Raw genomic sequence first — 108,568 nt, forward strand, 5'->3', positions numbered from 1 at the left:
TAGGGTAGCTTAATATTATAATGTTTTTTTTGTAGTTTTATAAGTGTAGGATAACTAATAACTAAATAAACTTGATCGTAGATCGATCTCCCATTAAAAGTCTCAGATATCTTTTACTAGACCAACCTTTACTAGACAAACTAACAATGTAATAAAAAGAAGCTCACTTCAAAACTCACAAAAGAACTTAAAATTCAAAAGAGTAAAAAAAAAATAAACTCATTTCTAATTTTGTTATTATTATGAAACTTAGCATTTATACGTAGATCAAGTGGCAAAGTAATAATGTAGTACTTACTATCAGGCTGATACGATGACGAAGGCTGAAAGTGGAAGACGAATATTTAGTGTAGTTTCGTCTTTATAACATACGAGTATATTCTAACGATGGTTAATTGAAATCTAAGAGGATTTATAGTTTTTTATGTTAATAATTTAGTATATGGAAAAGTAGCAGCCCCGTGCGGCTTCGCCTTCGTCGTGCGGATTAAAGTGAAAAATGTAAAAAAAGTGATTTCTGTCAATTTTTTCTTCGCTCTAAATTTTATCTTTATTATCTCTCAGATGATAAATTGTCAACAAAAACAGCTAAGTTAATGATTCATCGCACACGTGACTAAAAGGCTATTTAGCTCAACCCAACGCCCTGGAACAAAGTTATAAATGTTCATGAATTATTCATACGCGTTCACAAACAGTTAGGGAAGAAATATAAATCTTTATAATATGTTGAAATTACTTTTATTGTAATTTTAAAACTTGAAAGTTAAAAAGTTTATTGATAAAGCACATTAAAGAGGCAAAAAGAAAATTGCAGGATTTATACATAGATAATATATTCGAGGTTTCGCTTTCTCCGAGGTTCGCTCGCTAATCTCCGTTCGCTTCGCTCGCTGGAATGACTGGAAAATTGAACCACTTTGAGAAATACAATCCACTACTTACTTCTGATATTCTTATTGTCATGGTACTGTTAAAACATTCTCATAAAAACTGATGAAGTTAAAACAAAATATAATGATAATTATTTTATTAAACAGTAGAGAGTAGAGAGACAGTAGAGAGAGTACTCAGTTCAGTCAGGCATTATTGGCATTGTTTTCAACAAACCGTTACTTGTTAGTTTTTAAACGAATATTTTTTGAAGAATTTAAATAATTTCTTACATATACATAAGTTAGTATAATTCGGAAAATGAACTCATTTCACTTTAGATTATAGATTAAGAGACAAACGTTCAAACAGTTTTATTCTATAGCATATATACTCGTATGTTATATATAACACATATATTTTTTAAAATTTAGATATCGTAGGATGTTTTATTGTTTAAAAAACAGTTAGAAGTGCATATCCGTATGAAATATTACGCCACTCATGAATAATACATAGCACATGTAACATTGTAGGTACGTGGGATGATTACATTTGTTTGAAGCAAAATGCTATTCACATTAGAATTTATAACTAGAAACATGAATATATATTGAAATAATATCACTATTTTAAAATAGATAAGCAAAAAAGCCTTACAATAAGAGAAGTCTCCGAAAAAGAGAACGACACTAGAGCGAAGAAACGGAATTATAAATTTAAATAAATATGTCAAGTCAAGTTATGCTTTAAGTGCGGTGTGTATTTATATTGTAGTCTCATAAGATTGCTTTCGTTTTTAGTATAAGAATTATGATTGTATACAACGTTGGTTTCCTATTAAATAATTAAAATAAAAAATATTTCTTTTCTTGGATTGGGTTCGAACCCAGTACCAGTCGCTTTTACGGTCACACTTTGGGCCTCTCCGCCACGGCTGGGAATATTTACTGGAATCAATATTATATATAAGCATTATAATATAACATAACATCACGAGCCTTCCTCGAAGGCACATGACCTCCTTACAAAACCCCCAAAGACCGGATAACAGATTATCAGAAGCGACAATACTAGGACAAAACCCTTTGAAAGGCTTAACCTACTTTAAATTGACAAATAAAACTTAAATATAATTTAAATATCTTTACATAAGTATTCAATCCTGTAAATAATAGTATGGGCAGAGGGAATCTAGTGTTAGGTCACTCCGTTTTCAACTGTCGCCAATTTTCGAGACAGCGTGTTGAGTGGCGAAACTCAATGCTGCATTTTGTATTGTTACCAGTTTTACAGCCAGAGGTTACGCCACCACCCTATGATAGTCTCACACTAAATAATTTATTAATCTTTATAAGGCATTATGAATCAACCAAAAAATAATATTTGTTCAAAAAGTCGTAAGAAATGCAGTTCTGTATAAAAAATAATAAGGATACGTAAAGTAATTTTATTAACATATATTAAAGTTTCAATTATGTGCATGACAGAAGAATTTAAGTCACATTTTGAATAAGTGCCATTTTCTAAAATACCGAGTGAAGAGACACTGAAATATGCCCTTATGAAATGAATTTATAAATGTTTTTTTACTCCATTCATATGAAAGTAACACTTTTGTAAAAAGCTTTTTAGTTTTATTTTTTTTATAATTTCCTCTAGTGACAGAACGTTCCAATAATGGAGTTAGTTCAGCCGTAATTCATCATCAATCATCGCTTTTTTGAACTTTATTGTAAACTCTTTGCTATATTGCATAACATGTTAGAAACAATTTGTATTGAAATGAAACTCTACGCTTTGTTTTGCCACTACGAGAGAAATGAAAATAATTCACTTCATCGAATAGTGATCGAGTTAATAACCATCGCGATTACGTCAGACTATACCCCACTGCGCCACTACGGCCTTTAATAATAAAATTACATATTTCAGTTACTATTAGAAAATAATGTTTTAAAAACACTTCTCATTTCAATATATTAAATAAATGAACTCATAAAGTACCTAGCATAAGGCAAGTAAAATGATCTTTTAATATAATATCTAACAAAGGATACAATGTGAAGTAAAGGAAGCCCTCGCCGGATTAGAATCCGGATAAACGCCGTCTTCCTGTATAGACTTGCTCTTTGATCCGCTTACAATTTGACTTTAGTATAAAATATTTGTTTTCCATGCATCATATATCACAATAGGAGGTTTATTGAAGATTTGTAGAAAATTACAATTGACTTGAAGCCGTTATGGCGTCCTGGTACAAGTGTGTAATTGTAAAAGCGACGGTTGCGAGTTCACTTCTTACTCGATATGGGCTATATCCTCGTTGGGCGAGTACGACTTGCAATTAACTAGTTTTTTTTATTTAATTTAAGATTTTTCTAACAATTGAAGAAAAAAACATAAAATATCTTACTCGCACGTGTTACTGACATAGAGACGGAGTGATTTAACATTATTTTTCTCTGCCTACCGCGCTATACGCGCAATACAGCGTTAAGCTAAAAAGAATTATTTACGTATTTTACAGCATGTAATAAATCTGTCGACATAAAAACTGTAATCTACACGCACGGATGCACGAAACTGGCTCAGGATGAAATAGTAAGAGGATTAAAGGATTTCTGTGGCGACGTTTCTAATGACACCGGGTTGCTCTAGACGTCGAATAGTTCTTTTTTGTTTGTTTTGTTTTGTTTTGTAAGATAAAGCTTTTTAGAGAAGACTAGTGCATTGCCATTTTGTAATACTTTTTATGGTTAAATTTACACTGACGCGGAGATCAAATTCTACTTAAAAGGAGGAGATACGTGGATTATGTTGTTTGTAATAATATTTGAATACCTAATATTCTATTTAGACAAAATACAATTTAGGTTGTGCCATCTAACATACGAAGCTTTTACACTAAGATAAATTGTAGAACAAAATAATCTTTCACTCTTTTCTCTATTACAATAACCCAATAGTAAAACTTTCCTTTTCCATGTCCTTGAAGGTTCACCGCAAATCTTCATATAGACGACATGTCACTTTAGTTGGCACTCTATTGTACATACAAAGATTTCCTCAAAGAAAGCTTAAGTGTATGCATATAGAAGCTTTCGGAAAATAAAAGATTTTCGTACCGTGTTTCTACGTGACTATGATGGATAGATAGAGATACCTTTAACTATATATAGATACAGATATAGATAGATAACAATGTGTACTAAATCTACTCGATACTGGGTAGCGAGCATTCAGTGGAATAACAATTACTCAAATCTCTTGTTTTTTTTTCTTACTTTTGGTTTAATCCCGTATATATCAGGCCAAAGGGCGCTTCTAACGCACTGCCTAATTTTTAAGACATTACACACATTTTCAGGCACGGAACTGTACGCCGCGTTTTGTCTTAGTCAGAACGAGGAAATGTAAATTATTTAAATAAATTAGGGCCCAGGGTATTCCCGGTGTCATAATCATACTCACAATCTTCGAATTCTTTTTACAATCGGACACTTTGCCGCTGCCCTTATATGACTAGTATCCAAACATTATATTTAAGTAATTTTAATTTTTACGCTATAGTATGTTTTTAGCTTTCAATTATATCGTTGCAATATATTTTATTTTATTTTTTTGGAATATTTTTATTTTTAATACACATATAATTGCATTTTGAAGAAAACTATACTATCAAAATTATCCCAGTTTGTTGTTGGGGTTCACCATCTAACCCGCTAGAGATGTTTGAAAAAAAAATTGGTATATTCTATTCCACTCCAATATTCTTCTTCTATATTAAACATATTTCCCTAGAAACGCCAATACAAAGTTTAAATTTAACGAACCTAATCGTTACCTAAAGTATATGAAACACTGTATAGTTGGGACATCCTGAGTTTCTCCTTCGATCTTCAGAACTTTCACAGTATAAAGTTTAACTCGTAGAGTGACTCGTGCCGCGGCCATTTCAACTCATATTACTTTTATACGATACTTAGTTTTTGTTTTTCTAATGCAATTTCAATGTTTGTTCAAGTATGTTAATGATGATAACGTATCATTTCTTCTTCTTTTAAATTTTGTATAAAAAAAGGACGCATTAGTTTTTAAAAAAGGAACCAAAGATAGTCCAATTAAATCGTTTATATACATTATATTACTTTTCTATGTATATTAACGGCCGTTACGATAATCAAAATGGATGTGTTATTAACTTCTCTCGACAACCCCGGTAAAAGACAGATATATAATGTTGTTCACAGTTCTACAAATATGCTGTTTACGTTTACTATATTCATATATATATATATTCTTAATTGTAAAGAAAATGTATAAGAAGCAACATTAAAAGGTTAATTAACATAATGGGCTTATTTCTTAAAGGAAACTCCTCCAACCAGCGGAAGATGATGATAGCCAAACAGCGGGAAAAGAGCAATTATAAAATAAAAAACAAAAATGTAAAATTATAAATTGTTAAAAATTTGATATGAAATATATATATTTTATTATATGTCACCACCTTTTTTTTCTTGACACTCTAAAACCATTTGGAAGATATTATGAACCGGGTGACGGAATTCATTCATGTTTTCCTGTCTCGACAGAGGAATGACGAATAATTTTTAAAACATTAACACAAAAGCTACTACGACTGGGCATGTAATCAATAACCATCAGATTTTCAACTAGGTATCAATCCTGTCTAAAAATATACTGAAATTTTAGATAAAATTATATTACACAAAACAGTTTTGACAGACTTTTCGTACAAACAACTATCAGCATTAATTAACGAAGACCATACAATTACTTTACAGTTCTACGAATTGATTTCAATCTGTGCCTCTCTCTCCTCGTGCCGACCACGTGATGGTCACGCGTCTATGAAATTGACAGTGAGTGATAATGTCATCAGCATTGTACAGCATTGAGGGAAACTGCCTTAACCAATACTCTCAGAATCCTTCACTAAGGAAATTCAACTTTATTTTTAAAACTATAGGGTTCAAAATAATAGATTTTGATAAACAAATACATGTGACAATACCAATATAATGACATTAGTTTGATGTAATTTTAGACTTTATTGCATTGTAATAGAGGTTAGTGTTAGTGTAAAATAAAAGTTAGCTTGTGGGGCTATTTCAGATGTCAAATGAGTCGTGATACCGGGGCGTAGGTGGTGAAAAGAGGGGACACTTACAGAGTAATTTGTACCAGAATTCTTCTAAAATTAGGTTGATAATTAGTTCTTACAATAAATATTATTAAGTTTTTAAGTGAATATTTTGTATAGCTAGTTAGAATATAATATTAATAGATAAAATAAACTTTACTTTTATTTTTGTTTATTTACACCAACAAAAATGTGCTCTAGTTATAGAAATCTGGATCTTTTGTAGGAATATTAAAAACCTCTAATAGTATTTATCTATACTGATATTTTTAAATTTCAGAAATATCTGTATTAAACATCATACATACAGAAAGTGAGGAACGTAGTGTCTTAACACTAGGTTCCCTCTGCCGCGGGCCTCGTACATAATGTCAACCTGAACAACAAAAAATAAACACTAAGACAAAATTACTCTGTACAAAAACCAATTTCCTCGCTGCGTGGTCTGTCTAACTCGCCGCTGGTAATATTCTCACGTGGTACGAGTAGGTACATACAATTTGATCGCAATTAAATTATAGCGTTGCGTACCAATTACTGGAACCAATTAGGGGGAATAATATTGGCCCTTGGCTATTGTGGACATACAAGGTTGATTTGACTGGAGATTTGGTGTTTTTATTATTTTTTCATATATTTGAAGAAATTAAAGCAATATTTTTTAGGTAAGGCATAGGAATTTGGGGGGTCGGTAGTGACCACCCCAGATTATTGTAGTGCCCACCCCTGAATCTTAGTAACAAATAATTAAGAGATTTTTAAACAAAAGATCTGCTAACAGTGCGCATAGCTTTACGTACAAATACAGAGAAAAGCTGAAAAAAAATTAGTATTTCCAAAGGAAAAATAGATACAAAAGTATAATTATGTTACATGTACCTACCAATATAAATATATGTAATATTATTGAATACAACTTATATATTTTAAAGTAACATAACATTTTAATAGAATAGATGCTCATTAAGAAGACTAAACGATATTATTTGTAAGACAAAACTATAATACATCATTAGTGCTACTAAGTAAATACAAGTGCTCTTGCAAGAGCTTACAGTTTGATTTTAATTAGTGACGTGAATTTTTCAGAAATCTATTGTCATTATTTTTTATATATTTTTTTTGAGTGGCACAAACGTGCGATTGTAAGCGCAACGGTTGTGGATCCGATTCCCGCTTGAGGAAATTACATATTTAAATGTTTTATTTTCCTCGCACTGGTAACTGGACAAGTCGCGGCATTGAATTCTGCCACTCGAAATATCTTTAGAATTTGGGGGAAAGTGGGAAATTCAACTCTAGGTTCCCACGTTCCCACTGCCTACTCTACCTTCTCTGTGTTATAAAAAAATATTTTGTTTGCTTATCATCAGAAATATCGTTACAGGCTCCAATATGATTTTTTATTTGACCGAATGAAAATCGAACCCTCAATTATCGTCTTTACACTCAGGCTCCAACTACTCCAAGACAATATTAATATTTCAATAATATTTCAACCTATTTGTGAAATCTCTGTGAAATCTGTTAAAAAAATAAATTCTCAATAGTGTAGAATAAAAAAAGCTTATTCAAAACTTAAAACAATGGGAAATAATATAAAGATTAAATTTTTAGTTCAGTTCAAAAAACTTGGCAGCGGTGGGATTCGAACCCACGCCTCCGAAGAGACTGGTGCCTTAAACCAGCGCCTTAGACCGCTCGGCCACGCTACCACTGCTTAACTAAAGTTGAAATATTCTATCAGATATTTAATAATAAAGGATAAAATATATCATTATATTGAAGTTATAATTATAACATTTTCAATATAATATACAAAGACAGGAAGCCTCTCGTGGCGCAGGGGCTCAGCAACTGTAAACGCGGCAAAGTATGAGTTAGATTCCCACTCGGGGAAATTAAATATTTAATCTTTTTATGTTCTTCGCTTTAGGTTGGTTCCCGTTAGGGAACTATTTACAATTACAATTATGAAATTTAGCAAGATGTGCGAACTTTCAGGACAAATATAAATAAGGCCATAAAATATGCCATAAAAAAACGCAATTTAGGCTTGTAAACTTTTATAAGTTGTTCTTCCCGTTGATCTACAATCCTGAAATTGGTAGGAAACTCTCGTTGAGTGGACAAGTCGGACTTGCCGTGACTTGACTGTTTAATTTTTAAAATATTTTTTTACTAACTATACTTTTAGTGGTCACGTTGATTTGACTGTTTAATTTTTAAAACATTTTTTTCTGACTCTACTTATAGTGATCACGCATACACTTGAAAAGGTCGACTTTAGCCTTTTGTTACCTCGACAACTGTACACTATTTTCATATTTTTGTCTACAGTATATACGAGTACATATGCTACATTTATTGTATAGGACCTAGATTTTGAACCATTCAATCTATTGTTCAAAACCACATTAGAATTTATCAGTTGCAAACGATTCTCCTATATTCAATGTAAAAATTAATATGAAAAAAATATTAACGGAGATCGTACCTAAGCAAATATTATATTATCAAATACCACGAAACAAAATAAGATTCGCCACTCAGTGCTTATTAGAGTAGCAAAATCGAATCATCCTGTTCAAATTTGGTCAAGTCTATGAATTAATTAAGAAATCTGGGGTAAACACTCAATGGAGGTAAATAAACCTAAAGGGTATTAAAATCTTTTAGTAAAAATTAATTTATTCATTTTATACTTTAGTTTACATTTATATTTATTTATATTTATAATATAGAGATTAAGGGTTTTTTGGTTAAACCCTTGATAATTTCAGGTACTACTGGTTCAAATTGTATTTTTTTGTGTTGATTAGTCCGTTATTCGAGGAGGGCAAGCATTGGGCTTACTGGCATCGGATTAAACATATTTCAACGCTCCTTTTCCACTTTTTGCTAGAATTTAAGATATTTCGTGTTGAGTGGCGGAAGTTAACGCCGCGCTATACTTTGTTACCAGATCGAAGAAATGAAAATGATTAATTTTATCAAATGAGAATCGAACCCACAACCATTTCGTTAACAATCATTCTCTGGGCCACTGAACCTCTGTGGAATGGTTCAATACATTTGAACAGACATTATAAGCAAAGTATTAAAAGATTAGACAGACCAAGGTTCTTAAAGAAAACATAATAGAAAAGTGGAAAACATATGAAAATGTCGTTATACTCTAAGAAATAACATGTTCGTGCATTTGAATTGTTAAAACCACATATTATAAATGAAATTTGAAGAAAATTTCATTTCTAAAGCAACAATAAATCTTGTCCATACTGTACGTATTGTATTTATTCGCTGAATTTACGATATTTGTTGTCTCGTCGGTTTATATTGATATCGTTTTCGTATTATAATGTCAGCCATTGTTAAAGGAATGTACCTATAGTTTGTAGTGTGAAAAATTTTCCAAATGTTTACAATAAAAGTATTTTTTTATTGATTTTCAATGTGAAACTGTCTAAACTATAAACGTATGCGCGAGTTGTGGGTTCGACGAACTCAAGAAGAATATTTCTCAATTTTTTTTCTTAAATTGGACAGAAACTTATGTAAGATTCTCTTGCTTAAGTACCTAATAAAAATAAAATAATTTAAATTATTGAACTGATTTAATCTTGTAACACTTGGTAACTTGGCAACACCAACGGAGTGGGGATCGGGCGGCCGGCAGATCGTCTCGGGGCTGTCTACGTTAGAAAATGATAACGATAGGACGTATAAGGTGTAGTAGTGGACGCATAGAAGAAGTTTTATTGGACAACTCCTTTCCTATTTACACTTAAGAACAAAATATCGGAACCCTAAATTCTTTAAGGTCTCGTCTCGTATGTTAATAGAAGCATTTAATCTAAGAATATTAAAACATTTCTTCCTATAAAAATCACTTACAATCATGATATTCTTGTCTGAACATAGAAAAAATAGCGTTCTTGTGTTATTTTAAATAATAATAACTCACAATTTTTTTCATCGTTTTTTAAATGAAAAAGCTTTTAGTGTAAGTAATCTGTGTAAGTATCCATCTAACCTTTAGGTTTTTCCTTTACTAATCGATTACGGTCTTAATAATTCAAAGCCTAGACGACTAATGTTTGGCTAAATGTTAACATTATTTTAAAATTCCTTTTATAATATAATAGAAATAGAAAGTATTTTTGTCTGTTGTTTCAAAAAAATATATCAGTTTTGTAAACTATGGCAATTTAAAAAAACTAAACATTACACGAACTAAACTTCAAGAATTCTGCGAAAATGATCTAAAAAATAAACTATTCGTAGCAAGAACGTAGTGTCTGTTGCGAGGAAAATTGAGTGCAAAGTAATCTATTATTTTTCTTTTTACATTTTATTAAGTGAGTGAGAGAAGCCTGACGATAAAAAACAAAGTCAATATTGAGAAAATTATGACATTTTTCATTGTGTTACCGTATTCCCAAAGTTATAATGGAAAAACACTAAACTCTAGGAAAATTCAATTTGGTTAGACCATAAAGTAAAATTCAATAACGTAAGTAAATGTTTCGTTAACGTTGTCATAAAAATGATCCCGATATTACTTTGTTATTTGAGCAACATAACGTCCAATAATGTTGTTCAGGTGGCAGTTTCATCACAAGTTGTGGCCATCGTGGAAAAGAGTCTGGACCTTATGTTTGTGGGTTTGATTTCCTAGAGCTCATGAATTATTTTGTTCCCCTTCTCTTCTCTCTCTTTTTCTTTCTTTTATTGTTTGCACTGCTCTGCCTGCCAGTTTATTTTCATTTTTGATATTCTCGACTAGTTTGATGACTTAATAAGTTGTATGCTTTCATTGTATATGTATTTTAAAGCTTAATCTTCCTTGACATGAACTCGGAACCTTTCTCTTTCATATATAAGCCAGAAAAGAACTCAGAATAATAGAAACTATCATATTTACCAAAAAAAACTCTTTTTCGTTATACAATTACAATAATATGAAAATATATTCATAAGCAATAAACAATACTAACAAGGTCTATTGTGTGGAAAAATCTCTAACATCTTTTATAATATAACAATAAACTCGTCGGGATCAGATGCTCTAATTTTATTTCCATTTTAACAATGTATTGTAAAATGTTCGCTATTACACTAATTTTATATAGAGGCATCTAATTTTAAATTAAAATTACAAAGAATTCTAATTGCATAGAATAGCATCAAGAAATATATATATAAAAATTAATAAATAAAAACCACAATTTGAAACCGCTTTCGAAGAGGAAGAGAGGTTGTCTCATCATCATCTAATGACGATTTAGATTTGTATGCTTTGAAAAGAATTAATTTTATCCAGAATTGAATAGAATGCTAACATTAAAAAACTGTATAAAAACGCTCTAATATAAAAAAAAACACTTTTCCACGGTTTCCGAGAATACATGGAAATTAGATTTTTATATCTAAACTTGTAAGTAAAAAACAGCGTGGTTTCCATTGAAAATGAAAAATAATTAAATAAAAGTCTAAGCCATAATTGATCGAACAAATGTTAAAAGTGGCAAAATTACTCCGATAATTTATATTTGTAGAATCTTTCTCAATATAGTTAAGAGCAATGTTAGAGTGGTGTATTATGAGAAACTGTGAACAAATTGAAACATTTCAACGGAAAAATTTAATGGAAGAGAGTTCAATTTTAAACTGGATGGTCTCTAATGAAAAACCCTCCAAGGAAGAACGATTTTAAAACTTACTATATAATAGACATATAGACAAATGGTTATTCGATCTTATGAACTTAATAAAAATAAATAAAACATACTTTTATTTATTTAGGTTTCGTTGAATAGTAGGCGGTCTCTACCTACAAATTTAAAATTCGTCCCCTAGAGTATTCATACTCCTCACTTACTTGTCACGAACAGAAACATTTGTCATAAAAAATATTTATGTCAAAAACCTTATATGATAAAGTTCACCCATTTTGCACCCTTTTAGTTAAGTGTTGACAGCTTCTATAAAACATATATAACTAAAAAATACACAACATTTTATTGCAGATTAGTCTTTATTGCCTTGTAATAAGATAGTATTGCAATATTGAAAAAGTTATTTTTTGTTTGCTCTTTTTAGAAAAATGTAGACTGTATATTCGTTTTGGGTATCATACATGAAAGCTGTATCCCGCATATAGCAAGGCAGGAAGAGGGATCCTAGTGTTATGTTATGAACTCGTAAATTGCGTAAAGCCCCCGCTTAACGCAAACTAGTACATGCGGGTTACAGTGAAAGTGAAAAAAAAAACTTAAAATATAATAATTACTTATCATTTTAGAGATGTAATTAAGTCGAATCAAAAATTTATTAATAATTTTGATAGTGTAATTACAAGAAGAATTTTAGTTTAAGATTTGTGTCAGTGGCAGTAACCAGTGTCAGACATATTTTTTAATTAGAAATATCTTTAGAGTTTATAATCTCTATTATAGTGCCTCAGTAGGAGAAGAGTTAAATAAAAACTGTATGAATTATTATTATCTCAACGCTCTGGCAAGAAAAAACGTGGTGTTTAGTTTCTCCATTTAACATGCCGCTAGATTTCATAGAAAAGTATCTTAATGGGTCCACGTTCCTAAGTTCCCTCTGTTTACTCTGCAATGGGCGAGATACAGAGTGAAGCTAAAAAAGAAGAGAAAAAGTAGTGTTGATACATTCGGTTCTCCATTTTATATCCTATTGAGACATCGGGCGAAAAATAGCCATTCCTATGAGTAAGAATTGAACTCGTGGTTGCATTTTCAAATAGATACTATCACATGAGAGTTTCTAAATTATATGTATTTAAAGTATCATATTGGAGAATAGGAAACAGTATCTTAGCACAAGGTTACCTTTGTTTACTCTAGTCTATGCGGGATAATGCGTGTTAAGTTAAGTTAACTATAGTTATAGGTTCGTACAATTTAAATAGTTTATTACATTATAAACTCGTGTAAAAAAGAAAAAAATAAATTCCTGTAAGAAGTCGGAATAAAACAATGAATGATTCCGGTTGCAACGTCCGACAGATAACGAGGGAACTCGAGCTCCATTTTGTATTCGGTGATCGGACGTAGGTTATTATAGTGCACTTAATGACGTTTTTAGGATGGAGATTACGTTTCTATAAGCTAATTTGATATATTTTTATGAGATTAGCTTAATTAGATTTATTAGATTTTTTTACAGTTACACGCATTTTCGAGCATAGCAGGAAGGCAAAAGACAAAAAATAAAGAAAGGCAAAAAGATAAAACCTGGTGTTAAACCACTCTGTTATTTATTTTGCGTCCGAATATCTTGAATAAAGGAAATTAACGTTGTGTCGCTAAAAATATGTAAAATAGAAAATATTTAAATATAATAAGCTTCACACTGTGTCTGTATATGGGGCAGGGTAGGCAGAGTTAACCTGGGAACCTAGTGTTAAGGCACTCTATTCCTTACTTTCCGCCGAATTCTCGAAGCATTCTGTGTTGAGTGGCAAGGAAATGAAAATATAAAAAAAATCATTCCCCGAGAGGGAATCGAGGCCACAACCGTCGAGTTTACAGTGCCACGCTCGTTCCTCTGAGCCACTATGGTCTCAAAAAAGTTTTTATATATTATTAATGAATATAGAAAAAATACGAGTATATTGCAGCAGCTTACAAAAAATGACTGGTAGTTCACATATTAATTTATGCCTATCTTAAATAATTACATGAAGATGAAAATATTTACACATTTGCACAGTTTCACAATGTTCTTTCGTTAAGTTGAATCAAAAAGCTTACCGCCATCTATTGGCGAATTACTAGAATTATACTTACAAGAAGAACGTAAAAAAGTGTTTATTACTAAATCACTAATATCAATGTAGTTAATTAGCACATTTCCTCTTATATTCTATAATTAAAAATGTATATACAAAAACAATCCATATATATATACATACAAACTTCGACAGACTTCTTAGAGAACTTCATTATTCATCAATGGAACCGTATTGTCGCAGTGGGTAGTCGTCTAACTTAAAACATGACGGGTGTGGATACGATTCCTATTCGGAAAAAAGAATTATTATCATTTTCTTGCTTAAGATAAGATTAAGATAACTTTTCTTATAAGATTTCTCATATCCTCGGTGTGCAATGACGACTTTGAGTTTCACGTACGTATTCTCACGAGTTTTACGTATAAGGTCTTTTAAATTTTACGGGGCGTGGTTCCCTAGGTTCCCTCGGCCTTCTCTGCTATATGCCGGATACAGCATAAAGCTAAAAAATATACATTATTATTTCAAGTATGCATTGGTATTTTCTAAGCAGATATATATTAGAATATACGGCATTTGGTTCAATATTCTACAAAAAGGTGAATTATGTCATTTCGAGAATGTTTCTTTCTGAAATATCATCATACTATTCTTTTAAGGCTGTGTTAGTACTGTAGTTTCCGTACTTTGATTTTATTTTATTTTTACTTCTCTCGTCGTCGTAAAATTCAATGCAAGGCAATTAAATTTTTTCACTTCCTTGGTAACAAGACATCAAGCGGCGCTCAGTTCCGTCACTCGACAAGCAACGTCTAAAACGAGTGTAAACTGTAAACACTACGATAGTGGTTACTTATTCCTGTTTTGGAAGTTGATTATATATTTCTTTTAATATCCACGATATGCTAAGATAAACTCGTCAAATTGACTCTTTCAGACTACTTAGGATGTGTAAAGCCTTATTTTCTCAATAAATATATTTTTTTATATCTTGGAAAGTCCCAAGTAGGCCTCTTGACAATGATTTTTATATATTATGGCTTTTATTTATTTACAATAAGTATAAAATAAAATTTGAATACAAATATAAGATAATAACATAAATTCTACTATTTAACTGTCTGGATCGAGCCTTATAGGTAACTTACACAAGTGGAAATTACGCACACTAACGCACACTGCAATCCCTGGCCCAGACGGGACGGCGAGCCAGTTAGAGCGAGAAAGAAGACAAACTCCATACGTTAGAAAAGGGCAGAATAGTGATATTGACCTTGCTGGTCGTGACGTCATTCGCGACCTAGCTGCAATAAACGCTAGTGTGCGTGAACCAGACCCTGAATTGTAAATGTGTGCATCGTTGCTTACAGGATGGAGGTGTTTATGTGTGTATACACAACAGGCGTTTATCGATGTGTGTGTTTATTTTATAGGTTTTAGTCTATGTGAATGTGCGTGCAACAGGCAATTGTATATGTGTGCGTGTTGACATTGATTTCCCGTATGGAAGCAACAGGCTTTTGTGTTTGTATTTTGCATAACGACGTGCGTTTTCCTTTAGCTTTTCTTTGAAACTTTTATTTTATTATAATCTATACTTTTCACAACACTTTTCGTTAGAAATGAGATGGAGCTTTATTAGAATATTTAATAAGCTTCTATTATATTGAGCTTTTACACTTACTGTGTGTCACTTAACATCTTTTAATTTTCCTTGAAAAAAATATAGCGCTAAGACACTCTTTTCTCCATTTTCCCACGAATTTGTAATGTTGTAGTTTTTTTACAAGATCGAGGAAATTATAATAATTCGTTCTTTCGACCATTCGAGTTTGTGTATACAGTTGCGCGTTATATCCTCACGGAGAGAACTCACAACCATCTTTTTATCAGTCAGTCAGTGCCATAACTTTTCACAATTTCTTCCAGCTTTTCTATAGTACGTTTAAATATTTTAGTATTAATTTTGCTCAAAATTTACTTTACCTCTAAAGCCTATATAGTTGCTATGGTACTTGTTTAGCGTATAGCTCTCGATACTGTGGTCTAGTACAAACGCAAACAAAACGTTCTAACTATTGGTGAACTGGTGAACAATGCAAGCGATTTTGTACGTAATTTGTATGCATTATCGCTTATGATTATGCATATTTAGTTAGAACATGTGAACTACTGATTTGGTGTATAATTAATATTTTAAATTAAACTTAAATTAAATTATCAGTAAATTTTAATTAGTATTTCTTTCACATTCATTCTGTATCCCGTGTATAGGAGGTGGTTTTGATGTTAAGGATCTCTTTCTGCTTCAAATCGAAAGATTGTGTATTGAACGGGGAAACTCGCCTTAACGTTTTCAAAACAACTCATCAGCGTGAGCGAGGATTGAACTCACAACCATCGCGTTTACACCCGTTTATATCGTGTAATGGGAAATGGCAAAATATTTTTTTTATATACATACCATTTGTTTTATTTAATGATTTTTTTCAAACTACCAAAATTTGAAGCACTAAGCGATTTTGGAGTAGAGTGCTCTTTATCTTGTTACCAAACCGAGGAAATGAAAATATTTAATTCCGTCAAGCGGGAATCAAACACTCTAACATCGCGTTAACAGTGACACGTTTGCCTCTGAGCCAAGAGGGCCTCAACTACCTTTAACGTACAATTTATTCACAAGTGGGACTGAGACAGATCGTAATTTACATTTATTAAGTTTCCCATTTCGCGACGCCGCGGCTTTGTGTTATTTCAAAATAATGTTTCTATTATTTCATCCGGCTGCGTATACTTTGTGGTCTCTTTACACATTTTCCATAGAACGTTTAATGTCTTTTTGTCGCATATATTATTTTGATTTACTTTTATTTTCACTTGTCCCCCAATTTTAAGTAATGGAGATGCATGATAGTTATGTAAAGTTATTATTGTTTTTTTATGCTGGAAATCAAGGGAGGTCCCAGACGATTCCTCGCCCCACCAATTATGCTAAAATTATGCTAAAATATTAGGAAGAAGAATGCAAGAGAGATCCGAAAGGCAGTTGTGGGGGGACCCAAGAAGATTTTAAACCTGAAAGAGCCGAAGAGAAAAGAATTCTCAAGGCCTGATGTTTTCAGAGGCCCTCTATCCCTAGACAACTGTTGATCCGTCGTTCGCGGTCGCGTTACCCCTGTATAATAATAAAAATTATTTATGAAAATAACATGCTTTTTTTTTGATAATATTATATTCATAAAAAATGTTATTTACAAAATGCTCTAGTATAAAAAAAATATGTAATTGTAATTCTTTTTTAACTATTTAAAAAAAGAAGTGAAAAATTTATGTAACATACATAACGTCAGCTTATCGTGTAAACCTGCTGTTTTATCTGGAGAGAAAAAAAATGTTTATAAAAACTATGAGAATATGTTTATCACCAGAAGGTTTTTTATAATTTCAAGAATTGATTTGTATTCGCTACTATATGAAAAAAAAAGTACAATTTTATATTTTTTACAATTTCGAATGGTATAAAAATTAACATAATGAAAAAATAAAGAGGGAGTTTAGCAGGGTTACACTCTAAGCCCACGATATTTATTTTATATTTTATCTACAACATTTTTCATTCAATCGCCTACAATCCTTTATATCACATTTTCTTGTAAGCTAAAATTTTAATTATAAAATTGACATTATATCTTAAACCTCTATTTTATTATCTAAAATGGGTTAAAAAATTTATAACTTAATTCATTTTTTGTATGGATTTTCCATACAATTTTATTTTTAAAAGTTGATTTAGATACTAGATGGCGCTACTTACTGTAGTAAAGACATACATTTTATCGCCACCTATGTTCTACAAATATCATTAGTATTTCTACATAATATTAAAATTTAAATTATTTAGAAATATTTGTTTTCTAAATTTTTTATTTAAACAATATCAAAATATAAGCACATGGATTTTTATATTTTTTATGGGATTAATAATTTGACATAAGTAGTTTAATATTACGTACGTATATAATATAGATTAATTAATCAGATTAAGAAAATTTGTTGTTATAATATTGTTACTATCGAAGTCATTACAAAAATATCTTATAAAAGTACTTTAATACAAATGTCTTATTTTAATAAATTTATAAAGAAAACAGGCTTATATTTTTTTTATTGGGAAAACGATCAAATTACATGATCACCGCTCTTTCAGTTACATAAATATATGTGACATATATATTGCGTGACACCTTTTACAATAAATGATAACTAGCATAAATTAAAACAAAAACTTACGAACTAAATTAAAAAATTAACAAATGTTAATTTATGGCATACTATTTTCGATATGAAACAATTAATCTTACTTAAATGCTAGCTTTACTTACATATTTCTATTTCTCTTATATACTTCTTCGCTTCATTTAAGTAATAACTTGAGCATTAGCACAAAAGCACCTTTAGACAATTAAAGTACAACGTAAAAGTGCATTGACTGAAAAATAATCAAAAAACAAGTAAAACAACGTGCTTGTAATTACAATTTTTTCTCTTTATCCTGGCCGTACAGGTTAAGGATACACGATGGCTTCTACGACAATATTTTATTATTTATAGTAATTTATAGTAAAGTTAATAAATGTAAATGGGTTTTAAAGAAAAAGAAATAACAGATATCATTATCAAAAGAAAATAATAATAAAGACTGTATATTCATTTTGATATTTTTAAATTGAAATATGAAAAATATTTTCAGCAATTCAATTTTACCGCAACATTTGTTCGGGCACGGTTTTTTATATCATTGTTAACAATTGATATACATTGACAGAAATTTGAAGAATATATTTTGAACTTATCATAAATTCATTGAATAAGTTTTCAATGTATTATTGATTTAATAAGATTAGATATTTAGTTAATAATAATCATTGAGCATAAATCTTATATTTAAATTCATGTACAAATATCTAAATTGATTTATTAAAATACAGTGTAAACTCTATATAACGACACTAAAGGGACTCGCTCGCATTTTATGATATAGGGGATAGTCGTTAATAATATATCGTTATTATTAACTAACTACGAATTTTACAAGTAACAGGTATTAATATTAAAATCAAATAAAATAATATATAATCATTTTTACTTTTTTGAGGCACAAAGTAATCAAAATATGAGTACCATAGCTTAATATTTTGTCACATTGTTATACAGTATTGAAAAGCTAAACTTGGTTAGTAGAAGGATTTTGATACTTTAGCGCGAGTTAAATGGGGTGAAGCTATATAAAGTTAACATTGTAATTATAATGTAATATTAAAAAGATTCACTATTTTCTCCTAATTAAAAGATAAACTATGTATAAAAGATAAGTAACGTTGCAAATAGAATTAAATATTTAAAATATTGTGCAAAGGTTAATTTATATTTTTGTACAAATTAATTATTTCTGTTCAATTTGTTATACTGTAAGACTTATATGTAACTTGACACTTTTATGAACCAAAATACACTACCGTATATTACGTTCGAAAGTATATATAAGGCCAGTTGCACAATAAAGCTGCGATAGCCAAGCTATATTTAATAAAAATAAATAACAATCAAGAACAAGCCTCGCATCTGACGAGGCCGACTTCATCACAATTCATGCACTTCAAGGCGACGAATTCAGCAGTGAAGTGGTTCCTATGCAAGCTCTTCTTAGATCCATTACAGATTCGACAAGGCAGGAGCCGGAAACCGCCGCACATTTGACAAGTGTTACACGCGTCTGGACTCTGGAATAGAAAAAAGGATATATTTTAGAGATTTTGATGAATTTTGATAGACATTTGAAATGCTCTTGAACTACAGTTTGGGTAAACGAATTTGTTTACTTTCAGTTTTGAATACACAAACAAAGTATTTACGAAGGATCTCACTGACTATCTTATAAAAACCTTAAGAAATGAATAAATCAATTTCACTTTGTATCACTTTGTATCCCTCATATAGCATTGTCAGCAGAGGGAACCTAGTAGTTATTAAGGCACTGTTCCCCACTCTGTCCAATTTACGAGACACAGTTATTGCTGCTGTCAGCAGCAGCAGCATAGATAGTGCTGTCACCTGAGCGAGGAAATTAAAATATGCCCCAAGCGGGAATGGAACTCACACCGTCACGTACAGTCAGACGTGCCGTTGCGCCACAACTACCTTATTATTAATAGTCTTAGTCACTCATTATTTACTTTCTAAAAGAACAATAAATTAGAAGACATTTCTTACTAGGACGGTACTTAATGAACTTAAAAGTGCTTAATTCTAGAATTCTCAAGTTGCTAGTTAGTTGTGAGTTTGTTCTAGACCAGTGGATTATCTTGATTCAGCACGATTTCTTTTATGCCACTACGCTGACTACTCAAATTATTGAATTTAATTTATAAATATATCCTCTAAATATTATAAAATTCAAAAGCGTATAGTATGTTCTGATATACCTATCCTCATTTCTATCTGGAATCAGCCATTTTTATATAAAACTAGCGGACGCGCGCAGCTTCGCTTGCTTATTTAAGGATGAATTCTAATACACCATGAAACATGTGTTCAATGAAATATTTTTAAGAGTCTAAATTTCAAATTTTATAAAAATCGGTGGCGATTTTAAGATTTTTCCATACAAACTTTCAACCCCTTATTTGTACCCTTAGGAGGTGAATTCTAGAAAACGATGAAACACGTGTTCAATTAAATACTTTTAAAAATCTAAATTTCAAATTTTATAAAAATCGGTGCCGATTTAAATTTTTTTCGATACAAACTTTCAACCCCTATCTCACCCCTTTAGGGTTAAAACTTTACAAAATCCCTTCTTAGTGGATGTCCAGATTACGAAAGTAAACATCTGTCCAAATTCCACGTTTCCACCATGAGCGGTTACGGCTGTGCGTGCGTCTTACCTCAGTCAGTGAGGACAAGTCCTTTTATATATATAGATTATACAGATAAATCATCCATAAGTTGTGAGTTAAAAATATTTTAAAAGCGTGTATAAAATTGTACGTAGTCGGATTGGAACCCAACGTCTCTTAGATACCGCCCAAATGTTGATTATAAGCTAGTTGACTCATGTAGCTAAGGTAAATAAAGTTCTAGTAGATAGAAGACACTGATAAAAATCAGCACTTATCTATAGTTTTTGAAAACCTAATAAAATTATGAAGTAAGAATAAAAAGAAAAAACATTTCGTAAAATTCTATATATTACTAACTTAGTTTTATGTTAAATTAAATTTCTAAAAGATGAAATTTCTTGGAAAACCAATATTATAACCTTAATATCTAAAATATTTACAGAATTATAAACTTTTTATTTTCTTAGGACACAAATTAAATAATGTAGAAAGGTTTTGAAGAAATATAAGGTTGTTTACTTAGACTTAGATTTTTTAAGGAACTATTATTGATTTTGATAAAAATTTTGTTACCTTCTTTATAAATCTAGGCGAGTAGATAATATAGATATATAAAATAGCTATTTTTCAAGTTTATTTTACTATGCCTACAGTGATAAATGAAGGATGCAAGCGTGAAGCTGTTTTTAAATCCATATAAGAATAGAACCCAGAACAATTGAATTTACACACCAACGCAGACCCACTGCGCTACAACGAATAAATATAAAACTCCGATCATTCCGTTACACTAACGTCTACCATAGAAAATATTGTTAATAATTTCAGCGCAATAGACCGCCTTTACCATCTACACCCATATACCTGACTTAAGTCAGACTTAACTTAATTACTAGTTGGTCAGTCAGTATTTGAGGATTTGGAATTTCTTGAATTTCCTAAATTACGGCCGGTGGGACGATGCCAGATGGGCCGACGACATAAAGAGGTTGGCGGGAAGCGGATGGGTCCGAAAATCTGAGGATAGAGTGTGGTGGCAAGAATTGGGGAAGGTCAATGTCCAACAGTGGACAAAAGATGGCTCTTGATGATGATATAAAAAAATTTCGCAAGGAAGCAAAGAGCGGCGTTGAATTCTGTCACTTAACACGTAAAGCCTCTGCCTACTTTGCTATATGCGGGAAACAGCGTGAAGCTAAAACATCTTGCTACGTCATAAGTAAAATAAAATATATGTGAAATCCGTGTGAATAATGTTTTAATTTTTTTTAATTATATGGCAGCTTTTTTATTTTAATTGGAACTGAATTATAAAATGATTGATTATCATCGCCATACGTGTCATATGTTACTTAAGACTTTTCGAGTCATTACCGTATACAAAAAAGTCGTTAAGGAATATGGGTGATATGAAAGTCTGTTATTCCTGGAAATGCATTATTTTTATATACGCCACTGATTTCAGAAGTGATGACTCTCGATATATTTCTGTATTTTTTTAATGATTAAGAATTAATATTTTTTAAAACAATTACAGTAACTTTATTGAAATAAAAAAAATCTAGTAGTCACGTTGCATTGGCGTGAAATAGAAAATATCAATTTTTCTCATACCCGTGGAAATTTTGAGAAATCATCTCTTAGTCCTTCCATAGACTCCCTAACCTAAAAATTTGGTATGTACCTAAATAGCGTGCTAAATTTCAACTTTCTAAGTCAATAGTTTAAATCCACAACCATCCATCCAATCAGACCCTGGCCTTCTACGCCACGAAAGGTAGACAAGTTTTTATAGATAACACCATAATCAATATAAGGAAACAATTCTCATTTATATAAGAGGGGGAGATGACTGATTTATCAGGGTAAAGACAAAATATGTTATAACACATGCGCCTTGTCTTGTGACTGTGATGGATTGATTTTCAGTGGAAATATATCGTTGTTTACTAAACTTGAAAAACAATTTTATATATTTTATTTTACTTTCCCGCTGTATACTGCTTGTAAGAGAGAACGAAGTGATAAGATACTCCATTCCCCACGCATCGCTATTTTTTTGGACATTGCATACTGATGAACTCATAGTCGCGTTTTATTTTCTTACCAGAGTGAATAAATTAAAAATAATTAATTTACTTGATTGAAAATCGAACTTACAACTTCTGTACGGTCAAACGCTGAGCCACTGTACTACGACGGCTAGTACTATAAGTTATATTAATATCAATAATATACCAATACTAATAAATTATATTCCCATACTAAATCTCTAAATTATAAATCGTTAGATCTTTTCACTTGAAGTGCACTGACCACTTACGTACCTTATATGGTTTCAACATCTTCCTCAGCTCGCCGCTCTCGTTCAGTTTTTCAACGGTTTCCGCATCCTGTAAAGATTGAACGGTTACTTTAGTTTCTAGTACATTTATATAATATTTTCCTTAAGCTTTCGCTTCGAATAAATCTGATAAAAGTTTGAAAGAGAATTAAGAGAATCCAATGTAATGACACTCCATTCTTCATATTTAAAAGTGAAACTAAAACAGTAATAAGGCAACAATTCCACATATATTGACCCATGAAACATGTGTTCAATGAAATATTTTTAAGAGTCTAAATTTCAAATTTTATAAAAATCGGTGGCGATTTAAAGATTTTTCCATACAAACTTTCAACCCCTTATTTGCACCCTTAGGGAGTGATTTCTAGAAAACCATGAAACATATGTTCAATTAAATATTTTTAAGAGTCTAAATATCAAATTTTATAAAAATCGGTGGCGATTTAAGAATTTTCCCATACAAACTTTCAACCCCTTATTTGCACCCTTAGGGGGTGAATTCTAGAAAACCATGAAACATGTGTTTAATTATATACGTTTAAGAGTCTGAATTTCAAATTTTATGAAAATTGGTGACGATTTAAAAAAAACCTATACAAACTTTCAACCCCTCATTTGCACCCTTAGCGGGAGAATTTTAGAAAACTATGAAATACGTGTTTAATTAAATACTTTTAAAAATCTAAATTTAAAATTTTATAAAAATCGATGCCGATTTAAATTTTTTTCCATACAAACTTTGAACCCCTATTTCACCCCTTTAGGGTTAAAATTTTTCAAAATCCCTTCTTAGTGAATGTCCAGATTACAAAAGTAAACTTTTGTCCAAATTTCACGTTTCTACCGTCAGCGGTTACGGCTGTGCGTGCGTCTTACCTCAGTCAGTGAGGACAAGTCCTTTTATATATATAGATTAGATCAAAAAAAATTGACAAGCTATAACTACAAAACTTCGAAATATTGGTTTAACGAATGAATTTTTATATCTATATGTTAGCTTCACCTTACATAATCTTAGTATGAGCACGTACAAAGACCTTTTACAATTTTATCGGCCATAACCGTAATCGTAGATGATCGCGAAATGTTAGAGTACCTACATATATGTAGTATAAAAAAGTTATTTTTTTCCTGCGTGGCCGGGCTGATACACACGTGTGTTCTAAGGAAGCGTGGATTTTTTTTTAAATGGTTTAGTTAAACATCAATATGCCATACTTTGTTTTTTCAATACCTTTGTTTAATTTCTTATTTGTTTAATGATATTTTATAAAAACTTCACGTTTTCCCGCATATAGCAGAGTAGACCAAGTTAACCTAGTGTTAAGACACTCCCTTAAATTTCGTGTTATTACGAGTTGAGTAGCCTAACTCAACTTGACATTTTTTTTATATGATAAAAAGAATTGAACTCTAATCAACACACAATGTCTCGAAAATTAACCAGAAAGTAGGGAACAAAGCACTGCCACTGCTGGTGTAAGAAAGATCCAGCTACAGAAATTATAAAAAAATTAAAACAAAATATTAACTAATAACGATAAAATTTACAAATAAAATAATCTCTTCTATAATACATTTATAAGACATCAAAAAAGTATATATAAATAAATTCTATTTATACTTAATGTATGTTATTACAAAATCATAGTTACTATAATGCTGATACAATTTAACAATGCCGCTATTATTTTAATAGTTGTTTCTAATGATAATAATAACAGGTATTTATGGCTAAGGGAAAAAATGCCATGGATTTCTCATGTGTCCATTGTTCTATATCATTTGCCGGTGTAAAAGAGTTTAACTGTCAAGAGACAAGTTCTTTAAGATCTGGTAGGTGATATTAGATAATATAAGATTTTTTTAGTAATTGTAGGTTCGATTCCCACTTGAGGAAATTCATTATGTTCAATTTATTGTTCTAGTAAGAGAGCAAAATGTGCAATATCTCCAAAATTGGGCAGTGCGTGATAGCCGGAGAGTCTTATCATCAGGTTCTCTCTGCCTACCGTGCTATGTTAACATAATTATTCCCTCAATAAGGCCTCCAACCTACATCCACTATGCTTACAATACACAGTTATACTACGCTTCCATGGTTTCCATAGTTTTAGCATTTTCTCTAGCCCCAGCTATCACCTCACTAAAGATCCTAAGTTCATAATCTGTTTGACGTTTTGCAGAAACTTCTGCCTTTCCTTTGAAACATAATGAGCGCTTTCAAGAAAAGCATCTTAGAAAGTTTTTTGATCTTGCCATCTTCAACCTTATTGCGAAGTGACAAGAACTATTTCTTATAATTAAATTTCTCAGATTAAGCGAATCGATACAGATTGCTCTTTTATACTGCGTACGAGCTGTGAATTGTCTACGGATCTTATTGATGCTCATTAAGAGTTAGTATTGAAGTAAAATATTTTTTTGTACTTTTCTACTAATATACATAATATGTTTAGTAGAACTGACTCTGGAAGTAAAGTATATTGAAAAAATAAAAGAAAGAAAATGTATATTTTTCATTAATTACATATTCCTTATTTTGCCGTATAAGAATTTTGACAGCAATGACGTATAAGCATACATTAACACATTTAACCTGTTTTTTAAAGTTATTATGTCATTATATTTTCTAAAAATCTGAATAAAAAATAATATTTTATTTGATTTATTCTATAAAATAATAAAGAAAAAATAAAATAATAAAGTAAAAGTTTCAATTACATGGATTATGAACAAAGTAGTTTATTGACATCACTGGAGAAATAACTCTAGTTTTGAATAAAATTTCAACTTTCAGTAAGAGAATGTATGGAGAAGATGAAATTCAACAGAAACAATTTCTATATCGGTATAGTGTAGAAATATTTACACTATATATGTAGATAAGAAGCTTGTTCCCAAAAGCTCTCTTTGAGAAGTTTTAATACTGCTAATACGGGACGTATTAGACTGTTATGCTTAAAATTAATATTAAAAATTTATATAATATATTTATTTATTTGTAATTCTCCTAAACTGATGCATAGTGTGTACTTTTAGGATAACCTATTAATATCGTTACAATATATTTATATGTACATATGCTTATTTTTTATACTAATTACAAAAAAAATCTTAAACATAAGTTATAAGTACAACTTACCTTTCTGTACTATATAATCTTTATTTCTATTTTTGCATTATGCTACGGTATAAGACCTTTCACTAAAGTTTTAAACACCCTAAACAAAAGCTGGCGAGCAAACAAACACACACTTTATACACACATTAAACACGAGCCCGGTTATAAAATAAATAGCTTAAGCAACATATTATGCCAGTATTTACCTTATGTTATTTTGAGTTCGCAAACGTATAAAAACATTGAGAAAAGTCAACTGTACACTCACTTGCATAATAACCTGCCCACCGCAATATAAGACCTTTCAAAATTACCAAAAATTCCTCTCCCATGCTTAAAAAAACGACAAAACTGCGACTAATTTATTACGCAACAATAATAAGCCTTATTACGTCGCATTAAAGCGTATAATGTTATAAAGAATTGCACAAACAACCAATTATAAATGGCCTTTGGTTGTGTAGAATTTTGGTTTTCATTGATGAGCATGAAGGTTCTTGTAAGAGTGGTATTTGGTTATCCAATGTGATTGTCTTTCAATTTCATAATTTTCGTCACTATACTGGGAACGTTTTTGTTGAGTCAAGGTTGTTATTAATTACTTCGTTTATAATTAAATATGTTGATATAACTTTTTTACAACACAATTTTTAAAAAAATATATATATCTTCATAACGTTAGACCTTTATTATATCATGCCACTGGAACATATGCTATATGTAGATATATAATAAAAGTCCCTTTGATCGTATTTTAATCTACGATATTTTAGGTATAGCTAAATATGTATTTTTAACCGTAGGTATACTAATTCTGGCCGTGCGTACACTGTTAGCCTATATAGGTACAAAGCTAACATCATATTTCCATTAAAGAACATTATATTTCTGAATAAAAAAGTTATACGTCTATAAAAATTGATACCCAGTTATTAATTTGTGGTAGAAATAATATTAATATAAGATTAATAGTGGGAATTTATTATAAATTAATTATTACTTGCAATGTTCACTTTCCGCCCAAATGTGGAGACATTCGAGACATAGAGTGGTGGAACTTAACGCTGTGCCCTATATTTCTATCATCAGTTAGTAATAATTATATTTTAGTAATAAGAAAGAAATTTTTATAAGTGAACCGTAAAAAATGTGAACAATTTACAAAAGTCATTAACATTTCCCTTTCATCTCTAATTGGACATATTTCAATGCTGAAATGACGTTCAGACAGTCATTTGCTATATCGACGTTAAACTGTCGTAATCGTTTCAGCAATTATACCTTCGAAGCTTTTTATTTTCATTTCTTTAATATAGTTTTTTGTTTTACATTTATACGTACCTAAATATTGGAGGAATGTATTTAAATTGAGGATTAGGGGAAGTCTCGGATTTTTGCTGTATTAGTAATTTTTTTTGCGTGTTGAGCGGCGATACTCAACACCGTGCCTTGTTTTGTTACGAGAGTGATGAAATGAAAATAATTAGTTCTTCTATGTGTTCAGCCTAACCACACCGTCTACGTCATATGTAAAGATAAATTCCTAAAATAAACATTATATATTTAAAAAAAGCAAGTCTCTTTTAACTTTTTAACTAAAATACGATCAAAATTTGTTTCTGCACACTTCGGAATTAGTAAAAATAAGCTTAAATATTTTTGGGATTATATGTATAATAGGAGTTATCCTGTAAATATCAAAGAATTTAAATCATTCCGTTTTTATTCTACTAAGAATTTAATGTAATTGTCTTTTTTAAACCAATAAAATAAATCACGGACATAGCCGAGATATAATCTAAGCGGTAGGAACTTTTCCTATCGGCCACATTGTGCCGTGATATTCATGAGACGGCCCTGTAATCTCGTAAAGTGATTTCTTTTTTCCTGAATGCCTAGATTTTATTTCTATTGGTAAATAGTATTTGAAATTTTAGGCAATCCCAATATTTTTTACTGTAAAACCTTTGGCATGGGTTAATATGTTGTGTTGTCCACATTGCCCAATTTTTGTATTTACCAGCTCCTTATCAGACGGAGGAAAAGAAAACAGCTATGAATTCAAATCGAACCCACAACCACGGGCACCACATTCAGACTTCCTCACATTTTAAAAAAATATTTCTATTGTACCACAAACAAGAGAGACTTGTTAACATATTTTTTAATGAACTTCTAATACTCCATAATTAATGAAGAATGGAAACACGAAAAGACTGAGAAAATAATAGAACATTATTGATGGTAAGGTTTTATGTTTATATCAACAAAAAAATATCTAATGAAAGAAGTGCTAATATTTCACAAACAAAAGATATATAACTTTAGTATCTTCCTAATTTCACCATAAAAATCGTACGGAATTATATGGGCACAGTATGTACGTAACATAACCTTTGCCAGCAATTAACACTAATGTTATATTTGTTGATAATTAGTGGACACCGACCTTGAGGGATTGTTTACTGTTTGCACATGAGGTGATGGTAAACAAGACGTAAGTCTTTATATTAATATACGTGTATTTATATTTTTTTATATAACTTTTTTATCATTTTTATATTTAGAATATTTTTTTATGTCTTAACACTAGATTCCCAGGAACCTGTGTGTGGGATACAGTGTGAAGCTGATATTTAGAATAGATGTTACTTGTGATTTCATCCTCGTGGTCATATGGAAATAGCTGAAAGTTGTGAGCTGTAATGTTTGACATATGACAGAATCTAAGTGCCAGAGGTAACTCACCGCAAGTACATTGAAATTTTAACAGAATAAAATATAACTTTCCTGAATAAATAGGCAGTCTCAGACCAAAGATTTTTTTCAATACGAACCAATAGTAGGTACCTACCAGAGTTTAGTATGTTTATGGAAGCAATCTCTTTTATAATATTACTAATATATTGCTAAAATGGACAAAAGTCAAATATAAGAAGTGCCTTAACGCTATGTGATTTTAGTGTTTAATATTATATTTTTATTTTCTCCCCACTTACCCTCCTAAATGCGGAAGATTCATAAAGCTAAAAACAAACGTATAATGATTTCAAATGATTATTTGCGTTTAAATGCGTCTATCTGTGTAGAGGAAGTGGCAATCATCACTTTTTGCTATTTTCACTTTGAGAGTCGATACACGTCCGATGACGCTTAATGCCTTTCATTGTCTCTACCACAGGTCTCTAAACATAAATGGCATTCACTGCACTCGGTAGCGATATTAACTATAAAATTAAAATGATAATTTAAGAATTTTATTAAATAATTATTAATTTTAATTTTCCTGGCTCTTGTAACAAGATGAAGCACGCCTTTAAATTTTGCCAATTAAAACATAATGTCTTGTCTTTATCTATTCCGCTATAAGTAATAGCTTGAAAGCAAATAAATAAATGATATAAACAATATAACAAATATTGTTACGAGAATTATACCAGAAATTTAATTCAAGTTTCGTCAACTAAAATTCCTAATCAGGAATATTAAGGCTAATCGTTGTTTCTGGGAGGTTTACGCATAGTGAAAGGATAAGGTACAATATGCAATATGCGTATTCTAGGCTTTTAAGGGTACGTACAAAATATTAATAGTATAACTTAATATTCTCTCTCGGTACTATGTAATATGTTGACATATTTAATAAAAACATTTATATTTTACATAAATCATAATAATTATAAGATACCATACGAACCGCGTTAAAACGACAGTTGTAATAGTAAACTTGAATAATTCAATACGCCGATTCATAGTAACCATTTTGTTAGACAAATAAATACAGCCATTATGTGAATGAAAATAAAGTTTTAATTACAATGTCAATGTGTATCTGAATCTAGTTCATACTAGGTAAGTTTATTAAGCTTCAACGTGATATGATTTCACAAACAGCTTTCTCGTTTTAAAGGTGGTCGATTTTATAGAAGTATAAGATCAATTTTTTTAAATAACCTTTTTAGCGGTACTAAATTTTCACGTCATTACTTAAAATTCAAAGAGTGCGAATTATTGGCACTCTTTGAATAGAAATGGTCTCACTAATCTAATCTTTTTTCAAATTTGTGAAAAATCACATTGAATAGTGGTTTAAAACGACGCTAGAACAGCTAAAGTTTAAAAGATATACGGATTAGATTTTCTATCAACAACTTGCTTGTAGCAGTAGCGTAATCAAATTAATATTATTTTATTTATATTATGCTTACACAAATTATAAATCATAATGTATATGAGGACGAACTGTTTATGATTATTTCTCTCCATCTCCCTTCAATTCTCCAGATATTGCGCGTTGAGTAGTGAAACTTAATGAATATTAACATTTTTAATTCCTCCGAGTGGGAATCGAATCCACAACCGTATCGTTTACAATCAGACTGTGCCAATTCCCCAGGAAGACCTCAATAATAAGTTCATTTACTTACAATATAGTATTGGGAATTGGCAAATATTTTAAACAAACATCCATCTAAGTAAAATTTCAATAGGTAACCACCATTCTATCCAGCTACTGTGCTACTGGAGTACCAATCATAAGTTTTCTTAACCCTTTAAAAAAACAATTCACTCGATTGGTATTGACGTCGCCTTTTGTGCAATCTAACGTCCGGTCGCTATATTCGCATAGCCTCCCTACAGTGTAAGCTTTTGTTGTATATGAACGTGTAACATAGAACAAAAGACGGAAATTCTAGTTTATTTAATTTCATAGATATAAAAAAAATCATATAAAACTGTGTATTTTCTATTAAAATTTTTATGTATTTAAGTAGTGGCTGTCGTAGCGCACTTAATGGCTGAAAAGGCTGCCTTAATGTGGGTTTGTTTAGGGGGAATGAATTATTATTTATGTTTCCTCGCTCTTATAACAGAATAAAGAGTGTCTTAATATTACTTTCTTTCTTTTTACCCTGCTATATATGAGATACAGCGTAATGTTCTACTGATCTGCAAACAGTACATGAATTATCAAATATTGCCATATAAAATTATTTGTGAACTTTCTTTAATTTTACCATATTATAAAGGTTTTAGAGGTAAAACATACACAACTTTACTTTTTTTTATTTCCATATCAGTTTTAGATCTATCAATAGTAAGTAAAATAAATTAAGTAAATTTATTTAATTTCACATTTTTACCATTTCTATTAAATGTTCTTAGTCGGTCTAGCCGCGTGATCCTCTCTATATGTACCTGCATATACACTACACATAACAGTTATTGATTGTCGTTTAAAGCGTTAAGCTTGGATTGCATTGAATGCAATTAAATTATTAATATGTATTTTTTATACTAACGCAGTGTAGGTTTTGCAGTAATAAAATAAATAATATTTTGTTTGATGAAAACTCATCGTTGAGGAACTCAATGCCTTTATCTGAGGGGGAAAATGGAAGTAATTAAAATATAATCATTCCCCGGGTGGGAATCAAGCCCTACAACCGTTGCTACACTTAGGAACTATGTCACTGTCTAAAATAAGTAAAGATAATGAAATGTATTATTTTATATTTAAAATATTTTTTTAAAATTTTTTTGTATTTAATAATATACATTTTTGTGGTTGATCAAAATCTTTAAATTCATGAAATACTAAGCTACTATTCTTAGATATATAATTTAATCACATACGGGTCGTATGTAAATAGTTATTTGTTTTTTAATACCCTACTGAAAGGGTAGAAGATACCCACATGAAGTCTAGCCGATATAAACTGTGATAAGGAGTAACGCGTCCATAAAACATCAGTTAAATGTTTTCTTCTCTAAAATAATAAAATAGAGCTTTTTAAATTTTCCTGTGGACTGTTTAACATAAAACGTATAAACAGGTTGCACATAGGTATTTTTAAACAAAATGTTTGTCTTAGGCGATGGCTATAGGTTTGAATATTACTGGGAAGAATATATTTCATACTACAAATAGTGAATGAAATAAAGAACAAAGAGACAAGAGACAAGTTATCAATTTATGTAGCGGAAAGTTAGAACAGAATTGTGTACACAGTATAATAATTCAGCTTCAAGCTGTATTCCGCACACAGAAGGGTAGACAGAGGGAACATAGTGTTAACACACTCCGTTTTCGACTTTCCGCTGAATTCTGGAGGCATTTCGTGTTGAGTGGCGGAACTTGCCGCCTTTTTTGCCTCGATACCAGAGTGAAGAAACGGAAATATAAATTTAACTAAATATTTCGTTTTGTCGAGAGGGTATCGAACCCACAACTACACTCTTGTGCCCCAGCGCCATGACGCCTTATGTAATAAAGTAAAATAAAAATATTTTACACGTATACATTTACATTCACAATATAACAATATAAAACGAAAAAAAATGTAGAAAGGCATCCTAAATGCCAAGTTTATCAACAAGTAGTGCAAGCCATTATAGTAATAATTCTCATTACACTAAAGGACATAGTCCACTAAGCCTTATAAGTCCTGGTACTTACTGGTACTAAGGTTACATGGTAAGAATAAAAAATATGAAGTTATCTCTCCAGTCTAGACTTTTGTAATACTAAAAGTAGGATAAATGTTATCACATCTGTTATTTGTATGCAAGTCTTACAATTAAATTTAGTATTTTATATAAACCGGCCAAGTGCGAATCGGACTCGTGCACGAAAGGTCCCGTATTATTATCTATAGATTATCTATAGAGAAAACCGGCAAAAAAATAGCGTCTGTCTCCTAAAATATTGATTTTATTCTATTTTTTAGTATTAGTTGCTGTAGCAGCAAACAAAAATACATCATCTGTTAAAATTTTAACTATCACAGTTCATGAGATACAGCTGGTTGACAGAGGGACAGACAGTTAGAGGGACGGACAGCGGAGCCTTAGTAATATAGTCCTGTTTTGTCGTTTAGGTACGGAACCCTAAAAATTATGAAATGGCCTACAAAGGCAATGAATGCTATGCTTAGACTTCAAACGCGATGGTTACATATTCGATTTTTACTCGAGGGAACTTTCCGCTCTGTGTAAAGCTCGGCGTTGAGTTTCGCCACTTAGCACGCAATGTTATTGATTTGGGCAAGAGGGCTTAGAAGCTTTAGAAGGCTTTGAAGGCGAAAAAAAATCCACAGTAATTTCTTAAGGGCATGGTATGGTAGTAGATGGGCAAGTGAAAATCGAGCACTTAATCGGGCACTTAGTAGGTAATATACAAATTTGTATATAAATTTTGAAAGGCAACGATATAGCAAACGTAAGGTACAATTTAATTAATATTTAACCAATTTGTATCTCTAAGAGATTTTGATTAGCATAATATAAGTCAAGGGCAATCTTAATAAAGATGATAAATTCGAATGTTTATGTAAGAGCATTAGTGAAATAATCTTTACTTAATTTTCATACTTATATTTTGATTTAGATTTTTAGTATAGCACTTTAAGAGGCCAGTACTTGGCACAGGGAAACAAAGCGTGCCTCTAAGCTTGTAATAAAAACGATTTATGTGGCTAAAGGTAAATAATTGTTGCTGGTAATGAAAAAAAAAACATTTTTTAACCTATTTCTATTATTCTGTCCATAAGATAATATTTCACTTAAATTCTATTTAATATTTCACTTAAATTTTATATATAAGTAATTTAGAGAGTGTAAGCGACAGACATCTAAAACTGAAATATTTTATTAACTATAGAACATTGTTGTCACCTGCAGATACGCCCTCAAATTTAATATTACTAGATATCTCAAGCTTAATTATAATAATAATTGTCCGCTATATACAAGACGTGCAGGTTCAAATCTTGATTTGCCTGAATTTTGCTATTGGTCAATGAATCTTTAAAGGATTCGACACTCAGGACAGAAATATATTATGGGGAATCGTACCTCTTAGACAGTTTACAAGGGGATAGAGTTCGAATCCTGCTGCGTTTAAATTTTTATATACAAAAATTCTAAAATGTTTTTCTCTATTCTTGTAATTTCTTTATTTAGTATTTTTAAGAAAAATTATCTAATACGTGTCTATAGCTTCCTGTAGCATTGACATAGCGTTTTAGAAGTCGCTTTAGATCATCTACTCTCTCTCTCTTGTATTGTGACTTTTTTTATCTATCAACGAGAGCAAATTACTTCAAGCAGTTACAAAATTACTTTAAATAGTATATGTGAAAGGTAGTCTGACTCCAAATTGTCACTTCTTAATGACTCTTGGCGTTAAATTTGACGCATCAGACAATGCCTCGTTAGAAAATACTTTTCACAATCAAGTCTAAGTAAATTGACTTCGCGTAATAACTTTCGCGGTCTTAATTTACAAAAATAAACGCAAAAGATTTAAGTGATTGTAAACGCACTGCGTCGCGAATAGAGTAAATGTGTAAATGTACATATGAGTTAAGTTTGTATGCCAAAGAAATTGAATTCTTTAGCTATTGCTTTATCACCCAAATAGCTAGGACCTTGAAATAATATAACTAAAAACTCTTCATTAAAATTATTATAATTACAAAAACAAATCCTGCCTGCAGCCGTTAAAAAGTTTAGAAATAGTAAGAAAATTTTTTTTTACATACAGGCACTAAAATATCGACCAAAATTTCATTTTTTTATAGTAATAATTTCATCTATTTATGTCCACTTCAAATATACGGTACCAAAAAATAAAAGTGTTAAAATTCAGTTAAGCTTTGCAATTCACTATGACTAGCTTTGTAAGCTGTAAATTAGCTTTCAACAACGTAGCTTTCTTTACGTAAATTTAATAGCTGTCACATGCAGTTAGTAAGGTGTTGAAATTTAATATAAGCTTTTTATATTAAAAATAAAAAAGTCAAGTTACACTTGGAAATCATTAAAATCGTTGAAATTATTTAAAAATAAATATCAATATTAAAGAAATATTAATGTCTATAATAACTGTAGGAGTTGTTGTTATCTAGATGGTGAAGTTTACAGTTTCGAGAATTAGTTTACATATCCAACATACAGTATAAATTTCATATTCGTTGAACTATAAATATTAATGCAGCACACAGCATATTTTATAAGGAGATAAATAGTTTTTATTTTTGAAATATATATCAAATAGTAAAAGTTAAATTAAGCTAGATTTCACCAGAGATTATTAAATTAAGAACTATTTAAATATTTTGTTTACATATCTATGTATGGTAATTCACCTATGTCATGTGGATGTTAGCTCCTAAGGTACTGAAAAAATAGCTATTACTATACTAAAAAGCTATTGAAACTTTTATATGTCCTTTTACTATCCATGATTTTACTTACCCCAATATGTTGTCCATCTATGAACAGTTGCGGGACAAGGATTTGATCACTCTTCATCCTGTCTCTAATCTCATCCTGGTACTCAGTGCTCATGAAGACATCCCGTTCTTCATATTTGATCAGCAGGTTCCGTAGTATCTTCTTAACGAGGACACATCTCTGATAAGTGTTGCGAACTATGCCCATCGTAGTTGTGTAAAGGACGACTTTGCCGGCATCTTTTTCTTTGTAACTCTGTAAAAATATATATTATTTGTTATTTTTTTATTATAGAAGATAGGATAATTTTAATAGTCTACATTATATAATGACTAGTGCCAATACATATTCAATATAATAACGATATAGATTCGAGCATTTATGCATCGATTTTGCTACATTTTGTATGAAATTCGTTACGTAACCAAAACCTTTCATACAAAATGAGTGCAAATGCCTGCAAATTTAAGTTTGTAAATTTTCGTAAGATCTCTTCGACCTAAAACCGGTTTTTTATATTTTAAACGATGGTGACCTCCAAAACAATTCTATAGACGCCTTTGTGCTAAATATCCTAATAAGTCACATAATTGCACTTTACTTGGCCTTATAATATAAAGTAATCTAACAAGCTTCACTTTAATTAATACAAGTAATATGCAAATTAGTAATAAAAATGAAGGGTAATCCAGATGTTGGGAACCCAAACTATGCCAGTTTCAGGGTTTATAGGCCATTATGAGAGGAATCTGAGGCGAGCCGCTAATTGGACGAATCTTGTAATAATATCTTGAGATATTAATTTCTTAAGTAGATGTAACAATGTTATGGTGAATATTTGTTTTTGTTCTGTTCGCTCTAGTTTTTTTTTCTATAAAATTTAAAGAAGCTATTGTGTTGTATTTGAAACGTTGTTTCATGAAATGAAGTAGATTCTAGATTTTTGTTGTGTTGAGAGGGAGATGGGATCCTCATCTTTTATTTCAGGACGTAATGTGAACGTGTAATTGAAAAAGAATAGGGTTTTTTTTAAAGTTAATGCTGTTAGTTCCCCTGGCCTTTACATATACACCAGTTTGATAGGGAAGAAGGTAAGGACTCTGTTCCTAGAAATGTAGATAAACTTCCGTTACTCGACACGTAAGGCCTCCAGAATTCAGTGGAAATTATTAAATAGAAGTATCTTAATAGAAGTCCAGTGTACATTAGGTTCCCAGGTTCCCTTTACCCACCTACCTGCGGGATACAGCGCGAAGCTAATAAATATGAGATATAAAAATACGTACAAGTAGATACATGTTAAACATTATTATTATTTTTTTTTTTATATTTTTCTATCCTAAAACAAATAAAACTATTATGATCCCTCTGATCAGAGCCATCTATTACGAAATAAGATATTAAAATAACTTATATAACCTACACTATTGTAACATTAAGGGAACAGCCCTAGCTCTCTCTACTAGTTCAAGAGAATAAAAATAGATGGCGTAAGTATTCAGATATTCTTTCTACTACTCTTTCATTACATTTTAAATAAAAAATGTGGAATAAAGTGAAATAAATAAGAAATGTGATCATCGTGGTACAGTAGGACATAGACTGCAAACGCGATGGTCATAGATTCGATTCCCACCCACAAAAAACCGGCCAAAAGCGAGTCGGTTGAAAAAAGTTGGGACCCTCCATTAAATATTTACTTTATTCTGCTTTTTAGTATTTGTTGTTGAAGCGTTGAAACTATCACGATTCATGAGGTACAGCTTGGTAAGAGACAGACAAGCTTACAAACGGACAACGGATTCTTAGTAATAGAGTCTTGAGCCTTGTCCTGGTCCTGGTCTTGAGTTTTACCCTTTGAGAACGGAACTCTACAAATATCAGAAATATTATTTTTGAACAACAAAATTTTATAAATGTGTTGAAATTTCATTCAAAAAAACCAAACAAAATTTTATACCTGTACTTCTTAGTATTCTATTCAAACGTTCAAGCCAATTAAAGTACATCCTTATCTAAATCTTGTTTTTATACCACCGATACTATTTTATTGTTAGCTCTGTAGACCGATTCTTAAAGCCTTGCTAAGCAAAAACATAAAAAATCTATTTGATAAACATATCAGTCCAATCGTGGTGCAGGGGCACAAAGTGTGCCTGTAAAGATGACTGGTTGTGGGTTCGATCCCCACTCGAGGAAATGAAATATTTATTTAAATTTATATTTTCGTTTCTTCACTCTGCTGTAGAGGGACAAAGCACGGCGTTGAGTTCCGGCATTCAACACGCAATGCCTCCAAAAATCGGCGGAAAATGGTGAATGGAGTGTCATAACACTAGGTGCCCTTCGCCTACCCTGCTGTGAACGGGATACAGCGTGAAGCGATTAATTTAAACTTTATTATGTGTACTTGATGTTAGACAATATAATACAAGTACAATAGTACAATACATATCAAATGGACCACAGCATCCCATTCACAGGTAAATAGCTGCAGAAATCTAGAAAAGTAATATAAATAAATAAACCTTCCTTTGCAGTCGGATAAAAATAATATAGATAAAAGTATATACATATAAAATTTTATATCCTCAAAGGTAAGGTAACCTAAGTGGGTCATTTTACATATACAGAGAACGAAACGCATTTCGTCGAAGTGCAAACCGCACTAATATTAACAAGTGTAGCCGTTGCGTGTTTGCGTAACTTCCTATTTGATACTCTGCGGTTACTATGTGTTACAATAGCTGGATGTATGTAATACTTGTCAGTTCTATCGACAATATAATATCTTGTTTGTTAGAAACCATTCGTTATTGATGAAATAACGTGAAATCTCGTAATGATTTTTGTTTTCACACTCACCTACATATAATAAAGTAGGCAGAGGGAACCTACAGAGGGAACCTCTTCGTTAACAACTTTTCGCCCAATTATCGAGATTACGTTAGCCAGTGTGCGAGTGGCAGACCTCTACATCTCACTTTATCTTACAAGTATATTTTATTAAATGGAGAATTATAAGTAAGTAAACTAAGAATTAAGCGGAACGTAATGTCTTAAAAAAACAAACTTACAAAAGAGATTTTTTCAGTTTTTAACCATAAATCAATCATTAACAAGATAATAAACTCAATTTTTATTTCACACGGACTGACTGACTGTGACCGTAACGTAAAAATTTTATGCGAACATACGCTTAATATTATTATGCAATTATTACCAAATACCAATAGTTTGCAATAATTGCCGTACATTTATTAATAATATTTGCGGTGTCGTCACTACGAATAGGTCACATCTACAAATACGCTGAACAAATTTATAGCTTGTATCTCTAATTATTGAAAGATATATTTGACAGATACGACTAATTGACTGCAAATTTACACACACATATATATAATTTGTATTCATTTGTGTAATTTCAAAATCGTTGTATTGGCTAAAGTTATGATGGCGATATTGAGTTATGGAGACGTAAATTTAGTTTTAATATATACACCTATATACCTTCATAACGCTTACTTGGTGCAAAAAAGACGTAATTGCACAAACATTTTTTTTTTATAAGATTGCAAAGATTAATATATAGAACTAATAATTATAATAGTAAAAACATAAACTCTACACTTTATCTCACATACTTGAGTAGAACAAAATTTAGTGTTAAGATACTCCTCTCTCCACTTTCCGCCAGAGATCTGAACGGTACACACTGTGTAACGGAACTCAACGCCATAATTTAAAAAGAAACAAACAGTAAAAACATTTTTTTCAAGATTTTAAATACTTAAAGTCATTACTCTAACACGTAATCATTTACTTGAGTGCTTGGAAATATAATCTTATGGCACTTGCAACACCACTTAACCGTAAAATGCATGTAGTCCAGTTGCTCCTAATCAATGTATGCACTGTCATTAAACGGTGAACTTTATACAATACGATTTTAAATAGAATTGTTTTACGAAAATGTATGAATTATATATACGTTGTGAATTATATTATATATAATATTTTTATCATTTTTAAAATATTAGCTTTTCTATCACTTTAAAAGAGCTTTACACGTATTTACTTCTTATATTCCTAACAAGCTTTAGCAATACCCTAAGTCTTACGAAATTAAGACACTCCGACCTTCGCTTTTCGAGACATTGCATATTCACCACCGCTCTTTTTCTACCAAAGCGGGGAAATAAAAATAATTGAAATATAATGATTATTTTTAGTGTGAATAGAATCCACAACCATAGTGTTTACGGTCACACGCTGCCCCATTCTGCCATGACGACCTCATTCGAAAAAGTTAATTCTTAAATCTTCAAATAAAGACAAAAACGAGGTACCGTATAATATACCGTAACAAATAATGATTATGGCTGATCGTAGAACCTGACCTAGCCTATAATGAAAACAATAAAAACATTTTTTCTTTATTTAAAATGTTTTATGAACTTTAATATTTATTAGCACGATTCGTTACAGTTCATTAATTTAGCAGATCTAATTCTAATGTGATAACAAGGAAGCTAGTATTATGAACGTTGCTAAGATTAATTATCATACTTAATATCTTCCTATATGTATTAATTAATTTATATTTTAAATTGAGGCCGTTAAGATGTGATTGTGGTGTTGAAATCCGCCACTCAACATATAATTGAGAGATGGAGTGTCTTAGCACTAGTTTCCCAAGGTTACCTCTGTCCATCGCGTTAAGTGCGGGATATTTCATTGATAACACATTCGAACTCCACGTTTTTTCATTTCTTTGATCTGTTTTACAACTCTGTTAGTGGGAAACAAAGGGGTACTTTAATAAGATTATTCTTGTTTTTGATTATTTACTAAAAAATGTTACCTAAGTAAGGCTTTATGTCAAAAAAAGGCTTTATGTTAAAAAAAGGCAAACATTTTGAACATTAACAAATATCGTCTGCACTAAACGTCTTTTACACGACACGACATTATAGGTCAGTAACCAAACGTACAGTTATTCAAATATGCCTACGTCCATTTCTTTGTTATTCACAAATTATATGTTCTCGATGAAGATTGATGGTTTAGTTTGATGATGCTTGGAGAGGAGTATGGTTTCTGAGAAGGTGAGATTCAATTTATTGTAATTGATTGGTCTTAATTCAGAGGTTAATATACTTTGAGTATAAAAGTTTAAAATGCTAGAAAGCTTCCTTTTTTGCAGTTTTACTTTTTTTTACATAGCATAAACAGAGAAAATGTGGTGTTAAGCCATTTTTTTCCTTTTCAACTAGCAACTAACAGTTGTCGAACTTAATACTTTAGTTTTAATCAAGAAAAGAAATATCGTAAAATATATATGTTATATATTTAATAATTGATATAAGATTCAAAAATGTACTATTTCCAAGAATATTATTCTAGATAAAATATATTCCGTATATGAAAAATATTCCTTAAAAGTATGAAGCACAAAAGAAATGTAGAGTCGACCACATGTCGAACAAGACCCCCTCAAACCGGTATATACGGTTTGCCTTACAAGGTCGCGTCGCTTCGTGACTAGACGACTGCAACAATTCAATTTACTCTTAATAAAGATATAAATTTCATATATCACATTCATATAAGATACGTAGATTCCATTACTATTAAGAATTTTAATTTATATGAGTATTTTACATTATTAATTATTATTATAAATTATAGTATACATGACCTGTTATCATTTTAATTATCAATATGCATTTTTTTTCAGCTCCAAGCTGTATCACGCATTTACATTCCACACTTTCCGCCGAATTCAGAAGACTTACGTGCTAAGGCACCTACCACTTATGATAGAATGAAAATAGGAAATATTTTAAAAAAATATTTTAAGTTCCTTGAGTGGGAATCGAACCCACAACCTGTAAGTTACAGTCACAAGCTTGTGCCCCTGCGCCACGAGTGGCCTCGATGTTATATGGTTATTATAATTTTTTTTTGTATGAACGCATACCTGTTGTAGAAGGTCCAATGAATAATGCAACGCTAGTGATCTTGGGCTAAGAAATAAGAGCAATTATTTAACGAAACTATTGCCAGTGCCAAGGTTTCAAATATTCTAATTACGGTCATGCAAATTAAATTGAATAGGTTATTTTTTTATATTTATTGTGAAATTTAATTTTTAAGTAATACAGATTTCAGTTAGATTACTGTTATGTTATAAGAGAAATATTTATATACAATCTTAATTTTTTTTGAGGCCAGTCGTGATATAGGAGCACAAGCGTGTGTTGTGCGTTCGAGGAAATGAAATATTACACTCTTTTATTTCTTCACTCTAAAGTCTAGACTCTAAAGGCAAAGCTCGACGTTGAGTTCCGCCACTCAACACGCAATAGGCTTCCTCTGCCTGCCTCTGTCTTTTTATAAGTTTTAAAAATGCAATAATATGTGCATGGCCATATGACCATAAACAATTTATAAAAAAGAATGATTTTATTACTATGTCCCTTAACTATTTTTTATATGAATAGTTATAAAGGTAAATAAATAAATAATTAAGAGGGCAAACAACGGTAGCCTCGAGTCGATAATAATTCAAGTAAGGCATAATGAAATGCGTACAGAGATCTAAGGCAGGCCTTCCCACGCTTTCAACTCACTAATTTACAAGATCCTATAAGTGCTAACTAATCGTGATTGTAATATATTTACATACAATTGTACTAAGCCCTTAGAAATAAAGTATGTTTACTAAAAAATATTTAAAGGATTATGCCATAGTTTAAATTTGAAAGTGATCGGTTCGATCGTTTTCACACATAACAATTTTCACACTCTTGTTTAATTTATGAAATTTAAAAATATAAAAATTTATGAAATTTTTTAAATAAAATATTTTTTCACTAATGTGCGATTCATCTTTCAAAGTGCGAAGCTAGTAATATATCGTATTAGTGTTAAACTCAGAATTGTGAAGAACGATCTAGCCATAATATGTGCAACCCGTATAATAACCACCAGTAAACACTAGTTTCTATTATAAGATTTGCGTTCCATACAAATTGGATAAAAAAATGGAATTGCCAAATTTTGCAAATGACATTTTATCAATACATTTTATAATCTGTATTTATTTAGCAAAAGATAAACTTGTGTAAAGAAAAAGCAAAAACATTTTATTAATTAATTAACTTATTGGCGTGAAGTAGTTATGGTAATAGAAATATATCGATTTTAATTAAAACCAGTGAGTGACCTTCCTTAAGTCAATGTTAGTAATATAATAAAATACAATTTTATTTATATAAATTAATGACATCGATAAAGCGGTTATAGAGAGATACAAGCTACAAGGTAAAATATGACAGACTAAAGAAACTAATGTGAAAACTTACTAAAAACTAATTTCACCTTTTCACCTTTATAATGCATTATAAATTAACAACAAACTTATGAATTTTGAATTGATTGTTCAATTTGTTGGAAGTTTATTTATAACTGAACTTTATGTTAGTAATTCTATTAAGAAAAATTGAATTGAAAATATTGTATTAGCTGCATTAGAAAATGTATTTAATAATGTAATTTGTTAATGAGTATACAAAATATAATAAACAATAAAACATCGCTGTGGCTCATTTTTAAAGCGTGGGCCTGTATGTTGTGAATAAGACTTATTATTTTAATTAAATATATTGTATTTAAAAAATAAGTATAGTATATAAACTAGCTGTCTTTACGTATATACAAAAAATAACGCTCAGTTGTTACGTTCGTAAATAATTTTTGACATATTAAACTTTTTTTAAAAAATATATTACTTCATTAACGCCCCAAATGAGCGATATAATATTTCTATATGTGTGGAAACATGAAAACAAAGTGTCACATCCCTATGATCTCACAAACTGTTTTTATGTACTAACTACTAACTATGTATATGTTACTTATTTATACCTATACATTATAAAGTATCATTGTCTTATTAATACATAAAATGTTAGATTTGTTCTAGAATGTGGCTGTAAGTTATGTAAGGCAGACTGCCTTGGTGTCGGCCTACAAGCGCCTGAGGTGATGCGATTGATTTACGCCATTACGGCCACATTACTTACGTTTATTGAACGATACTAACCTACTTTGAAAGTTACATTAATTTGTCTTAATTTAGACCTATACTTTGTATATTTTAAGGTAATTATGTTTCTTTGTGTTTTTTTAAATAATATTTTCGAGCCAAATTCTGAACGTCTTGAGAACGATCCGAATAAAATTGCAATATATAAATAAGTGTCTAAAACAGCGGTTACACAGTTTTTCTTGTATAACAGAGTAGATAGAGAGAAGAAAGTTCACTAACACTCATCACTTCCCTACTTTTCGGAACTAAAGATACCAGAGGGGGTAAATGAAAACAAAGTCAATAGTACTTCACAGTCCCCCGAACGGAATCCGAACCCACGACCGTCATGTTTACATTTGAACGCTGTCCCATTTTGCCATCGCCCTTTACTTTCCAATTCTGGATATTTTAAAATCAGAAAACACTTGCAGGAGATTTGAGTTTCACTAGACTTTTTAACCGACTTCTGTAAGAAAAGGAGGTTATCAATTCGACTGTATTTTACCTTTAAATTTTTTTATGATGTAAATACAAGCGCTTATTCCAGTCTGATTGTGACAAAATACAGTGTTGCCTTCCGTAAGCCAATAAGAAAAAAAGTGCGAACGGAAGAAAGATCACGACATAGTTTATCAAAGATTTATCTGTTTAATTTTATTATACATAGAAAATTTTGTCATCGTTAAATATATATATATATATTTTGCCATATTAATATGTTTATTATGTGTTATATTAGGGTAAATACCAATACTAATACAGTATTTATGGTGTTCATAGTATGGTCACGCAGGAAGTTGCAAATATGCATGTTTAATTGTTTTTAACTTACATTTTCAAATTTATTAACTAAATATCACCTCTTAACAAGTGGTTTAAGCCTTGGGCAACAGTTATTAAAAAAATATGATATAGTTTGAATAAAAACACAATAAACAAAATTTCGATCATTATTCGATCAAGTATGTTAATAAGTTAATAGGAGACAAATTTGAGAGGCCACAAATTTGAGTCTTATTTATAAAGTTCCTTAATTTAGTATGTTTCTTTAAAAAAAAATCATAATATTATGCATCATGTATCATAGATCAACGTAATTATTACACATTTTAAAAGAAACTCTTTAAACGGATACATTTTTGGAAACCCGACGCTTCAAACATTTTGCACGTCCGTTCATATCAAGGATAGACAGACGGATGAGTCTAAAAATCTATAATACACGCGATTAATCCAATTAACGAGATTCATTTACAATGTAATATTATTAACAGAGTAAGTCTCAATCACATCAGACATTGAGAATTTATAGTAAAAAACGTTTCAAATTGAACTAGAATCTGAAGCACTTACTTGTAAGTTATGTCAGTCCTTGTAATCAACTCACAGGGATGAAGCTAGTCAACAAGTTACTTTATATGGGAGTGACCGTTAAGTAATCGACACCAATGCTTTTTATTTGACTGATATGTAAGGAGAGAGTAATGTGTTTAACAGGATGTTCACATATGTTAATTTTGACATGTTTGTTTGTTTATGTTTAGCTTCACGCTGTATCCCGCACATAGCAGGGTAGGCAGAGGTATCTGGATACTTAGTGTTAAGACATATTGTTCTCATTATGACATTTACATCTCCAGTTTTAGCCGAATTAACGCTGACATATTCCTATATTTCCTATGTTTGCAAAATTAAAACGAAGTAAGGGAATAGGGGGGGCAGTGTACGGGGAGAGATGGGGAGAGGAAGTGCCCAGACACTGGGTTCTCCGCTTTCTGCTTGAACGTCACGTACTCGTATATTGGCAAAACTTAACTATGCAATTTGTTATACCATTTATTCCCTTAGTTGGCCAAGATAATATCTTAGCAAAAAAAACAATGTCACATATAAATTCTAACTAATATTACAGCATATACTTATCGACACGTACATAGTTTGCAAGAATTTCGAAATATCCCTTTGTCGCAATTTATTTAATACCGTGCCCACGTCCACCAGGTGGCGAGTAAATCACGTTAAGTGGTTCAATGGCGCCGTTACGGTAATGACATTCTTTGAAGATGGTGTATGATGAAATATGTTACTTGACTGTTTTTATATGTTATGTTGAAAATATCATATGGCTCTGGTAATGGGGCGTGGCGTTGAGTTCTGATACTTAACACGCAATGCTTCTGGAATTCGGTGGAAATTGGGCAACGGTGGGCAAGTGTCTCAATGAGAACGGAGTGTCTTAACACTAGGTTCCCAGATTCCCTCTGTCTACCCTGCTGTACACAAGATATAATATAAAACAAAAAAATAGACTTCTAATAGACTTTTTCTGAAACAATTCTTGAATTATATGGGATAAGAACTCTGTGATGATTCACTCAATTTTTAGCTTTTCTACAATTTTTAGAGATGTTGTGTGTTGGCGGAACCAAACGCTGCATGGAATATAACACCACTTTCTGCCTAATTTCTGTCCGTTTGTCTCGTTTTTTCTTTGAGATGTAAGTAGGTACGGAAGCCGAAAAAAATGACATTTTTGCATTGCAAAAAAAAGCAACATCACAATCATATTCACATCGTCAATTCTTAGTATTTATATGACAATAGTAATAAAATATGACGACAAAAGTATTTCAGAAATACTAACGACTTAGCAAGAAAGTCTAAATGACTATGAAACCTTACATAATGTGTATGTTTAAAGCTAAATGTGCAATAATTTACTTAACCGAGGCAGCAGGTATGTGAGGTAAGGTGTTTTGTATGACAATACTCTTTGTTCACTTAGTTTCTTAACTATTACTTTGTATTGGCACAGTGTATAAGAATTTATAAGTTAATGTTAAGAATATTTTTTTAACTAATTTTTGTATATATTTGCAAATTAAAAATAAAGAGGTAGTGAGGTCGTTGTGGCATAGCGACTCAGCGACAGACTGTGAACGCAATGGTTCTTGGTTCGATTCCCATTCTGAGGAATGAGTTAGTTTCATTTTTGTCGCTCCCGTAAAAAGACAAAGTGCGCCGTTGAGTTTCGCCAGTCAATATGCAACGTCTCGAAAACTTCGTAGGGAACGGAGTGACCCTCCTGCCCACCCTAATAGGTGGGGAAAATCGTGTATCTGCAAAGCATGATAGAATAGAGGATGCTAATGTAGTTTGATAAGAACATATGGCTTAGTGGTCAGAGCGCTTGGACGAATACCAAGAGGGCCAGGTTCAAGTCCCGCTACGTTTAATTTTTGTACGTTTTCTAAAAAGTATAATTGTGCTACGATTCACTTGATAAATTCCATTCTAAAACAAAAATATGAATGGAGTCTGTTATATTTCACCCAAATATCATGTTTGTGTGACGAAGTTCTAGTTTTGGTTAAGCTTTCACGAAACCGCAGTATTTACGGTTGGTTAATACATACCATCGACTTTAAATTGAGATATTTTCTATTATTCAAATTGACATTAGTAGGCTAACCAAATAAAATTCCACTATATATTTGTCGTAAAATTCTCGCTGTATCCCGCATATAGCATGGTAGGCGGAAGGAACCAAGTTATATTTTATGAGTTACATTTGATGAGGAAAATGGGGAACGGAAGTCTCTTAACACTAGGTTCCCAGGTTCCATATATCTACCTTACTATATGCGGAATTACAGCAGCTTAAAAAAATATATAATATTGAACAGACATTTGAATATAAAAAGTTAAGTTTTTTATTGAAATTGACAAGGACGAATTCTCTAGATCAAGTTTCAACGGAAATCGATCTGGCAGGACAGCTTCATTAACTTCGTTAGTGGTTTTTCAAATTAGTTTTGTTCATAATCAATATTAATATGTTTTTGGAATATATATTGACTGTTTAATAACAGGCTTATAAGGAATATTTGTTACGAACACATTAGGTATTGTTTCATTCGACAAATAATCATTTTTCTTTGTTATAATTTTTTGTGCTATTGTAATTTTTTTCTAACTATTGGGGACAACAAAAACTGATAATTGTTATTTTACTACATAGCATAATAAGAAAAGAGAGCCTAGTGCTTAGACACTTTGAGCCCTACGTTCTGTCTAATTGTCAATATGTGGAAGATCCAGAAAATAAAAAAAAAAATAATAAAAAATAAGTTTCCAGACAAACGCCGCCGTCCAACTGCGCCATGCGAATACAACTGCAGGGTTATCATGTCACTATTCTATTCTATACAAAGGTTTAATTGTCTAATTTAAATATTTTAATACTAGCGACCCCCTTGCGGCTTCGCCCGCTTTTACTACTGGACTATTCATATAATGTATGTTTGCACTTAAGATAATGTGAAAATTAAGTAAACTCTAACGCAACCCGCATTTTCGTAGTTTCAATAAGGATTTTCCAATTGTTTTACACAGCAATGATTTTTTTAGTAGGTACCGTAATTTTAAATCTGTGCTACTAATCTTTTCAAGTACTTATTAAAATATTTTTAAATGACTATTTTTAAACGGAAGAAATTATAAACAAAACTAATAACTAATAACTACTACAAAAAATATGAAACCAAATATATCGCGCTGAAATAATACATTCAACTCCAATTATCCAATGTCAACAATTAAATGCGTTTTTCTCTAAAAGTATTCGCAATTTCGAAATAGTGTAAAAAGCAAATTTTATCTTCGTTTAACGTAAAAAATTAATAAAGTATTTTAAAGGATAAGGATTAATACCATTATGGAAAAATATCCCTCACAATAAAAAATATATTGAAATTATTATTTTTAGACAGAAATATGATCACTACACGTTATTTTTAAAAGATAAAAATATGCTGTCGCGGACTTTTTTCTAGATCTTATTAAGAGGAACAATACTCCAGTACATTATTTTCATGTAGTACCATTAATTACCATTAATGCAGCGCATGCGCGAAAGTGTCTCAACGGGTAGGACTTTAGACACATTTATCGTATTTATGTTAATTTACATAAGAATTTACAAATAATAAACTATATATAATCCCTCCCTGAGAAATACTCGACCTAATGGTGAAAACCACATAAAAATCCGTTGGGTGGTTTAGAAGAAGAAGAGTTAGAAAGTTCAGACAGACACGAAAAGCGACTTTGTTTTATAAGATATAGGATAAAACAGAAGTGTGATTGCAGTAACTTTTATAGCATCATTTAGAGATAGTCGTTAAATAAGTCATTTTATGGCTGAAACTCTATGACTATATAATGAGATTTTGATATATTTCAATTTCCATTTTATGTAGGTACTAGCGGACCCGGACGCGGCTACGCCTGCTAGAAATATAAGAATATAATTTCTATAGAAATATAATTTCAATCTAGATGAAATGCTAAAAGTGACTATTATATTTATTTTCATAAGGATGAATATCAAAATGTCGCGGTAACGGTTGCGTAGCGACGACGGTTGTTATTAACATGGCAGAATAAATTGCATTCCAAATTAGAAAGTACTTTAAAATATATTAGTATATATGTGTAATGTAATGTTATATAGCCTATAGCACTTCTGAAGAATGCTGCTTTCATACAAAACAAAAACAAAGTAAATCGATCCAGTAGATCCAGAGATCTTAGCGTTCCAACAAACAAACAAACAAACAAACTCTTCCGCTTTATTATATTAGTATAGATGAGGATTACTGTTTAGTATGTTATTATTATTATTATGTATTTGTACTCCGTTCCCATTAAGACACTTCTGTTCCCCACTTTCATACTTATCGTATTGATTGGCGTAACTCAACGCCGAGTTTTATCTTGTTACCAGGGCGAGGTAAAGCAAAGTATAAACGTATATAAGAATTTTAAATATTCAACGTAAACAGTTTGTTAAACAATAACGCAATACAAATACCACAAGACGGTAGTCATCAACAGATATGAAAGCCTATACCTTCCGCGTTCCACATTCATCGTCGCCTTTTTATTTATCATATTGTACAATATTTAGTTTGTTTTTATTTAGCTTAATAAATAAAATGAGCAGTTTCTTCTTTTTCTCGTATTTAAGAGGGAATCAATTGTTAAGACATCGTTTCCATTACGTGTTGAGTGTTGGAACTCAACGCCGCGCATTATCTTCACATCAGAAGAATGAAAATAATTTATTTTCGAACCAAACTTGAACCCACCACCATCGCTGGAATGGATATTTATTAAATATTTTATGTTCTATTTTGATTGAGTCAAATCAGTAAATATCATATTGTAACAATTATGATAGATAAATTAACATATCACTCGTATGTTGTTTATGTAAGCAAATAACATAACTACCTATATGAAGATTATGTTTTACTGAACTTAACTTAAATAATTCATTGTGGTGGGGTGGTATAGTTCTTGATTCTTCCAATACTATTATTACGGGTTTAACGCCTAAATGAAAATAAATGAGTGGCGGAACTCAACGCCGTGCTTCGCATTACCAGAACGAGGGAATGAAAATAAAAAATGTTTCATTCCGCAAGTGGGAATCGAACCCACAACCATCGCGAATACAATCAGCCACTGTACCCCTACATCCCGACAGCCTTCATTATAATATTTCAAACAAATTATAAAGATTAAGAAACCTATAGAAGTGTCAAAATATTTATAAACAGTAATGAATCAAATTAAAATATTGATATGATATAACTAATGTTTTTATGAAATAACTTGTTTTTTGAAAGTTTATTTGAGGATTAATGGTTTATATCATTTGAATAAAGGTAAAAATTTGTGAACATCCCATAGTAAATCAATGTTACCTAAGACATAATTCAAATATGAGAAATCATTTAATTATATGTAATTTATAATTTATATGTGAAAGTGTATCTAAATATAACGTAACGCAACTGATGTACTGACTACGTTATTTAACCAAAAGCTTTTTACAACCGAGTCCTCTAAAAGACTGAAATATGGGTTAATAGTTTTGTTTTAAAGTTTAAATAGTATTTTTATTTTAGCTTCACGCTTAGGTAGAGAGCCAGCCTACTGTTAAAACTCTCCGCTCTCCAGTTTCCGTTAAATTCTGGACACTGTTGGATGAGTAGCGAAAACTTGTATTAGAATATTACGCATATAGACACTCAGATGCGTTTATTATTGTTTATAATATTCTAATACAAGTGAAGATCACGAAGCTGAAATCGATATTGCGGTCGTGTATGATTTAACCGCATGATGTCAGGGTTGCTTGTAACCGTTACAATGTTTACAGTTAGATATATTTTATATAAAATTTTATATGTGACAAAAGTAAGAAAAAATATAAATATAATCCATAATCCATTATATTTACCTATATGGCCAGTGGTGCTGAAGGAGCACAAGTGTGCGACTAAAGGCGCGGCAAGTTTCTGGATTCGATTCCCACTCGAGGAAAACAAAAATTTAAAGTTTTGATTTATTAGCTCTGGTAACAAAATAAAGCACGGCGTTCCTTAATACCCCAAGCCTCCAGAATTCAGCAGAAAGTGAAACGGAAGTGTCTTAATGGGAACGGAATTTCTTAACACTAGGTGCCCAGGTTTCTCTGCTTACCCCGCTATGTGCGGGATACAGCGTGAAGCTATAAAAAGCGATTTTAACATTATTATAATATTATTAAATATTAAAAAATGATCGTATATAGAATTGAATTCTCCATAATATTTGCTATAGTATCAAAACATCTATCACCCCTATCACAGAAGCTCTAGGCTACCGTTACTACCAATCTACGTTTACCATCACATTATCGTAAGACCTAAATCTTTTGATGCGTGCACAATGCAAGCTAAATCGTCATTTGTACTACTGTATCTGTCAGTTATATAGTTGTTATTGTAAGTAATTTAAGTTAAATCTAAAGGTTGTGAATATCTTGCCTGAGCAACATGGCGAGGTTGAATATGAAAATTAATATTAAAATTATTATAAAAATTCCAAATAACCTATCTTTTTAATTTGTTATTACGTATATAGCAGGGTGGGTAAAGATAACATAGTATTAGGACATTCATTTCCCCATTATTCATTAATTTATGAGACGGTTGAAAGGCGGAACTTAACGCGGCATTTTTTCTTGTTACCTTGTTAGAGTGAGGAAAAATAATTGATACCCTCGAATGGGAATTAAACCTACATCCGTCCCGTTTACAAGCGCTATTACGGCCTCAGTATTGTACTATAACGTTTTCGTGAATTTGTGATGATTTATAAAGAAAATTAACGCTGGTATGATTAGAATAAAAACTATTTTCTACGTTGTGGGACCGGCACTTGGCCACTCAACACGGAGAATTCAGCGAAAAGTGGGGAACGGATATATCTTAAAAGGAACAAAATGTCTTAACGCGACGTTCCCAGGTTTTCTTCTGTCTGTCCTCCTATATGAGAAAAACAGTGTAAGCACCATAAAAAAATATAACTAATTGAGATCTCTAAAATTTATTCTAATAACTCCGATAGGAAAACACGAACACGTTACAACCAATCAATACACATAGGCGTAAACAAAAGGAAAAGCGAACTACATACAACGCATAATAACATATTAGAACAACCTATTATTAGAAAGAGATTATTACATAAGTGAAAGTAAGTTTTTAAGTAACACGCTTAACGATACATCAATATAACAATGACTGTGTAAAACAATGCTTCCTATTGCCATGAAGTTTCAGGATATGCATATATATGTTACGATATTAACATATATGTATATGTAGATATCTTTTTCCTTTTATTTTTTATCTATAAGCTTTATAAACTACTACTGTTGTTGTTAACATGGCGGAATAAATTGCATGTCAAATTAATAGTATTTTAATATATTGATATATATCGAAAATATTACAAATATGAGAAAAAAAGTATCCTATGTTCATCCCGAGACCCTCAAGTATCTCTATATGAGTATTTTATCATAATTAAACTAGCACTTTGGCCCTGATTGTGTAAAAGACAGAAAGACAAACAGACAGACAGACAGAGTCACTTTCGATCTATAAGGGCAGCCAGAGAAAAGAGAATCAAACTCTACGGTCTCTGTATTACCTGTTCCTCGTGGTGAGAGGAAGAAAGAAATTTAAATAAAACTCGTTATCGATGTTATGTCCACTAGTTAAATACTTCCTATTATTAGTTATTGATTGTATTATGCTTTAATTGATTCATGTCGGTTCAGTGAATTTTGCGTGCATGCATATTAAATATGGTTAATTAATATGTTAATCGTATCGTAACTTTACGTACAGTTATAATATGATCCGAATGAATCCGATGAATCCGAATTCCGGTGGAAAACGGAAAAACCTTAAAACTTGAAAGAGAACTTAAAACGGGATAAAATGTGAAGCTAAAAAAATAGTCATAGTGAGTAGTGAATAAAGAAAATAATATTATTATATTTAATACTAGCTGCCCTGATTAGCGTGAACAAACACACAGACAAACAGCCTTTATACAACCTTTATAGGTTTTGCCACCAATAACATTTTCTCTTATACATATATCTTCTATGTACAGACAAAATCTTTTACAATTTTATTTTAACTATAGATAACATATTAAATATAAACTAATATTTCGCTTATTAACTGCACAGACAAACCTACATACATACATAAATAATTCGAAAGTAAAAAGCTTAGTTGAGTTTTATTACTATTATTGTAGTTTAGCACCTCTTTATACTCGTAGTCAGTTGAAGTTGTAGTTATGCAAATCACATTTTTAACGTCGAATGAAAGTACTTGTAAATATCAAGGCTGAACTGGGAGTTCCGCAAATATTTATAGAACAGAATATACGAACTAGTATTGTTTACCTTTATAGGTTAAAAGTATTATTTTTTTAAATAACAAATTATGTGTTTATTTTTTGTAAGTTGCAATTATTGCTATATTAGGCTACAGACTTCTTTAAGTAGTTAATTAAGCATGCAACTGTAAATACGACAGGTAGTGGGTTTAATTCCCACTCGGGGAAATTAATTATTTAATATTTACATTTCCTCGTCCTGGTAACGAGGCACGGCAATTGAGTTCCTCCACTCAACACACAATGCCTACCCAAATCGGTGGAAAGTAGAGAACGGACGTGTTTTATTGGGAACGGAGTGTCCTAAGGCAGAGGCCTAGTGTTAAAATACTCTGTTCCGCACTTTTCGCCGAATTCTAAGGGTATTGCATTGCAAGGTGAGTAACTCAACGCCGCGCTTTGTCTCGACATCAGAACAAAGAAAAGGAAATATAAAATATAAATTAAAATTTAATCTTAATATAAATTTAAATATTTTTTTCATTTCCTCGAATGGGATTGAACCCACAACCAGTCGTGTTTACTATCACATTTTGTGCTCTTGCGTCACAAGAGGCTTCACAAAAAAATATTTTTGTATAAAATATTTTATTCGTAACGTACTACTTATTTTCAGTACAACTTTCATTTAAGACCATAATTAAGATAAAACGACTAGGCAACAAGTTATTACCATAAATCATAAATATTTTCATTTTTTGCATACTTTTCGCGAATTTACCTACTTGTGAAAAAGTGTAATTTTGTAGAATATTTTAATTGTTTCTTTTTTTATACTTCAAATACGAAAAGTAATTAATTGTGTACAACAAATAAAAAGTAATTATGTACTTTTTTATTATAAATAAAAAATATATAAAAATAAAAAGTAATAGGCGGAAGCTTATTTATCACTGTGTAAGTCCTTAGGCAAGTGTTCGGAATAAAAATAATTTACTAAATCATAATATTGCTATAGTAATTTATGCATAAATTCTATTTAAATATTGAAATTGAAACGTCCCAGGTTCAGTTCCGGTGATTAAATTAATTAATATTAGTAATCTTGGGTCATTAACTTCAAACTAAGTTAATGTCTAAATTATTTTAATTTATAATTTTTAAAAAGAAAGTGAAATGCGACGTATTACGTCATTTCGAATGCAGACTTTTGGAATAAATTAAGATAACAGTGTACCATGTGTATGATTAATATGCAAACTCGTATAATAATTTTATAATCAAAACTACCTTTTACCTAGTGGTCTCGCCCGCGTGGTCTGGAGGAAATAACAGCTTATTTACGAGTATAAGCCGCTCTCAAGTCTGAGATCGATCTTCAGATGTCATTTTTATTCATAAATTGTATATCCATGAAACAAAAACGACATCTTAAGATCGATCTTAGATTTGAGAGCAATTTATAAAGTCACGTCTCTGGTGACGTCTTTATAATACTCTCGATCATTTTCAAGAAAATTTATATAAACTTAAATTTTATATGATCCACTTTGTATCTTAGATTTTACTTGTAACAAAAGAAATGCTTAAATATCAACAACAACTTATGTGAAATTTAATATTTATATAAAAAAATTACATATCCTAATCGTTGTAACCTTATATTAAAACTTGACTTAAATACTAAGTATTCAACAGCACATTCACTAAAATCCTTTGATATGCTCATTTTATTTGAATCAAAATAGTTTTCGTAATCATGCGCAAAAATGAACCTTGGCCGAATAAAATCATTTCGTATATTACACCTCATCTTTGCGCAATCATTAAGTACGATATAAATTAAATATATCACTAGAGATTTGTTTTGGGTTTACTTGGGAAGTAATGTCCGTGAAGTGGGAATTTGAAATTGGATTAGCTCCTAGTAGTAGTAGAAGAAGACATCGTTCTTAGTTATCCTCATATACAAAAATAATTAGGTGTTATTTGGCGAAGCTCAACGCTGCACTTTGTTCGTGCTCGAAAATAAAAAAAAAATATTAACAAGTGGAATCTTAAACCCATGGACTACTTCAAATTGAGCTCTGTATCCGTTTTAGTACAAAATAAATGAACGAATAATATATTTTCCTTTCAAAAATATACGTATATGAAAATACCAGCATTTAGTTACGTCTCATCACAAGGGAATGACTAAGAGTGTTGTGTGTTAAGAGATCAAACTGACGAAATTAACTTACATTGAAATATATATAAACGACTAATAAATAGTAAATTGTAATATATAGATAATAACTTACACATTCTTTTAAATTCGACGCATTAGTTCCTAAGATTAGCGTATTTAACCAAACAAACATTTTATATTAGTATAGATTTCACGTCATATCCCCACTACCACGCTGGTATTTGAAATCTTATAACTTTCAAAAATCCTTTAAAATGGCTTTAATAGCGCTCTTAAATGACAATTACTATAATTAAATAATATTATTGTTTATGTCCAAGTGAATGTATCAAGTTTTAAAGTTGTTCAAGTATCAAGGTCGTTTAACATACGGAAGGCAAGCTAAAGCTTATGTTACAAATAAATTCGTGATAGTCTCATATAGCAGTATAAAAAATATCATTAATATTCGTTTCATTTACAGTTTATATTGCAAATATAGATCTTCTAATATTTTTAAGGCCGACGTAGAGCCATAACGGCGACGATTGTAGGTTTGATCCCCAGGTTGAACGAGAAAATTGAAATATTAAATAATGAATCCTCTCATGTGGGAATCGAATTCACAACTGTCGTGTTTCTAGTTTCACGCTCGTGCCACTGTTTCGCGATGGCCTCGGACTCATAAATTTATTCAAAGCATATAATCTAACATTAAATTAATATATCTAAATAAAATAAAAACCATTACATGTTAACGAGCAACGACGCGTATAATAACTAGTCTCATTTTACAAATTACATTAAGTTAGAGAAAACTGAGCGTGCTCAGTCGCGTTAGCGTTTACGGATGGGTGGTCTCTCGATCAACGCCTTTGATATGACTATTTTATGAATTATTTTGTATAAATACCTTTAAAGTGGTAGGATATGGGATTTAATGCGGTTGGTCGTGGGTTGAATTCTATCTTGGGGGAATATATGTATTTTCATATTTTTAAAGTGTTATTCTACATTTAGGAAAGAAAAATACTTTAAAAATTACATATGCAAATTCCCATGTAAAGATGATAACAATAAAAGTAATTTTTATAACAATAAAATTTCACATTTTTAAAGCTTCGTTAAAATTACTTTCAAATAGTATATAACGTATTTTTGTATGATTAATAATTTTATTAATGACTTGTCAGTTTTCAAAATACTCAACTCGGTACCAATAAAAGGTCATTTTTATACATATTCCTACGACATTGAAACTCTTATTTAGCTTTCGGGGATTAATTTGCAAATAGTTTCTTTTATTCAATGTCCAGAGTACTTTGAGACAATAGATTATTCAATTTATAATTGAGAGACATTACAATATATGTTTTTATACCTTCACGGTGTATCCCGCATAAAACAAGGTAGGTAGAGGGAGAGGGGCATTCCCCCGAGTGGGAATCAAACCCATATTAAACATACAATTATAAAATTTGATGAACCGAAACGTGATAAATAAACGCGGTGTTTTCACAGGCGTCTTAACGGCTTATTAACACAGTATTAACGCCATATATGGACAAGTAATTGAAGAATAATTTTCTATAACCTGGCAACATTTTTTACTCTTTTAGCAGTAGTTTCTCAACATTATTTCTAGTTCTATTGAATCTCTTCCGTCACCCATCGTGAGATTGTAAAGGAAATGGCACTTTTACTTTAATTGCTTACCAAGAAGTAAATAACGTAAGGGCTATAATTAACCTCGTCATAAGTAGGTTAATTTGATTTCGTTTCTAACATGTTTAATTGAGAATTCTGGTTTTATAATAAAAATTTAATATCAATTAATTTTAGATACGTATTTGGAAATATGTTTAGTGAAATTTAGATATTTATAGATTTCTTATATTCTTGTTATTTATATATATATTCAATTGTATAAAACATGTATAATATCAAAAAACCTATATTTAAAATATAAAAAAATTCAGGTTCAAAGCGCAATAGTCTACATTTTAAGATTATGTAAATATATATAAACACTAAAAACCTGCCACGTGTAAATCGGACTCGTCCACGAAGGGTTCTATACCGTTATTTATATTTGTTGTATGAGCCCCCTTAATTATCTACTTTAGTCCTTTTTTTATTATTTATTGTTACAGTAGGAGAAATACATCACATGTTAAAATTTCAACTTCCAACTATCACAGTTCACGAGGTACAGCCTGGTGACAGACGGACAGAGAGACTGACAGGCAGCGGAGTCTTAGAAATAGAGCCCCATTTTACCCTTTGAGTACGGAATCCTAACTAATAAAGATTAGAACAACCTAATTTTAAGTTAATTGTTATTATATAGTCTTATTACCTAAAAGTTATCTAGATTATGTAATTAATAGTACGTGGTTTCCAAACAAATCCAATATACATAGTTCGTAAAGGAGTTCTCGTGTCACTAAAATAGCATGAAAGATCACGTACTCTGCGCTATACAGTTGAATGGTTGCATAATGCTATTTTGTATGAAAGAAAATATAACATGTTTATACTAAATTGGAATATATTTAAACATATATACGTTTGTTGATCGTTGCCGCCTGCTTCACCGTGGTTATGGGTTCCATCTTCACTCGAATTAAAGATAATAATTAATTAATGACTTTTTTTTAATTTTGTTTCATATTATTTTAACTTGAATATGAACAACTTAGATCTTTTGGTGTACCTTGGTATATGCGGTAAATGGTTAAAGTTAAAAAAATTCAATGTATCATGTGCCGGCGTGACAAGGGTGCAACGATTGTGGGCTCGATTCCCGCTCGAAGAAATTATATACTATTTAATATTTCCATTTCTTCGCTACGGTGTTGAGGAAATACGCGGCGTTGAGTTTCGCCACTCAACACGCAATGTAGATGCCTAGGTTCCCTCTGCCTATCCTGCTATATGCGGGATATATCCCGCACGCTATAGCGTGAACCTAAAAAAATATTATCATAGACCTACATACATTTTAATGCACATATAATATGTAGAAGTTACTTTTTTTCTACATTGAAAATTAAGTGACCACTAACGCTGCTCTTACGTGATCTGTGCCATAATGTCTTTAACTCCTTATCTTTAATTTTTACTTTAGCAACTTTGAAGTAAATTAGTCATACGTAAGTATTATTTTCAATTGGTCTTTTGTTTCCTCAACACCATCCGTTCTTAATCGCAAATATAATTAGCATTTATTATTAAAACATTGCTTGTGCTATTGTTCGGAATATACCATGAAGGTTTGTATTGTAACGTTTCAAAAGAATATCAGAGCTCGTTATACAAATATGGCTTCTGGTTGAAATTCTTATAACAAAAGGAAGTAATCGCAATTTTTTATTGAAAATTGGTAGAATTTGTGTTTTCTTAAGTTTAATATATTCGTACATATATAAATTTCTATTTTATTCGGTACGGTAGGAGGTACATACGAAAGGCCTATAAGGAATAAAGCTTTTGAAGTGAATCCCTTCTGCCTTCCGGTAAGGAAATATGTATAAGATCCAAGTTAATTTGCAATGTAGACATTAACAAGCCAACTTTTAAATTATTATATAAAAAAAATAATAAGTCTTTTTGCCAAGTTCCCTCTACCTACCCTTCTACGTATGTGAATAGCGTGAAGCTAGAAAAATAAATAAATAGTGAAACACCGTATGACTGTAAAGACTCGTAAGAATTGTGGGCTCGTCTCGTGGGAATGGGTTCTTATAAATTCGCTGCACTGCTAAAAGTGCGGTGTTGAGTTCCGCCATTCAATATCTAAAATTTTCAGGGAAAGTGCAGAACACCGAGTTCTTTCTGCCCAGGATAATTTATAGCAAGAGAAACCGCCATACAGCCATAGTAAAATATAATATCTATTGTATACACACATTGTTTAGGTAGTGTTCACATTAATATTGTAATAAACACAACGCGACGTGCTCGCGTGCACTTTCAAACGTTTGACCTCTAAAATCGGTACGTGTATAATGAGTTGCTATGAAACTTTCTGATTTGTAATCTAGCTGGCTTGACACTGGTTTTTTTTTATTTATTTATTGTTTATTTAATAAAAAAATAAATGTAAAAAAGTTAGTTTATGTTTTGAATGTTTAAGTGTGGCTTTCAACCTGTGTCCCCTGCGTTACGTTAATCTAATTTAATTATTATCGTATGTATATTTAATAGAAATATACAATATATATATATATTTATTTAAAAAAATATATATTAGCACTTTTGTAGTGCTATATTATTAGTTCTATGTTATTTGTAGAGTTATGTTTCAATATAATGTTTGTTAAATCTTATAATATATATTTTTTTATTAATCTCCTTTTAATATACTACATTAAATATGTATATCGATTATTTAAAGTGCAGTAATTTATAAGTAAGAATAAAAAAGAAAGATAACAAGTGTATTACTCGTTATCTTATAAGCCCATCGTGAGCCGTTACCTCGTGGTTTCTCATTAACCTGTCCGGGGCAGAGGGCAGCTTGTATTAATTTAGGTCATCACAACTGAATGCACCGATGTTATGGGAATATTACGTTTTATGAAACGGTTTTTTGTTCATTTTCACGTATAAGTTGGAACATATGTTAAATTTTTATAATTTGTCTATTTTAGACTGAATTATTGGGTTCAATTTGAAGAAATAATGTTTAAATTTATTGTTTAAAGCTATACAAGTAAAACATAAAATAGATAGATTACCTTAGTGGTGTTCTGCATTTGTAAAAACGTAGCAATTCCAGCACGAACGCGATTTTTCACACCGCGAATGGTTCCCTTCGAACTTTTTATAGTGGACGGCGCTTCCTCACTTTTATAGTCTTTTATTCCCGCAAAATACTCCATTTCGGAGATATCGTTCCGCGCACACTTATCTTCACTAACACTTTCCACTGACACATCAAATTGTTTTTCGTTAAGGTGAAAATCGTAAAATTTGTCCGTATCAAAATAATGGCTGCTATAACAAATGTTCTCTTCCTTCATTTTGTCTGTCAATTTTCTTTCTTCGTAGGTGCTCTCGCTAATGATGGGCGTCTTCGCAGCAGTTGCTGGTAACGGGTCCACACTGTTTTTCTTCACCTCACTATTAAGTTGGGAAACAAGACGGAACGACGTGAGTTGGGCGCTTTCTTCCGATAAATTTACATTTTCATTAATATTCTGTATCACTTCCCCATTCTGGTCGTTCTCCTCACTTTCGGTTTCGGTGTCGACGGTAGTGAGTTTCGCTGAACGATCTCTAATGTCTTGCAGGAGACCTTGCGGTAGAAAGCTGCCGTCTTTATTGTTCGCTTTGGCTAGCGCTTGCTCGGAAGACTGTTTCTTTTCTTTTTTACTCGCGTCGTCGCTGTGACTTTCGTCGGCGTGCACGCTTCCATTTAGTTCGCTACTATTTAATGAGTCACACGATATGTTAGAATCGTTATCTTCGAAATCGACCTCGCTTTGATTTCTTGACTGACTAATTACCGTAACAGATACGGCTTTCTTTGCGGAATTTGACTTTAATGTTTTCTTTTTTGGTAGCGGCGGTGGTGTGCCGTCGAGGTCGCTGCACGTTCCTGAGTCCAGCGTGTCGCTCGGAGAGCACTGCCCACTTGACATGACAATATTTGACATTGTGTTCACGTACGAGTTACAGTAAATGTAGGGCGGCTTATCCACTTTAGACAGATCGTCATTTTCTATAATTTTCGGCTGATTTTCCTCAACGTTCAATCTGACCAAGCTGCTATTTTTCTTGTTGGTTTCCGTTAACTTGAAAGTGTCAAAATCGACATCGCTTTTGAGATGAACGCTCGATATCTTCGGCGCTTTCGGCTTATCGGTATCCGTGTTTATTCTGATGGTAACGACATGTGGTCCGTTTGAGAGTGCGTCTGTGGTAGGAGTGCTCGCAGGTCGCTCCGGCTGGGTCGCCGCGAGATATACCGTTGTTGCTGGTGTTTTAGAATTAAGGACAAGAGAGTGCATCGAACTTAGTGAGTCCATATCCGACCGGCTATCGAATCCATTCACTCTAAGGCCAGTATCATCGCTAGTTATTTGCGTAAAAGTGGTCGATCCAGTAATTTGCTTCACTTGTGCGGCGAGCGCGGGCACGTACTCTAGATTGGGTCGCGTGGTCAGCTCCTCCATCATGGTGCTGGTTAATGAATTGGCATAATTGAGTAACGGTACCTCGATTGTTACTTATTCTAGACAGGTGTACCGGCTTAGATTGTTGTGGATGTGTACGGCATAATGGTTCCGGTCGCGATTCAGTCTAGGCCAGTAATCAGCACGAATGACCCGTATTGTTCTATTATGTTTGTTTACCTGAAAGAAATATAACAATGATTAATGAAATAGAAAATGTTTCTTTTTAAAACTAATTATAATACGTGATTATGGGTACATTACCCAATAAATATTTTGCATTTCCATTGATCACCAATGTAAATCGTTATGGACAGTAAAATATTAAGTTTGTAATTAAATAAAAATTGTAAATTAATGAATAAATAAAATTTATTGGCCAGTGGTCGTGGGTTCGATCCCCATTCGAAGAAATGAAATATTTATTTAAATTTATATTTTTATATCTTACTTAGATCTGGTATCAACGCAAGCGCGGCGTTGTGTTCTGCCACTCAACACGCAATGTTTCCAGAATTCGACGCTAAATGGAGAACGGAGTGTATTAACACTATATAATATAATTTTGGGAGTTATATCTTTATGCTACCCTACATTCCACATGGAATCTACAAGCCAAATTTCAGCGTTCTACGCCGCGGTGATCCTGCTGTTTGTTTGTCAGTCACTCAGTGACGGAATAATTTTTTATATACAGATTTAATATCTATTTTGCGATGTTTTTACGAACAATTGTATAATTTCCATTAATTTACATAATATCGCCATTTTTCATTGTGCAGCTTAAACATGCAAAATGCGCTAATTTGTGAAAGGCTTAAAGTGGTATTACGCAATGTTTTAACTTCAATACAATAGGAACCAAATACAAAATAGTAGAAACAGTTATATATTTTTATATAATCACCGTTGTGGATTAGTGGAAGAGTACACGCAACGGAAGAAGGTTTGATTTAAGGCGAAATTTATAAAAATGTTTCTTTTATTTTTAACCGACTTCTGTAAGAAAAGGAGGTTATCAATTCGACTGTATTTTTTTTTTTTTTTTATTTTTTATTTTTTTTTATTATTTTTTTTTTTATGTTTGTTACCTCATAACTTTTAACTGGGTGGACCGATTTTGATAATTTTTTTTTTATTTGAAAGGTATAGCTTCCCGAATGGTCCCATTTTTTTTTGGTCCATGTCTGACAATGGTATCCATGAGAAAATCACATAAGTCTTAAATTTGCATTATGCATGTGCGCGACTAATAGCCGAATAACTCTATGTCGCGCCAACCGATTTTGATGATTCTTTTTTTATTTGAAAGGATACACGTCAAGGATAATTTGGTGAAAGTTTGGTTAGGTTTCGATAATGAAATCCGGAGAAAATTGAGAAAGTTTGTTTTTTTTGGTCAAAAATTAATTATACTGTAATAGTTACAAGCAAAAACTTTTTAAATTTATGTCAGAAGTGAGATTCCTGATCGTTGCATTTCTTTTCAACCAATCTCAAAAAAGAGGATGTTCTCATTTTCAACCAACTTCAAAAAAGGGAGATTCCGAATTCACCCGAATACTTTTTATGTTTGTTCTTGTCAATATACCAAAATGTAACTTTGCACAAAAATAATAGCTAATTAAATGAAGTTTTACATAGAACAATCACAACCACTCGTTGACAACCACTACCACCACCATCACCACTCGTTCATGAAGCATCATTTTAAGATCTACCCATCACTAAAAATCGTAAAATAAATTAATTTTTAACAAAAACAAAAACCGACTTCTAACAACGAACTAAAAAGTGAAAAATAATTATATAAAGATTTTATAATTTTGAAGTCGGTGTCAAGCTAATGCTACAACACCCTTACTACAATATCTAATTACTAAGCCTGTTTATTTTACTTGGCACCGACTTCAAAATTATAAAATCTTTATATAATTATTTTTCACTTTTTAGTTCGTTGTTAGAAGTCGGTTTTTGTTTTTGTTAAAAATTAATTTATTCTCTAGTCTTGTGCCAAAGTTACTATGAATTCTGATACAAATAAGAAAAAAGTGCATTTAAGGAATTTTATTATTTCATTTTACTTAATATTTTTAGATGGAATGTTTCCTAAAGCAAAGAATATCACTTCAAGCAAATGTATATTATACCAAATTCTAGAGACATTGTGTGTTGAGTGGCAGAACTCAACGCCGCGTTTTGCCTCGACACAAGAGCGAAGAAATTAAAATATATTTTTTCCTTGAGTGAGAATTGAACCCACAAACTGTCGTGCTTTAAAGTCACACGCTTTTGTATCTTAATAATATCTAATGATAAAAATATGAAAATACTAAAGAAATAATAGGAATTTGATGTACAGACAGACTACTATACTAGGGAAATGCAACTAACTATTATTTAATAACAAAAATATACGTTGAAATGCATTATGTAAATGTCGAGGAAATGTGCTTTTCTAATAATCGTATACGCGCGTGCATTATCACCAATAGGTACCTACATGTAGTTGGTGACTTTCTAAATTATTTATGTTTAAAGTTAAAAAAAATGTTCAGCTTCACGCTGTATTCCGCATACAGAGGGGACCTAGTGCTAAGATACTCTGTTCCCTATTTTCCACCGAATTTTCAAGGCATTGTGCATTGAGTAGTGGAACTCAACGCCTAAGGTTTGGCCAAGAAAAAAAAAATCATTTCTCCGTGCGGGAAGCGAATCCACAACTGTTGCCCTTGCAGTCCCATGTTATAAGGACTAGCATAAGCTATTCGCGATATTTTGAATTCTTGTTGGTATTTGTTATTTATTTTGTAGCATTCGGTCCAGGTTGTAATTTGATAAAAAAATATATTTTCACAATTTTGAAATGATGGGCTTTATTTCACAAATCCAGACCGAATACATACATTTGCTATAATATATTTTAGCTCGTATCTCTCGTTGACAGAAGGCACACGACGAGTTTGACGGACGGACGTAACCATTAATAGATTTTGTAAGCGTTTGTATAGCGTTGCGTCAAACCTCGTAATACTTACCATGGAATAAATTCTCATTACATCGCCATGACGGTTGAGCAATTGTTTGTTATAATGTATTTGTATATAGAATAGAGTGACAGTTACCTATTTCTTTTATTATTTTATCGTCGAAAATTCAGCCTGGCCTATTTACTTACTTAAATTTGTCTACAGTGCCTTAGGTTTTTTTTAGATATTTAAAATGTCCTAATGAAATAGAAAATAATGATATATTTTCATTAAAATTATGTTCTGCACATCCACCAAGATTTTAAAAAAAACCTTAAATTTGAATCAATCACTAATAGTAGTAACCGTGATGGTTGACAGTTCGATGCCCATGTAAAGGAATGAATTATTTTCGCTTCCTCGTTCTGGTAAACAGATCGACCTTGAGCCACACCAACCAACATCCCACATCCCAAAAACTGGGCAGAAAGTGGGAAATGTACTCCATTTCCCACTTTCTTAACGATATAAGTAGAGATACCCTAATAATATCTTTTAGAGTTAATAGATATCTGTATATATACTACGCTACTGTGAAAATATATAAAAGGAGCAAAAATATTTTATAATAATCTATATTATTTAAATTATTAACAAACATTGAATACTAAGGAAATAAAATTGTTAATCAGAACAAAACACTTTCAAAACTTAGAATCGGATCCAATCGATTTGAAAATGATATTACGCGATTAATTGGTATCTAGTTCACGCGGGCTAACTCTGTTCTTGAGATATTGGTCGATATTTATATAAAAAAAAGTTTTGATTAGAAAATTAAGTCTTTAAATATTTTTATTGCTCTTCTATTATATTTTTTGCTTTTTAAATTAAGAATTAATTATTATATTTGATAGTATAAAGCTGAAGAGTTTGTTTGGTTAAGCGCACTTATCTCGGGAATTGTTAGTTCGAAAGGAAAAATATTTTTTGTATTGAATAGTCACATGTCATGTGTCGAACACAACTCTGGGTTATATATCTATTGCATTACGACGAGACAAAATCGAAAAAGCTAGTTAAATTAACTTTTTTTTTAAATTAGCTTTTTTTTTAACTTGACGCAGTAGCCCGAATAAAAGAAGATAGACAGAAGGAATCTAGGGACCTGGTATTGAGACACTCCGTTCCTATTAAGTCACTTCCGTTCCCGCACTTTCCGCTGAATTCTTGAGGCATTGCGCGATGAGTATTAATCTACTTTCTATCTGTTTTAGTAACATTCTCCAGTCTCAAGTATGCAAGTACCTTTTGTTAGCAGAACCTAAAGCCAGAGCTAATTATTTTGTTTAAAAAAGTTCAGAAGTTGGAAACCTAGAAACGACTTTCATTTGTTTTCATTTCATTCATAAACCTAACATAAATTAAAATTAATAGGCCTTATGTATAGATTTTCTCACACATTCCTTGTCAATACATTGTACAGTAAAATAGAAGATTTAATGATAGTATACCTTATGTAGGATACTGTTTTATAGCGAAAATACTAAAGAATTTTTTGGTCGTTAAGTAAAAGTAAAAGTTTAATGTTAAATGTCAACGCGGAATCGCTCATAAATCATAGCATGAGTATATTTTGAAAGAAAAGCTCAACCATTAAAATTGTCATTAAAACTTTTGTGTATAGAAGTGAAAATGTTTTTAGTGTTTTGTTTTTGTTTATGAATAGTTTGGTCTTTTGATCTTTAAATAATATTTCACCTTTTTCCGCAACAACTGAGGCCTGAGTTTAAATATTTACATCAAATATTTATTTTAAAAGATAAATTTATTTACTTTTTTAGCTTTGTTATAGTATTTTCAATGAAATTTGAACATCTTATCTCATAAGTGTTATCAGCCATACATATTTCAACTAAGTTACCGCTGAGTTAACTTGCATACAAAATACATATAAAAAATATAAAGTAACAAGGTGTGACAAGAAATGTATCGTGACTCTCGATAATATCATTCTAAATCAGAATACGAAACTGTTACGGCGATTTTACTTGTTTTTATTCACTTGTTCTATATAGCTTTTTCTTTAAATATTTCTTATGCTACAAACATTTAAATTTTGAAGTCAATATTTTGAATTGTACAAAATAAAATGAAAGCGGACTAGAGGGAAAGATCACTAAGCTGACTGTACCATAGCTGCAAAATGAGAGAAATATGTAAAACAAAAAAAAAACATTTGTCGGTAGGTAAAACTAAGAAACTGAAGATAATTATGCATAGAAAAAGGCAGCCAATACATTAAAACTCTTAAATAATATATCTATATATAATTATTTCTTATTTCTAAACGTAATTAAGCTACCACAAAAAATATAATTAATAATAATCTAAAAAAAAAGATATAATAAGAAAAAGTTATAAAAAAATTGCTAAGTAAAACTAAAAACCCACCCGGCAGGTGTCTTTCCAAAACACTTAGTTACAATAATTTAATTAATGTATTACACAACTCAATTATCATATAAACATTTCAAACTAATTTGATTATATAATATAGAAATGTAGTAATCAAAATTATACATACATTATATATACATAAAAAACGTTAAATAAACCGTGGGTGTGCTTCGTTCTAGTTCACTAATCTTGTTTTAGTTATTAATACTTATGTATAAACATGTAATTTCATTAAATTAATTTTTAAAATTATTATTTTTTAATTAATTATCTATATGTTGGGATATTTTATTTGGTCATTTGGCGATGGAAATATAATGATTAGTATTGAATAATATTATATTACGTTAACGTGGGCGAAGGTTTTAGTTAACCCTGTGGTTTAAATCTCATGCGAAGTAACATTTTTTTTTTCTGCGGCTATATGCCGTATATAGGTAGGGTAGGAGGGGGAACCTATTATGTTTTAGCTTGTATTGTTCTGTTTTAATCAATAAAGGACTTGTTTTCACTTTGATTTGCTCTTTCTCCAGAACCATATTCTAAAACTCAAGCAAGTAAAATCTAAGTAAATATAGTGTTAAATACTATGCATAATAAAACCTCTAATGGATATAATTAATATTAATTAATGAGTAAATAGAAAAATATTTAAAAATTGCAACATCGGCCATAATGCAAAAATCTGCCTAGTTCATTGGTTCCTGTTTTAATTACGCGTAAGGTTATAGGAATGTCGTTAGGTATTATAAGCTTCTTATAATTGCCTTAATCGTTAATGTTTTTATATTCATATTCATGTATGTATAATTGTATACAGTTGGCTGGTTTATTTAAATAAAAATGGACAATCGTGTAACAAGAAATAATAGTAGGAATAATTTGAATAGCTAGCATAGCTAGCTCTGGTAATAAGACAAAGAATGAAGTTAAGTTCTGGCTCTAAATACGTAATGTCTAGAAAATTGCCCGGAAAGTGAGTAACGGGATGTCTTAACTAACTAATGTCTTATTAGCTTGATCAGGTTCCCTCTGCCTACCTTGTTATATTCAGATATAGCTAACACTAAAAAATATCGTCAAGTTAACTTAGAGGTCCTCTGACAGTCGAAAATATGATATTTAATTTTTTAGCTTCAAGCTGTATTTTACAGCTGGGTAGGTAGAAGGAACCCGGGAACTTTCCGCCGAATTCTGGACACATTTTGTGTTGAGTTGCGAAGCTCAACGCCGTGCTTAGCCAATAAATCTTTTAAAAAATGTGACGAACGTAGGTCTAATACAGCAATAGTAATATAATGCTAACTCACTGCAATACAATAGTTGAAATATTTCTGATTTATTTTAACACTATAACCGTAACTTTAACCTAAGTACCCGAACGGATATCAAACCAGCTACCACCTAAAGGAAATGCACTGGATTATTCACAAAATGTCAAACTTGAGCAATGCGATAGCAAAATTTCACAGGATCATCCCAAATTGGAATGTGGGCCAGATAACCAAGACGTGATATTTGGACAGCCTCAATATTTTGTTAGTATTGCAAGATTAGAGGCGTCACGTCACTTTGATCTATCGATATAGTGTAAATATTTTGTAAGTATCGCGTAGATTATGTAAAAATGTTGTGTATTTGTGCGATTTAACAATTCAAGTCGAATTATGCGGAAGTCGTAGATTTGATTGTAAAATGTTTTGTTTGTTTAACAGCATGCCCTAATCTATTTGAAAATACTATTAGTTCTATTCAATACTTGGAAACGTTTTATAAAAGTTATAAGTCCGGAATCTCGCACAATTCTCACAAATGCCTAAAGATAGCTATTCTTAACTGGTAAGAGAATGAACTCAACATGTAAAAGCTCCAGAATTTGACAGAAAGTGTTGAGCGGAGTGTCTTAACACTTTATGTCATTCGGTTATTAGAAGCCCATCATCAGTAAAAGATCCCTTCACAGATGATGATGAGCTCAAAAACATATACATATTTCTTCTTAATGTTTCGTTAACATCTAGTTCTAGATGCTAATGTCTTTATGATTATTTCGATGATAATCATCACGACCTTTCATTATATCCGATCCCGACATTTAGAACCAAAAGTCACGCTGTCAAGGTCGAACGGAGACGCTTGCCTGACGCGTGTTCCACCACTTAATGCCTAATAGATATCCGCGTTGATGACAAATTGTGAATTATGTTTTCTTATTAAAATAATAAATTGAATGTTTGTATTGGATTGGATTTGGATTCAAAGGGCGCAGGACCGGACGGATTGGCGAGCATTAGGGGAGGCCTATGTCCAGCAGTGGACTTTAAAAGGCTGATGAATGGATGGATTGTACAGGATTCTAAGTCTATTATGGCTCAGTGGATGTTAAATTATTTTTTGATGAAATAGTGTAACTGAGTGTCTGAATGTGGTCATAAATACAATATGAGTTGGATCAAGTTGTCATACATAGATACGTATCGAATATTCGAATCGTACTTTATTTTATTCATAAATTTCTCTTCTAACGTATAAAAAGTATTTTGAAAATAAAACGTAGTTAAATGCCAATCTTAACATATCATTCAAGTTTCGACGGATGGACAGACAGATTGAGTCTCGTTTAACCTGTTTCTATATATAGATAAAAAGCTAGTGAGTTTCTCTAATAAGTCACATTCTAAAAACAAAACCGATCTATGAAGTTTTGTTATACAGTGAATGTACGAAAGAAAAATCTAGTTATTATTAGCAGGCAGAGGGAACTTAGTGTTAGGACACTCCGTTCCACACTGTCCATCGATTTTTCGAGATATTACGTATTAAATGGCCGAACCTATCGCTTCGCGTTTCGTTTACCAGAATAGGAAAATTAAAATAAATAGTATTTATATTACTTTAAATATTAAAAAAAAAACTATAGTTATCTGTTAAAAACAAAAGCACCGTAAGATATTATAAATTAAAACATATCTATGAATGAAAACCGCATCTCAAGATCGATCTCAGACCTGAGAGCGATTTATAAATACGGTCTTAAGTATCATTAAAATAGCTTGCAACACTACAAGTTTATTGGTCAATCAACCACACATATCATTCTAGCCCTTTCTACTAAGTAATAATCTAAATCATTATCATCAGAAACATATATTTAAATATAATTTATATGTAAATGATGTATATTTGATGTTATTTTAAGGTTATTACGTGTTACATAAAATCGCAAGGACAAACGCATATCATTACAAAGCTATAAACGCGAGGTGAACATAAATTGACAAATTAGGTATATGTTTTAACATAAATCTGTATTCTAATATATATAGAATAAGTTATTTTAATAAATAGTGGGTTTTGCCACAAAAAACCTCTAATATGTTTCTTTTACAATTATAATATACCTAAGGCCTATTATTCTATAGCTATAGCTAAAATAAGTGATACCAACACACATATATTAAAGCTAATAAACTAAAAGATTATCATAACTTGAAGCTTAGTTCGTAAGGTATCTCAGTATTCTGTATCGCATAACACGTTATGTAATATGTATTATATTAAGAATAAAAATTTATTAGTTTCAAGTTTATTAACCTTTAGAAAAGTGATGTGACTATATATTATACATGTATGAAAATAATAATTTTAATTATTTTATTCATATAATTTTAAATAATTTAAACGTTCGGGAGGTAGCCTCAAGAAGGTATAGGCAGATAAGACACTTTTTTTCTATATAATTATAGTATAGAGTAAAAGATATATGATATATATTTTTTTATTTTTAAGGCCAAAGTGTAGACTTTGGTTGCCATTTCCAGGGACTGCTCCGAGTTCCTCTGGATTTAACGCGAGAGGCTCTAGCTCGCATGGAAAGCTAAGGAGTTGTTTCTTTATGTGTGTGTCTACATATGATATACAAATGTAAGTATACTTAAGCCTAGGCATATAATATACTTAAACCTATTTTGTAAATATTTAAGTCTAGAGGTCCGGGTTAAATCGATTGTAGAATTAACACACGATTTATATCGATTAATACAATAAAAAGAATAAAAGAAACATTTATTTAACCTAATTGTATCACGAACTACAACTAATTTTAGTTCAATCGAAATTCATTTAATCAATTAATCCAATTTATTTACAAGAAAAATAATCGAATGTACTCGTAGACCTTTTTATGAAACGTGTTTGATTTGTCCTTTAAAATACGTTAAAAGTAGTTTAATATTTAAATATATTCTGCTGTTATTGTTTTAGTATGTTTTTTAAAGAACCGATTTGAATAAAAAATATCATATAAATTTTGCACAAAAAGGGAATATTATGTACTAATAGTTTTTATTTAAATAATATTTTGGATTTGACCTAAACTACACGAAATAATTTTCACAATATTATGAGATGATGTGGAATCCATATCATTCACACCTCTGTATATTATATTGATATGACAAGCTGAAGAAAGGAATCAAAAGTCAAAAAACTGGTCAAGTGCGAAACGGACTTGCCCACCGACGGTTCTGTATCAATTACAGGATTATAGGGAAGTACAATTTATAAATGTTGGAGAACTTAAGATTACTTATAGGTTTTGTTAAAAAAATTTTTATAGGTTTTGGTTATACAAAATGTATGTTTTTAATACGTTAACTTAGAAGTTTTATTTATCTGTGTTCTACGGAACTGTAGACTCGACTATTTCATATCAATCTGATACCTTCACATGTTGTAGAATTAAATGTTCTTGATAAACGGACAGACAGAGATACCAACATTTAGAATATAAATTGGTCCTATTTATTCCTAGACGAAATTTTTTTGAGGTACGGAACCCTAAAACTGGAATAAATAATAATATATTATTTATGCGTGTAATCATGTCCTAGAGACTGGACCTTGCTCTCAGCCTTCACCAACAGAACTAGTTTAGAGGTTTATTTTCTAAATGTTTTAGCAGAGACGCTTCTAGTAGATCTCTTTTCCTTAAATGGCATGTTGTTAAGTATATATTTTATATCTCACACTTATTTATTTTTAGCTTCACGCTATATACCGCATATAGCAGAGTAGGCAGAGGGAAACTAGAGTTAACACACTCTGTTCCTCATTTTTCTCATAATTTTCGTGGAATAGTGTTGAGTGACGTTTGGTTGACTCTACGCAGCGCTTACCATAGCGAGAAAATGAAAGTAATTCACCTCCCCAAGTGGGAACGAACCTACAACCGTCACGTTTAATCCGGCGCTGTACCGCTGCGCCAATACGGCCTTGAATTATATAATATTTTACCATTTTCTAGTACATACGAAATTAAATATCAATTATTTTTAATAACTAGCTAGCATCAAAGCGAATTAAGTATAGAAATGTTTATACCGTACTTGATGTATATCGGGTTAGGCGCGTACCGGTTGTGTGTACCGTTCGCTAGAGCAGTTACAACTGTCGCAATGTAAAAAATGGTATGTCATTAAAATTTAAGTAGCCATTATTTTGTACGACAGTTTTATTTTATTTCAAATGAAATAACTTATTTATTTATATGTGATGAAGCAAATATTATGAAAGGATAGACTGAATTATTGCTTTATAATGTTAGATGCAGAGTTAAGTTCCGCGATTTAACACACGATGTCCCGAATATGGATGTGTCTTAACGCTAGGTTTCTCTTTAACTCTGTTTTGCTCTATTATATGCGGGATAAAGCGTGAAGCAGCAAATTATATTAGGTAGATTTTCTGTCTTAGTGCCTACACTCTCTAACAATCCAAATTTCAACTAGTAGCCAGTCCAGCAGTAGTTTCGTCTTTGCATTGTCTATGAGTCACTAGTCAGTAATGGAAGAGCTTTGTATGCATGGACAGATTAATATAATATATATTGATACTACGATACGAGTACTATTTAAATGAAATAGGATTTCGAAATAAAATATTATCATTTCATAACTTCCACCTGTTTTATACACAAATAGGTTATTTTTCATCACATTCCTATAATTAATTGAAGACAACTTACTTTAAATCACCAATTAAGTTTAGTTTATTTGGTCATTTATGTATTTTATAGGCTGACAGTTGGCCACGGCGACGATGGTGGAATTATAATGAAATATTACCTTTCTATAATATATTTCTTTATGTAATCTGATGCGTAGTCAAATGCAGCAATTCTAACATAATTTATGATTATTTATATGTTTATTAATACTTAAGGTACCTTTTATTAAAGAATAACGAAGAATTTTAATATTATTAAAATATGCTTTTTATAGAGGATTTTTGTGAATAAGTATTTATTATCATTTTTTATATTATACTAAAAAATGAGGCTCGTTAGACTGAAAACGTTTGTGGGTTCGATTTCTCTCTCGAGGTCTGAGTCCTTAAATTATTTTAATTTCCCCCTTCTGTTAAAAAAGCTTAGCATAGAGTTTAGTCACTAAACAGGCGAGAAGTGTCTTATTGTTCTGTCTGCCTATCCTGCTATGCGGAAAAGGCTTAAAACTATTCTGCCCTGTTTCTAAAAAATATATTAAAAAAATATTTCTGTACCCAGCAAAAGCTAATCAAGGCCAATATTTCTATGACAATTAAATTGAAAACTTTACTACAGTCACTATCGTTTATTTTGAAGTAAGTATCATAAATGTGGTCTCTATACTATAAGCTTGGCTGGAAAGTAAACGTTTATTGACGAAGTTATTAGCAGTAGCGTCACGTACTGCTTTCATCAACTATGACCGATTTGTGAATGTATACCACCGTCTGTGCTATATGCTCTATAATAATGTATAGTTCATATCTTCTTTTTTTTTTACAGCTAGTTAAAACATAATAAACATAATAAACATATTTTTTTTTTTGCTTTCTACCTAGTGTTGACTCTCCGTTCTCCGTACAGCGGCCAATTGAAATGAAATAGTAAAATAATTTATAGAGTTAATCTTAATTGAGCATAAAGAAATATTAAGAAAATGTTAATTAAATTTAACTTTGTATTAATTTAGTACTAAACCAACAGTAATATGATATTCAGTAGTATGTATATGTAATATTTGGTATTATATTGAAATACTAAATTTAAAGAATATATAAAATTTTAAATAGAAAGAAATATATTTTTTGATCTTTATTTATCTTCCTTTTTGAACATCCAAAGTGAAGGGTCATATTACCAGATAAGTGCGAATTCTTGAAACAGCAAGTGTGATATCAAATATTGGAGATGACGTAAGTAAGCGAACTGAGTTCTAAGTTATATTATCTTTATTGTTAATCTTAATTTAGAAATGACTAAGACTCAAGAACTTTGTTGTATTTGAGTATCTTGTTGCTAGGATTAATGTTAATGGAGAAACAAGTAATTACATGACTTTTTTGATCCTTTTACTAATTATTAAGATAGAAGATCGAAGATTATATTTTAAACACTTTTCGATATTATATCATACATATCCAATCTTATTATATTTATTCTAATTATTTTAATTTAGGCCCGCCGTGGCGCAGGGGTACTAGCAAGCAGCTGTAAACGCAACAGGTTGTAGGTTCGTTTCCACTTGAAAAATGAAAGGCATATTTAATATTTTCATTTCCTCGTTCTGTTAACGATGCAAAGTGCTGCATTGTGTACCTCACTGCAAAGTGGGGAATGGAAGTGTTTTAATGGGAACGAAGTCTTAACACTAGGTTCCCAGGTTCCCCCTGTCTACGTTGCTAAGCACAGGACTAAAGCGTAAAGCTAATTTATAGAAAGTTGCAAATATAAAATCTACTGCTCATCGACACGTAAAGAACTATTCAAGCTGCATTGATTAGTGACTCACGATGTCACTTCTTTCCTTGGAAGGTTTAACATAGTAAATTGAATACACAAATTTAATCTTTATTTATTTAGAAACAAGGTTTAATTTACATTATTAAGGTTTGACAATAAATTTAATTTGTAAGGTATACGCATGACAATATCCTGCAACGTATGGCTGTCTCAGGTAGCACTTCCGGTTTGGACAATGCGAGAAATTTAACTCTTAAATTTATTATTACATTTTATGTGAATTACCTATTAGGCTAACGAAGCAAATATCCAAAATATTTTTTAGTTTAAAATATGAGTTCCACCTCGGTAGGTCGATCGATACGAGCATTCGGTGGAAAGTGCGAGAGTCTGAATAGGAACGAAGTAATTTGACACTACGTTCCCTGGTATCCTCTGCCTCCCCTGCTATCCGTGTGATACAGCGTGAGTGTAAAAAAAAAAATAATAATCCCAGCTCGTTTCACATAATCTTATAACTTAAGCTCACTAAACCTCACTACACCATATTAAAAAAAATCATAAATACGAATTTCTACCCATTACAGCCTCAAATGGTTTCTTTAATATTTTACAAACATTTATAGCCGATCCCATACAAATCATTGCATGTCATTTACCAATGAAGCCAAGATTTATCTACTTTCACTTCAAAATCTGAAGGCATTCGGAACAAGAAATCGATATCGATATCGATATTATACAACTGGCTGTCCAAGACATTAATGCTGTTCGTAATTTCGTCTCATTAGCATGATCGGTTGAGCGTCAAGTAATAATTGATCGTAAATAATAATATTATTATATGTTTTATTATGAAAGTTTATATATTATACTGATATATGGAAAGGCAAAGCTTTCACATTTTAACTATTAAAATCGTTTATTGTTTATGGTTGTTTAGTTTTTTTTAGAGATACGCGAATATTTTGACACCTTTAATTATTCTGTCTAATATTGAGTCCAAAGAAGAATCAAGACTTCAAGAGAAGAATTGAGAAAAAAGTTTACATATAAAAAAATATCCTGGTAACATTCTATTTTTTGTAATTTTAAACACGACAGCAAAAAAAAAAAATTAAAATTTAAACTATAGATATAAACATATGCATAGGTCTAGTTGTCACAAGGCTAAGGCTGTAAATAATACCTACATATGCATATAATATAACGCTGTCACGCCAATAAATTGATTGTTGATATAAAATAAGTTATTTTAATTGATTTTTTAATATAAACTATTACGATTATATCATCGGCCTTGTAAAGTCGTGATTAGTTCTGACGGGTGGTTACGGATATGTTCACTTCGTTACATACAAAATGCTTGAGATCATTATAAAGAGACCTAATGGTGAAGTATCATAATTTGACAATGATAACAGGTTTGATATTGGTATACATGATATCATTTACGTTAATAAATTAACTGGATATTTTAGTATCTAAAACTGGTATGAAACTTTTGTAGCACGGAGGGAGAGTTGGTTCGATTCTCACTTGAGGAAATGAATTATTCCGTATCCTCGCTCTGGTAACACGACAAAAACTCGGCGACGTTGTGCTCAAACATTAAACAAGTAATGTCACAAAAATTAGATAGAAAGTTGGCAACAGAGTTGAGAGGAGAACACTAGGTTCGCTCTATCCATTGTTGAGTATACGCAAAATACAGCATAAAGCTGAAAAACAAAAGATAAAAATACTGGTATTCATACACTTAAGAAAGATATATTTGAAATTGTTTGTTTTGTGTTTTAAATAATTGTTACAGTCAATATTTTTGCACAACTTCAAGTATTTTTTTTAATATCAGTAGATTCGTTATATAATTATAACGAATTATCATTAGTAATAATTGAATTTGAATCGTATATTGTATATTTTATTTTATTTTTTTATCTGGACAAATATCAATTTTAAAATTACTCTAAGTAAGCAGTTTACTAAAAACATTAAAAAAAAAACTCAATAGTGATTTTAATAAGCATAACAATATTGCATAGTAGGTATAATTTTTTTTTCAAAGAGGTGTATTTAATTGTGGCAAAAACCGATACCGTAACAACGCGATCATTGAACCGTGGACAAAGCCGAAATTTATTCAGACATTCGCTGACAAGACAAACTCTATTACAATTAGCTTTTACCTGCGGCTTGGGAAAATAGTGTTTAAACACTCTGTTTTCGTTAATACACCTTCGTTCCCCACTTATCGCCAAGGTTGGAGGCATAGCGTGACGAGTTGCGCAGTTCAACGCCGCGAGGAAATGAAAATATTAACTATTTATTTACCTCGAGCGGGTATGGAACCCACTTTCCACGTAATCTCTTTCTACGCTGAAGACGTTTCTGCTTTTTTTCCTTCTAATGGGAATTGAATCCACAACTATCGTGTGCATATTCAGATTCCTCTTAGATTAGCCATAAAAACATCAAAAAATATATAAGATATAGAAGTTTATAAATGAGAAAACGTATAAAATATTACGGATATTACAAAGAACAATATCCTACAGACATTAAGAGTTATATACAGGAAAACTGAACGCCATAAAAAAACCTAATGGAGGCAGATGATACGCAAAAAATAGCTTTTTAAAATTGTATAAGTAATTTATCATGAGTTTCGAAGTGATACTAAAGTAAAGTGTATTTCGACAGGTGGTCATTAATGAAGAATAGGGTCCTGATACAGGTTGTATGGAAAATAAAAATTCCAAGCTATTTTAGCACAGACGGACGGTATCAGACTGTAATTTGGTGATAGTGAGTTCGATACCCATTAAGGGGGAAAAGGGGTGAGTCAGAGATTAGGTATACAGATTCTAATTTAAACACTTTTGTTTAATTTCATAGTTAAATTACTTATTTGATTGAAAGATTAAAAATTATATACTTTTAAAGAAATTTCACAAAATAAACTGGCAATCAGTCAATCTTTTGTGAAGCTTTCATTATTTGTTAGGATGAATGTGCTGAATTATGGCGATGAGTGGTACAGTATTACAGTTCCGTTTGGCCTTTTGTAGTTTTGGACCACGTAATCGAATGATTCATTTGTGAAGTTCAAATCGTTTAAAGCTTTTTCCTCTTAATCTCCGAGCGAGTATAACCAAATTATCGAAAATACTTTTTATTTACTTACGCAACTAAATTTCTAATAATAAAAATATGTTTCATGTAATCTTTTTTCTCATAAATCGGCTTAGGATTTGCTTACTTAGTATTAGTTAAAAATAAAATTAATTTTAAGATGATGCTATTCAAAGCCACAATTGTCGTTTGCAAACTTATCTTAAGTAATGAATCGCGATCTTTAAATAAATTGTCTTGACAAATGGACAATACTAATCCCATCACTTTTGTACTACGGAACCCTAAAAATACTCCGTCGAGTGAGAATTGAACCATGACCGTCACGTTCTCTACCCGACGCTGTATCGCTGAGCCTCAGAGGTATCTATCATATTAGATTTATATTTTTAATAGATTAAGATACGATCAAATATCAATACATTTCAATATTCAACGACGGGCATATCGTGGTTATTCAGTATTAAAACAAAAACTTCCGCGTTAAATATTCATTAGGTACAAAAAGCAATACAAAAACTTATTGTATGACACGTAAACAAACTTAAAATGACAAAGTAGCCACTTTCACTATTCCTCTACTAAGAGAATATCGATACTCGCTAACGAGTGTAGTATTGTGAAACTGGAAGGTACTATTTTACGTAAGTCGACGCCGTATTTGAGATCTTTTACTTCATTTTCTTAAGAAATAAGAAACTAAGATAAGTGGTAGTATACTTGATAACTTTGTATTTTAATATATTGCTATATGATGATGAGGACAGTCGTATCGTAGAGGCAAAAGCGTATATTTAATATTTTCATTTTCTCGCTCTAGTAACGAGACAAAACCCGGCGTTGAGTTTCGCGAAGCTATATAAAAAAAAAACCCTATATACAATAGAAAAAAAGCATACAGTGCAAGAAATAAAAGAAAACAATAGATATCTAATAGAAAATAAGCAAAATTATAAAGCAGTAGACCAATAGTAAAAGACAACACAGTACCGAACGAAAGACAATTTTTAGTTCGCCGATGCGTGACAATTCGGCTTATATTATGTACAATGTAAGAAATCTACAAATTGGCCGTATTACGGATTTGTTACGTTCAATATTGCTGGTGATTTAGTTCGTTGCTTTTTCGATGATTTGAACTGAATTATTGCTGTTATAAAGATGATTAATGGTAAATTAAGTGTCGTCTCGTTTATAAATTTCACTTTTGTGTTTCTAGTTTCTCAGCATATTGGATGTTGCAGGGTGAGCAAAGGGAATTTAGTGTAACGACACTCTGCTCCCTACTTTCCTTCTCGCTTTTACAGTCACACGCTTGTGCCTCTGTGCCACGTCTGGCGTTTTAAGAATCAAAAACTTTAAAATCAATAAATATATTAATTTACATGTCCTAATTATAACATTTTGATTATAATTAAGTTGGTGGTAATTAAGTATAAATAATAATTAGTTATTTTATATCTGTTTTAATCGAAGATTGACCTTTGAAAAACAAATAAATTATGAGGCATTACTAATAATATAAGCATCGACCTTTACCATTTTTAAATGTTATTCTTGAAAAACTCATGCATATATCTAGATTGTGAACATCAGTAAATCTTAAAACAAAAATTTTATTAAAATTTTCTATAATTTATCTGTCATAAAATAATTTTATCATCGATTCAAACGATTGTCATTTTCTCGTGGATATGGCAACATTATTTATTATTTATTAGTATTTTTATATAAAAAAACCACCACATCAATTTCTTAGTACAGCATGTCCATTATATTGCCAGTTTTTATTATCGGTCCCTTAATTTAAAATGTTTGAGGCGAAAGTCCAGGGTGGCTGGGGTCAACAGCCTGACAACCTGTTCAACAATACTGTATCCAGTCTTATAAAATTCAATAAATTACTTTGAATTAAGTTAAGATTCTTCAGAAGCCGGTTTGTTATATGTTTTTGATTTATCTCGTGGTGAGATGTAAAGTGCTTTAACTTAGGAGTTTTATGTTATGCAATGTTGAAAAACATAAAATAAGTTTATTTTTGCACAATATATAGAAAATCTAATTAAAAATCATTGTCCACTTTTTTGGAAATGTTATGTAACGAACATTTTTGGTTCGCAATCATATTAATACAAACTTTAAATATAAATTCTTCTCAGTGAATATTAATTGTCAATCTAAAACCATTTCATACAGTCCAATCCAAGGTAGTCCAGGATAGTGACTGAGCTTACTGCGTTGCGATGGAGTCAATATTTAACATGTATACAGAGCAACAACAACAGTTAATACTGTATATAAAACACCCAGGAAAGTGATGAACGGAGTATCCTAACACTAGATTCTCACCTTGCCATATGTGGGATACGGGGGGAATCTTTGAAAACAGGTAAAAAAGGGCATTTATTACGAAAAAAAGAAACTAGGAAGAGCAGGTAGGTAATTATAGGATCGGGCAAAGGGCGCAGTGTCCGTAACATGGGCATTTGGAAAATCACAATAGTAAAAAGGTGCGGTGGAAACAAAATTTCGACAATCCCACGCTTGATGGACCGAGACGAGTGAAATTTTTTGTGACATCACGAACCTACATATGATCGATTCGTATCTTTCAATTAATGTTTTTTATAATTTTAATAGAATAAAAGCTGAATATAAATTAGCTAGCTAATATTTAAATAACTCAGTGTGGTTTAGTTACGCCTATGCACGCTGTCTCAAATTTGTATTGTTTAACATTATATTTTGCTCCGTAACGTTTGTAATTAAGTAGGGTATCCCCTATATCTAGCTATATCTAGCTATTATATACCTACCATGTAGATTTCTTCTCAATAAATATTGAGCTCACGACCAAATCTCATAGATCAACAATAAGGCAGTTAACAAATGCAGTAACTAATTATATCTTTTTTTACCAAAATTTGCCTTAAAATACATTGCCTATGAAAAAATTATAAAAACAGTAGTAAAATTGTATATACTTGTTATTTCGTGGAATTATATTTAGAAGTCTATATAAACAACTGTTCAATTTTAATAGGCCAACAAGCCACAAGCCGAGTTCAAGTAAATCCAATTGTAATAAATTACTTGCAAATCCTCATACTTGGAAGGAACTTAAATCCTACAATAAATCCCAGTCAGAGCGGATTGTGGATTATTTTAAATTATTCTATTGTCGTACTAATGCAGGTTACACATAAAGTATTTCTGTAGTAAGTGACGTTTGAGACTAAAGCAAATTGTGCTATTTACTAGGGTTGCTACAGTTTTGATCATTTTTCTAATCAAATAATTTAAAATGCTTTTTTCCTTACGTTTTTTAGTTTTTCTTTATGTTATATTTCAAGAAAAAAAAGTCAGACTTTATAATAATTATTCATATTTGCTAAAAGTGCTTACACTCCATCATGAACTAACTGTCTTCAAATATTTTTTCAATACATTCGACTAAATATTTCTTTTACTTTCCAAAAAAATCTCAAACGCTAAATTTAAAGATATAAAAAGATTATTTTAACCTTGTAAATGGCATAACGGTATCATAAAAACCAATTTTATATATAATCCAATGGAAAAATCCATATAAATATTTAAATTTGCAAATCATTTACGTTCTGTCCTTGATCCCTGCTGAACAGGTTTCCAGGCGTCGCTTTTAGCTGTAAAAGCATAAATATGCCTCCCAAGATGCACGTGATAATTGAATACGGACCTGCTTATATTTATTGACGGCTTAACAAGTTATGATTAACTTGGACTTAAGAGTTAAATAGGAAATTTAATAGTTCTGTTTTGTAGAAAACGTTATTGTTAGAAATTATTAGTGTTATAATGGCAAAGATAATATGAAAACTCTCTCTTTTTATATGAGGTTGTGATCTTTAATCTAATATGAGCTTATTATTATTATTCGTTATTTTTATTAACTTCATGCTGTTTCCAGCAAGTAGCGAGGAAGGCGGAGAGAACAGTACACAATAATGTCAAGATAATTTATTTCGCACTTTTCCCTGAATTTTGTAAATATTGCGCATCAAGTGGCGGATCTTAACGCTGCTCTTTACTTAAGTTAATTTACTATACGTAACTAAACAACAAATGGGTAATCAAAATAATTTCTCCTTTAGAATATAATGTTTAAATACTTGAAGTCCTCTAGTAATGTTGATAAACCTATCTACACAAAGGTTGTTGACATGCAGAGCCTCGCTCGGCTATATTACTATGCGACGTCTTGATTGTAAGTAGTGCTCGCTATATTTAGAACATGCAATGGGTAAATTATGATGATTTTCATGTGTGAAGTATAATGAAATTAGTTGTATATCGCTTTGTGAGAATTTCTAAAATAAGATTGTTGTACTTATTTTTTATAAAATCAGTTGTTTAGGAGATAAAGTGGCTTATTTGAGAACGGACCCCTAATATCATTGCATTTATTTAAAATGGAGAACGGAGTGTCTTAATGCTAGGATTGAGTTTTTTGTGTTTAACCCGAAATAAAAACAGGCAGATGCATGATGATAAAAAGAGTTGTTGAATAATAATGGTACCCTAACATAAGGAACTTACCTATTTTAAACATAATTAACTTTTATGATTTAATACACACATAATATATTATACTGTTAAACTCATATTTTATAACAATAAAAAAAAATAAGATAATTGAATACCGCATCCACATTTTTTATCATCCTCACAAGTAAAAAATAAAAAGGGCGGTGACGCGTATCCTTCGACTTTTTCTTGTTACTTTTTAGTTCCCATCGAAACCTTACACGTTGTTGGGCGGAGCGAGACGGTTGTAAATGATTAACCTTTAAATGTTATCTTGGAAATTTTATAAAGCAGCTTAATGTATTGTTTATTTATTTATGCGTAATATGTATGGACCAATATATCCATATATATGAAACATTCGTTACTATTACCTTCGTAGGTTCCTTCTGGATTCTACCCCCTACGGGGCTATAACAGAAACTAAACTAATTGAAAAAAAAATCAATAAATTTAATATAATGTATTTTATAAATTTCTAAAGTGGACGGCAAGTAGCCATAATATAAGGTTGCATTAAGTTTTATACATTTTTGTTCATAAACCATATTAGAATAATGATTTCTATAATAACAATATATTATATACTTACTTATATAGAATTGTGTTAACATGTAAGTGTAGGCTGTAATTTTGTCTCACTTTGAACTAGGTATATAAACTTAATCTAGATTCTAAGCTTTTTCTAAGTAATATGCATATTGACAAGCGACCATTAAGAAGGCAATCATGATTATTATACAGTGTGTTCCATTTTTGTCATGTCAAGTAAAGGAGGTCTTGTTACGAGACCTGTTCAAGTAACGGTTTCGTTTCGTTTAAGATAAAATATTGAGATTGGATAGCGTTTTGATCAAAATAAACGTTAATATCTATGGACGATAAATAATATTACATTTATGGTAGCATCGTTGTAGAGAAAAGCTTTATGGTGGTGGATGGTGGTATTTAGATTAGTGTTATACAATTATGCTTAAACTTTTCAGTAAATTAGGGTAAATAAGTAAATTTATAAATGAGATATTATTAATTACAATTATACAGTGTATGAATGGTTGGACAAATATAATTTTGCGCTCTTTATTAATTATCCGATCTAAATTGCAAGTTATTGCATTAATATGCATGATAAGAAGAAAAAACTAAGATTAAAAATTAAAAAGAAATCCCTAAATATAATATAAGTTTTAACAACCCATATCCCACTTATATTATAGAAGACATCACTTTAAGTGCTTTTCCACCTTTTTTAAAGGCATCACGTATTAGATGGCGGAACAAAATGCGGCATTTAAATTCCAATTGGCTAAATAGTGAAATAGTAAAACAAAAATTTCACCAAACATAAATATACGTAAACCGCGAACTGAAAGCAACGTTCTACATTCATAAAACTAGACTGATAACATCTAAGATGGTTTTTTTTTATTTTTTCATAAGTATATTCAAATCGTCGTATAACACTTTCGACTGTGCTAAAATGACCTCATGCATGTCTCGCACGTTTTCTTGTTTTTAAATAGATTAGCTGTAGGTACATAAATAAAAAAAAACAAAGAAAAAAATAGATTTGTTTGTCTTTTTCTCAATAAATATTTGGTAATTGTTTTCTCCAACAATTTTTAATTGTTTTTTTTTTCATAAAAAATATAAGTTTTCCCATAAAAAAACAATAATTTTCAACAAACCATTAAATCTATTCGTAATATAAGTTATAACTACGACTGAACAGTAGAAAAATACTTTCTACATTCATAATTTTATTCTGAGAATTAAGATTTAAGAAACAATTTTGCATATAAATTTGCGTGCACAAAGTGAAAATATAATATAAAAGTAAATTTAACTTTCATAATAATTTTTTGCAAATTTTGCTAAAAAAATATATATACACAATATTTCTATATTAACAGTATTTCATACATAAATCATCTATAGTACAGTCTTAAATAATTATTTCCGATAATGAAATTGAATCTATAGCCAACAGAGCGTGTCTCGGAGACAGGTAGTGAAAATGATTGGAAGTGGGACAAATGCTTGGCAGTTTATGTTAAATGCTCGTGCTACAAACTTAAGCCTACATCTCTAGATATTTGCATTTGCATTAACTTATTGTTATAATGATAATGATAATTACAATAATGTTGATAACGACGATCTCTGGTGCTAATTGAATGATGTCTCATTATGTTCCTTGACGACCTTGACGTTTCAACTTTTGTAAGTTAAACAAGTTCGTGTTTTTTTTAAATAAAGTTTTCAAAAATAGGCATTCAATTGTCGATAAATTAATAAGTATGTATCTTTAACATGCTAAGTATATACTTATCTAATTATTAATATAAGTATAATTAATTCACAAGGAAGGTATTTAGAAAATAAAATTTACATAAAAATCTGCAATAAAAATATAATTCTTAGACTTACCAAAATTAATAAGACATCCGATCTAAAATACACACTTAAACAATGACACTTCACTAACGGGACACACTATATATGAGAAAAAACGTTAAAATTTAAACCGACCAATGGTGCGAGAGGCACTACGCGTGCGTCATCCACGAGTGACAGTGGCAGACTGACTTCAAAGTGATAAATTCATAAAATCCCCACACGATCTCACAATTCTACAATCAATAACCAACCTTGGTAAAACATGAGAAAAGTCAATTATATAAAACAGAATATAGCGTCTTAGACCATTTGAACAAGAAATAACTAAAAGTCGCCTTCACATGCGCACGAGTGGATTTTTTTGCGTGTTTTTTTCTTATTTAGTCTTGTGATCGGCAATTTTTAATTTTGAGCCGAAACGACCTATTGCTAAAGGTAAGTTTCGTTAACCTCAACTTAATTCAGGCGAACATAAGTTTATCTGATACCTGTACCTGTCATTCCAGTGCAATGTGGTACAGCAAAGGTGGATCAGTCTTTAATGGATTCTTTTAAAACATTTTGCAATATATAATTATAGATATTTAAATAATAATAAAATTAAAGCATTAGTTAATCAGTTCATGACGATATGTAACATTTATATACAAATATTACTTAATTTAGTAAACGATATAAGAAGCTTATTTGGTAACAAGAAAACTCAAAACAGTTGAATTCGACCTAAATTGTAACATAATTTGTTGATTTCAGTTCAGTTTGGTCATCAATTAAACGCTTATTGAGAAATTCGATATTAACTAAGTAATAAGTGTGTAACTGTGTTAAGAAATTTATAATATATATTTATGTTGTTTACACAACAAGTCGATAATGTGCTCGTATTATATCCAAAGGCATTATATTAATTATTCTATTAAGTGATATATCGCCTCATTTTCCAACTTCATTAGGTTTTTACTGTAATTATGTTAAGTTATAACAAAATTAATCTATATGTTTAACAGAATATTTACAAACATCGTGAGTTAGTTGATTCAATATTAAGTTAAAAGATATGGACAACACTTATCTATAAATCTTAAATATAATATTTTAGATCGACTACGAAACCTTACACTCTTGTATGTACCTACTCTTAAATAGCTTTTTAACTATTCTTTCATTATTCGTCTTCTCAACGTACCCAAACTATCTGAGCATGTTCTTCTTCTCTACTGTAACATTCTCGCAAGTACCTTTCATTCTATATTTTTTGTTTTATTTATTTTTTGTTCTTTATGAATTCTATTAGCTAAACTGACTCCACATATCCTACGACGAGATCTTAATTCTACAATACCCATCTTGCTTTCATTCTTCTTCTGCCATACCTCAAATCAAAGTTTAAATACATTTTGGTGATCTATAGATTATAAATATATAAATGTTTTTTTTTAAATTTTGCACCATATACTTATTTAAACACATATACAATAATTATTTTGATTCTAGTATTATGAATTTATTCATAATAATAAATTATTTTCTACAGAAGAGGTGTCTCGATCAGCATTAAAATATTACCTCAAATCGTAAACGGAATACTAAAAAGGAAATACCACGAGTATTAACGCATACCTATACCTAAAAGCCATAAAATGGTCAATGAAACAAAAAAGCTTACCTACACGCAAATAACAAGATAACCTCACTGCATGGATGAATTCAAATGCAATGATGTCATGACACCTAAATAATGAATACTTAGAAACTTAGATTATAACTACATTACTCTACTACTAAAGATATGGCTATAGTTGTTATAAATAAAACAGTAATGTATACCGAATATATTAAAAATATCTAGTTTTGGCATCAGGAGCAACAAACTTTGACCGTTGACTACGAGTCATTGTCGATGGAAAATCACAAACTGGTTGACCATTTTAAGTTCGTATAGATACTATGCCTAATATTTATTTAATATTTGCGAGTCATTTATGACTTTAAATAACTAAATTGTAGTCTATTAAATTTATTAAGGAAAGGCCAAATAAAATTTTACGCTTTTCTTTATGTAATATTTTGATATTATTGAATTTTAACCCGCTCCCTTCTTTCATACTGTTTCAAAGGGATTAGGATGCCATGAACGATGACAACCGTAAAAGTTTTTTTAACGTTAGTGATAATAACGTACCTATAGCTTAATTGGCTAAAACATTAAGAATATATCAAATATTAGTGAATTCTCATTCTTCAATGTTCTGAATTGAGCACTTTTTACACTTAGGAAATTGAAATACTTAGAAAACCTGTCAAATATTTAAACGCAGCGGGTGTTTGAATCTGCCCTTCTTGAAAACCATCCAAGACCAAATCCAGTTTATAGATTTTGTAAAATAAATACTGTATTAATTTAGTATGGAAAATTATAATTAAAATCATCTACCTAGGTGATTTTAATTATAATTTTCCATGGTCTTGGATGGTTTTCAAGAAGGGCAGATTCAAACACCCGCTGCGTTTAAATATTTGACAGGTTTTCTAAGTATTTCAATTTCCTAAGTGTAAAAAGTGCTAACTTTAAAAATGTAAAAAAATATTTAATAAAGTCAGTCTTCACGTAAATTCATAACTGATCACGCAAAATACCTGTGTAATTATGCCAAATTCTGTAGGCAATGCGAATTGAGTGGCGGACCTCAACGCCGCGCTTTTCCTCGTTACCAGAGCGAACAAATAAAAACATAACATAATAAAAATATTTCATTTCCTCGAGTGACAATCGAACCCACAACCTATCGCGTTCACAATAGCACGCTTGTGCCAATGCGCCACTACTGGCCTCGAAAACTTGGAATAGAAACGTCTAATAAATTTACCGTTTTATTTATATAAAATATAAGTTACCATATTTTTAATATGTAATATTAAAATAAATAATATAGTAACATCGATGTCAAACCATTTATGTTCGTAGTAAAAATGAGGTGACACACAATTAGTTAAACGACAACGTTTAACTGCACACGTATTCAGTTTTGAGGCGGACCGTTACAACATGCTCTTGGTGAGGCAGGAATTGATAAACTATTAATATTTGTTAATTATTTTAGTTAAAGTAATTATTGAAGAAAGAAACCGGTATTGTGGCACAGTAAGTCAGTGTATACAGGTAAATATAACAGAAGGCGTCGACCCTTTAAAACAAGCTGTACCCTACTCATAAAAAATCCTAGTATTTTCAAGATTAAAACTGATATACCTACTCTAGTAGGTAGGTATTAAAATCACATGACTGATTCCCTTTGAATATAAAACCATCACCTTTTAATCCCCAAATTGACACCAAATCTTTGAAAAACTTTCTGGATGTCGACTGGTATATACACTGTTCTTCTCCTGTAAGAGAAATGTTTCTTAAAATGACATTGATACTTTAGGAGTTTTTGCTCTCTTCTTCACAATTATCGACTTCTCATTACAAATATATTGCCAGTGTAGTTAGTATATTTGTAACGAGAAGTTTAAAACTTTAAGGAAAAGGATAACGTAAACACAAAATCTTACGATTTATGAATAGAAAGAATTATCGAAAAGAGATTTCCCTCATTCATAAATTATTTATCTTTTTCAACTTCCCAATGTATACCGCATATAAAAGGAAATCCAGAGAGAACTTAACGTTTCCCACTTCTACCAGCTTCAACACAAAAATAATTGATTCCCCGAGTGGAAATAGACCTTACAACCGTCGCGTTTAAGTCAGACGCTGTGCCGCTACGCCACGATGACCTCGATTATCTATGAAGAAAAATATAGAAAAATCAAAGAGAAAGGTATTTTCATATTAGCAATCTTGATTTTGGCGATATTCTCAAAACGTTTTGTATGTTGCCGGACAACCGGACGGTGGAGGTCGTCAGTCGACATTCCAAACCGCTTATTTTTAGGCATTTGTTGTAATATACAACCTTGCCTTTGCGTTTAAGTTTTACGTATTTAAATTTTGTTTAATATTATAATGGTTGTATTATTCATAGAAAATACATCGTTTTATTGAACACAAAAATGTATATATTATATTTTAAAGTACAACAAATTAATAAAAAAAAGGGTATAGAGGGTAAAAAGGGTATAGAGGTATAGAGTTCAACGCCGCACTTTACCTCGTTACCAGAGCGAGGATTCGAAAATATTATAATTATGTTATAGTTTACACATATTATTTATATGGGATTTGCGAAATGTTTACAATTTACAACTAAACATGTAACTGCGTATCGCCTAACTAGAGTATAGTATCGGAGAAAATAAAAACATAAACAATATTACATTGACTAAACATTTATTGAATGACTAGAAGAATATAATTTTATAATATCAGTGGAAATGCATAATAAAAATTATATCATTACCATAAAGCTTATCACTAACATGACTAGAATGTTAATACACGTACTTAAAGCTAAAACTAAAGCACTTTCTTTGGATTGCACTACATATATATTTTGTTTCAGGTACAACAACAAATAAATAAATATTAATAAGAACATATTTCTTTCCTTATTCCTTTCAGGTAATTTAAACGAATAATATAAATGCACTAAATTAAAAAGGTAAATTATATTACTTAAAAAGTTTCTTTAATAAATTATTATATTATTTGCTTACGAAAATTAAACTACATAATATAATTATACTTTACGTTAGTAGAGCGAAAATATTAAATATTTCAATTCCTCGCATGGGAATCGAACCCAAAACCTGTAATGTTCACAGTCGCACCTTTGCGCCCCTGTGCCACGACTGGCCTGAAATCAATATATTTTACCCAAGTCTAAATCGAATCTGCTATCGAAAACGCATCTTAAGCCAACTAACACTAATCAACATCCAAGAAAGGTAAACGAACAATCTACAAATACATACTGTAGGAACTATACTATAATAAAAAGGAGTTTCAAGTTAAATAACAATATTAAAAATAAATTCTTACATCTCTACCAAAAATTTCATATATATGTATATTTTATTATAATAGAATTTAATAAAATCGTAAAGTACAATACTAATCGCATCTTATTTACCTTATTAGAAAAATTACTTGCGTTTGTTAGGTAAGGAAAACCAGGAATTGCTTTTAAAACACTAGTTTTATTCACTAAAAAGGAAAATATGAACGACTTTAGAATAGTCTTATGTAATAAAAATGCAAATAAGTGTTGACCAATTGACTATGATATTGAAATTCATGGAATAGATAAATGTACTAGATATCGACGTTTCTTTATTTAGTTTTTTCAAGCCATTTACTTTTGTTATTTCTTTTTAATATATGAATAAGCTAATAAGTTAATTTGTTTTTATATTGTAATAATTTAAATAAATTTATTTTATTTGAAATTATTAAGGAAATATATGTAAAAAGTAAAAGAATATATTAACAAAACTTATACATACATTAATATGGACACGACTATAGCCCCTACTACTGAACTACAAATACATTAATTTAGAAAAAATTTTATTTGGACAATACATGGATTAAACGTGATAAAATATAGAATAAATAAATAACACTTTAATTATAATTACAAAATAATAAAAATCGATATATAATTATTATTTTTAAAATATCATTCCAACAACACACTCAGGAAGGAAATTACATAAATAATAAAATCTTAGGCCTGTGGTTAATAAACCGCGCTCAAATCTGAGATCGATCTTGAGATGCCGTTTTAATTCGTAAATTATATATCTATGAATGACAACGCTTAGCTACTGGATCAAGAACCGAATGCAGAAGACAGTACTAGAGACGCCACATATTGTGAGGATGTTTCTTTCTCTGAAACCGTAGTCATCAATGTCCTGGGCCCTTCTCTTGTTACACTTTTAAATGTATTTTTATATTCATTTATATTTAAAAAATGTAAATTTATTCCTATTTGATATATTGTGATCTTTTACAAATCCAACGTGAGAAAGCATTGTTTAGTGCTACAATTACTAATATAAATACAAGAATGAAAATATAGACAAATACCTTAACTAAGGTAGAGATTTTCTCATGAATACTTCTCTAATTCCATTATATCCATGAAATATATATTCTATACTGTTTTTCAGTTTTTCATATTTTCAAATCAAGACAATAATGCGCTAACGTTCAGAAAATGTAACTTGAAGGCCGCCCCATACATATATATATATATATATATATATATATATTTCTTTTTTTAAGCTGTCTTTCTGGTGAGGAACCAAGTCTGCATCGGCTCTGCTTTCCCCTTCATAGAGACATGGCCACGATAAGTGAGCTCAAATTGTTCATCGTAATTGTCCTTTCGCATGAGATAACTGAAAATATAATAAATTTTGTAAATAGATGCATATTTTTATATGAAATATAAGTTTTTAAGTCTAGTGTCGCAAAAGAAACTAGGAGTTTCTAGATCCACCTATCAGAATAGTAAGAAAGAGTTTCCAAGGGTACGTTAGCTGTACACAATGTAGTGCTCGTTCAGATAAGGGAACATAGAGCGGCGTTGAGCTCTGCTACTCAACACGCAATGATTCCAGAATTCAGGAGAAGGCGGAGAAAGTAAAAGAAAATATCTTAATGGGAATGGAGTGCCTTAACAGTAGGTTTCCAGGTTCCCTCTGCCTACCCTGCTATGTACGGGCTACAAAGTGAAACTAAAAATAAGATCTTCCTGTTATCATTGACTATAAACAAATATGTCTTACTTAGCTAAATTTTAATAAATAATTATATGTATGTATACATATATAACATATTTAAAAATTAAATATTCCTAATCTAATTGATAAAATGTTTTAATATATAAAATTACTTTTTGAAATTATTAATTATACAACATTTGTTGATGTATTTCTTGGGTATAATGTAATTTCCATTATCTCTTGAAACAATAACACTAGGTACACGAGTAAGTTACATAAAACTATGAAATATAAAAACCGACAAAACACTATTTCCTATATGGCTTCCTAAGTAACCAAAGTAACGAAGATTAGACGACACTTAGAAGGATTCCCGCATTATCAAGGGAAATATAGTGATTTACCTTCTATTCCTAGTTTGCCTGTTGACTTAAAAAGAACTATTGTACAAAGTTGTCATACTTTTTAAAACAATAAGTTTTCACTGACATATTTATATATTTTTGATTGAATAAATAAAATGACACATTTTTAATATCAATATATCAAGTAATAACCAAATTTTAAAGTTTTAACATATTTTTTTACAATTTTTCTTGGTGTTAATTTTTTTTTGTGAATCATGGATTCGTTTATGGAGTTTTATTTCGACGAAGTGTTTTGTAATATACAACGTGACGGTTTAAACGAAAGATTCAAACGGCGTGAACTCGTGGAATACTTTAATACAGTAATAGCTGGATGTGCGAAAGGTAAAACTAAAATTTAGAGAGGACTAATGAATTATTTCTATTTCCTTGCTCTTGTATTACATAGACATAGCGCAGCGTTAAGTTCCGTTACTCAACACGCAAAGTATCGATAATTAAGAGCGGTAAGAGGAGAATGGAATGTGTTAACGCTAGGTTCTCTCTGCCTACAAACCTGACAAACCCTCAAGCTATAAATTATAATTTAGAGAGTTTCCATTTGTGATATCACGGTTTAAAATTAATAATGAAAAATTAAAATAATGTATTTTAGTATAAATAAAATAAACTTAAATAAATATAATTGTTTTATACACGTACCTTTTTGAATTAAGTTTTAATAATATTATTTTATAGATAGTAAATATTAAATGTTACGAATTTAATTAACCAATAAATTTTACCTATAACCGTTTCGTAATAACACATATAATTGTAATTATACATACTATTAACTATGAACTATTGCGCAGCAATATAAAGTATAATTTTATATTTAATATATTATACAATATTCAATGATAAGTATAATATAATACTAAAAAAAACAAGCTAGCTTATCGTATAAAATAATATTTCTATACAAGTTGAGAAATTTTTAGAGATTTTATTACTATATAATTAAATAGATCAGGAATGCGTGAAATTGGAACAATTCACTATTTTACTATCGTTTAAGTGTAATTGAACGATAAAGATGCTAAAGATGCTGTGATTCTACATTTTTATTGTTAGTTATAATAATTATAGTGCATGTTATTTCTAATTTATTAACCGACTTCTATAAAAGGAGGAAGTTCTCAATTCGACTATTTTTTTTATTCAACACGTTGAATTTCGCATAGCAGGATAGGCAAGGAGAGAAGAAGTATTTAGGATACTTACCATTCTTCACTTTCCAAATAAATCAACTTTTATTTTTTTTTATTTTCAGGTCAAAACAGATCAGATAATGCAACGTGTAAATCATTCGTATCATCAGCTTTAAGATACCATAATCGATGTAAAAGCGACAATGGCGACGTATGCCTCATGGGGAAGTACCATAATTTACTATACATTGCTATGAAACTAGCGTTCGACTGGAGTCTACAGGACAATGGTATAGTTGCCGCGTTGTTAGATGAGCTGTACGCTTGCGAGGGTACTTTTGAAAGAATATTTTTGGGTCAGTATGAATTTTCATTCTAGCAATAGTAAACTAAGTTAATTACTTGTTGTCTAATAGTATCTAATATCTAAAAATTTTGTGTTTAGAACGTCGTTTTTTCTACATAATATTGATTTACGCTTCATTTAAAAAAAACACATTCTCTCATTTTCACAAAATTTATTATTTATTTTGTTACAGGAGCGATATTTGGCACTTCTGCCCCATACTTTCTGGCTGGATGGAAATCAGATTTTTCAAACAAAGAGGAAAACGTTCACGCATTAGTATTTTTCCTAGATCACGCTACTAACGCTAGCTTAGAATATAAGGACGATAAGAAATCATATAGATTTATCGATGTACCTTTAGAAAGCTGTGGAAAGGCTTCCCCCGTAAGAGTTGTCATACAAATGGGCACTTCCGAGATCTTAATGATATTATTAAGATTCGGTGCTAGAATCACAGCAGATCATGTATCTACTAATCCTATAGAATCTATTTTAGACAGACTAAAGGAATATAATAGAAAATATCCCTACGAATTATTAACTTGTCTCAAATTGACTTTGAGAGCTGTTCCTAGGATTGTATTTACTGTTGACAAGGGAGCGCTAAAGCATTTAGAACTGCCAGATGATTATAATTACCAAAGAAGGACTGTGCTAGAAAAGTATGCTGAGATTTTAAAAGATCATTTGGTTCCAGCTTCAAGGTGTGGTTTGAAACCGGTCGAATTAAAACACTTATGTAGATGTCAAATAAGACAAATGCTATGGGAAAACTTTGAGCTGCCATTCGGCATTCAGCAGTTACCGATACCACCTGCGCTTAAGAAATATTTAGATTTGTTGGATGATTAAAAAGTGCAAGGACTTTTATTAAAATATATGTGGTTTTATTGATTATTAATTTACTTATATATCTGTGTTTGTGTAAAAAATAATATCATGAATAAGTACAATCTAATACTATCCAATAATTAAAAAAAAATCTTTCCTAAGTTTTGAACATAATATTACCTGTAAAAATAGTGTTTGCACAAAGATTATTTTCACTTTCAAACTGTATCTTACATGAAGCGTGGATTCAATTTCCCTTTAAGGGAATGAAATATTTTCGAAACAAAACGCAGCGTTGAGTTCACTCTACCTACTCTGTAGGATGCGGGATATAGCGTGAAACTAGCAAACACAAAAATAATTCAGTGATAATTAAAAAAACCACTCACGTATAAGTATCCTCGCTAACATTAATAGTCCCCGGCACGCCGGTGGTCTCGCAGCGGCTCGTCAAGTTCACCGTGTTGCCGAACAGGCAGTAGCGGGGCATGCGGTGTCCTATCACACCAGTCACCACTTCACCAGAGTGTATGCCTATTGTTATACCCTGTCAATAGAATGAAATTAGGGATTCTCATTTTTATAGGTTACAACATAATTAATTGTGAATTAAATTAATATTCTGTGAATAATGAAGTTATGAAGATTTTTTGTAGATGACAATATCAATCATTATAAAATAAATAAATTGAACACTTTAAAGACGTCGACATGCTGAGGCACAGCATCAGACTGTAAACACATTAATTGTTGGTTCTGTTCTCACTTGGGGGGGGGGGGGAATAACTAATTTTCATTTCTTCAGGTAACAAGACAATATACAGGGTGGAATTGTCAGCGCCACTTTAAATGAAACCACAGTTTTAACTACTCTATAAAAGCCTAATATAATTCGGAAAAAAAATAATTCTCAAAAATGATAAAGTTTTTTTTTGAAACAAAATAAATAATAAAATTATCGTTTTAAAATAAAACGCCATTTGTAAAGTATAACATAGGCACGCACACACTTACCTGTCAAAGCGGCAACGTCGCATACGTATGTGTGCGTGACACGAAATACAGGTATGGATAAAAATCGTGAAATGAAAAAAAAATCCTACGTCCAAACCGTTGAGGTACCTTGATTATTTTTTTTAATTCTGGGTTTGAAATATTTTACCCTATATGCAGTTTCAGTAAAAGAAGCGCTGCCTCTTCCACCCTGTATACCTATATATATTACTTATTTAAAAGAAATAATCATAAACTAAAAATATAAATAAAAATAAGGTATAAAAATGTAAATAAAGATATAAAATAATCGTTATAACGTACCACAGGCTCATCATCCACAGTAACAGTTCTAGATAGATCCATCATTTCCAGAGCGAGGAGAGAAATGTGCTTAGCATGAGCCACTTTGTACTCCGGTAGACCCGATACCGCCATGTATTTATCTCCTACTGTTTCTACCTATAATAAGCAAAATATAATTTGGACAGAAGTCTCGCTGGTTTTGCCTAGACAGTTTCTCCAAGATGTCAAAGTCTCCAATATGTAAAAACACAATTTGGACTTAGCGTGCACTATCAGTGCGTAATTACTTGATAGCGCATCAGTTAACACTACAGTGTTTAAGCTTGGGGGCAAGAACTATTTTCATTTACTCATTTTAGTAAAAGGACAAAGCCCGGCGTTGAGTTTTGCCACTTAACTAGCTAATCTGGAAAATTGAGATATAGGAATAGGAGTGTCCTAAATACAAGTTCCCTCGACCTACCCTGCTATACGTGGGATACATGGTGAAAATAAACAGAAACTAACCTTATAAACATCAGGATTTCTCTTAGGATCGGTTAGTACATCAAATGCTGTGTATAAATCGTTTAGCATTTTGACAATTTTCATAGCACCCTTGTGGTCTATATTCCTAGCGCAGTAGTTGGCGAAGCCCACTATGCCACTGAATAGGAGGGTCACAGGATCATATCTGCGTGCGGGTACAGGGCGACGATGACGTAGTTCAGTTGCAACTGATATTGGTAGCACCGAGTATAATAGTCTGAAAAATAATTTGGAATATTTGTAATTGTGTGTAAATCAACAATGTATGCAATGATGTCAAGATATGATTGAATATTTTACATTTAATTTTTAAATTGTATTTTATTTTATTTTAGTCATATAAATATGTTTAGTTCTAAAACTTTCAAATAGGGGGGGGGGGGGGGCATGTCTACACCCTCCATATTAGAAACTTTTAGAACTATTTCTGTATAAAGTAAAATAGATTAGAAAAATGAACATTACAAGGGTGTTACTGCAATCGCGATAATGGTTTTCAAATTAAGTCTAGTATTCATTCATTTTAAGGGTACATTTAAGACTAAGCCTTAATATATATAATACCTATCAGTTTTCTGTTTCTCAGCCTCCAATTCGCGGAAAGTTTGCTGTAGTTTATCCGTAAGTACCTCTAGGTTCTGTGTCAGTTTGTAATCGGCTTCGAATTGTTCCGACATTAGAACTAGGTCCCTTGTCGCGTCGTGAAGTGGTATATCAGAAATGCATAAACCACGACTGCAACAATAATTAAAAAATATAAAAAAGCTGAAACAAGTACTTTTTGTTTTCACTGTACATTATTTAATTACACTTTTTTAGGCCCCGAATTCAAAATATTATATATAGTATTTATTGTACCTACAGAGACAGGTTACTGTAAATCGCTAAAGATGTTAAATTAACGAATTTTTCCTTACCGCGTCAAATCATCCAAATTAGTAACACTAGGATAACACTGAAAAACCACAACATCTGTATCCGGAATGTACAGCATTTGACCCTGGAATGAAATAAGGAACAAAATGAATCAAAGTTAAATAAATTTTAAATAACCATAAAATAATATTTATTTCTACCTTCAAACGTAACGAAGCAATATCTTCATGAGCATCAGTGACAATCATTTCTTCGGGTTTAGTCTTTAAGACATACACAGTATTTATATGTGCCAGAACATTTGCAAATGTCATCTCTAGATGTGGTCTTACCTGAAAAGAAAATAAGTAAGGAAGTATTTAAAGGTCTAAAATATATTTTTTACTTATCGCCGTATCCTGCACTTAGCAGACCTAAGCAAAGGGTGCCAAAGGATAAGACACTTTCTGCACAATTAGAGCAAGAGCAAGTTAGTGCCCCTGCACCATGACAGCCTCTTCTCAGTATATAAATAACAAAAATACATACCGTATCCAAAACATCAGTGATCTTGCATCCAGGACGAGACACTCTGGGCAAAAGTCTCGCTACGGTCCGTCCCGCCTGTACTATGTTGAGGTCGCGGTCGAACATTAGATGGAACGGGAACACACGGCAAAATGTCGCTGGAGATACTTTTGGCTCTAAAATATATCTAAACATTATTAATTAGTAATATAATAATATAATAAATAAGTAACATAATAATATAATATTTGAGGCGGTCGTTGCCTGGTAGCACAAAGGTGTAAAGTTATTAGGTAGTAAATGCGACGGTTGTAGGGTTGATTACAAGTCAATAAATAAAGAAAAGCCTCGAAAATTTTACGAAAAGTGGGAAATGGAAGTATTTTAATGGAAACAGAGGGCCTTAACACTATTTTCCCAGCTCATCTCTGCCTAGCCGGCCATAGTCGAGCAAACAGCCTAAAGATTATTAGTGATATAAACACAATGCAGTAATGGTATCTAGTAAATATAAATAGGAATCAAATCCATAACCTTCACGAATACAGTTGATATGAAAAATTACCATTATACACATTTTGATTTATGATAAATTCTCATACAAAAGAAAACAACACGTTACCAAGTGACAAAGTTTCAATTTCAGCTATTTCCGGTACAGATACACGTCCAGGGTTGGACGTTTCAGTTATAAGGAACTGGACGTGGTCACATTCCTCTTTGGTCTTCAGGACTTCCACCTTTACTTCAGTTTTATGTAACTTGCTTGTTACTGTCTGGGAAATATCATAAAAGTGAAAACACATAATATTATTAATAAGTTAAAGGTACATGTTAGTACATGTTAGTAGTCATATGAACAGAAATTGACAATATAAGTTGAAATGTAGCTATTTAAATTAAATTTTCATGACTTATTAAGAATCACATTGATATTCCAAATCTATAAGGCGTAGAACGTGGTATTGGATTCTTTTTAAAACCTTTTCAGAGTAGTCTAAAAGTGAAAAACAAAAGATAATATTTTATTCTATTACCTTTACAATCCCAATAACAATATGCTCCAAGCCAGGTCTATCAGAGTAGTAATGTAGGACCAGCGCGCCATCCTCAGGGCGCTCTGTGCAGCGGAAAGATGGGGCTCTCATGCCTGGGTATAGGGTACCTAGATGATCGTGAAGACCGTCTAGGTTCTGAAATATAGTTACTTCGTTGTGTTAGACTGAATAAAGGAAAAGGAACATATATTGCCCAATTTGTTACTACCAAAAATCTAATCCCCAAAAAGATTTTAATAATTTCAAGCTTTTATATGATAGAAATTCAAGTGAAAAAATGCAGTCAGTAAAAGTTCTACCTAAAAAAATATTTTATTGGTTTGGAGATTGAATATATGACGTAAAGAAAAGAAATTCAACTGAAATCTTTTAATATTATTTTGCAATCTCAATAACAATATTTTTCAGGCTGGATTAGTCAGACAAATAAGACCAGACGCTCCAGACTCAGGGCGCTCTGTACATCGGAAGGTAGCTTAGGAGCTAGCTTTTTTGGGTGTAGAAAAAAAGAGTTATTTAGAGTAGTCATAGTATGTAGTAATTGACATACCTGAAGAAAGTCACGGGGTGTTGCTCCTAGAACTTGTAAAATCTTATCATATCCTGAATCTTGACAAAATTCAAAAAAAGTCATCCCAAATAATTCCAATATGGCATCAGCGGGCTTTTCTATAGAAAAAAGAAAATTATATGGTTAATCATATTCAAGCCGACTTTTGTTTATCTTTGTAATACTCATTGTATGTTTCGCTCGGTCACCTTTAGTGCCATAGAAATGTATGTTATTTTTTCTTTCACATAAAGGAGATAAGTTCACAGCATTTATAGCTAAACTCGAAACCATTTAAGCGCACTTGTACAGCGTCTGGCTGTAAACGCGGTAGTTGTGGGTTATATCCCGGCTTATGAAATATTTAACATATACATTTCCATACACGCAATGTAGCGAAAATTTAGGGGAGAGTGAGGAATAGAGTGTTCCTTAGGTTCACTAGGTTCCTTCTGTCCGCACCGCTATATGCGGGATACCACATAAAGCTTTTTTATCTTGTACAGTATTTTTTTCTAAATTATTCAAATTAGATATGTTTTGGATTTAAAATAATAATACGTACCCAAGATTTCAACAGCAGCTGTTATTAAATTATACGTTATATCATCTTCATATATCTGTCTAACCAAAAACGATCCCTCCATAGCCACTTCAGCCTTTTTTCTATTAAAAAAATAAAATGATGTTAATATAATTTTTAAAAATTAAAAAGTTATAATAAATTATAAGTGCCTTAGATTGAGAGGCGCTGGACTACATGTGCGACTACAAGCGCGACCAACGTGACGATCGTGGGTTCGATTCTCTCTCGAATGAATTAAATATTTACTATTTTCATTTCTTCGCTTTAAAAAGGAAAGTCTCGAATATTCTGTTACAAATTATTTAAAAACTACTTAGTATATTTAAATATTATACACTCACTTTATTTTCTCCCATGTTTCTTCACCATAGGTTTTAGTAACCAATAGCTCTAGAGCATAATTTACAAACCCGTACTGTAATAAAGTATTAATATAAAATTATACTAATCTAAATAGAAAATAATAAATGAAAATCATAATTAAATGGAAAAATATTACCATATTGACTTAGATGATTTGATTTAGCAATCGTACCCGTATTTATTTCTGAAACAATAGTTATAATTTTATTTTAATTGGATTTCCTTTCTTTATATTACGAAATGGATCGTTCATACAGTGATTCGCTTCGCTTCGCATTTTCGCTCCGTTCGCTCAACAATGAAAAGCAATTCTAATTACACATACGAGCTACACAACTTGCACTAAAATGATATTCTATACTAATAAAAAACATGATATATCAACAAATAAGATAAAATAACTAATAAAGGGAAAAACGAAGTGGTTTATCAAATTATGAATTATAGTAAATAGATGGAAAATATTTAATATACCCATATACGACCCAATATTTACAATATACCGAAATCTCGTTATTAACTTACAAGGATGTTTATTTTCCATGGCTGATGGTACAAAACTCATTTAGTCGCCAAGGACTTTGAAGTGAGAGTAATATTGCATTTTCATCTCAGAGTCACTCTCTCGAAAGACTGAACAAATGGATTCATCTGTTATTACGTATAAAACATTCCGAATGCTTATTACTTTTTATATTAGCTTTCAGGCTTTTCTTATTTTAAGCTTTGCCTTATTATGGCTTTTTCTGTGGTAAATGTAAGCCTACTGGATTTATTACCGTTCTCGAATCGAAATATTTTTTAAAGTTAAATTATATTACAAGAAAGTTTTCCTATCACTATCATGTCGTAGCTACTTATCTACTAGTTATAAATAGTTTTTGGAAATTATAAATTATTTCACGCTCTAGTCGCTCTTAGTCTAAATTTAAATATGAGTTTTTGTTTTAACGTCTCGTTCGACAGTCGAAGTACTTAAATTGATGTTTTTGAAATTTATTCTAAGAAATGTTTATAACATTTCTTAGTATAAATTTCAAAAACAATTTTTTTTTCAAAAAGTAGTTTCATAATTAATTACACTAAATAGTCGTATTCTTCTTGTAGGTACTTATACATGGAATATTATAAATAGTTATTTATAAGAAACACAAACCCAATAGAATTTTGATACATACAGACACAGACATACATACTATATTGATAAACCCTACATTGCATAGCGCAGTCGAAAATAAATTGAAACATAAAATAGAGCCATCTGTTGATTTATACCAAAAGTACATCTTCAATTGTGAGTTGAAGTTTACATTACACTTCGTTCAGTCGTCTACTGTCAACACTATTCCTCGTTAGATGGCGCTACTGTACGACATATAAAACCTTATTGCGCTAATTTCATAATAATAAACCATATACGGAAAATAAAGTGTAAAATTTAATAAAGAACACACACACAACATTATAAAATATTAAGAAAATTAAAAATAAAGTAATTACCTTATTTTTAAATTTAATTACTCTAAGATAAATTATATCTTTTTCATTTGTTTGAGAATAATTTAACCATAAAATAATTTCATTTAAGTTATTTTTATTTATTAACTGCTATAATAAAAAATATAGCGCTAAAAACAAAATTTTACAAACAAAAACATGAAGAAACTTTTCAAAACAGTTTAAATTAGAAATTACAATGTCTTACCTCTTTCAATCTCAATAAATGATATGTTCTTTTTGACCTCTTTTATTAATTTTCTATAATTAACACTGAAGCCGTATAAATTTTACGGCATACGTATTTGTTTTTATGCCGAGGTCTGCTACATTACTTTACTTAGCAAAAGTTGGAGCGAAACTGACGTTTTACGGTTTTACGGCTGAGAAATCACAGATTATAAAATTATATTGTAATTTTCATAATGATAGTTTGATATAATAAATAATAATATAATAAGATAAAATAGAATAGTATACCAATTCATATATTTATATTATAAAATATTGTTGAATATATGTATGAAATTTGTATATAATAGTTCAGTAGCGACATCTAGTGACATTTTATTTAACTAACCTTATATCGCTCAAATTCAAATTTGTAATTTATTATAGTCTTTTTGCATACAATATGTTAAATATTAAATATTCGTTAACTTTTTTATTATTTTATTTTTGAAGTGCAATTGCAAAATTATTGAACCAAACGAGATACATATATTTTTTTATAATTATAAGATAATACGTACCTTATGATTACTTGGAATAAAAAAATCTCTTCTTTTAAATATTTATATTTTATTGTGAATCACTTTAAAAAAATTAAAATTGGTCTCTTGAAAAAATAAATAGTGTTTTTTTTTCATTGTTTTCGACTATCCTTGGAAATGTTAAGGTAAAATGTAGTGCCTACAATCAAATGTAATCAAAAAGTCGTAATCAGACTGCGTAATTATTTTTATGATTTATTTCCATTCTTAATTGCTTTCACGTTTATGACAACGCATGGCGTTATCAGTACATTCATTCATTTTTACTATCCTCATAACTTTTCCCTGTAAACGTTCTGATCTTCGTAAATTTTAATTAAATTTTATGTGACTCGATCGGATACCTGAAGTTAATTAATTAAATATTATTTTATCTTTCTTTTTTCTTTTTCCTATACACAACTAAGGGCCCATAAGTCTACAGACATTTGTTAAAAATTTTCTCTGACGTATTTCTCTTTGTACTTTCTGTTTTTAATAATATGTATGAACCTATATCAGTAATATTTAAAAGATCAAAATGTATGGAATTTATATCAATTGAATCTCATACAGTCTCTATATTAAACAAATTTTAACAATGACGTTGAAAAAAGTGATTGTTGAGTTTCTGGTAGGCTATTTTCATCAGAATTATTTTCCGAGCCGATTGTAGCTTTATTTCCATTCGAGGGTTTGAAAGTGCCTACTTGCAAAAGTATATTTCAATTAAGTTAAGTTTTCAAAACATATGTATTTTTTACATAAAGAATTTCAATTTTAAAATTCAATAGTCACTAATACCGATCCTATTAAATATAAATATTTAAAATAAAATGAACCAATTACTATATTAAGTAAAACAGGATCGTCAGTTGTATGTTAAAGGAAGTAACCTTACACTAGAAAGTACAAACTTAATGGACTGCGCCTACAACGTTTTTACTTTTCGCGGCTAATGGATTTAAAAATATTAAATGGAGTATTACTTAACAGAAATAAATAATATTTATAAGTAAATTTTTTAATGTCAATATTTATTGGGAAATTCTATACTATGTATTTAGTGGGGATCGTTGGGATCGTTCCGCACTTTTTCTTTCCAGCTTTACGCTGTATCCCGCATGTAGCAGGGTAGGTTACAGGGAGCCTAGTGTACATTCCGCTCCCCACTTTTCGTCGAAGATGGCGGAGTTCAATGCCGCACTTTGCCTCGACGCTAGAGCAAAGAAAATGAAAATAGTAAATATTTCATTCCTTTAAGTGTGACTAGCCTAAGAAAATAAATAACTATTATTTATTTTTAATCAAATATTTTCTTACTCAGAATGTAAAAATATCGTTAAACGATTGCTATAATAAATAAGTATTCTTATTCGTCTCGTATTTAAGTTAAATTACAATTTTATTCCAAGCACCTAAGTTAATAAGCCACATTGTATGCCAATCCCTCATAATATCGCATGACTGTGACAATACGTTAAACCAACACGCCCTGGAATTGCCGCTTAGTTTGTACTCCATTATGTAATTAGAGCCGCGCCTATACGAGATATGCGGAAATCTGGAAATTGGACATTTCATTGTGTAAATGTTTTTTTTTTCAGGTGAAGAAATTAAACGGTAGTTTTTTTTTTAAAAATACCTTTTTTACAGTAATGGTTTGGATATGGAGAGAATAAAACTAGTAGCATTTGCCTTTAAGTGCTATTAATGGGAAAATAGTGTCATAACACTCGGTTCCTAGGTTCCCTCTGCCAACTCTGCTACGCGCAGGATTTATCATGAAGCTAAAATAAAAAACGCTGTATCCTGCACACAGCAGAGTAGGCACAGGGAACCTAATGTTAAGTAGTAATAGTAAATCATATTTCATTTTATATGTAAAATAGATCATACTATGAAAGAATAAATTGTAGCAGGTTTCATATGTCTAAATGTATTTAATTTATTGTAATACATTCTTGAAATTCACCATATAGGCAGACAGAAAGCAAACAAGAGTCATTTCTACCTTTTTCTACACGACCTAAACATTGAATCTACATCTTATCTTAGTTAAAAAGATATCAATGATTATAACGTTCAAATAACAAGGAAATGATACGGCAACCATCATCTAATATCTTACCCCCCAATTTTTCCATCATTACCTTGAACACAATGAAATTTAGTACAAATTTACAAAGTTTTTACACTAAATCTCGCTTGGAGACATGCGAACGTGTAATTTGTGGAGAAGGCACCTACAGGCGGAACAATTTCCGATGTAAAATGAGCTTTTTTGAGGAAATTAAGGTTTTATCTCTGAATTTTTAAACGCACGTTTACCTTTCTCTTGTTGTTTTAATTTACGTTTGTATGTATAATACATATAGCTATATATTAGATAGCGTATGAAATAAAATTTTTCACGTATCATATATATAAGGGTCAAAAAGATTTTGTTATTACAGTCTTTATAGTCTGTCCTAGGGTAGATGTAGGTTAGATGTCCTTGACCTTTTTTATCTGTAATGTGACATGCTTTGCGTCTGACTTAGCAAATGGAATATTAATTAAATAATTAAATTAGATCGAGCGGCGCAACGAGACTGGTTGAGAGAACTTCATAGGATGTCTCTCGGGTAAATGATTATGCTCTTATTTTTCTTCCTTTAGTAGTTTTAGTAAATTTTCTAGTAGATGATATAAGTTGCAGCGTTCAGTTACGCTAGCCAGACGTGATAGAACGTTATTTGCAAACAATATAAAGTAGAACATGAAAAGTTAGTAAATATAAAAATATATTAATTGTGTGATTTTTAAAAGGTAATTTATAAAATAGGTCTCTACACATTTAAAATAAATATAAACATAAATTTGTATTTTATAAAATACTAAACAACATCAAAAAAATATGGTAGTACGGTACATAAAAAAACACATAAAACGTATCAAATATCAATATCAGTAACATTTCACAAATATTGTATTAAAGTTTTAACTTGAATGAAAAAACAATAGTTAAAACAAATACTGGAATGCATTGTTTTTTGTAAAACAACAAAATGTTTCTGTGTCAATGAACAATATTTATTTGATAGACAGACATCTGTGAAATATAAAAGCATAATATACTTTATAAAAATAATTTTATCAATATAGTAGAGTAGACAGAGAGAACATAGTGTTAAAACACTATTCCCCACTTTCCTCCCAATTTCCAAGACATTACGTATTGAAAGGCGGAAATCAACACCACGTTTTATCTTGTTACTAGAGCGAGGAAGTGGAAATAATTCATTCTCCCCAGTGGGAATCGAATACACAACCGTCGCGTTCACACTCAGATGTTGCGCTACTGAGCCATAGCGGCTTTAGTATGTATCTATATATATATATATAATGTACATATTACAATAAATCTAATCTAACTCACTGGAGATATCTGAAGAAACAGTAAAAGCACAAGCCACATTGAGTTTTAATTTACGATACAAATTCTCACGGGAAACTTATTTAATGATAATATAAGGAATATTTCCCAGCGTCTAAAAGATGTAAGTTTATCACATGCATAAAACTTTTATTTTATTTACGACTACACTACTTAGATTCACTCAGTGTATAATGTAACTCAAAAATGCACGCGGTGGTCGCGGATTCGATTTTCATTAAGAGAAATATACGTTTACAATGCGAAATTTAAATAAAAAATGCTATTTTACTTTTTAGACCTTGGATATATTTATTTATATATATTTCTACTGCATAACTAAACGCGAATGAGAGTTTTAATAAAGCTTCATAATGCTCTTTTTAAAATAATTATGTATAGAAGATAGAAAAACTTTTCACCTCAGAAATTTGTTTACAAGCATAACAACAAGCGAAGTGATCAGAAAACTTTCCTTCTTTTTATCAGTTATATATCGTTAGTTCTAAGACTTGATAGTTAACTACTAAACTTTCACAATTATACTTTTTAATTATCATCACGCGGCAAAGTTACTTAGTAAAAGCTATTTATTAGAGACAGCAAAAAGGAGCCTCTCCCTATAATTGATATGGTTAATTATTCTCTGACGTAACAAATAAGGGCAAATGATCATTAGTTTTGGATTGCAAATAAACACAATTCCTTAATAAGCCGATTACTATAGGATTTAACAAGAATAAGCTTAGAAAAGCTTCTTTTTGGTTATTAGATCGGTCGTATTTTTTTTTCTTAAATTAAAAGACGAAAATAGTAGATTCATATATGGTAAAAAAAATATATTATTATTTTCACCATATATTAACATGATCTTGCTTTGCTCTATGAGGAAAAATAAAAAAGAAGTACCTAAAGTATCAGGAAGTCTTTAAAATTGCTTAGGATATTTATTTCCCATAGCACACAGATAAGATTTTACGTTAAAAATAAAATATTAATACAATAGTATTTGCATCTTCTTTTCACTTTTCCATTTAAGGCACTAAATAAGTATATTTTGTATACACGCCGTCCGCCCATCTGCCTACAATTTCAATTTATTGGCAAAACAATTCACACTTTATGATTAATAAAGTTTTATGGGGAATTGAGGATTGAGGGTAACCCGGGATTAAATTTACATGGACCAAAGGGTTTATATGATATGCTATATTGACCAGAAAATACTTTTAATAATTTTCAAGATTGTTTGGTAATCTATGAAAATTTGGTTATTATATTGAAATTAAACAGCTAATATAATGACAAGTTAATACACGATACACACTCGATATCTTGCAAATTGAATGTACCGAGGAATGTATAGATTTTAATAACAAATAGTAGATTTTTTTGGGGGCAATCTAGGATGAGAATTATCCACAAATTATTTAATCTTAATTTACTGGGGATAAGAAAATAAGACTTTTATGTAACATAACATAATAAATAAAAGATTGGCATGGATGGTTTTCTACTTTCACGTAAAAATACTGAACAGATTTAGTTGAAAGAAAGACAGCTGCTTCATCAAAAGAATATAAGGCTACAATTTATTTTTAAAAAAATTGGCTATCATATAACAATAAGTTTGATCGGGCGAAGCCGCGTATAAACCTCTAGTCTATCTATATATATAAAATCGAAAGGTCACTCACTCATCACGAAGTCTCAGAAACTACAAGTGCTAGGAATCTCAAATTTTGCATAGGAGTTATTTATAGGACGTAGGTGCTCGCTAAGACGGGAATTTGCAATATTCGATTTCTAAGGGGTTGTTTTTGGGGTCGAAAGTTTGTATGAAACTTCGTTACTACAAATGCTAGAAGTCTCAAAATTTGCATAGACGTCACTACACGTAGTCATGGAGACAGAAATTAATAATAACAAAGTTCACGCGGGTGAAACCGCGAGCGGGCCGCTAGTATTGTATAAAATCGAAAGGTCACTCACGAAATCTCTGACATGTGCTAGGAATCTCAAATTTTGCATAGGAGTTATTTATAGGACGTAGGTGCTAGCTAAGACGGGAATTTGTAATATTCGACTTCTAAGGGGTTGTTTTTGGGGTTGAAAGTTTGTATGCGACTTCGTTACTGCAAATGCTAGGAGTCTCAAATTTTGCATGGACGTCACTTATAGGACGTAGGTACTTATGGAGACAGAAATTAATAATAATGTAGTTCACGCAGGCGAAGCCGCGGGCGGGCCGTTAGTACTATATATATTTAAGTAAAAATAAAATGTCCATCCAATATAACAAAGAAAATACGAACGTGCGTCCATCACACCCACTCCAAATAATGACGGCTTCAACATTACGAGTTTATGGCAGCATTAAAGAAGGCACATTGTGTGAAAAGTATAAGCCGTGAAGTTAGATTGTACTGTCGATTGCGTTGAATACCTTACTTTGTGGGAAATAAGTACACGACTATAGATCGTGTGATACTGAAGTAACTGAAAGTTGCAAGAGTTTTGTTGGAAATGGAAACGGGAAATTTATTGGTTTTTTTTCGACGGAACCTGGGCCTTTAATGAACTAAAGCGTTAAGACACTTTTGTCTCCCAGTTTCCGCCTAGTTCTCGGGGGATTTTACATTGTGGGTTGAGTGGCGAAGCTCAACGCCATCAAATCAACAACTCATCATCTACGTCTATTTTTATTAACGCCTAAATAAATATATTGTAATTGTCACATAAGCTTTATAAACAAACATCAATCGCGAT

The 108,568-nt window shown here is 31.0% G+C and overlaps 3 protein-coding genes and 1 non-coding gene across 5 annotated transcripts; 1 reads left to right on the forward strand and 3 right to left on the reverse strand.

The window, feature by feature from the left end:
* Positions 1 to 7,676: 7,676 nt before the first annotated feature.
* TRNAL-AAG (transfer RNA leucine (anticodon AAG)) lies at positions 7,677 to 7,758 on the reverse strand. The gene has a single exon. It is a non-coding gene; the product is annotated as a tRNA-Leu (tRNA).
* A 10,201-nt stretch (positions 7,759 to 17,959) lies between these two features.
* On the reverse strand, positions 17,960 to 85,140 carry LOC146533053 (glutaredoxin domain-containing cysteine-rich protein CG31559-like). Its single transcript, XM_085196938.1, has 5 exons — positions 84,977 to 85,140; positions 60,191 to 61,810; positions 35,443 to 35,676; positions 23,038 to 23,103; positions 17,960 to 19,591 (listed from the first exon to the last, which is right to left on the reverse strand). Exons 2-5 carry the CDS (start codon positions 61,631 to 61,633, stop codon positions 19,415 to 19,417), a joined length of 1,920 nt encoding a protein of 639 aa, XP_085053064.1. The 5' UTR covers positions 61,634 to 61,810; positions 84,977 to 85,140; the 3' UTR covers positions 17,960 to 19,414.
* A 4,122-nt stretch (positions 85,141 to 89,262) lies between these two features.
* Positions 89,263 to 101,979, reverse strand: Gycbeta100B (guanylate cyclase soluble subunit beta-1-like). 2 transcript variants are annotated; one of them, XM_085196940.1, is made up of 16 exons: positions 101,838 to 101,979; positions 100,658 to 100,765; positions 100,269 to 100,316; positions 100,111 to 100,184; positions 99,749 to 99,849; positions 99,184 to 99,302; positions 98,613 to 98,768; positions 98,198 to 98,351; positions 97,597 to 97,751; positions 97,269 to 97,400; positions 97,110 to 97,192; positions 96,757 to 96,927; positions 96,172 to 96,409; positions 95,683 to 95,820; positions 94,755 to 94,912; positions 89,263 to 91,297 (listed from the first exon to the last, which is right to left on the reverse strand). In XM_085196940.1, the coding sequence occupies exons 3-16, from the start codon at positions 100,269 to 100,271 to the stop codon at positions 91,177 to 91,179; spliced, it is 1,803 nt and encodes a 600-aa protein (XP_085053066.1). In that variant the 5' UTR covers positions 100,272 to 100,316; positions 100,658 to 100,765; positions 101,838 to 101,979; the 3' UTR covers positions 89,263 to 91,176. The 2 variants fall into 2 exon arrangements, with proteins under 2 accessions (XP_085053066.1, XP_085053065.1); XM_085196939.1 differs by lacking the exon at positions 100,658 to 100,765 and having other exon boundaries at positions 101,838 to 101,978.
* stops (SOCS domain-containing protein stops) lies at positions 92,033 to 94,410 on the forward strand. The gene is made up of 3 exons (XM_085196941.1): positions 92,033 to 92,376; positions 93,308 to 93,541; positions 93,725 to 94,410. Exons 1-3 carry the CDS (start codon positions 92,247 to 92,249, stop codon positions 94,384 to 94,386), a joined length of 1,026 nt encoding a protein of 341 aa, XP_085053067.1. The 5' UTR covers positions 92,033 to 92,246; the 3' UTR covers positions 94,387 to 94,410.
* Positions 101,980 to 108,568: the final 6,589 nt, after the last annotated feature.

Source organism: Heliconius melpomene, chromosome 13 (genome assembly GCF_056956725.1).
Source record: "Heliconius melpomene rosina isolate 202511_hmr_F chromosome 13, ASM5695672v1, whole genome shotgun sequence".
Classification (NCBI taxonomy): domain Eukaryota; kingdom Metazoa; phylum Arthropoda; class Insecta; order Lepidoptera; family Nymphalidae; genus Heliconius; species Heliconius melpomene.

Excerpts from the sequence above, each read along its gene's own strand:
- stops (XM_085196941.1), top strand. The coding sequence starts at position 92,247 with ATGGATTCGTTTATGGAGTTTTATTTCGACGAAGTGTTTTGTAATATA. Across the intron at positions 92,377-93,307 it reads AATAGCTGGATGTGCGAAAG|GTCAAAACAGATCAGATAAT; the intron begins GTAAAACTAAAA and ends TTTTATTTTCAG. Across the intron at positions 93,542-93,724 it reads TTTTGAAAGAATATTTTTGG|GAGCGATATTTGGCACTTCT; the intron begins GTCAGTATGAAT and ends ATTTTGTTACAG.
- Gycbeta100B (XM_085196940.1), bottom strand. Across the intron at positions 96,410-96,756 it reads GAGAAACAGAAAACTGATAG|ACTATTATACTCGGTGCTAC; the intron begins GTATTATATATA and ends ATTATTTTTCAG. Across the intron at positions 94,913-95,682 it reads CTGTGGATGATGAGCCTGTG|GGTATAACAATAGGCATACA; the intron begins GTACGTTATAAC and ends TTCTATTGACAG.
- LOC146533053 (XM_085196938.1), bottom strand. The coding sequence starts at position 61,633 with ATGATGGAGGAGCTGACCACGCGACCCAATCTAGAGTACGTGCCCGCG. Across the intron at positions 23,104-35,442 it reads TAGATGGACAACATATTGGG|GATGCGGAAACCGTTGAAAA; the intron begins GTAAGTAAAATC and ends CAATCTTTACAG. Across the intron at positions 19,592-23,037 it reads AGATGTTGAAACCATATAAG|AGTCCAGACGCGTGTAACAC; the intron begins GTACGTAAGTGG and ends TTTCTATTCCAG.